Below are 143,484 nucleotides of genomic sequence, written 5' to 3'. Positions count from 1 at the left end.
GTCAGTAGTTGCATGAATAGACAGGATGTAACAAGAATGTACCGCAGTAAAATGCATTTGCAAAACAAGTGGAAATACATATGTATATACAGAGGTGCAAACATTAAGGTTTAAAGACAGGTTAAGTGACATATATGTAATATAAATTAAATAAATCAAAATCTGTGTAATACTTATGTTAATAAATGAGGCAATAAATATATAAATAAATGTAAATATAGGTATTTAAGGGAGTAAAAATAACAACACAGGAATTACTGTTAGTAAGGTTAGATGTTGATAATGCTTTGGTGTGCGAGTCTATGAGACACTCATGCCTCAGTCAGCTGTGAAATAAACGTGAAATTAAAATAACTTCCACTCAAATAAATAAAAAAAATTGTGGAATTAACAAGTAAAAGTCCCTGAAGTCAATAAAAGTAGCCTAGGCCTTAAAAAAAATGAAAATCTATTGATTAATTTATATTTTTAACAGTACTGACCTATTCATATATTTGTATTTATCTTACTGCCTCATTAAATATTTTTTTTTATTTATATCATGGGCATATTTATTTATTTTGATTACCTCTGTATATAATAATATATATACCGTGTGGTTTTTAACGGTGTTCGGCCTGTTGTTGTTTGCTCTTTCTTTGTGTTTAGCGTGCTCTCAGCATCATAGAAAATGAGAGCTCGCCCTTAGTGATTCCTCGAGATTTAAATAAAGATTGAATGAACATGTTAAATAACCCTGTAGGTTTCATAATCCTTAATCTACTCCATAATCTACTATTCACTGTGTTAAGTTCTTTTCGTTTTTCAAGCAAATCTGTTTGAAGTTACCTAACAGGATATGAATTAACATGTAGCTACGTTCATATTTTGTATGTCCTGTTTAAACCTCTTAAACCTTTTATTTACCCATTATGGGTCCCTATTGATCCTCTTATTTTTCCCGTACTGTGTGCATGGTGGTTGTATAAAGCATGAATTTACTGGGTGAAATGAAGCATGAAAGCACAAAAACCTTAAATAATAAAGCACTTAACTAGATATCAACAGCATACTGGTGCATACAGTATCAAAAAATTGCAGTGGGCCCAGGTGCATTCTCGCTTCAGTATTTCAGCCATCAAAGATAAAACACAGGGATTGCAACATAATTATCAAGTTTTTCTCTTTTTTTTTGTGACACACAGGATTTGTACCTCTTGAGGTCGCTGACTGAAACAATCTGAGAAGGATGTATCATTCTTTGGTTTAACTGTTCACAGATCTTGTTCATATGCAACTTTTGACAAAGGGTTGAGAGGCATTGCCTGGCTACAAAGGGTCACACATTTTCATTCCCAGCATGCTTTTATAGCTTGATGTAGTCATCTAAAAACACTGTTCATCATACAGGAAATAAGCAACATCCCTCTGCGTGCTAGAGAATGATCAAAATTTGCTGTCTTTCCTAGATATTGGCCATTTGGTCAAGATGGATGTGCCTATCATGGTTTTCAAGGGATGATAGCCCTCCTGGCATCCATGAGTTTCATGGCTGCCATCGCTTGGGACAGATATCATCAGTACTGCACCAGTGAGTACAACATATCACTAGTACTGCACCAGTAAGTACAACATATCAACAGTACTGCAGCAGCGTAATAAATATCTCTATTAGAGTAAACCCATCTCATTCACAGAATCACACAAAAAAGTGATAGATATTTAAGACTAAATTGAAGGTATCTGGAGACTAATATCAGATGTCTTGATACTATAATAATATATCATATGAGTACTTCAGCGTTTCATTGCATTTCTTTGAGGGTTTTTAGAAAGTACTGCATCAGAAGCAACCTGAATGATTTAGATTTGGTCAAACTTGCTTTTGTTTTTGCAACAGAAACTGCGGAAAAATTTCAACACGAGTCATTAGCTATATATAGCTACCAAATAATATGTCAAATGTCTACTCACATCCAAAGGACGCCTTGCGCATGTCTTAATCCTGCAGGACAGAAGCTCTTCTGGAGCACAACTCTGACGATGAGCGGCATCATCTGGATTCTTTCCATCTTCTGGGCTGCTGTTCCTCTCATGGGATGGGGCGTCTATGACTTTGAGCCAATGAGGACTTGCTGCACGCTGGACTACACCAGAGGGGACAGGTAGAGTTGTATAAGTATAGGAATGATACTGTAAACTGGAATGTTGGCATTTTCTGTTTTCATCTCTATCAGTTCATAAATATGTTTATTTATGTTTTTTTAACAGGGACTATGTGACCTTCATGCTGACTCTGGTGGTGCTCTACCTGATTTTCCCAGTTTTCATCATGGTTTCGTGTTACAACTCCATCCACAAGCACTTTAAGAAAATCCATCACCACAGGGTAAATGTGCTGCAATATTCTCAAAATCCCTTTTAAAGAAACACATTTCCTTTTGTTTTAATATTTGATCAGATTCGGCAGAGAAAATGCACATTTCTATGTAACCTGAACTCAACTGACTTGTTTTAGCAGCTCTTGTAGAACACAGTGTTCAGTGTGTTCGTGAAAAAAACATCCACCACCGCCTCTGAAGATCACTAATTAAAATCTCCCCTTATGAAAAAAAGTACATCTGAAATGCAAAGTTTTGAAAATGAAAAAAGTTACTTCTAGATGCAAAGTGAAATATTTCACGTGATTGTGATTTCACGTGATGCCTAATCTCCTGTTTCAGTAAAATGATGTGTGTATCTTAAATTAAAATATGGTAAATCAAAAGATGTTTTTAACTATAATGTGAAAGCAAAGCTTTCAATTAAAACATTTCACACGTGTAGTGACATATTTCACGTCATATTGAGATTTCACATATGAAGCCAAATGTCACATTTCTGTGAAGTGACAAATTCTAAAATTCTCATAAAATAAAATATTGTTTTTATACTTACATGTGAATGCAAACCTTATGGTGGCTCATGGTTCATTTCACATGTGAAGTGAAATACACATTGTTTTAATTTGACTGTTAATGAACGATTCATAAACTATTAACTAACATTTAACAAACTAATGTAATAAGTCACATCCTTTTTTGAATAAGGGTTATATCTCATTTACTTAATCTGTGTACAAACAGAAATAAACAACAAGTCATGGTATTTCTGAGAGGTGAGTGCTGGAACATTTCTTGCTAGCTTACAGTCTTAACATTGACTCTATGAGGCGGATAAATGCAGACTGCACAAACACTCCAGTGTAGCTTGTTGAGCTGAAAACTTATTTATATTTCTAGCTGAATATTGTAATATTTAACCACTGAAGCTGTTTTTGCACTCCATTGCATGTGTAATATCTGAAGTAACAAGATCAACTTTGTTTTCCAGTTTAACACCAGTGTGCCTTTGAGGGTAATGCTGATGTGCTGGGGCCCTTACGTCCTCATGTGTATCTACGCCTGCTTTGAGAACGTGAAGCTCGTATCTCCCAAGCTAAGAATGGTGAGCACTTTTAGTCAAACAGTTTGTGGAGAAATACAGTCTGAATGATGAAAAAGGAAGGATGTAAGTTTTATTGCTGGCTTGATTTAAAGAAGGCTTCTGGTTTATTTAATCTGGCCAAACTGTTGGCTTCTTTACAGCTGGTCTGATCATTTGACCATGTTTTTTGCTCTGTTGGTGCTTTGTTGTAGTAATGTCACCATGTTGCTTTATCTACAGTTACTTCTGACGTGTTCACGACGGCCACAACTGCAAAAATAAGACCCAAGTTGTAATAAAGTTAAACTGTCCTTTAAATCAAGAAGTTACATGATGAAAATCTTTGTTTATGCTTGCAGGTGCTTCCAGTTGTTGCAAAGACAAATCCTATCTTCAACGCTCTCCTCTACTCATTTGGAAATGAGTTCTATCGAGGCGGCGTGTGGCACTTCCTCACCGGACAGAAGATTGTTGATCCAGTTATTAAGAAATCAAAATAAAAGGAAACTCAAAACGCTCTTGCAAATGACAATAAATACAATGCCAGCAATAAAACTTACAAATACAATGATTTGTTTAAACATCTGTACAGTTAGAATATTTTCACAAGTGGACAGTAACTTGGGACAATCTACATTTGGAGCTTCATGTTGGATTTGTGTAAATCTACAAAACATGTGCTGCATGTAATTTATCCACTTTGAAATGACTGCATTTGTTCTACAGCAGTTTGTCTTTAACCTGCACTGCTTCTACATCCATGTTAGAAAACCTACAATAAACACATTGTGTTGCTGCTCTTCTAATGTATCTTTAAGCCTGAAAAACTGAGCTGCTGTGTACAGCAACGGAGCAAGACTTCGTAAACAATCAAGGTCAACCCAAACCCATTTGCGGTAGTTTTATCCACTATTTTTAGGCTGTTTTTAGATAATAAAATGCTTAAAAATATGTAAAAAAAAAAAAATTATACTTAAAACAAAATGTAGAGCCTAAATCCTATTTAGGATCTAATTCTTCTCCATCCTTATAATCCTAAAACCATAACATTACACAACAAACGTTGAGGATGATCCTTTTTCACTTGTGGCACGTAAAAGGGGGCAAAAACTGTATGATGGAGCTATTTCTAAGTTAAATAACATAGGTAGGGTTGGAATATGGCATAAACAGCATCACTAATCTTAACAACTTGCCCACACCCCCCTAAAAAGTTGGAGACTCAATCTACAATTAAATCCATCCCATAACAATCTGGGCTGTTTTAATTGCAAATGAAGGATCCCAAACAATGCAAAGTAAATGTGGTCTTCAATACTGCGCATTCAAGGCCAATAACATTTACTCAATTAGGTTTCTTTTGGTAATTTGCGTAGCAAAATAAACAACATGGGCATATAATAATATCTGAATGACACAAAGTTGAAGGTATTTTATTTTCCAAGAAGCCAACCCTCTGCTCCAGGAAAACACCTAAATTCTACAACTGACCAGCATCCAGAAAAGCCCTTTCATGACACGGCTGTCTGAAGCATTTACTAAGTGGATTAATCGGGTGTGCTTTTGTTAGCGAGACAGTTTGAGGTGATATAACTTCTATATATGGTAAGAAAGACATTCACTGTGTTAAGACTCTATTATGCAATTATACTACAGGAGACACCTAAGGGAAAGTGAACTTAAGCTCATTTAGAAGCAGATGATTTTTTAAATAAATTAACTGATAAATAAAGATGTAGATAGTGTGGTAGAGCTCATATTTTCTTGCCTTAGAGCTCCTTATATTAATTTATTGTCATTGAGATTCCCTTAATGGAATTTATGTAGCAGTTATTTACACTTCTTACATTGTGCTGATATGAGAAGTTATACAGTGAGACTGACTCTGAGCAATCTGAGGAACTCTATTTAAGGCAGCCACTTTAATAAAACCAGCCTTAAGATGTCTTTTGTTCTGCTGTTGCACCCATTGCCATGCATCACACGCATGCCATTCTGGCTTTTCTAAATATAAGCCACATTTACAGCAAGCGTCAGTGAGGAAACAGAGAAGAAACGATTACAGCACTGAGTTGCTAAATGCATGCACTCCAGAAATAAGCCACAGTGAGACATGTACTCTCTGTCACACTAACCTCAGATGGACTAACTTTCATGCCAGGCCGTCATCAGCAGGTGAAATCCTCTCAGTGTCAACTGCAGAGAGTAGGAGTCGGTCCTAATGAGCAACAGTCACGCAGGTTCATCCAAAGATAGTCCTCTTGACTCCCTAAATTAGAAAAATAACACATTTATTTCACACGTATTTGACTTTTAAATTACAGTGTTGTCACTATCTAATGAAGGCATTACTTTCATTTATCAGTGCATTAATCAGGAGATTACATGACAAGAAGGGAAAGCAGCTACATCTTCACAGAATACAATGTGTGGTATCTCTTTTTTGGAAATAACAAAGCTGGGACAGAAAATTAAAATCAAATCAGAGTCATTGTATATAGTCAGTGTGCTATTCCGTTCATTTAATTCAAAGCAACAGTCAAACTAAAAATGAAATCTGAGTGAGTTTTTATTAGTCATGTTAGCAGCATGGGTCTAGAGATTTCAGTCTGTCCACCACTTTGGTCACAAATGAAATATTTTGACAATTATATGGATTACCATAAAATCCTGTGCACAGACATTCGTGATCCCCAGGGGCCCAAGGCCCCCCAAATCACTACATCTGCCCCTGGTAATAATAATGAGAGCTCAGTGCCAGCGGCTGGATGAGACACGGAACGATGCATCCTGATGTTTCTAAATAATTCCATCCAAAGTCTGATTAAAGTTGAATCTAAAACAAAGTAGCCTGTAGAAGTCTAAAGGAGTCACTTTGCTCCGCTGAATATTTGGCTGTTTCAGACACTTTGGTGCTGTGAGGTGAAGCTCCGCTCTGATTGTGTGTCTCTTGCTACTGTTTGACCATCAGCTGTCTGATCCGCGATAACAAAACACTGCTCTGCTATCAAACACTTAGCTGTATTAGTCAAAGTCATTCACTGCATTACATGACTGTTCAACATCTTTGCTGTCACAATGTTTTGGCGTGAGATTTGCCTGGGCAGCATGACAGCGTGAGACTGACGGTGAGGGCGTGCGTCACACGCCAGGATCATGAGAGTTGGCAACTTTGTAAAGTCACAGTTACTAACTTTATGTAACCTCAGTTTTAGTTGACTCATATATAAACATATACATATCTTATGTACTCTAATGAAATATGGGAAGTGATGCAAGCCTTCCTGGCATCTGTGGTCCTTTTTAATGCAGCAATCATGATATGATATGATATGATATGATATGATATGATATGATATGATAGGCAATGCCCAGGTGACAGGGACTCTAGATGGCCAACTGACCTATGCTGTACATGAACCAGTTTCTATGGCAACATTTGCTTACATTGTCATTGCTGGTGTTGACTGGAATTTTGCTGTCGAGCTTTCTGAAAGCCGGCGGCTCTACTGCAGACGAAGGCTGCATATCTTTAAAATACTCTGCCGCGAGTCTCTTAATTTCTCAGGGTTCAAGCAGCACGGCAGACCAAAAGAAACTTCATTTCTGTTGCTTTGTCTTGCCCGCACTTTCTCTTCTCCACGCGTGCAATTCTTTCGGTTAGCTTAGCGTTAAGACGGCACCTGTCCAGGTGTTTCTTCAAGCTACCGGAGCTGCTCAATGTAGAAAGAGAGTTCCCTCGGTGTTGCACATAGATCGCATTTTACTATTACGCTCTTGTCCTTTTCTCTGACAAACTTATAATAATGACTGTCTGTCCATCTCGTAAATGTCTAATCGTCTCTGCAGCATGGATCTATTTCAATCTTGAAATTCCAACAACAGGAAACACTCTTACTCGAGGGATTGTTTCCAGTGCTGGAAAGTCTCGCGATCAGTGGCGTGTCCAGGCGTTTTTTTTACCAGGGTGGCCCAAGTGGGGCCCTGACAGGGGGGCATGAAGTGCGAGCGCTGCTGCCGGCACACACATCCACATAGCTTTCATTTGCCTTTTTTGTCCCCACTATCCATGCCATTAATTACTAACATTGTAGTGTTTTATATTCCTGTTTATAGTTTAGTTTAAAATATAAATAGACCTACCAATCACAACACAACAGAGTGACACCACACAAATTCAAACTAAAGCTTCCATACTTTCTGAAAGAAAGTGTTCTTCCAAAAGTTAATGATAGAAAGTTTAAAGTGCCAACAACATTCAAGTGCCAAAAAATAAAATAAAAAATCATCCAGTGAGAGTAAACTTTTTAATAGTTTTTTTGTTTGTACTATTAGTCGGGTTAGACGTTACTCTGCCATATTGCTGCCTCTCGGGTTTAAGACTGAATTTCACAGATAAATGGAAATTCAGTTGACTTGTCAACACTTCAAACTGATTGGGCAGAAAGCCAATAATAATGGGCCACTCCTTAGACATGCCCCCGCTCGCGATGTTGGTGAATTCTTAAAAAAAAAGAAGCCACTTAATTTTGGGTTAAAATGCGTTGTAACACGCGTAACTGTAACAGGTATAACATTACAGACATTTTATTAGTAATGCGTTATATTACTGTTACAGCAAACAATAATGCATTACTGTAACAGCGTTACTTTTGTAATGCGTTACTCCCAACACTGGACTCACTCACTCAGCAGCTGACTCAAGAGTGCTTTTATGCAGCCAACTCTTTAGTGTCCTCGCAGTAATACAACAAGCTCATTAGTAGGTATTAAATGTTGTTCATAATCATGTACTTCCTCACAAACTACTCATGGACCTTATCAGATCAGGGTTTGTCTCAAGAATGACTCCCACAGATTAGCATCAAATTCTTGGAAACAGTCGTCCCATTGACTGAGAGCTGATTACAAGACAAGTGTTTGTGGACTAGTGATCTCAGTGATCCTTCGTTCAGAGCTGTAGATAGAAGCATCAGTAATAGCAACAAGCTCACAGGAAGAAAGGAGAACGACTTGTCACAGACAGACACACGTAATCTCATTGAGCTTTCTTACAACACATTGTTCAAGTCACTAAATGTGACCACAAGCCTTTTCATTCACTGGAGTCAGGATTTAGAGCACCGTCTGCCCACAAGGTGAGGTGAAGGTGTTCCCGTGTGTGCTTCAATAGTCATGATAAGTGTGTTAAATTTAATGCTGGTCACAGACAGATGGTGTAAAAAAAAAAATAGAATGAAAACATCTGTCGTTAAAAAAAAAAACCTTGTGCAGCACAAACAGCAGCCCCACCACACGGGTGCACACGTGACATGTTCAGAGAGATTTGGTTAATCAGAGTCAGCTTTTGACCTTAAGAGCAACAGAAAAAAAAACAGGGATGTAGCCAGAAATTTTGAAATACTGAGGCCATGAGTTCCCCTGGTACAACTCCAAATAACTACAAATCTTTATTATCATCTCTATTAGTTTACATCAGTTATCTTAGTTCGTTACCTCTCTTTGTAACAAGGATATTATAGAAAACTAAAACTAAAAACTAAAAGTAGGTGTGAGTAAGTTAAATTAAATTTAAAAAAAACATTTAAAAAATAGAAATAAATGAAAACTAACTGAAACAATATTGGGAATCAACAAACTCACTAGAATAAAATAAAATTATACAGGAAATGTCTTCAGTTTCAGTCTTTGTTAATTTGGTTAAATTTGTCAACAAAACAAGCAAACAAGCATAAATAGACATCAGTACATCACGTCTATTGCCTCCCCAAAGTCCAGCATTTGTAGTGTAATACTTAATCTGAGCTTCATAAATCTCGCCCCTTTCAAATCACCCCAATATTTTTTTTAAACTAAAACAAATACTGAACCCAGTAAAAATGAAACTAAAACTCAACATTTTAAATAGTAACTGAAAAAAGTAAACCTATCTGAAAACAAACTGAAACTAAATGCAAAACAAAAGTACAAAACAAAATGAAAATAAAAAGTACTGAAAATGGCAAAACTATAATAATTCAGTTTTGTACCCCACTGATGTTACAGCACGTATCATCATATCCCATCATCATTTGAGCACAATTGTCAAACAGGGAAACAGAGGCGTTTGAAACTTTGGTCCAAGGTGGTCCAAACAGTGCCATCTGCAGGGGTTATACGGGCTTCAGTGCCTGAACACTGCCCACTAATGCACACACAAAAAATAAATACAGAAATTCTGACCATTTCACATTTATGAAAAGAAACTAATGAAATTTAGTTTTTTAAACTTTTAAACTATCTAATTCAATTGTCCAATCATTCAGCACATTCTGTATATTTTATCTCCTCTACATGATGGCCTTATAGATGTTTCCAGGCTTTCTGCACACTGGATTATACAGGGAGTGCAGAATTATTAGGCAAGTTGTATTTTTGAGGATTAATTTTATTATTGAACAACAACCATGTACTTAATGAACCCAAAAGACTCATTAATATCAAAGCTGAATATTTTTGGAAGTTGGAGTGGGGCTTTTTTAGTTTTAGCTATTTTAGGAGGATATCTGTGTGTGCAGGTGATTATTACTGTGCATAATTATTAGGCAACTTAACAAAAAACAAATATATACCCATTTCAATTATTTATTTTCACCAGGGAAACCAATATAACAGCTCAACATTCACAAATATACATTTCTGACATTCAAAAACAAATCNGTGGTCAAAATACTCATTTGCCTAATAATTCTGCACTCACTGTATTTATGGTGTTGAAACATTTAAATAATAATAATTCCAGAAAAATAAAAAAATCCTCAATTTAAAAGTTTTGCCTGAATATTTAAATTAAAGACATTAAAATGAGCCTTAAAAATCCAGCATGATTATTTTCTGTTTGACTGTTAGCCTATGAGCAGGGGGGTTGGTGCCAAAGTCCATATTGGTTTTTAAAGGTCTATGTCCCTCGTGTTGATAAATGTAATATATAAATTGCAGTGCAGCAATTATTGCTTTCTATGCCCTATCACTCCTTTTATTTCCCTCCACCATTTTCCATGGTTTTTTTTTGTCATTTTACACGTAGAGACAGTTTCACCTTCACAGAATATCATGAAGTCATACATGACTCTAAAGCTCAGACCATAATCGATCTACCAGTCACATTTTAATGACACTGAGGGCAATACAAGTTGACCTTTGACCTCTACCGCTGCAATAGAGTAAATTCCTGAATGTCTCTGCAAATGCCCTTATAGCTAACCTCACACTGATCTGAAGTGCAAATAGATCACTTCATCATAAAGACCACAAAGAGCTTTAAATATTTATATTACATAAATAACAACAATTGCACTATTTTTATCAAAATAAACTAAACTTTGTGCAGTTTGCTTTACACTGGATTCAGTTACACAAACTAACTAAAGAATGTAAATTCTTTATCAGGTTGTTGCAAATTCTGGGCGATATTATCGAGGACGTGACTTCCTTGAAGAGCCAGTTATGATTTAAATTCACAAAACAGTACAAAATAAATTAATGAGTTCTGTCAGTACAGTTTACATTACTCTTAGAGTTATAGATTATGCAGTAGGTGTACAAAATAAAATCTATTAACTGCAGCTGGATTAGATTTCTACACCAAATAAAAACGTAACTCTTCCACCAACTGATAATCTATTAAAGCGCTGCTGGGTTACAGTTTAGGAAATGAATAAATAAACAAAGCATAACAGACTTTCCTGAGTGAAAAGTGAAGGACAGATATCAATTGAGGAAAACACAGTTTTCATAAAGTCCCAGGTTAATTATTAACATTGTATTGGCCCAATAAGCACAGCAGTTAATGTTAAATAATCACTTAGGTTGGAGTTACTTAGAAAAAAAAAGCAAAGGTCAGAGTAAATCCTACATGAAACATTACACGTTACAGTCCACGGGTCAGATTAGATGACACAGTGGAAGGAGACATGTCACATGACAAAAACAAAGAGCTTACATAACACCGTCTCTGTCTGTTCATAGTGATTTCTCATAAACAAGCTGATGTTTTGATTTAACACGACAGCAAATTGTGTCAAAAAATGTAACACATCTCTTGTGGATTTTACTAGAAACAGCCTTAAAAGGATTGTTTTCCAGAAAATAATCTGGATTAGATAATATTTGCATCAAATGCCTTTATAGACAGCCTTTCTTCTTTTCTCATTTGTTAAAACTCTCTCATATCAAAGGTCATTTCGCGTCCATGTTTAAACCCATAGGACAAAGCTGACGCTCTGAACTCCTGCAGACGCTGCCAAGTCACCAGAATGAGTTAGAGATTATCCATGCAGTCACATTTCTGCACTGTCACCCGTATAAAATCTGTATATTTAAAAAATAAAAACATCTAGCGACTGCTGCTGAGCCAAGCCTCTTTCATTAGTGAAATTGGCAGTTACTTCCTGTGGTGTGTTAATCCAATGCATCAAATAATCCACTGAACACACTGGAAACACTCCTCAACTGTTTACGCAGATCAACATCCAATATGTTGTTTTATAACAGTAATCATCATGATTGTTGATATCAACAAATAAAAAGAAAATATGCTCTTACGGCCAAGGATGTAAGAAATACAATAGGTAGAAACAAATATATGGTCACAGCACTGGCACATAAAGAAGGAAAAAATGGCATGTTGAACATTATTTGATTATTATTGTATTATTACAGTAAAAAAAGGAAAAAAAGAATAAGAATTAGATCAACCTATAGGAACTATAGAGTAGTATTGATTAACAGTGTAGATTATACATTATATACAAGTATATATACAATTTGAGGAGCTCGACATACAGGTTAAAATTTCTTGTTTTCACGATTGCTGATGCAAACACACAATTTATAGCATTTTGTAGCATCGGAAACATATGTGATTTTACTTTAAAGCTTAAATTGGACCATTGAGGTTAATTTAGACCACTTGGTTGTTGTTTAGTGTTTGACTCTATTGTAACTTTAACTAGCTGACACCAACTGATGAAAAGAGGCTGACAGATCAGTTCATGCAAAAGTGACAGAGTGAGCTCAGAAGTCCGTGGAATTTAAACAAGAGCTTCAACTGGAGAAGTATCTGTTGTATGAAAAGTACAAAAGTACAGGCAGGCTATTTGTACTTTTAGGGTGAACAACATCAGAGTTCCTAAAGTCATTTGGAGATATAAAGAGCTGGATAGAAGTCAGAGGATCTGCAATCTTTGTAGCGACAATCATCTAGGAGATGAGTATCATATTTTGTTTGGATGTCAGAATGTAAACTTAATGAATTATACAGAAATGTATTTACAGGGGTATTATTCAAACTGCCAATCTATATTTAAGTTATATTTGTTATTACAGTCAGAGAAGCAAGGCCTTTATGAAGAATGTCCCTCCTTTGTTTAAGTATCATTTGTTGCAGTTTAGCAATGCCATGTGCCATCATTTTGTTAATATTTAATATTATGTATGTGCTTCATGTAAACATGGGTCTTGAGTCACGTAAAATAAGTAAAATTAAATGAGAAAGGAGGTTCCCTTTCTATGTTTTGAGGTTTGGCGTTTGCTTCTCTAGTTATACAGTTCATGTATTACACATTTGTTATTATTTGCAAGCCTTCGCCGCCCTCTACTGGCAGTTTATTAGTTCTAGTAAAGTAATAAAAAAGACAATAAATAAACAAGCCTTTTATAGTTTAAATTGATTCTGATTCTGATTCTGAAAAATGTGTTTTTTACACCATGAAAATGAAATTGGGATGTTATATAGTGAAACAAAATAATAATATATAAACATTACTCTTTACAGTTAACACTTGAAATGGTGAAGGTACACGCAAACGACAAGACATGACAAAATGTAAACTATACTTTGGGGTTTCATTTTCATTACACTTGCTTTTCTTTCTACAAAATGAACTACAACACTGACAATAAGGAAGATCTCAGGTGTAATCATGAGAATAAATATGAAACAAATTTAAATTGCTAAACTAAAAATAAATCAGGTTTGAGGTAACATCAAAAACCATAACACTTGTTTACTATATTTAGTCAATGCTGATCTATAAAGGAAACTATGGTGCATCTGTGGATGGACGGCAAAATACTATTTGGATAGTACACCAACAGATAGTTTATAGAGTATATTTGTCACATTTCAACAGCTGATTAGTTGAGATTTAAGAAAAAGTACAGAGTATATGTGGCAAATAACTACATATAAAATAATGCCCATGAACTTGAACTTTTTTACTCAATCTATGAAGCACAAGATGAGTTAAAAGCTAAAGTTCAAGTAGATTATGTATTTTTAGAAAATGAAGTAAATTGCCACATGTGCCATATACAGTAGATAATCTATTAAACATCTACAGAATACAGCAAAATAGTTGAATTACTGAATCTCAACTAATCAGCTCTTGAAATGTGTCAAATACTCTATAAACTCCAACCTGTAGGCTGACAATCCAAATTAAGTGTTACCACAAACTGAAACTATCAGAAAAGTAAACCATTACTAACTACTGACAGGACCAACATTAGCGGTTCTCACGACATAAATGACTCATTTTTAACATCGTGCACAGCGTCACTGAGAGGAGGTACGGGATGATTTTTATGGGTGTTCTTACGTACTTGCATATTTTTACCATAAGGTGTCGCAAGTGTTTCGTGTTAAATCTAACAGGGTCTCCACACCCCCCGGTCTGTTTGGCATGATTCCATCTCATCACAGAAGACCTGCATGCTATAGATTTTTCAATGTAATACACAAATGTATTGTTATAGTTATTGATATATATATTGTTATTGGCATGTTTTAGTTATTTCGCTACATTTAAACTCTTTTCTAAACTTTTTTTTCATTCATAAAATCAGCGAAAAACTGCCGTTCACGTGTACACTGACAGGAGCTGTCCACAACCTTGTGGTGCTGAAAGCTCATGCAGCAGCGGGTTTTTTTTGTGTGTGGCACACAACGTTTTTGGATATTCAAAACTTTAAAGAGCTAATTAAGTAAATTAACTTTAAATTAAGAAGCTATTTCACGAACTCACTGGAATATTTTTGTCACTAATAATTCCAAAAGCATCCATATTTAGACAGACGTGAGTTTATATTAGTTTATCTATTATTATTGTATTTAAATACATTTTAGGTTTTCATATAGACTATGCAGGTACTGTGGGTGTGCGCGCGCTTTGTATGTATATTGCATGTGTTTGTATCTTATTTTGAGATTAACATCGGATAGATTTTCTTTGGTAAATATGTATGATTGCAGAAATGACAACTGTGCGTGCGCGTATATGTCTCTGAATTCATATAGAAGATCTGAAGAATGGCACCAAAGTCACGAGTCACACTGCACATTAAGAATAAGAAAGCCTTTTTTTCAGGCTCTCGCATGAAGAGGGGTCGTGATGTGGTGCTCACTGGTTCTTATTGGTTGAAGTGATTGCTGCCATGGTGGGAAATTAACATAAAGGAGGCAAGTGTTGAAGGGATCCACTTGGGGGCAAGCTGGTGATGCGTCACAGCTCTTGGTAAAAAGAGGAGACAAAAAAGGGGACTAAAATAGCGCCCAACCTGCGGGTTAATGTGCACCAATGGCCACGAAGTCACTCGTGGTCTCAGAGCTGAGCGCAAAAGTGCCACAGGTGATAGGAGGTATGGACACGGAGATGAGAGAGTTCGAGCGTCTGAAGTGTTGCAAATAAGTAACCAAAAATTGCTCTAAACAAACTTTGCCATGTAAGAGTAGCGAGCCGAAACCTCTGCACGGTGCAGAAAATTCAACGATTTCAACACGTCACTTCTCGGGAGATCATGAAACAAGATCGGATGTGGCTGAGGCGAGGACACGTTGAGGAAGCTGAGGAAAGCCATCTTCACCGATGAGGCAGCCAAGTTCCTCTTCGCCTCTCCCTTTACGCACAGGCGAGGTGAGGACGGAGAGCATCACATCAATGTAGAGAAAACACCAACGAGTCATCCGAGGTGTTGAAAGATCGCCAGCAGACGGAGAGAAAAAGCACAACTACAATTTTTTGAATCGAAAATCTTTTTTTATAAGAGGAGCACATCATGGATGGAGAAGGAGGATCATCCGGGCTGGTCAAATCAGCCGCCGTCAAACTATCCGAGATGGGAGAAAGAACCAAGCAGTTTGGCACCGCGATGAGGGATCCTCACCAGCAAAGACGGATCATATTAGTGATTGTTTGCGTGGCTCTCCTGCTGGACAATATGCTCTACATGGTAATCGTGCCAATTATTCCAGACTATCTTGCTGAGTTGGAGAGTGAGCAGTCAGAGCACGTCCACGTAGTCATGCACCCCAACTCTTCAGCCAACAGCACAAGCCAAGACAAAAGCAACAAGGACAATTTAGATGTCCAGATAGGAGTACTTTTTGCATCCAAAGCCATTCTGCAGCTCTTAGTTAACCCGCTGTCAGGAACTTTCATAGACCGGGTTGGATACGACATTCCACTTTTAATCGGGCTGATTGTTATGTTCGTGTCCACATGCATATTTGCAATCGGGGAGAACTACGCGACGCTTTTCGTGGCCAGAAGTTTGCAGGGTCTCGGCTCTGCGTTCGCGGACACATCTGGAATCGCGATGATAGCCGACAAGTACACGGAGGAGGCGGAGAGGAGCACGGCGCTGGGCATCGCGCTGGCGTTCATCTCTTTCGGGAGCCTGGTGGCGCCTCCATTCGGGGGCATCCTGTACGAGTTTGCGGGCAAGAAAGTGCCCTTCATCGTGCTCGCGTGCATTTGCCTGGCGGACGGCTTTCTGCTTCTCACCGTGATCAAGCCGTTCTCCAACAGGACTAGAGAGAACATGCCGGTGGGCACCCCTATATACAGACTCATGATTGACCCGTACATAGCTGTGGTGGCCGGGGCGCTCACAGTGTGCAACATCCCCTTAGCCTTTCTGGAGCCCACCATAGCCAACTGGATGGAGACCACCATGCACTCCTCCCAGTGGGAGATGGGGCTCACTTGGCTCCCAGCTTTCTTCCCGCACGTCCTCGGCGTGTACATAACAGTCAAATTGGCAGCACAGCATCCAAATTTGCAGTGGTTCTACGGAGCTTTGGGTTTGGTTATCATAGGCGCGAGCTCATGCACACTCCCTGCTTGCAAAAGTTTTGGTCAGCTCATTGCGCCATTGTGCGGCATTTGTTTCGGCATCGCACTTGTAGACACTGCCCTGCTGCCCACACTTGCGTTTTTAGTCGACGTGCGTCATGTTTCAGTGTACGGGAGTGTTTACGCTATAGCAGATATTTCCTATTCTGTTGCATACGCTATGGGTCCTATAGTAGCCGGTCAAATAGTGCACAATCTCGGGTTTGTCCAACTTAATCTGGGCATGGGCCTCGTCAATGTGCTTTACGCACCAGCCCTGCTGCTGTTGCGCAACGTGTGCCAAATGAAACCGTCCTACTCAGAGAGAGATAACCTGTTAGAGGAGGCTCCGCAGGGGCTCTACGATACTATCAAGATGGAGGAAAGGAGAACTAAAAAGAAGGGCTACAGCTCGGCAGGCAATTGCTTGTCAGTAGATGAAAACGGGTTCGACCCATTCACAGCACAGCGGTCTTTGTCAGAAGAGTCGTCCGGTCCGGAGTACACTTAAAACGGCCACACTCTCACCGCACCCCGCGCAACATTCCCCCCTGAAGATTTGGAGATGAGGCAGGTTATAGTCAAGTTTATGTAATGTGCAATATAAACACCCAAATCACCAAAATCAACCCGCTTTCCAGAGTTTCTTGTTTCTTTCTTTTTTTGTGATTTCATTGTGTCGAAGAGTCTATGTGTTTGTCATGGACGTATAACTGGAGTTTTGTGAGAGATCTATCAGCTACTGTTGAATTTGTGTGTATCACTGAGTATTGTAAAAAGATATAAATAGATAAATGTGCAGTACAAGATTATATGGGACCAGCTATAAGCAGCACACCCCCCAGCCCCCTTACACAAAAAAACAGCCTATATTTTTAGTCTCGGAAGAAACTTTTTTTACTTGCACATCAGAAGGCCTGATTTTCAGTTCTTTGTTGTAAAAAGATAAACCGTGGATTTTTATTTTGTAACAAGTGGGCCTGTTTCTTATTTATTTTTATTTTCGTGGTTGGAATTAAATGTATCATAATACATGGATTTTGTACATATGTGGATATATGCACAATGTAAATTGTTAAAAACATACGTGGACCTCTACAAAGTGTGTGTGTTTGTGTGTGCGCGCGTGTGTATGAAACATTTTGTCAAGACGTAGCTAAAGAAGTCCTTCAGATGAACAGATATGTATTCATTTATCAATTGTCGTTTTAATAAATCTCTGTTTGGATCTGTGTGACGCTGGTGATTTCATTCTTATTTCAATCTTCAAACGGATGGAAACTAAAAATAAGACGTACTTCGTTAGAAAAAGCATAAATTTCAATGATACAAATGAAGTATCAAGAAGTATTAAAACAACATGGTTAAAAAAAATCTCATCAGATCACGGTTTTGTTATGTATGAACGTTGAGAAAAACCTCGCGATAAATGATAAGTAATGACTGGAAACTTTGATTTAGGCTTTTGATTTCCACAAGTTAAAACTCCAAAATCAAGCACAGAGGGAACGCACATAAGTCACAGTATGAAAAAAAACAATACAAAACAAAAAGAAAATACACTAAAATGAACTGATTTAATTGCGCACAAGTTGGGTTTTTTTTTTAAATGGGCTTAAACACAGATTTATTTCCAGCACAAGTGCATCCCGTATTGACTAATATCAGGCTGACAAACTGCGTGAAGCTAAAGACTTAAATCTGAGCCGTAAAAACATCGCAAGGTCTTCTCTGTCAACCCGCCTGACCATCACAAAACCTATGAATGACAAACGAAAAACTGCGTCCTTTTTTTCTTTATTAAATTTATTATCGGATGTGGGTAGGGTGGGGGTGAGCAAGCTGTCAGATAATATGTTCCGCGAATAGATTTCGATGGGAGGAGTTTCTTGCCTCAAGGGGGTAGGTGGACGCAAACACCTTCAGCATATTTTCCAAGGCGCGCTTTAATGTGGAGCCACAGCCGCATGGCGAGGCGAGGAGGGGACGGGGGACAAGTCCAGCGCCTGAGCGGAGCTTTTCCACTAATATGGGATTTCACAGCGTGAACGTGGGGGGCGATGTGAACTGGCACACACTTCTCTGACCTCTTGAGTGGCGCACCGAGCAGGTAAGGAAACTTTTCTCTTCTGTTAAATAATAAAAAACTTGTATGAGCGCCTTTTACGCACAGCGAAAAACTCATTTAATCTACTTTACAGTCCACGTTGTTGTCAGAAACAAAATTGCACACAAACTGCACCAGTTTAGGCGGGGTTTTTGAGGGACGAAACCAGTTCAGATAGGTTATTTCTCGTAACTGTTAGTAATTAAGACAGATCAAACCACACCTCAGAAATTATCTCTCCCTTCTCATCCTTACTTCCTTCCCTCCTTCTCTCTTCCCTCAACTTCAACAACTGACTGCATGTGAACAGCGCCAACTAGCTGTTTTTTAACCTGTACTTACACCATAATACAAACACATCCCACTTTCAAAACACACCCCACCTTCACTCTTACATCAGGCTGCAAAATTATGAAGGTCGGAAGCCTGCTGCTTCATTTTCAGACAGGCAGCACAGCGCAGCCCCATTGCTCAGCAGGCCCTAATTTTATTTACTTTGTCTGCTCTCTTTCTCAAATGTTTTAACATGCTTCGTGCGGCGAAGACTGACCTCAGATCGTCTCTAGAAGCTTTCCACATTATTTCCTCTTGACTGGACTGGAACGCAAATATGCCAATCTTGGAGAAAGAGACGGCCAGAGACCGAGACAGCCAAGTATGGGAACATTACAACGTGTTTTTGTTTTTATAAGCACTCGAAGTCACTTTTTGCCGTCCTTTAATGGTCAGCGCTGTCGCAGTCCGTGGTACTAAAGTTGGTCATATAATGGCGCTAAATTTCGGCACCACGGACAGCGGCAGCGTCACTTACGCTAACTGACCCACTAGGGGCGAAAATCAAAGCAGGCCTTATATTTCAGTGGTGCAAAACCTTATTTCATTGACATATTGCCTTCATATTTTTTTAATAATTTAATGTACATTGGATTGTGTTATAATAGTTTACATCCTGTTTACTGTTATTTGATTGGCTCTCAAATTGCTTTATGTTTGTTTTTCCTGAGTAACATTTTATATACAGTAACTGTGCAGACGTCTTAGGCCACCTTAAACTTTGCTATTTTAGCAAGGTTATAGTAGTCTATTTATGAAAATACAACCAAAACATACAGTAAATATGTACAGAGTATTAAAATGCAAATATTTCAGAATAAAACAACGGGCTTAAGTTGCAAGTATTTAGTGTTACCTCCCTTTCCATTTAGCTTGTCTTGAACTCTCTTGGGTCAGACAATGTAAGATTTACAATACTAATCTGTTGGTGTTTTCATGCCAGGTTGCATTCAATACATGACCAAAGCTCAATACAAGTCCATCTTTGTTCTGACGTTTTTTATTTTGAGATTGAGAAGAACAAATCTATGGTAGCTAGGTCTCCTGGACATTACTCTGTAAATGTCTTATTTTGTGTAGTCATTAAATGCACATTGAGCCAGCGGTGGATTATGTTATAATGGAGTTTGCTATATGTGTAGTAGGATTTGATTGACTCTGCTTTTGATTTTTGTTTGTTTTCCTGGGGTAACATTTTACATGACTAACTAGAAATTAAAAAAACAAAACAAAAAAAAAAACAACAAAAACAACAGAATCCTTACTTTCAGGGATCTACAGTTACAACTTATTTTGCAATTCCAATGCACCGGTCAACATTAATATTATTATTTCTACATTATGCAAATGATCAAACATCAGACAGAAAATATAATCAATTAGCATTTTCCATCATTATCAAAACGAGAGTCCCAGAAGGCCGTAGAATTTATTCTGGAATACGCCTCAAAGCATTTAAGATAAATTATTAACTCAGGTTCTAATAATAAAAGCATCAAGAAAAGATGTGAAGGAATTAGCCCTTAAACTAATGAACCCTCAGTGAATCAGTGGAAAACATAAAAAATGCTCAACAGCTGCTGTCCTTTCATTAACTGTTGAGTATTTATATAAATCTGTTGTTTTTGTGGCATCAGGTGTTGCCAAAGGTCCCTGTGCCGCCACTGAAACAAACCCTCGACACTTACTTGAAGTGTGTCCAACATCTGGTGATGGAGGAGCAGTTCAAGAAAACAAAGGCCATCGTGGAGAAGTTCGGGGCTCCTGGAGGCGTCGGGGAGGTTCTTCAGAAGAAGCTTTTAGAGAGGAGGGACAAGACCATCAACTGGGTAAACTCTCACATCTGTAAGATAAAAAAAAAAAACAATTATGCTCTGTGCCATAGGTGCATGAACTGGAAATAGAGAGAAAACTCAGTCATCCTCTTTCAATTAAGATTCATTTGTTGTTATTAGTCTTAATGAGTAGTTAAATGTGTTTCTCCTTTCTAGTTCATCAAATGTTTACTTGAAAAATCAATACAATCTCTCTAAAACCTTTCTCTAATGATTTTTCTTCAGTTTATACACTTTTGTATCACCCCTTATATTCCCTTTAAATCCAATTTATTGAATGTGATATTTACATTACAGTATAACAAGCATCCGATTTGATGTGTTTCTTTTACGAATCACATTTTTATTCAGTTGTAAGTAATAATGTTGACCTCAGATATTTTCTAAAAATAATAATTCACAGGAAAGGGGTTTCCCCTTGTGAATGCATGTAATTAATTTTCAAAATAAACTGTCAACATGAGAAAAAACTTGATTTTAAGTTTCAGCAACAAAAGCACCTGGTTAGGTTCAGAAAAAACATCACGGTTTAACTTAAAACAAAATGATCTATTAAGTATTGCAACGTCACATGACATGCGTGCATAGAGTGGGACACAAAGAGCTGGCTCCTTGGTGAAAGTCCAGAGTTTGTTTGACCCACTCTCCTCTGCCACCTGCCCAATGTAGACCGTCTCACTTTTTATATCATTGCAACTGCTCGGAGAGTGACAAAATGCAGATGCCCGATGCGTCCCGCTGCTAAAGGGTGCCTCTGTGCCTCAGTAACTGGCGCCGAGGGCCACAGACCAAGTGCCAGTTTTTGATGAGTTAGGAGCGAGACCAGTTGTCATAAAAGAATTGACCAAAGTAAAACACCTGGCCATGAAGATTTATTGGAGCCTTTGTTGCTTCAATCTCTCCACCAGCGCCCGGGTGATCTGTCAGCTCCACAACTCATCCAGCTCAGAGAAATCTGTCACACTCCCACTCCCACTCTCCTTTTCATCTGGCAGTGATACACTGTAATGGTTTTTTACTCCACTGCCCACAGCTTTCAACTCCAAAAGTAATAACTTGAGTACAAAACATTTTTCAAAAAGCAGCCCTGTGTTTTTATTTAGGTCTATGACTACTGGCTGGAAGACATGTACCTGAACAACAGGCTGGCCCTCCCAGTCAACTCCAGTCCTGTCATGGTGTTTCCTAAGCAGACGTTCAGAGATCAAAAAGATGCTCTCAGGTATGTGACAGACTTTTGGTTCTGGTGTAGTTAAACCTTTGAGTGTTTTAAGGGACAGTGTGCCCCCAAATCAAAAATACACGTGTTACCTTGCACCCGCAGTGCTGTTAACAAATTAGATTGTTTTATTTGCCAACTGTTGGAGATATTGGCTGCAGAGATGTCTGCATTCCCATGAACATAATGCAACTAGATTTCACTCAGCTTTTGGTACTCAAAGAAAGAAAAACATCTGAGAAACTCAACAGCAATGTCTCTTTCCAGGTATCATGACCTATGATTTTGGAGGGAACTGTCCCTTTTAACTTTGTCCACCCTTTTTTAATAGCTGTCATGCACCAGAGAATCTGTTGCAGCAGTAGTTTCTGCGGAAAACTACCGCTGCTAACTGTATAGGTCAATGAGAAGAGAACTTAAAAAGAAAATGACTCTAATTCATTTTAACACAATGTGAGAATATACAAGTAGTATGCATGTTTTTATGAAAAACATGAAAAAATAAATACATTTGATTTTGTGACAGCAACCAGTCAAACATAAGGCAATGATTATAACTTTCATTATCAGTTAATCACACAATATTTTCCTGATTAATAAATTTGTCACATAAAAACAAAACAGTAAATAGTAAAAAAAATTCTCACCAGTTTCCAGAAATCCAGGGTGATGTCTTCAAGTTGATATCTTTTGTCTGACCAGAAGTCCAAAACCAAAAGGTGTTGAGGTTATTTTCACCTAAAACGAGAAAATCTTCACAAATGAGCATGAGAGAGGAAGCATGAACTTTGCTGCATATTAATTTTCTGTCAATCAATTAATTTCTTCAGCTTTGTTAGAAACCCTCTTTCTTTAATATTGCTGTTAATCTGTAACTGTAATAAGATTAATGGGTATGGCAGATACTCTAGAAACTTTAATGTCATTTTGAGAAATATAAGAAATCTCAGACTTAAATAGAAGTACATAAATGCACCAACTTCCACCAAAAAATGCAACCACAATACTTCATAACATATTAACTCTCTAAATGCGAAAGATCGCATTGTTGGTTGCAAATTACTTTCGAGTATCTGAGGGTCAAAATCTAAAAAGAACTTGATGTAGTTTTGCTGTTGTGAAATGTGGAGCCCTGATACTTCAATTCATCAATAATTTTCTTTGCTTTTGGATACTTTGTTCACTGTGGGGGGAATGTGAGAAAAAAAAGGTTTCTTCCAAAAACTAATATGACAAAAGGTGACTAATTTATGTACAAATTGTCTTTTAGGAGGTGAAACACGCTTTCGAATCAGAACCACCACAATTTTCCAACCACACCACAATGCTGTCACGACCAAAACAAAGTGCCCACTATATCACTCAGTTCTGCAGCCACTGACAGGGTTTATGTTCCCCTCAGCAGGCACAAGCTCAGATTAAGATCTGAAATACAGACAATGGAGAAAATCACTGGCATCATCTCTTGGCCAAATCTCTGCGCATTATTAAATGAGCCGTGGTCGAGCAGACATTACACCAGTTCGCCCAGCCCTGTAACTCAACGTTAGCTTTTGTCAGCTCGTGCCGCACTAACTGAATGTTTCCAGAGCACCCTGAGCTGGTAATCTACTGACACAGACACTTATTAGATTGGGAGTGACAGGGCCAAGCTCTCCACAGAGACTGCTAGTCAGGCCTCGTTTAGGGCTGTGGTGCGCTGCGGCCGCCTCCTTTGTATTGATCTGGCTTTGAACGTAATAACACCAAGACAAACGACATACAACATAGGACCTGACAGGGCTCTGTGTTTTCCCTATTTGCCCACAGCGCCCACTCACACACACAGGCTCCCTCTCTCTCACACACACTCTCTCACACACACACACACACAGATAAACGCACACAGCTCACCCACTGTATCCTTGTAATTTACCATAATGTGATTGCTGTTGGTCCTCAGAGAGATGAGAGTACATCTAATTACAGTGGTGGAAGAAATATTCAGATCCTGTACTTAAAAAAAATACTAATACTACACTGTAAAAATACTCATTTACATGTAAAATTCCTGCGACTTAAGTAAAGGTAAGCAAGGATAATCAGGAAATGTACTTATAGTATACCAGTAAAAGTACCCAATTCAGAAAAATCTTTAAAAAAATAAAAATGCTGATCAAATAAACAAAAAATTCTTTAAAAGCCCCCAAATTCAATTAAAAAAAATCCAAAAAACTCAAAATCATTTTAAAAAAATTTAAATAAAAAAATAGAAAGACATAAAAGAAACAAAAAAATATTTATCGAAATAATGGGTTTTTAATGCTTTGTGAATCAACAGACTGATTAATCAGCTAACCATTGCTGCTGTACTTCTATAAACTTTTGGGTAATTTAATCAAAAACAAAAACTCATATTTTATAAACCTTCTTATGATTAAGAAAAAAATCTTATTTTGGAAAGTAACTAAAGCTTTCAGATAAATATAGTGAAGTAAAAAGTACATTTCCCTCTGAAATATAAGAGAGTGGATGCATGAAGTAGCGTGAAAAGAAAATATGTAAAGTACAAGTACTTCGAATTCATACTGGAGTACAGTACTAGTAGTGAGCAATCTGCCACTGGACAGTTCGCTGTGTGTTCAGGTTTTTTTTTTTTTAATCTTAAGATTTGCTGCTCGTCTCACCAGAGGAGTGCTGGACTATAAGGCTCTCATTGATGCGTAAGTTGAACTTGTAATGGATTACCTGTCACTCTGCTCTCTCAGCATCCACCTGCATGCCGTACACTTAATCTAAGTTACCTTGAAAACAGAATTAAGTGTGTAACAATAAGTGATAAAGTGAGAGTCTGGAGGTAATTCGATGTGTGTGATAATGTCTCTCAGGAGGGCCCTGCCAGTGGATTTTGCTCGGGGGCAGTTAGCTGGGACCCCTCTGTGCATGGAGCAACACTACCGCCTCTTCAACTCCTACCGCTACCCGGGGCTAAAGACAGACACGCTGAAGGTCCAGATGAATGCAGCCTCCTCAGCGCCGGAGCACATCATCGTGGCGTGCAAGAACCAGGTCAGCATGTGGGCCCCTGAGGAGACTTTTCACACTCCATCACACTTCTAATCACAGACAGTGTCCTGTTCATGTGAGAGAAAATATAAATCAGTGTAAGAATATTTTAACACTATGTTTATCAACAGATGCTGAAAGGTGAGAGTGGTCAGGACGTAATATCGGAGTCTTTTTTAAATGAATGCCTTTTTTTTAACCACCAGATATGTGATGGATTCATCTCTGCATGCAGCAATACTGGCCTCTAGTGCAGATAAAGCACTCCTTCAGCAGATTTCAAAGTAAAGGACCACTCTGCCTCCAGCTGAAAAACCCCAAATCCTCCGCACTGTTGAAACATATTGGTCCTAAATAAAAGGCTTTTTTTTTTTCAAATAAGGCAAAGCAGGCAAGCATTCACCTACACTCACATACATTTTAGCATTTTTGGTGGTTCTCAACTGATATTAATTAAAAACTGAAGTTTTTACGACAGGTTTTTAGAGGTGGTCAAATTGCGTTTTGTGTGAGACTGACTAAACAGCCCATATCCACAATGCATGACAGCTGGTTTGTGCAATTTCCCCAAGTCATCTTTAAATCCTGATTGGTGATTCTCTATAGATAATCCCATTAATGCATAGAGTGCTCATCAGCAATGTCTGCAGGTCTTAGGTCCAAGACTACAATTTTGATTACATCAAGCTCACAGATTGTGCTTTTAAATTAGCATGAAAAAAGACACAATAGGAGATCTCACCTGGAAATGGTTCTGGAAACTATCAATCTATGGCACATAAGAGACTGTCCCTATGGTGATACAAGCCGCTAATTCAATTACCTATGATTGTATCTGCCAGAGTTTTCTAGAGATGCTTGCTTAACTGACTGCAGTGAAGCAGCCATATTTTATAGCAATTTTCGGTCCTTACTACAACTACGAATGATCTTTTTATTTCAGCTGTTCAAATTCTGTATCACCTTTACAGTAGGCTCAGATAAAAGGATTATATAAGCAGGCAAAGACACATCTGAACGCAGGTATTTAAGATGCATCAGGCGATGCAGCACATCGTGGAATAGTTAAGAAACACATGATTTCTGTACAGGGTTCCCACACATTGCCATGGACAAAATTGCAAAACTTTTTCATGACTTTTTAAAAGAAATAAACCATTGAAAGCTGTTTTTTTTAAAAACAAAACGAAAAATCCCTACAATTTCTTTTAAGTTTTCTATAAAAGTTACCAACAAAAAGAAGAAAGAAGAGATAAAAATTCCATAATTTCTTTTTTTAAAATGCCTTCGAAACATGTGGGCATGTTTTCTTTAAAGATCAGCCTTAAAATAAATCCAAAATACAGTCAATTTAAGTTGTATGCCCCTCCCTGGAGCCGAAAGTTCTTAAAAAAGTATTGCACATGCCTAGTGGGCAGAAGGGAGAGACTAGTCAGCTACAGAAAATAAATTCACCATTATGTTACACTGATGTAATCTACTTTACCACACACAACACATTTCCACGATTTTTCCAAAAATTTCAATGATTTTTGCTAGTTCCATGAGTTTTCCAGGCCTGGAAAATGTGATTGTGAAATACCATGACTTTTGGTTTTCCATGACCATAGGAACCCTGTCTGTAATCTATTTTTCTCACTAGTTTTTCGTGTTGGATGTAGTCGCAAACAGCAAGCAGCTCAACGAGACGGAGATCTTTTCACAACTGGAGAAAATCATGAAAATGGCACAAAATGCAGAAGAGAGACTTCCTCCTTTCGGTATCCTGACATCAGATGGAAGAACAGAATGGGCACAAGCCAGAGAGGCACTAAAAAAAGGTCTCAGCTGCAAATGTTTCTCTAATTTCTATTAGAAGTTTTAAACGAAACAATTCAGACTAATAAACCAAGATCATCTCTGTTCCTCCTCCATCCAGATCAAACCAACAGGGACTCTCTGGCTCTGATCGAGAGCTGTGTGTGTGTGGTGTGTCTGGATGAGCCCAGTGGCCTCGAGCCCAGAGACACCAACAGGGCCCTGATGATGCTGCACGGTGGCGGTCATGAGAAGAACGGGGCAAACCGCTGGTATGACAAGTCGATGCAGGTACGTCCACAACACTTCAGCCCTCCATGAGAGTAGAGTTCGGGCTGTTTGCTAATCCACTTCCTCTCAGTTCGTTGTAGGAATGGACGGGACATGCGGAGTTGTGTGCGAGCATTCGCCATTTGAGGGAATAGTTATGGTGCAGTGCTCCGAATACTTGATGAAATACATGTGAGTCAGCCCATCGCAGCAACATACAACCAAACACTGAACAGCGTTGTCCGAATGAATGCTGAATGCTGTCCGAATGAATCATGTTGAATTGAACAGTGGAGGAGACGTAAGTGTTGTTCTTGTCCCAAACAGAACAGGGAGTCCTTCCAAAATGGCGAGGGCGTCCAGCATCAGAGAGCTCCCCCCTCCACGAAGGCTGCTCTGGAAATGTAACCCACACATCCAGGGACTCTTAGCAGCCTCTGGAGACAGACTCCAGAGGCAAGACCAACACAAACAAATCAACACGTCACCATAGCTACTTATTATTCTTTCAGTAGACGTCATGTCTTCTGTGCTCTCTCCTTCAGGCTGGTGAATAATCTCGACATGGATGTTTTCAAGTTCAACGCTTATGGGAAAGAATTCATCAAAAAGCAGAAGATGAGTCCTGATGCGTTCATACAAGTTGCCTTGCAGCTTGCATTTTACAAGTAAAGTATAGTCAAGACCTCTATCTTTAAATTATACTAAAGAACTTTTAGCCAAATGAAGGGATCGTTTGTATTTTTTTGAAGCGGGGTTGTATGAGGTACCAACACGCTCTTATCCCAAGTCGTCACATATTGCTGCTTTGCAGTGTAATTTGACGTCTACATATTATGATTTAGGTAACCCTCCGTGTCAGGTCAACATGTTCCCAGATGCCACCACCATGATGTCAACAAAAGCACACGGCGGGATGAGGCAGCACACGATTATGGTTAGGCAACAACAACACATGGCAACCAACGCCAGGACATTAACAAACACACATCCTGGCACAGACGGTTAGGATTAGGAGAAGGAGGCACATAGTAGGGTGTAGAAAAAAAGACATGACGTTCAGACGTGTTCCCCCCAAGGCACACTTGTGCTCCTTATAATGCGTCATTACGTGCAGCATTTCAACTTGATGCCGTTCTGCCGTGTTTCATGCATGTTGCATGCAACATGCTCTGTCTGAACAGCATATAATAACACCACAATGGCGGGCGCAAAGGGTGGCTTTTGGTGTTGTGCTCTTATGCCAAAAGCATTGTCAAAGCTGCAATATTTTGCGAGTTCGGAGTGAGTACAAGCTGGAGGTACTTTTCCATCGTCAGAGTATAACATAAATTGGAGAAGCAGGCAAGAGTACGGCCACAGATGCTCAGTAAAGCTCTGCCATGGATGGGAGCAGCAATAAAACATATTTATGCCACCTACAAAAATCTTTAACAGATTATGCATTCACTATATTGAGAGTGTTTTCATCACTTTACCCTACCACCGACAGCCCTTTTAATGTGTTTAGCTCCCCATACATTAGTTGTTTTTTTCAATAAAGTCTGGTTTTTAAGGGTGTGGTATAACAGGCTTCAGTTCCCCTTCTGAAATCACTATAAGAATATTCTAAACATAGTGTACACTTAAACTGATATTGATATTTTTATGTGGTTTAACTACTTTTGCTGCTGACCCCATAGCTTCTGTGGTGCTTCTTCCTGCTTCTCCAAACTGACATCTACTGTAGGTAATACACAGATTTTGGATAAGTACCTCATATAACTCCAGTTCGACAGATCCAAGGTATCTCTGTAATATGCCCTTTCAAATATGCTTACATTGCCGTGGTTGGGTTTCATCTTATTCTCAGATGCAGCAAAAGGCTTGTGTCCACTTATGAGAGCGCGTCCATTCGGCGTTTCCAAGAAGGTCGGGTTGATAACATTCGCTCTGCCACCTCTGAGGCCCTGGCCTTTGTGATGTCCATGACAGATGAGAGAGCCACTTTCACCGTGAGTCATTTTTCTCACTTTGACCCAAATTACTGAGTAACTCCCACATTACTGTTCATCACAGCTGCTTAAATGAAACAGGTGCGATCAGCCACCTCGGCACGCCAAACCAGTGTCCCCATCGAAACAGATGATCTCCCTGCGGACTCAATGGGTCTATGAAAGATAAATGTACTGGCTGCACTGCTCTCTTTGTGTACAATGTGAAAAATGCCCGTTTTTTCTTTATCTCTAAATCATTTTTCTCTTCTCTAACAGGATTCAGAAAAACTTAGACGCCTGAGGGAGGCAATTAATGCCCAGACAAATTATACAATTGCAGTAAGTATTTTAAAGCAGTTTTTGAACAATATATTAAAATGACAGCTTTTCAATGTGCAAACTAAACATTTTCATCTTAAAATATATTTTGATTATCAAACATTCACTCCCCGGAGACTTAAAGGAATAGTTGGACAATTTGGGAAATGCACTTACTTGCTTTTTTGCAGATTAAACAGAAAAAGATTTGATTTCATTAGTGAGCGCAACAGATGCTGCTAGCCTTATTTTTGAACCTGTGGACACAGCCAGGCTACCAACATGGTTGATGAGTCTTGTAAACAAATACCTGCCTTTGTCGCTATAACATGGCTGAAAATGTACCAAACTCTAGTTAAAACATACCTGCTTTTGTTGGTGTCAAACAGTGATCTGCTGCTGTCTGCTGCTTGTCAGCCGTTTCATCCCAGTGTCACACCATCCATCATCCCCGCCTCCTCCTGATGACAAACACAGCACATAGACGTGTCACTTTAAAAATCCTGATATAATATGTAAGAAACAAACAAATTTAACATATCCTTGGTTTGCAGAAATGTACAATGCCAGGATATTACTCTGGAGACTGGGCTGTTTCCAAATTGTTGTACAAATTTTGTCCTAATTGAAAAAAACTTAAGGACTAATAAAAAAAAAAATATTTTCCAGGCTATTACAGGAATGGCAATAGACAATCACCTCCTCGGGCTCCTGAGGATCTCAAAGGAGCTCAACATGGAGAAGCCAGACATCTTCTGTGATGAGACGTATTTGGCCAGTAGCCAGTTCATCCTTTCAACTAGTCAGGTAAAGTATGACTCAAGTCTATTTTAACAAATAACATTTCCCCAATTGAAATGATCACTTTTCGACAAAGACAGAGAATGCAGATGAAAGACTGTTAAGGAAATGCTGGTGTGATGATGTTTTGCTGCTGTGAATAAATGAATCCTGATTTGTGGGCAGAAGTACACTGACAAGAAAACACCTGTTACTGCAACAGACAAATAAATTGTGATATATCAGTATATCGGATACTGGCAAAAAAAATTTTTTGCCAATATTTTTTAAAAAAAGTCCAATATCATGTATACTTCAATTCCAACTCAGTAAATTTGTGTTTTGGGAAGTTGGGAACAAAATAATCTGTCACATTGGGCTCTGAGAGCTTGTGATGACCATCTTTTAATCTATTTTCTGGCAGTTTCTTCACTAAATTATTAATCCAAAAAGAATCAGGAGATTAAGTAATATAAAAAATCTCAAATACTAGAAAGATTGTTCTCTTGGCAAGCTAAACTGGTCTAATGCATACTGTGTCCTCTTGTACCCAGGTCCCTACCACCATAGAAATGTTCTGCTGCTACGGCCCCGTGGTGCCCAACGGTTACGGCGCCTGTTACAATCCGCAGTCAGATCACATCCTCTTCTGTGTGTCTAGTTTCTGGGAGAACACAGAGACAAGCTCGGCCGTTTTTGTCAAAGCCCTGAACGAGGGCCTGCTGGAAATCAGGGATCTGTGCAATAAAAGCAGCGCCGCGGCTTCCAAACTGGCTGGTAGCAGCCAGGGAGCCGGCCAGGCTCATAAATCAGGGAAGTAAGCCATACTGAGAGAGCACGCCCACTCAGGCCGCTCGACTCAGCACTCTTAGACTTCAGCTTTAGACTCAGTAGTCTAGATGCCTTTGTGTGTCTTTGTCGTCTGTGCAATAGTGTTCCTTTAACAACTAAATGCAAAGCCTTAAAGTTCATATATACAGTAGTATGTAAATATTATGAAATGAAAACTGGAAAGGTTTTTTTTTTTTGGATGTGTGTAGACATCGTATTGATTTCTGGGTCCAAAACTGACCCCGTTTGACTCAGCAGACTGAAATTAACTGGTCTGCTGCCTTTAGGAAACTGAAGCCATGTCCACTCGGTAGTACTGATGAGAGGGGAGACTCCTCTATCAGAGCGAATCGACTGAGTGATCCCAACGTATATCTTACACAGTAGAAATGTAATATATATGAAAGAATTCTGTAAAAAAAACAATATTTAAGTGGCTTATAACAATCATGACATCCTGTAATGTGATCCTGTTCGTTGTGTGTGCGGTTAAACTGAAATTTAACTGGATCAGTTAAATTATATATTAGAGTTGGGTTGATTTTGCCAGTGTACCAGCTTAAACTGGTTTGATGTTACGCCACCCAGCTGAACTGGCATATGTCATTATGACACGTTCTGGCAAATTCAAAAGTATCCAACAACAGCAACCTGTGCCGATGGTGTGACAGCGCTAAATCACACTAGTATTACACCAGTAATAAGCAATATAAGAACATGATCAACTGGGTGACAAAATGAGACATAGCAGAGTTTGTCTGTCAAGAACTAAAGGTGTGCCAATATGTCCTGATACTAGAGTTATAAAACAATATCATTACAATTTTAAACAATTTCCGATATGTAATAGCAAATATTGCAATACATAGCAATTTATTACCTTTTTTTCAGCTGCAAATTATCTCCTCAAAGAAACTTTGTCAATATTTGGTTTATCATTCTGTTCATCTCTCCTTTTTCAGCAGCAGCAAAATTTTATCTTTTAGACTAAAAAGCAATTGAATTATGTTAGGAAAAGTTAAATCTGTATTTACAATATTGACAATGTATTGGCTCCGATACAATATTGTCATGCAAAGTATTGAAATATTGTTACCCACACACCCACCCTTCTAACTGGCCGCCTGCAACACACCACTGCTGTTTTGAGCTGGACAGCCTGTTTCTATTTTCCTGTTGCTCACTTTGAAAGGATCGGCTGAAATCGGTTGAAATTAGGAATTATCTGTACAATACCTCTTAATTTTACTCCAAAAAAATAAATAAGGTGACAGATGGCTAATGGGAGGTCGCCAGGGAGCTGAAAGTTTTTGTTAAATGATTATTGCTAATAACCTACTCTCAGTTGACTGTCTTGTTTGTCATTTCCAGTATCACAATATAAAACATGTGTTTTTGTTTAAAGAGTACAAACAAAGGAAAATAGCAAGTATTCACCCATCTTTTAAGTCGTTCTGTCTGAAGTCTGATCTTGAGTGCACAGCTGATGTGCTTTGCTTATATGACAACCAAAGCGCATATTTAATGGGCAGAAAGTTCCAGTATAACCTCATGCAACATGATAGTCTAACACTCATTTGCCGTCCGGACATGGTGTTATTATGTTCCACTCAGGAGCAGTGGCTGAGTCACCTAATGGTAAAATGTAGTACACTGGTCCGGTTCTTAATATCAAACCGGTTTGAAAATCTTTACAGCAACCCAACTCTGTTATTTGCTATACTGAATCCATTTTCAAGTACTGAAGTTATGTGTATGTGTATGTTTTCTTATCCTGTTGACACCATTAGGTTGCCAAAGAGGCTGTGTATATGTGAAATATGTGTGATGAAGCACTTTAAGATATTTATTTAAAGATATGAAAGAATAACTAAACATAGAAGACATATTCTGAATAATGTGTGCAGAGGGAAAACATGTGGTTTCAGTGGCACATTTAAAGTCGTCGTTGTACTGTACGTGTTCCATATTATAGCAATACTTAATGGATTGTAATGAATAGTGCTACTTTATCGGTAAAATACAGTCCAGTGGTGATGGAGGCAAACCACTGTGTTCATGTGTATATAAGTGCTTTCTAGAGGTAGAACGAGGGATGTATTGTTATACTGTAGTGCAATAACACAATAGCAAATGCAGTGAGGGTTTATGTGCAATTAACCAAGTTAACTCATTAGATGCATGGACTTTATATAATGTTAAATTATAGATGGTTGCTATTTTTGATAAAGAAACATTGTGTATGCTGTTTAGGTCAAAACATCCAACGTGATCTCCACCCTATTTGTCGTGTTTTGCCACTTGGGCTGAAGCCCTGGTGTTACTAAAATGGGGGGCAGCCTTTTGCATTGTATCTTAATACAAACAAAGTTGGTGTCAGTTTGGGCAAAAAAAAAACAACATTATGGTCAAATAAAAAAAGGAGAATTGTGTCTGTCGATGTATAATTACCCAGATTTTAGTGGCACCAACACAGCATTAAGAAGAGGTTGGTCGTTTATGGTAAGGAAGGAAAGGTGACAACGTGTCGCTACCTGTATCTGTATCTGATGTAAGAACTCATTTTAATTTGGATTTTCATTACAGTCTTAATTTTAAGTCTCAATCATTAGTTGTTGATTTATTCTGTCCCTGCTGCTTATTTCTATTCTATTTTATAATTTTATAATTGTTGTCATTCTTATTCCATAGACTTTTAACTATCTTTTTTGTTGGCCTGCTTTGTTTTTTAACATTTTCTCATGTTGCTGTAATTCTCCAAGGGTGGATTTTCATGCTCTTTAAACTACGCCCTTTGGTCTGAGAGTGTAATAAGGACGCAGATGGGTTTATACTGGAGTTGGTGGATACCCAGTATGTCTCACATAGATGCAAAAAACTGCCCCCCACTGTCACACTGTCCAAGCGGCATATTTTGACGCCTTGGGACTGACATCAGGCTGTTTCCTGTGACTTGGATTGGTGTAGTGTGTTTCAATCTGTGGTGGTTCATGTTACAGTAAATCGAATCTTTAGCAGTAAAACGTGAGGATATTTGTTGTCCTGTTGACACTTGTTTGTTGTTTATCAACCAATCATCAGCTAAAGTGAATGTGAACCATGGTAGATTATTCAAAGTCAAGAATATGATCAAGAAAAGACGTGTTGCATGTTTAATCTTACATACTAATTGTATTTTTATATGTTCAGGTGAAAAGCTCATATAATGATATATTTGAACAGTGGTAAAGGGTACACATAAGTAACAAAAATGCCTTAAAATAAAGTGATGCAACCTGTTTTCCTGACAGATGTAATATTCTATAAATGTTTGATGTTTTAACTCTGATGTTAATTTGATCTGTTTCCACTAATCTGAGTGATACATGTAAAAGAATGTAATATTTGACATGTGTTATTTAGTGGGGTTTTCTCTTTGTCTCATTCATGTAAGTAATAATCCCTGTGAGTAAATCTGGCTGTTGTATTTATTATAACATGACATAGTATTAATGTGGCCCTGATCAATCATCCGTGATGACATTTTTGTGGATGGTAATTAATGTGCGCCATTAACAGGGACAATACAGTGTTTTAAGTCATTCAGTATTCAATGAATGTTCAGTGAAAATCTATGTTTATCGTTGTGAAAAAGAGAACAAAAGGCATATTTATTTTTTTAGGCTATAACAATATTTTGTTGTTGGACAACATTACCAGTTTAAGATGTTATAAAACTGTCAATTCCAGAAATAAAATGAACTTCAAACTACTTAATAATGTTTGTGTTTACTCTTAAAATTCAAGACCTTTCTCCCTGATTTTCTCAATACATTTTTCCCAAAGTGGTTTAGTGGAACAGTGTGATATAATGCCCACTGATAATAGAGGCAGTAAAAAAAATTAATGTTGTCTTGTTGTTCGGGTGTTACAGTATTTATAGTAATTACGCATATATTCAGTATTGCCACAATCATTACAATCACTCTTACATGTTGCTATGCTCTAAATTAGAGCAGATGCTAACTTTTCTTAAAGTCTACTTCATTTTCTCACTGTTTCAGTGTGCCTGCAGTATAAACTCTACACTTGATCAGAATTACAGGGTTCTTACACTTCTTCCGAAGTCCAATTCAAGCCCTTTTCCAGTATTTTCAGGGTGCAATTCCAAGTTTTCCCAGCACCCTAAACAGAAATCACATATGAATATACAAACAGGTTGTCTACAGATATTAGACACTAAATTTAATGCTTCTGAAGACCACAAATAATGCTTACTTTTTAAAAAAAATATATAAATCTTTTTCTTATTCAAGCATTGCAGAGAAGTATCAAGGTTAGTAACATATGTATACGTGGTCCTGTGCAGAGGTAGGTTTTATAAACGTATCTGATAATTAGAGTGAGTTAGTTTAATCTACATTTTGCCATCAGGAAGGGTGCAAGTATGCATTAAAGTAAAAAGACAGTTTTAGTTTTAACTTCACTTATTTTGACAAAAAAAAATCACAAGATGTATAAATAAAAAGAGATAAAGATGTTTGATGCAATTAAGACCTCACAAATTCAAATTAAAGACTATTTAACCATTTGTGAATCACACTGTGATACTTTTCGCGGATTACAACATCTCTGATGCAGTTCATACAGTCAGTGGCCACTTTGTTAGGTAAACATGGAGAATCTACCACAATTCAACATATTCTATTTCTTTAAATAAAAGGCAAAATATTTAGCGAGATAGATTATTAATTTTATATTTTTTAATAATTTCAAGAAGTTTCAAACCTTTTATGAAATAATCAAAGAACTTTTCAAACCTTGACAAGACCAAAATAAAATTCAAGTGTTTTCAAGGATTTCCAGCACCAATACACAATTACTATTTCATATGGAATTGCAATTCAGCTTACTACTTCAAACTGCTAGTACTATATAATAAGTTATACGCAGTAGAAAGATTGTACTTTGAGTCTAAAAGTCAAATAATTATTTCATAAAGCCATAGTTTTCCATATTTGGTCTACAAAGCTACAACATTGACTTTTGCAGTAACATCCACATGTTGAGGAGCAACTGAATTACAGACATTGCTCACTTGAGGAAATGATACACACAAAATTAAATTCACTCACTTTACTTTCTGGTCTAAACTAACATGGCTGTGAAGTAAACTCTTAATGATGATCAGGCTAAAGCACAATACTGTAACTGTATAAAACAACTGGGACCATTTGCATAGGGTTGTCTGTTTGCAGCATTGCCACTTAACTAACTCACTCCCAACAGATGGCCTCGTTTTCATTGGCATCTGATAAGGTCTTTTGGGAGAGACCTAAATTTAATTCTCCATTGGTTAAACCACTGAACCAGGTCGATTAAGTGCCCAAAAAACATTAAACATTTAGTCAAGCTTCCATGAACTGGTCCAATAAAATTTTGGAATACAAACTGAGATGAAAATAAATCATGCAGACTCACATTAAACAAACAGTTCAGTGTGTTAGTGGTAACAAACACAAAACTGTACGGTTCCATTACTGCTCATCATTGTCTCTGAACTGAGAGGTATGGTTGACTACATTTGTAGAAACTTGATTTGCAGTAAAAAACACAATAAGACAATACACTGCAAAACTTGAGAAAATTAATTTGCAAGCAAATAGGAAAAAAATGCATGCATAATGATTACTGAACAGGCCAAATGGGCACAGGCCCAGGGGCCCAGAGTGCCAATTGCCCCCTAACTCTCAACTGCAAAATGTCACTCAAATTAACACGAACCGACCATTAAGAGACTCAAAATGACCACAAAAAGATGCAAAGCAAAACAACCAAAATGTCACAAAAAATGTCCATCAAAGACACAAAATCACCTTGATGAGACACAAAGATGCATAACTACTACAAACAGATGCAAGACCACACAAAAAGAAGCTAAACCACCACAAAGTCTATGTGTCCTGCTCCTTTGTAGCTGGTGGGGACTTTTGCATATCTGTGTCTTAGGGCTCATTGTGTGATAATATGCCAAAAAATGTCGCCATGAAGCATGCAAAAGACTTCCTTTGGGGGTTTTGAGGCCTTCTCAGACCACCTGTGACATGTTATCGATTCTGTGTGTCCTGCATCTATCCCAGGGATCTCTTCCCACTTGAACATGCACCAAAAACCTAAACAGGAAAGAACCTAAGGTAACCTCAACTGGCTTTTGCTTTAGGCCAAAGAAAGCTGCACTGGTTGGGGCATGATGTTTAAGTTGGAGTTCATTCATGTCCAGTCTTTTCAGATGCTAAAACACTGCACAGTTGTTTATAATACTCCCGGCCAGCATTTTACAGCTCTGGAAAGTTTTCAAGGCAGCAACTATTTTATCTTTCATCATAGCAATCACAAAAGAATTTGCGATTTCATTTTCACACTGGTGCATATTGTTAAACTTTGCAAACTATGTGTCATCTCCTGTTTTGTCACACACTGTTGAGCCAGGTTGTGACACCATGCAAACATACCTGTTTTTGGAGGGTTTTAAGAGTAGAGCTGAATGAAGGAAAACAAACTACGATTATAGGCAATATTGAGAAAAGATAGAGGACTTAGTCTGAAAGATAGAATTTGGTTTGGTTTATTTTTGGTTTATTTCGGATATCTTGGATCCAGCACCCACTACAGGATCTGCTTGTCCTATTTTTGAATCTCTTTGCAGGCAATATTGAAAGGACATGTCCATTTAGAACAGCCAAATATTTATCTAGTATTATCTCTTGTCCAGCATCTAGTTTTTGTCATCTGGATGTGTGTGTTTTTGTGAACTTTTTTTTTTGTTAATTTAAACCAAGAAATCATTGCTTTATATTGTTATGCCAGATGAATCAGTCAACTCAGTGAAGTGGGCGGATTCCAAGATCTGGACCAAGCTGACACTCCTATTGTGCCGACCTACTGTCAAATGAATTAGACAGACAACAGTGCTTTCTACACGGCTACTCTCTGTCTTAACACAGTCGGACAGATTTATCCCAAATCACTGAATACCAAGAGTCTATGTTAACTAACTGAAAGAAAATATAGATGTAAATTCTCCAACTGAGTGATGTCATTCAAATATAACCACAATTATAGGGTAATAATTACTGAATTTTCGCAAACCTCTGTGCCTCATTTTGTTTGTCTAGGCTGAATTTCCTTATTGAAAAGACCCCTGTGAGGAAAACATGTCACACTGCTGTGTGAGTCACCTCACAGCTTTAACACCAGCCGTCCAGCATCGAATCTATTGACAGAACATTAAGCTGGGTCATCTACAGCCAGTGCTGGAGGCGACCAGCGCTTTCACCGCGCAAGGAGCAGCCAGTGACAAGCCTTGGCGTCGGGATCAATGGCGGAAGCCCACCTGGAGATGGATGATGGGAGTACATTACCACTAATAAGTGTCTGCCACGCTGCAGACGGAGACAGAGCCTCACCTGCTGGCTGCTATCGACTGGAGAGCGGAGCAGAAGGGAGCAGAGCTGTCCATCCAGATTCCCTCCTCCCTGCTTAGAGGCCTGCCAAGAGAGTCCAGGAGAAATGAGAGGCCACTGAGGCTGGGTTTCTACCATACTGAGAGCAAGATAAAGCAAAGCAGACGCAGTACGGGCTACGTGAAGACACTCATACATGGAAACCATCTCCAAAATTGTTAAAAAATCTGAGTAGGGTGAGTTATAAAGACATTCACTGCTGTGCAGTTAGACAGTGGAGATAATCTCAGCAGGAGTAGGTAGGAAATTAAGTAATCAACCCTTCGAAACCTGAGCAAACTGGCATGATTTCTTTCAAAAACAAGGGAAGAGGGAAATAAGCAACTTAACAAGAAATAGCACAAAAATTAGGAAGAAAGTAAAATGTTACAATAAACCTACTTTTTCTATGTAATTACAACAATTATAAATACAGCTTTCAGAACATTTTATCTAGTTTTTTAGTACTACACAATTATCTAACTCTAACACTTCCCCCTACATAAATATACAATCTTTTTTAAAGTAAATTTTTGGGTCATTTATTGCCATCTTTTTTAAAATTTCTTATATTTAAATATTTAAAATTATGTCACAGAAAAACAGGAAAAAATATACATATCTAATTTATTTTTAATTATTTTCAATATCTAATTATTTGTATTTTATCTAAAATTTATTTTTAGAGCTATTTTCATGTCATTTTCTTGTTTGTTTTTTTTCTTCTTTTCTGGTAATTTCTTCTACCTTTTTACTTGTTTCTGCTCATTTTGGGGCCATTTCTTGTCAAATTGTTCATACCTTTCATCCCAAGTTTTCAAAGAAATCATGCTAAGATTCAAAAGTTCAATAATTGTGAAAGGCATCTGAATGAAGCACAAAAAAACTACTGTCTATCCAGGTTTCAAAGGGTCAAATACAAAAACAACAAATATCCATTACTACTGTAAATATCAGTGAAAATACTTCTTAAAAAGAGTGCAAAGGCATCAGTTAGTAAGAATGAAGCTTCCTGTCCTTATATCTGACCAGTGGACATGCTCAACAACCCATGAGCACATCAGCTCTCACAAATCATGTCTTGTGCTGTAATCACTAATCACCATGTCGTCCTAATGAGCCTCCGTAATTGAACATGAATGAAAAACAACAGCTACAAGATCACAATCTGACTCCTTTGAACAGCCAATTAGTTACACTGATCCTGTCATCCAATACTGTTAATATATTAGGCAATTCAGGAGCCATGAGCAATGATGCAGCCATCTTTAAAAAATGAAACCGAGCTTGACATTTTGTCTCCAAAAAGGAAGAGGGGGGAAAATAGTCTTGTGCTTCAGATATTGACATTTAAGGAGGAAATTCAAAGATGGTGCCGCTGCCATTCTTACAATCTTTCAATTAAGGCTGAGTCTATATTATAGCTGTCTGTTTTCACTCACAAAGAGATTCTGATAATGGCCATTCTGGCATTTATGAGGAAACTGCTCCCAGGGCAGAAGCTACATTTACACACCATCTTGGAGCCTAATTGGGCAAGAAGTGAAGCCCCATTAAATAAAACGCCACAATCTAGTATATGCCAAGAGCTGAAGTGAAGTACTTCCGTGGAACCTGTCCCATTTAAGTAAGATGTAGATAAAAGTATTGATACTGCTATGACAGGATACTGTATTTCAGCACCATAAAGTGAGTGACTGGCTCTTATTATGGCAGTCAGAATTAAGAGGTGTCTGAACTATTTGTTTCCATCACATAAAAAATGCCAAAATACAGCATTAACTGTTTTCGAAGAGCTGCAGTATAATAATATCATAAGCACTGCAATTATTCTAAAATGAAAACATTAAAATGACTGCAAATTGTTGCATATCACCACAGCAGAGTGGCCAACTTCAAGCGTTTCACTTGAGCGACTGTCAAGAGTTTCTTCAGCTGTTTTGATATGTTATAATGAGGTTCTGCTGGATGACAACATGACACCTATTCATCTCAAGGTAGACTGCTTCTAATTTCTTTTCCTATATACTCCCTGCTCAGCGTAGGTACTTGTTTTCTCATGGCTTCTGAGCAATAATCCATCCCCAGGCTGCATAACAGCCATAACACAAGATACGCTACTGTAAACGCAGTACCTAAACAGTGCTGGCAACGTATGATTCATTTTGTGATTGGAAGATCAATAACCAATTTGAAGATGACCTGGTGGAGGGGATCCAGATTGCGAGGGCCGTGCTTCAATGTGCAGCGTAAATCTCGGGTGGTGGATGTGCGTCTCGGCCTGCCACTGCTCCTGCTCCAGGGGATGATTTATGCCTCGGTCTTGCGACGTGTCCTGAAGCGGTCGGGTTCTCACCGAGCAGCCGGAGCTAATTTGAGTGAATAGTGGAGATGGTAAGTGAAAGGGTCAGGGTGTTACAGGTAGAGAAAGTGCAGAAAGTCATGATTGGTGTGGAGGGCAACAATCTTAACAGTCATTATAAGGATACTTTGCCAATTTTCAAACAGCCTTGTGTCATAAAAATGTGGGCAGTATGTGCAAATGAACTGTGGTTAACTCTAGAGCAGTGGTTCCCAACTGGTCCAGCCATGGGGTCCAGGTTTCTTCTTCTTGCGGGCTTTTAACACAGTGAAATAAAGCATATTGCAAAAACAAAGTGCAATTACTTTGAAGAGGCACTGGGTCCAGATTTGTTTTTACTCATTAGTTCAAGGTCTGTACATAAGAGAAATTACCACATATTCAATTTTATTTGACCAAATGTAAATAACAGATGAGCTTAAAACACAATGAAATAAAACATATTGGAAGAATAAAGTGCAATTAGTTAAAACCAGGGTGGGTTTTAGGATTTGAGGAAATTAACCTGGACATTTGTAGGAAAAAAAAGAAAACTTGCCTTCCAGTTGTTTTTCTTTTGAATGTTTGGTGTTTTGTTTTCTTCAAAAACTTATTAGCATTGATTTTTAAAGTTTTTTGTAATTATTGGACATCATAATTTATGTTGCCACAGACCTTATTTTCTACAATAATCCAAAATCGAATGGAAAAATCCCACAGGCTTTTCGACAAGGCAAACAGGACGACACAAACTTCTATGTCAGCCTTAAAAAGAACAGCCCGTTCTCATTCCAAACTCATAAAATAGCACCAACTTGTCTGTGCTTTTGCCGTAAGTGTGCAACGCCAAAAGGCACATTTCACGTGCACATGACACCGTGGATGGTATCAGATGAGAATGTGGTCAGACAGAACCAGTCGTGGTGTTATTATATGCTGGAGGATGGCTGGACAGCAGATGCCGCTGTCCAGCACGGACACGACCACACACGGGGCGTCACTTGAAATGTGGCAGTATAGCTTCAGGTTGAAACACTGCAGGTAACAATGTAATATAAGGAGCACGAGGGCGCCTATAGCGCGTGTTGAAAAGTACATCATCCCTGCAGCTTTTGACACTGGTTGTTACCAGCCTGCTGCCAAATTGTGTCCTGTAAAAAAATAGCCAAGCTCATATTATGTCACCTACCAAAAAACAAATAAATAAGAAGTCACAGTCCTTTTTCTCTGTTTTCTCCAGTCACGTAGCACCAAAAAATATCTTCATCTTTCTACTCCTTAGACGGACTGGTTTTATGAAAAGACCATGTTTCCAGTAATGAAATATTGTAGTGATATACTATCATTAGCTTTATTAAATAATTATTACCATATCATGCTGTTCAGCTCACAGACTTCTCACAAGCACACACGTGCACTTATCTGAGCAAAGATAAACAAAGAGAAAAAGAGGGAGAAAGTGAGAGTTCATGACTGTATGTGAGCTGAGAAGGTAAATGGTTGTGCCAGGCCATCATCTTAAGACCCGAGTCAATCATCCACAAAAGCATTGCGAGGAGACAATCGCTTAAACGCTCTCCTCACATCGGAGTAACAACCATTCGTCCGCCTGCATGGCCTCCCAGTTCAGCAGCTCTGAGAGCCACTTGCATAAGTGCCAAATGTGAATAGATCCGAGGCGACAGGAGGGATAAAAGTTAGATGGAAGGAACTCATTAAGAGCGCTACACTCTCCTCACAAACCCCATCTCTGTAAAGCAGAGAAATTTGTGAACTGGCCATGAGTTCTGAAGGATATCTCATAAACGCTTGACAAGTGAAAACCGCCACCAGGCAGCTAATAGCTATACTGTCATGAGGGGCAAATAAAAAGGCATGAGTTTGCATGCATGTAGGCTCCGTGACTCCGGTCATGTGGGACACACACTTTGCAAAAGGCAATTCCCTCACTCCCTACGTTCCCCAACAGATCTGTTCTGCTGCCACGCCAGATGTGAGATGGGGGGATTGTTGGCGTTAGGAAAAGGGGTTGATTGAGGAGAAGAGGAGTGAAAAAAAGAGGTGTGCTTCATTAAGTGCTCAGCTCCCAGGTGGCCATTTGTCCCAGTAGCGTTGTCCCTGTGGAGCAGAGCTGTGTGGGGTAGAGCGGAGATGAGCAGAGGCCTGCAGTGAGCAGCAGCATCCTCGAGCCCACAGCTGCCAACGGCTCCATCGCTCTCAGGACTCCAGTAACTAAACCGCACGCCACGGAGCAGCGCCCGCTTCCTGACTCTGCCAATTACAGTGACCCATTAAGAGGAACGAACGCAGCTCCAACAGATGGGAGAGCAGAGGTGTGTTCATTCACTTGTTTGGGGGAAATACCGACAAAGATTATTCTTCATGCTGAAGAGGTTTTCTGCCTCTGATCTAAAGGGACAAAGGAGACTTTTTTAAAAACTTCCCATAATGATAATTCTTACTTTTAATTGACATTTATATGCTTATTTTGCCAGTATGGTTTAAAGTCCTGGTGAAATGGATGTTAGAGCATATGAACTTCTGTGCTGTGACAGAGGGAAACAAATTATTCAACCAATGGACAGTTGCAAGAGGGATTTAAATCATAACACTCTGATTTGAGTGAACCACTAAAAAGTGGGCAGGCTTAGAGTTTGGCTCCACATGAAGTGGACTGTTGGCTCCACATACAGCTCACTTGTTAATCAGGAGGAGGATAAAAGATAGATGAATGAATTAGAGGTCAGCCACATATTTTTCTGCCACTGATCCCGAAGAGGGGCCAAGCCATTGTTTTGCAAGTCACAAGTAAGTCTCAAGTCTTTGCATTCAAGTCCTAAATCAAATCCCATGTCAAGACTGACAAGTCCTAAAATTTGAGTTTTGAGTTCTTAAAAAGCAATAATGCACTTTTCACCAAATGTAATGTTTAATTGATAATATAATAAACTTACAGAAATCATCAATGCCTTTTAAAGCTTGCTTTTCTTTGTTTAAAAAAAAAGTTTGATAAAAAGTTATTAAACTGATAAGCTAATGTAAGCTAATCATTAGCTCGCTTAATATGTAAATATTAGCCTCATTTCACCGTTCTTTGTCCACCTTCAAAGGAGAGAAAATTTGGAAGTGCATATCCCATTTATAATGTTTGACTCATGTTTTGCATACTGCAATTTGTTTTTTTGTTGGCCGCTACATAGTTTTTGTATGCAAACAAGATTTTGTTGGTATAATTTTCCCCAATGGGCACTTATTGACGTAACATTAGTGCTTCACTGTTTTCTCCTGTGACGTGACCAAATACTGTTGAAATTTCATCTCACAGGGAGTGAATAATGTTTATGTTAGTTAATGAAGGGGAAGAAATTGATTTGTGGCACACTTTTCATATGACATACTAGTATTTTCAAGTCAAAGGGCTCAAGTCTAAGTGAAGGAGTCGACTCTAAAGTCATCAAAGTTGCCACACAAATCATAAAATTATCTCAAAGAACCACAAACCACAAGCCCGAAGATTCATAACAACAACAAAGAGACTACTAATAAAAACTAGCTCCCCAGCTAGTAAATTACAAATTACAAATCAGACAAATGAAGGAGCTCTGTGTGTTTCCTTACCCTACTGGTGAAGCAAACAGCATGGGAAACACACACTCTATGATCAACAAACACATTACGCTGCATAGTTCACAGGGGAGTTTCTTCAGAAGTAAACTTAATCCAACCACTAAGAGATGTGATGAGAAATACTCTAAGAGGCATTAGGAACTTAATGGGCCACACAGCTGGTACGTAATAACTGTATGGCCACCTTTCACAGGTTTGGCTCATGTGCTTTCTTGAGCTCATTTGTGTCTATTTACTTCCAGGGGGGCTGTGAAGGCAGATGAAGGAGGAGCAGCGAGAAGCGAGCCGGAGCTGCAAAGTAATGGTTCCATCTTTAATGAGCGGCTGGGGACCGCAATATCTGGTGACAGAGAGGACCCCTTTGCTGAGTCTCTGTCACAGCGGAAAGGCTCATCCTAAATCTCGCTCTTACTGCTACGAGCAGTGCGACAATATCTCACTCTGGAGACAGAACTTCAGGTTTTTATGGGTGCTTGGGTAATTGAACAGCAGGAGGGGGAAAAAAAAGGCCTAATCCACTTATCTGTAAAGGAGGTATATCCAAACTAAATGACTGGTGAACTGATATTGGTATTCTCTCTTTAACCCCTCTCTGTTGAAGCTCATTTGTAGTAGTTTGTCAATGATTTGTTTTTGAACCACCGATGTTTGGCATCAGAGCAATGGCATCATCTAAGCTACATGTGTCCTGGTGCAAATAAGCCTGTCAGTTTAGCCACTCGTTCATATGTAATAGAGGACAGGACTGAGGGATGGTGGCAGTGCCGCTTTATGGCCCCTCAAACCACACTTGTCAGGGTAACTGGCCCTCGAGACAGCTCCGATCCGCAAGACAAATAGGCTTTGTCTCTGTGGTTTACAATTACCCAACAAAGAGACAGCCTATACCGCATTTTCAGTCTCCAAACTAAGTCTAAGAAAAATCAACTGACAGACGTGTTTTTTTTCCAGTGCGAATGAAAACATTACAGCATAAAATAAAACTAGATATACTGCAACGCAGTTGTATGTCTGTGAAAACATGGACGCTTCACACACATCTTCCGTGTCAGCACAGAGGATCTAGACAATCAGCACAGTTTCAAGGTGAGCACCCAAGGTTCTTGAGTTGTGGCCAAAAACATGTTTTAAGAGGTCACCGTGACATTGACCTTTGACCACCAGATTGTAATCTGTTCATTTGTGTCAAATTTGAGGACACTCTCTCCAGGCCTTCTTCAGATATTATGTTCACAAAATGAGACAGATACAAGGTCATCGTGACCTTGATCTTTGAATACCAAATTCTAATCAGCTCAAGTCCAAGTAATTTTTTGTGTCAAATTTGAAGAAATTCCCTAAATGTGTTTTTGAGACATCACTTTCACAAAAATGACATGAATGCAAGGTCACCGTGACCTTTGACCACCAAAATCTAATCAGTCGGTGTTTGAGTCCACTCAAGAACTGAAGCGTTCCCTTGAGATATCCCATTCACAAGAATGTGCTGAATAGACAACCTGAAAACTAAATAATAAAACCTAAAATATATGATCTGCAGAAATGTAAAATGACAATATTTTTTCCGCCGACTGCGTTTAACATACCGCTACCGCATAACATTATTGAATATATATCTGAATAAAGTAAAAATTGCTATCCCATGAAGGTCAAAAATCAGTAGCAGCTGTCATTTTCACACAAGCCATGACACCAAAAAACTTTTTTTTTTACTTGCTGCGCTTTAATATATCCTCTTAATCACGAATTAAGTACTTGATCATGAATAAGATGTTAAACAGAGTGCAAAGTTAAAAGAATGATCTCAATTACAAGTCATAAATACCCAAGAGTCAAGATACTCGCAATGATTTTAGCATGTCTCATTTATGTTTTGATTAAAAAGGATGTCTCTGTAAAGACTGGAGGGCTTTCACAGATGAAATCCAATTAACATTCAGTAAAAAGGCCCAGCAGGGATTCACTTTCTAACCAGGAAATCCTCAGCCCCCTGTGTGGCCTTGCTGGAGAATCAACTGTGCTTTCATAACACTGTAATTACATCACAAGAAAACAGACAAATAGTAACAGTTTGGCTCCTTCTTTCCATGAATAAGAGTCGAGGAAGTACAAACTGAGGTCTTAACACAGCTCATTTTCACACTCCACATCCAGTCAAACTTCCAGGAAAGAGGACGTTGCATTTTGAGTTGCCACCCTAACAGTGACAGCTCCATAACAAGCCCAGTGTATGGTGGAGCCTCGAGGTCCACTCTGCCAGAGCTACTCTGAGGAGCGCTAAAGGCACACACAGACAGCTCCCTCCTCTCTATGGACAGACGCACACAGAGTCAACCTGCGAAATGCGACAGGCCCTCGCCTCAGGTCGCTCTGTTCTGCTTTCCTCAACAGTCATCAAGTCCTCTCACACATGCAGCAAACATATCAAGCACTTTGAGATGTCAGAAAAAGTTCTGTTTGAGGTTCCCATTTACCAGTTAAGTATAGCTAAAGAGTATTTACACCATAGATCAATCCCTTTTTAAAAGGTATACTGTGCAGAATTTTCCCAATAAACAACATATGGGCTCTTAAAAAAGTAATCCCTCGCAACCATTACTCGTGAATCACGAGAAGTGCGTGCCAGTGTATTTATCTGCAGAGACTCTGCACTCTGACTGTAATTTTTTTATTTTCCTGCCATATCATTTATGGGCATGTAGCCCCAAGCCAATAACAGCGTGCAGGTGAGATCAGGACACAATCAAAAGTTAGCAAACAGGTAGTAGCATGTTGCATCCAAGAGAGAGCTACAAAAATCACAAACACAGCACCAAAATAGATAAATAAAACAAATACAGCAATGCAAAACGCCAGGCAGAAAAAGCTTTAAATCTGGGGTTGGCTTTCACGTGAAGAAGTATGAGAAGTATCATTTTGGATATCTTAAGTTAAGTGGTGTTCCCATGAAAGATGAATCAGTCAGCTATGTGGCAAGTTAATGCATAATGAAATCAAAGCTGAGGTGATGTCTTTAAAATCTATGTTTGTTCATTCAACAGTTAAAAACTCAAAAGATAATACATTTTGATCAAACAGAGGAAGGCACTAAATCTTTCATTTTGAGAAGTTAGAACCAGACTCTCTTCAGCATTGCTACTTGTCAAATCACTAAAGCGATTAGTCCATCATCACAATAGTTGCTTATTCATTTTTTGAGCATTGGCTAATCAATTAATGACCAATCGTTTCAGCGCTACATCTAAGATGAAATAAAACACACTCAAACTTATTGGCTTTACTTTGTTTTTCTCCAATTTAATGACTTTTGCCATGTGTTGGGATCTAATCATATCCTGGAAATGATCAAGGCCAAAAGCCAGTAAAATGTCTCCTTTGAAATGTGCGGGAAACATCTGTTTCTGGCACCTCTGAATACCAAAAAGAGACATCTGTCTGATGTAGCATACCCAAGATACCCTCAGATCAACATATATACATACATGTATTCTAACATATGGCCCTCTGTGAATAACGGTGTATTATAAAATAAATTTAACACAAAAATAAAATGTTTCATACTCCCTAATATGCTTCCTGTAGCAGTAAGTCATGCCAAGGATCAGAATATATTTTTCTCTTTTAGAAATTATAATTGGTCTTGTGTGGACACGGAGCAGATGGTGTTATGTACCTCGTGGGTGGAAGGAGCAACAAGTGTGCAATTAAAGGCCTGAGGAGATGCCTTCAGTTCAAAACAGATAAACTCGGGAAAGTAAACTAATTCAGCCGTATAACGAAAAATTATTAGATCATACCAGGTGCATTTAAGAATTTAAATTTGACGTCTATATCAGCTAATATATGGTAAAAAGAAACCAGGATGCATACATGAAAGCTAATTAACAGTCCATGCAATTTTAAGCAGTCAGCAAAATATGGACTGTCCGTAAATTAACTGTTTTTGCATACATAGTTGGAGTAATCATCCTTTCGCAATTGCCTATCCAGCTTTTTTTCCACTAAACATGCTGAGTTTGTAAGTTTCATGAGGAAATGTAGTCTGTAAGAACAAAGGGAAATGAGTTTAAATGAGAAATGACGCAGCACAAGTAGTTAGCGAGTTAATTTTATACCCGTCAAATGCTTCTTCTACAAGAGTTGCTGTGGCGATCAGGCTACTCTTGTGTGGGAGCAACAATGGCCTTGCTCCATCTTTCATTCAAGCCGAGTCAGTATCAATCAAACAACACCCCAATGATAGATAGGCAATCTAATAACACTAGGAGCAAAAAATAACTTCACTCACTCAATCCTTGACCTTACGGAGCGAGCAGTCAGTTTGGTTAAAAGCCACAGCTATCACATAAAAATGGATTTTTCTTTTGGATCAATTGCAGTGGAAACATTTGAACTAAAATGGCCATAGAAAGCTGTCACTAATAAATAATTGCTGTTGTTATGGATTTATATGCTGCCTCCGCCTCCTCGAGAGCGGCCCATATTTAAGAGTGCTTTTGACTGCAAGCTATTTAGACCGAATAAAAAGACAATGCAAGCAGGTTTTCGAGGCAGTTAAGGAACTGCCGTTGGATGAGGAACTATCTCAGCATGTGTGGAGCCGGAGGAGAGACACGATTACCATCAAACGATAGCGGCTGTGACACTGCTGAGGCACCACACAGGACACAGAGGAAGCGGTGAAACATTTGGGTCACACTGAGTTCAAACATGCTAACAGCTACAGCAGCGAGAGCTGAGGACAGATGATGCACAATTTGTTAATTGTAATGGCACAAAACTGATTCATAAAAAAGAGCATGAGCAAGAAAAGGCAAAGGAACATTATGGTTTACTGACTGTTTACTAAACCTGCTGAAAGAAAATACTGATAAGGCGGAAAATGGCTGTGCTTGCAATTTCTGTTTTTGTTTTAATGCTGTTATCTTGAGATCACAAGTTGTTTTGATTTGATTTCACTTTGTTTTCAGTAAAAAATGCACACTTTAAATGCACACAAATATAAAAAAAAAACACGTAAGTACAAAACAACATTAACCAAACAGCAAAACCACATTACAAATGCTGCAAGTCATACCAGAAACTACAAAAAGTGTATGCTGTGCAAAACATTACTCGCTATATTAACATTTTGTGATATTGAGATAATAACAAGAAAAAGGTTGTTTCCTCAAATTACATTGAGTACCTGTAATACCCCTTTTCCACCAAAATTAGTGTGTGTGTTATTTTTTTTTTTAAACAAGACAACCTGCTAAAAATAGGTGTAATGCTGCCTTCCCATTGCCAGTAGATCAGAGCTGTGTACACGGCTCTGCAGCAGATGGGTACGCCTCTGTGTGTGTGGTTGTGTTTTTTTCTGGTGTGTCACGTTAAACATCATCGACATTCGACAGCCCAAAATTAACCCGTTCTCGTGAGAAAACAAGCTGAGTTTTCTCGAAATAACTAATCTGCTAACTTGAAAATGGTGTTAAAGAAACAAGTGCAACTACTGTCATTTTTGGCTTTCATACCCATCAGTATTTTCCTCCCAGCAAGTTTAGTGAACAGTCAGTGAACCAGTTTGTCTCATCATACTCATGTTCTCCTTTTAAATCAATTTTGTGCCTTAATGATTTACAAATCATGCATCAAGTGCTCTCATCTCTCACTGTTGAAGCTGTTAGCACGGCTGTTGAGTGTGTAACAGTCTTTTATCTCAGTGGCTGTAATCTGTTCCAGTAACGATGTTCAGTGTTCGTCAGTTTGGACTCTGGAACTGTTCCTCTTAACCACAGCTTAACAATTTTGCTTTAATGTGTCTTGCTGAAGTGTTTAACTGTAAATAAGAGCTTCAGATTCACTGTTAAACTACCAATTGTGTCACACACCAGCAAAATAGCTACTTTAACAAGATGCACATGTGCTGAGAGTCTTGCCAAATAAAAGACACTTCTTTATAAATCCCTTGGAAAACTGCAATGCACAAATTAATGAGAATAGGCAGGAAATGTAACCACCCTAGAGTGAGCTCTTTGATGTCTTAAATTTAATTTTTAATTTCGAACAGGTGACTTGTGGTCATACTGCATACTGGTTTAAACGTGAGTTTGAGGAAAATACATGTACTCCAGTGTCTGAGTGTGTACCCTGTGTACCGCATCCACATTTTTTTCATAAGATTTTTGTCACAGAAAAGACAAAGTATGAATAATTACCAAAAGGCGGCTCATGACCACAAATCCTATTTTCGTCTTACGCGTCAAGTCCAAACAAATGTAAGCCACAGCTCCCAGGGTTCCATCAAACACATCAATATTCAGCTGATAATGCCTTTAATCTGCAGCCAAGAGAATCTCGCAAAGCTCCTCCAAACACTACAGGGAGTTTCCACTAATGATCAAAAACGATAAGGAAGTATCAAGTAAATAGCTTATAATGAATTTAAATAGGCCTCCGCATTTATAATACAGCACCCTACATTATCCGAGCTGACCTTCTTGGATAGAAACAAAGCAAAAAGTGGAAAGATTATATGGCAATGTCGTTCCAGCTTCAAAAAGAATCTAATTATGAACTGTTTTGTTCTCTGGAGTCCATTGATAATTTATAAAATAGATTAAAGAAAACTTGGCAATACTGTAGTGCTGTATGTGTATGAGAAATTTATTCAAATGTATAGGCGTACTGCACCTGTGAAAAATTGCTTAACCTCCTAATTCTCCACATCAGACCTCAACTCAAACACAAATTTGCCACTTCAGAAGTTATATGCTCAGCTTTCTTATTCAAGCTTCAACACAATGATCTGAAAGTCTTCCGGGATGTTACAAACGCATTTTAAAAAACAAACTAGATTTCTCTTTGCTACTCTTGAGTTGTATCATTTGCCATTCATGTAAAAGTTATGCAAACTTCAACTCTGACATGAGTTTCTGTACCAAACAAGTGATTCTGTAAAAAGTGACGTGTCAGTCCCTTCAGGATTGGGCAGCCTTTTTGGGATGATTGTTGTGACCTGAAGTGCCTGATTTCTCTCAGAAGTAGTGACAAACAGAATAAAGAGATACTTGCTGCTTGTACTTCTTGCAGCAGCATTGAAGTAGTTCATAAAAAAAAAGTAGTTACATAAAAATTAACATTCATGCCAAGACTGCAAAATGAGTGACCTCCTGTTCACCAACATGCTGTCAGAGCAAATTCCCACTGAGTGGGACAATAACATCTTGGGCAGGCTGTTCCTCCCAATCATGCCCCTCCAGGTTATTCTCATCTTGGGCACCTCCAGAGAAGGTTTGAGTCCAGCCCCTCTTCAGGGATCTGGTTCCAGAGCCACAGCTGTGCGTGGAGACGAGCCCAACTATATTTAGCTGGCAACGCTTCACCTTCCACACCAGCTCCAACTCCTTCCCCGCCAGAGAGGTGGCATTTCACGTCCCCAGAGCTAGTCTACGCGGCCAGGGGTCAGCACGCCCGGGGCCCCACCCCTGCCTGCTGTCTGGTCCTGATTTTCAACCTTGTGGTTGGTGGGCCCACAGGATGGTGGCAGCATGTTACTTATTCGAACTGAGCCTGACTAGGCCGTATGGCCAAAGAGCCGCCCAACAGAAGCTCACCTACGAGCTCTATCCCCCACAGTCTGGCTCCGAGGGGACATGGGGGGGCAGTGTCCCCCCGTACCAGAGGAGTTACTCTCAACACTAATACACTAAATGAGTGATCGGGGTCTTTGTGACTTAAACCTGATGGGTTGATACGGTTCCAACTACAAACTGAAACTAGAATGCCTCTGATTCCAAAATGTAGTCCCATTGTCTTCATTTGCAAAATTTATTTTGAAATGCAAACTGATGTTTCCAGACTTGATAACTGAGAGATGATTCCATCTGAGGGCTGTTGTGTTTCTGCTCACATATAAAACTTATTGTTGCAATTGTTGGTTTTTAAAATAAATAATAACTTTTCCTTCTCTATATTTTGTTATATCATCAAAGAGTTTGTTATTGCAAAACTGCCTCAAATTTCATGACAGCGATTTCAGGGCCATATTGGGCACCTTATTTTGGATGTCTCAGTATGTTTACTGCATCACAGTAGAGTTAAATCCACTCTGATTCACTGATGCTTCATACTGTAACACAGATGTAAGGGCAGCATGTTGCAGCACGTGTGATTGAAATGATTTCAGCTCCATACAGGCCTGGTTATGATGGAGGATAAAAGCTTTTAAGACGATGATATGGAGGCCGTTTTATGAGCCATTTTTGTTTTTTTTATGATTAGCTGGCTACTTTGGTGGATTTCGATCGTTTTCCATGGGAAGCTGCTTGTCTCGATGAGTCACCCGTGGATCTCGTTTGTTGACGCGCACATTACAGACAGTTAAGGAGGACTTCATGTCCTTGTGGGAGTAGAGAAGTGTCCGTCCACTTACCGTTGAAGCTGACGCTGCAAATGTACTTGAGCAGTTTCTTCCCTCCTGCCAAGTCCATCTCGGGGAAGATGCTGGAGTTTTTGGGACACAAGTCCCTCTGCATGTTTTGGAGGGCGAGGGCCATGGCGAACACCACGTCGATCACAAACTGGCCCTTCCCCTCCTGCTCCTACTTGGAATCGATGCTGACACTCCTGACCTGAAAGACACACACAGAGGGCAGCCAGAGGTATTATTTACTGGGGAAAATTCACATTACAGTCACATTTCTTTCTTTCAAACACATTTCAAAACATTTTTTCCTCATTCCTGGTGCTAGAACAGTGACAGCAAGTTTTAACATTGAAAACAAATAACCCCCAACCCCCAACGCCCATGACAAAATGGTGACAAGAAGTTGAAACTGAATAAAGAGTGAAAATAAGTAGTCATAAAATAAATAAATAAATACTACACTAATACAAGATTATCATTGACTTCTTGAAAACCTGCCACTCAGCCTCCCCAGCACTTGTTGCGTACGTTCGGTGCTACAACGACTCGAGAACAGCGACCGACACCCTGAACTACGACCTCCACACATCTGTGACCTGCAGAGGCTGCAGAGAGCCGCTGTGATTAGACAACATCGCAAAGTCATACAGAATTCACAGGCATTTGCATTAACTGTTGTGATCACAGAACACTGGAGGGAGTGATAATATATACTGAATATATAATTAATCATCAGGGGTTATTTAAAGCAGAAACAGACAACTTTGTAACTGGATTACTTTTCATTTTCCTTAGAGCCAGCAACTACCAAGAATGCAAGATACTATACATGTTGTTTTTCAGTTACTTTGGTTTTCCACTGTCTGCTATTTCTGCTACTGGGTAGTGACTGCAGAGCTTACAGTGATACTCTTTGCTAATTAGGGAAAGCCACTAATTGTAAACAAAAAAAGTGTTATCCTTCTCATTTTAGTTTATGTGCAGCAAATCGAGCCTTAATTTTCCCATGTAAATTGTATAGTGCAATTGAGGCGTATAGGGAACCAATCTAAATGCAGATGGTGTCATTACTCTATAAACATTAATCTGTGCAATCAACATTTACAAGACAATTATAAGTAAAAGTAAAAATACTGTTCTAAGGAGAAAAAGAATACTTACAGTAGATCCTCTGAACTTGAAAGTGGATTGATTATGAAACAAAACAATAGAAAATAACTATAATTTTTGTGTTTTTTTTAACTACCCCTCTGTGCTGAGCTTAAAAAGTCTCATATGCTAACTGCATCATTTATCAAACTGTTGCACCTCAACTGCAGTACAGTCGTGTTAAAGTCAATCACATTTCAAAGATGAAACACAGTTCAGGTTTGTGACTTTTATTACAGATGGCAGCCAAAAGGTCAAAGACACACATGGGGCTCACTGCAGAGGGATCAATCCAGTGAGATACCCGTGTGTGTGATGGATCCCCTCAGGAGAGACGCCACCAAAGGCTTTTTTTGAACTCTGCAAGCTACAAAGAGAGACCCCCCAACTTCAAGTCCTGATTCCATGAAGGCAGACAGCACCAAGCTTAGAGACACCGACACCTCATTCATTCACTTACAGGCTCCCAGGAGTCCATTGAGTACCGTACACGCCAGGGACAAAAATAATTTAACATTCAACTAAATATATTTAGTCAATAAACCGCTGACTGGATAATCTGTAGATGGACAGATGACAGCTTATTAGGCATGTAAATAGATAATCATATGATGACGAAAACTCACAACATGCATTTGTAAAATATTGAGAAGTCGTGTCTATGATCAAGAGGCTAAAAACATTAAATCAGCATCAAACAAGGTGTTAACCTGAGCAAACCGGCTTATTTCATTCAGATATGTGAAGAAGGCAATGGGTAACTTCACAAGAAATCATCCCAAAAAAGTTACAAGAAAAGAAAAACAAAGAAAAGAAAATTGGTTTGAAAAAAAGAAAGAAAAGAGGAAATTAGTTGGAAAACATGTTAAAAAAGCAAAGATAATTAACATTAGATGTATAATTATGATTAGTTGTTTCTTGGACATTTACCCCCTTTCTTTAATTTTTTAAAAATCCTTTTCTCTCTCTCTCTCTCTCTTTTTATTTTATTTTAGGATCTTACTCCCCAGGGATCATTCATCAGTAACTTGGCAGATGGCATGAATTTGTTTCTTTTTCTTCTGATTGATTCTTGGTTTTGGAGTTTCACCTTCTACAGTCATCGCTCTCTTCTTTGTTCGGCCATAGAAACCATTTACTCTCAACGCTAGCAGAGACCCCAAAAGATTATGACTTTTTTATACACACATATCAATCAATCATTTTTTTGTCACAGTCAGTAAAGTATAAATCCAGTAATATGCAGCTCCATCAGCACTTTCAACTGCTCATTGTGATTTTTTTGCATCTTCTTACACTGTTGACTGCTTCTTGAAAATTTTTCAATGTCTCAGGATGGTTTTTTCTCATCCGTGGTTTCGGGTTGTGTAGGACTGTAGTTTTCTGTAAGTTGCTTCTGTTGTTTTACAAATTAAATCCAAGACAGACTCAGTCACTGGTGACGTCGATGGTTGTGTTCTGGAATGTGCTTCGGACTTTGACTGACTGATTATGAAGCTTCATCTCTCATGACACTGGGGGGTGTATCGTAGTTTGTTTACGTATCTCAACCGTAACAAGATGGCCACATGGTTGTTCCTCTGGAACACAAGCAAAACCGCATGGTCGCGTCGCCTGAACACGAGCAGCGGTGCCATAAAGCCACGTGATCTTTCCTCCTGAACTCTGGAAATGGTGCTCTAAAGCAACTTGATGTCTCCTCCTGAACATGGGCAGTGCTGCTCTAAAGCTTCATGGACGCTCCTCCTGACCTCTGGAAACGACGCTCTAGAGTTGTATTGTCGCACAGGCAGCTCCATGGTCGCTCCTCTGAAACGCTGCTCTAAAGCCACATGACACCGTCAACCAAGTTTCGATTGAACCATGTACATTACAGTTCCTTACATCCTGTTGGCAACTGATGCAGCACGGAGGTCGTCCCGTTTGTTATCCTACACCTGTAAGAAGGTTAGCAGGACACTGAGTCCCCATTTTTTCCTTGATATCTATATTAGAAAACCTTGGCTGGTTGGCTAGCTAGAAGGAATCAGCAGGAGAGGAGAGTTTACAGACTAGTGAGTTGATTTCTACATCCCAATGAATAACTCGTAGCTACACGCCACCATCGTCCAACACCAACCACAAAAAGCAAAATCAGTACTTGCTAAATAGAAATAAGAGCAGAAATTTAGTGGAATTGACAGAAAGGCTACTGAAAACATCCTCACCCACATAAAAAAAAATAAGTACATTTTAGATATGACCCCTGATTTATAATATTATTATTAATATTCTCATAAAATTGTGTGCTAAGAATATTTACATGTTGACAAATGCAACAAAATCAAACCCGAACACAAAATGCTGATGGTCTAACCTCTGAAACTTACGTCAAGCAGCTTCTTCTTGTTGCAAATGAAGCAAATGTTTCACTCAGACAGAGAAATCACCCAGGAGCCCCACTGCTCGACTCTCGCCTCCGACTGGATGCTCTATGATCTACTTTTTACTTAATGAGGTGTCATGTACAGTTTATATAAAAGGTATGACCTTATTAAACTGTGAGTGAAAGGGTGAAGCGATAGCTGGGGAAAGATAAATGGCAGAGTTATACGGAAACTCATTTTGACTGTAACATCGACGGGACAAGAGGCCCTCGTTCTCTTTGTTCATCGCTGACATTTGTGGCTCTATTTAAATAGTGCTTCAGAATAAAACATGGGCATATTAAAAATTTGAATATCACATTTAAACTGATTTTATTTAGGCTGTTTGAAAATCAAAATCTGTCAGATAAACATCTCGCTTTTCAGTCAAGTGCAGAAATTACTAAGAAGGCCTACAAAAAAAAAGATTAACACTGAAATCAGTTTCAAAAAAATCCAATCAAACTAATATTTAAGTACATCAGGGTTTTTGGAGTATGTCACATACAGCAAAGAACCAAAAAAATGTATTCATGGACCAATGATTGTAACTAGAATTCTGCTGTGAATGCAGAAGAGATTATTCCCTAAAGAGGCCGACTGCTCTTTAAATCAAACCGTTTCCTGAGACCACTCCAAGCTTTCCAAACCCCACTCTTGTTATTCTTTTCCTTTAACTTGATTTCTGACAGCCAATTCAATTAGGCGGGATATGTGTGGGTGTAAAAAATGAAAACATGACAAACTCAGAAGATGGATGGCAACCTTTGCTTCACCATTAAAAGCACAATTGCATTGTATTGAAGCTCAATACATCGGCGCATTACTAGCAGCAGCAAAATGAACACAGTGCCAGACAGGGTCATAACTAATCACCCTCTGCAGTCCAGTTGTTTTTGAAAGGGATCTGCATGCTGGTTGTCATTTTCGGCAGCCAGTGGTAGAGTCCACATTTGGGTAATCCACCACTGTTAATCATGTTTGTCTTCTGAGAAAAAATTAAACTAAAAAATTCATCTAAAGGCAGACGGAGAATGTTTTAATTCAGTTTTGTGTCGTTTTCCCGAGCATAAGGCACGGTGACTCATCAGCCACCTGACCTTAACGGCAGTCTGCGGGGACGTGATGTCTGGCCGAGCCCCTGTCGGAGTCATCTGGCGCCAGGGTGGAGCTGACCTGTTGGTAGATGAAGGAGTAGAGGCTGACGTCAGGGCGCCGTCCAAGGCAGCTCCTGCACACTGTGCTGTAATACTGTCCCAAGAGATCATACACCTCCCCTGTGATGGAGACAAGAAGACTGTGTGTTATCTAGTCTCTGTAGCGGACTCATATCACAGCAAACAAAATGTCTAGTTTGGAAATATTCCAAAACCATAAATAACCATGTTTTTATTTCATTATTATCACATCCTTGGCAGCGAAACCTGAAAGAGTAAAGGCATAAAAGAAAGGCATAAACACAGCGGCATATAAGCAGGAAGCAGACAAGCTGTTTGTTTTCCTTACCGACACTGATCTTCCTCTGAGTTAGGAACGAGTGCATCTTGTGGACATCTGTCATGAGCTGGCTGTCACCAAAGGTGAAATAGGCCACATCTCGACCCGCCTCAGCAGCTGCCAGCATCTGGAGCAGAGCTGGAGGAAAAGAAGCCTTTACAGTGAGAGTGGCACAAAAATCTGTTTCATTACAGTAAAAGCGTTGTCCTTTTAAAGGGACAGTTCACCCCAAAAATCAAAAATATATATTTTTCCTCTTACCTGTAGTTCGATGTCTCCATCTAGAATATTTTGGCGTGAGTTGCTGAGCGTTATCAGCTGTAAAGATATCTGCCTTCTCTTGAATATAATAGAACTAGATGGCACTCAGCTTGTGGAGCATAAAGCACCAAAAAAATACATTTGAAAAACTCAACAGCAATGTTTCTTTACAGAATTCATGACCCAGTTACTCAAGATAATCCACAGACCTTGTTGTGAGCAGTTTCATGTAGGAACTATTTTCTTTCCACTACGGCTGCTCGATTATGGAAAAACTACTGATAACTATTGTTTTGACTGACATTAAAATCATTGACTTTAAGAACAACAGGCATTTACTGAACATAAAATCTGGCGTTTCTATTTAAAAACAAAAATACAATGAATACAATAAAACTTTTTTAAAAAATCAAACAATAATAAAATTGAAAAAATATCAAATATTGGACATCAGCAGCAAACTAACAGCAGGAAAATGTGTTTTAGTCATATAAAAACATCAACACCAGTTTAAGTATACAATATATTTAGAATATTTTCACCCCTTTACCCTGCTGCCAAACAGACCTTTACAACAGGAAACTACACCGTTACGTAATGCTCTCCTTAAAACCATCAGAATCAATTGACAGACAAAAAACACTTTTACACCACAGAACACCATGAGTTTTAGCAATAATCATTTTATATCTATTATCTTGTTTTGAGAATCAAGGGAAACCAAAATCATAATTGAAAATAAAATCTGATCAATCGGCCAGCCCTACTTTCAACTGATTTTCTTTTTTTTAAATTTTTTTTTAATAAACAGAGGTCTAAAGAGCAATCCAGTTGCTGTTTTACCATTTAAGGTGTGCTGCAGCACCTGCCTCTGTTACGTGTGCAGTAAAAAAGCAGGTAATCGGGGGAATAGGTCTCACCCCCACTGAGAACGCTCTGAGTTGCAAAGAGAGGCCAGGTCTGGTCCTGGAGAGCTGTGAATATTTTAAGAGACTGGAAATATATCTGCCGATTAATGAAGGTTGGGACAGAGGCGAGTTAACGAGCACAACTGAATCAACATTTTCAGAGGCTGAATATGTCTACACCTCAGCAGTTTCTCTCCCATGCTCCGTTTCAACTGCTTTTCCCAAGAATTATCTTCCAATTTCGTTTTTTAAAGCGTCTATCCGGGGCCACAGAAGGTAAAGCCAGGAAGAAAACAGCATCTGAATTACAAAGCTCTTCCCGAGAGGCTTGTCATTAAGCAGACAGTATGTGATTGCGCCTATGGAGGGTTTTACCTTGCTGTAGCTAATTAACAAATAAGTATGTATGGGATGCAAATACCGTGGCTCTCAGATAGAAAGTAAGAAGCAGAGCAGCGACTGAAAAGGGTTAGCATGAACTCTCTGAAGCTCCCTCCTCAGTGACATTGATACAAGGCTGAGACAGAAAGCTGTAACGGATTGATGGACTCGAGCAGGCGATCAATTTCACTATTAATGAAACATATTAACTTTGTCATTTGATCAATAGAAGGAAGGCGACGAATAGGCCTTAACTAAATGAACGCATTCCCGGAAGACAAATGGATGCCCACGCTGATCTGCTGGAGCCTTTCAAGCTGATATTTATTCCGTTATATCCGGGAAAAGAGGCCGCTTAGACTGCCAAGTGCACCAAGATGACCCGAGCACATTTCTTCACAGGATCTGCTAATGGGAGCGTTACGTCAGAGCTTACCTTTCAGACGTGTGTCACCTCCAAAAACCCCGCAGCCCCAGTTCCCAGTAGCCACTGCTGCAAGGTTTTGGCTTTGTTCTTCAGGGCGAGCAAAGCCGCAGTAAGCCTAAATAAAGGCAGAGAAAAAGTAAGATAACTGATTACATATAAGGAAAGGAAATGTTAACAAAAAGCAAAACAATTCCATATGATCGGACAAGCGTTCTGTCGCTGAGACAAAGAGATAACTACATTGTAAAAAATTTGCTGTCTAAAATCATTCACAATTTTCAAATTTGAATCTAAGCCATGAGCTCCAGCAGCGACCGTCGCTGATTGGACCCCTTTTATTTAGCAGACCATGTGACCATGCAGTCCTTTGTCTTACAAAGGACCCTTAAAAAAGGTATTTTTAAGGGTTCTTTAGAGACCACGTTTATTATTATCATTATTATTATATTTGTTTAGTTGTGGTAATTTCTGAGGGCTTACATCTTAGAACTTGGACATTAAGAAGGCAAACATTCCCAGCCAAATTCTTGTCAACTTTTGCAGGGAAGCTTTCCTGACAGGAAATGTAACAAACTGGCACGGGATGTGCATGGGCCAGACAGGGGGGCTTTAGAGCGGGTGATTAAAACCGCCCAGAGCATCATTGGCACCCATTTACCAAGCATCAGTGAAATTGGTGGGAAGAGGTGCCTGCAAAGAGCCTAAAGGGAAAAAAATACCCACCTCAGCAACAGCCTGTTCACCCTGCTGCTGTCTGGCAAGAGATACAGAAGTATCCGCTGCCATAACACCAGACTAGAGAGCAGCTTCTTTCTTTAGCTGTGAGACTCCTCAACTTCACATCATCATCCACACTCCACCATACAAAATAGTTTGTTTTCTGAGTAGCATGAAGTCACTACAACTTAATTTCACTGTGCAACCCTGTGCTGGACAATGCCAATAAATAAACCATGAAACTTTAAAAGTAAGTTGCGGCAAATAAATATAATGAACAAGATGGCAAATAGGAAGTGATTTCAGATACTACCATTTCCCTTCCGTCATCAAAATTGTGAATGAACCAGGTTTTCTTGAGATGACGTTACAGCAAGTCGTTAGCCACATGCAGCTGGACCCTTGGATGTCTACTGATGTTATGGTTCGCACTTCAGGTCAAGGAAAGCCTGTTTTATTGGGCCATATGAATATCCCTACGGTAAGTTTTTAACAGCTTTTTTTTTTTTTTACATCTAACTTGGTGAATTTAGGATTTATTTCGACTTACCCGGAGCTGGTGATTGTTAGAACAGTGGACTTAATAACTAGATTACAAGCAAGAGTAACCAAGATGGTTTAGGTGAGTTTTATTTTGTTTGCTGAGTTTGAATAAAGTTTGTTTTATGATGAGTTAAGGAAGTAATTCAGTCTTGTCAGTCATCCGTGACAGAGAAAAAGTTGACTTCAAAAGATGTACAGTTGTATTTCTGTGTTTGTGACTTTCTATTGTGTGTTTATTAGTGCATAAAAGACTAAGTAAGTAGCACACTAGCCATCGTGGGATGGTTGGCAGTTGGGGAGGGGGGTAGTCGTTGTGCAACCCTGTGCTGGACAGTGACAATAAATTAACCATGGACCTCTCAAATAAAGTGTCACAGAATAGATATAATGCACTAGGTAACAAACAGCAAGTGATTTCAGATACCGCCATTGCCCTTCCATCATCAGAACTGTGAATGAACTAGGTTTGCTTGGGATGACATTACATTAAGTTGTCAGCAACATGAGGCCAGGCCATTCAAGTAAGTGGCGAATGATAAGTCATTTGGTACATAAAGGCGGAATCAGCTCTGAGAAGCCTCCGGTCTTGGGATGACCTTATTGTTCCAGATCATTGGTATGTTTTATACGAACCGGGCCTACAGAGCGTCTCCATGTTATCAAACATAAATGGAAAGCAGCGAAGTAATTCCATTTGCCTGCAGGCCTGTGCGTGACACATCGTTCAAAGTATGAACATATAAAGGTTGGTTGGCCTGGCTGAACCTACATTTTTAACATAGTGTCATTTGTCAGAATTGTGTCATTTCACACCTATTCCCTTAATTCAACCAACATTGATGTGAAAATTGGACATGGGTTTGGACATTAATAATTGTACATTATGGACTAAACCCATATGTATGAACAACAGCATTTGACATGTCAGGTGGGATGTTATATGAAAGATCAGAGGGGGCTGAGGACATTAATTTTCACATTTGAAATGAAGTGAATAGTGAAAATTAATAGTGAGCGCCCAGCCTCCCCCTGACCAGTAATAATTCTTGCTGTGAAAGGGCAGATGTGACAGTTAGCTGAACAATATTCGAAACAGGATTGATCTATATGTTGGTGCATTCTTCACAGCCTTGTCAGAGCCGTCAAACTCCTCCATGCTTTCTGACTTGACAACATCAATGTCTTGATTTTTTATTACAAATGGACAACTCTGACTGGGGAGATTGCACACATGAAAGGATTCCTATTTTTTAAAAAAATCTGTGATGTTAACGTAGTAATTGAGATTTATCGCCCTGGGGTCAATTGTGTTCATTAAAATTCATTCTGAGCCTAATGGACAGTGAAATGAATAAGATTAAGCTTGTTCTTGACAAATCTAACAATCCATCAGTCTGTATTACACCCATAAGGCACTTATCTAAAATTCAAATATTTACCTAGAGAAGTAAACATAAGTCAATGTCAAATCAGCTGACATTTTTTATGAGACTGTTTCCCAATTAACAAGCAAATGGATTGACAGTAAAGTCATTAAATCTGTGAAAACCAAATATGAAGTGAAAGATTACTGCAGCCGTACATTGTTAAAAAGACATGACAATGGAAGATCAAAGTGTAACATCAAAGAGCAGCGGTAGATTGCCCCTACACTTCCACTGCCATAAATTATACAAACTCTGTCTATAAAACAAAAAAAGCACTTACAGCAGCACTCATCATACAGTTACTAATACTCATTTTCAGTGAGCTGACATAATTTGTTTTTGTTCTGAAGTGGGTTTTTTTCCAAAGGCACAACCCAGTTTTCATGTTTTATGACAAGCAGAGCAAAGATACTTAACAAAAAGATGAGATAAAGAAACAAACAAAGCAAGCAGGATATGCAAATTAAAGAAAAATTAAAGATAACCTTGTTAAGCTCCCGGTTGAGTCTCATTGGGTGAAACTGCTCAAGAAAGTTCTTGAACTGCAGCGCATCGATGGCCACAATCTCTGTGCATCTTCTCTGCCAGCCATCCCTGAAACAAATCAGAGACTTGGTTTTTGCACCATCTCATGCACAAAAAACAGCTGGGATTTAGTCAAATTAGGGAAATTATTTGTCGTAGCTACATCCACGATAGAAAGGTCAGGGGATGACCACATTTATTGCGATTCTTTCTGAGGGAACCATGAATCTCTGTACCATATTGTAGGTGGCACTACAGGATCCAAAACTCAGTAAGATCAATCTTCTGGGGCCAATGATTGTCACCACAAAATTTGATGGCAGTCCGTCCAGCGGTTGGACCAGCTGAAATTGACCATACACCACTTAGCACCGCTACAAATGATTGTAAAGAAGGGGTTAAACCATAGACTGTTTAAAAAGCTATAGACATAGCCAATGTGATGTCACCAATTGGTTTGCGGAGTCCTGTTTTGAAGCCTCAAGACAGTGGCCATTCAAGGAACTGCAGTTTTTGGCATTTCATTTTTAAGCCCCAGAGGGTGCCCCTTGTGGTACACACATCATTTCATTACTATTTAAGCATTTTAAGCTGTTTAAAGCAGGTAGGTACAAATAAATACCTTGGAGTTGTGTCCTGGAGGCTGCCATCCCACTGGTAGGTCTGCGAATAGCCTGTGTATTTACTATACTGCTGCGTACCTGGAGATAACACAAAAAAAACATTCCTCACAAACTGCAAATTATTAACACGTTGATTTTGATTTTTAAACATGGCCAGAGTGAAAGAAAGAAAGAAAGAAAGAGCCATTTATACACTACAAATGGTGGATAAAATATGCCAAAAAGAACGTGTGACAGCTATCATACCGTTAAGCCAACAGCATCTTAACTAAGGATCTAAATATATTTAAATACCCATATGAATAATAAAATAACAAACAGCACAGAGAAAAGGAATTATCTGCAACTGGTTACTCTTTCGAATGTTTGCATAGACATTCGACAAAACAAACTGCTATAAAGATTAATCGTAATAGCAAATGGTTTTCAGGGTGTGTGTCTGCGATTCTGCCTGACATGATCGGATGAAACAGGAGCAGCTGTCTCCTGACAAAAAGAAGGTCAAGTTATTACCCCCCTTGAAACAACGTGAGAAGCAACAACTGACCGTCAGCCCACAGGGGAGCACTCAACACCAGTAAAAAGGGGGAGTGGCGGGTGGGGAGGCAACAGCACAGTCAAACAAATGAGGCTATAAATTAACTTCCCATTCATTAGCGCTCATTAGTACCTGGCTGTCGAGAGCACTCGCTGAGATGCTTCATGCTGCAAAGTGAATAAACCAAGTGATTAGTAATGGGGCCTTGGTCAGCAGGTAATGGGAGGTGCAGAGGGGGGGAGGGAATCTCTAGAGCGCACTCCGCTTGACAGACATTTCACTAATAATCAGCCTGCCTCCCTCTTTTTTTTAAAGTAATAAGTGCAATTACTGTGTGAATAAGACACTGAAGCATCTTATCTAGTTCACCAGTATGCCATTAAAACACAAATTAGAAAAAAAAAAGCAGGAAGGGCAATACACTACCTACGTTTATATTTACTTTATGGTAGGCAAATTCATAAAAACACCAGAAACTGCTTTTTACAATCCAGCTAGTGTAAACAAAAAGACATTAGGGCTAAATAATCAAAACTTTATCAGAATACCCAGTATGGCCTACTGCAGTTTTTGTTGATCCCAGGAGTTGCAATTGTTTTTTAAATTAAAAATAATTCAAAACACCATTTTAAACAATATTTTGTCATGCTGCAGGTGTCCTGTCGTACACATCATATTCAACAGACTTAGGAAACCATTTATACTAGGTACAGATCACTGCATAAAATCACACCATCATTGTTTTATTTTGATTTTCAATGAAAATGAAAATAATGATTATTATTCTCTCTGATATCGCAAATCATATCACAATAACAATAAAAATATATGTCAAAATAGCTGCGATTGGATATTTTATCAGAAATAGCACAAATAGATGATAACTGATTGTGCTGTTCACTTCAAAATACTATACTCATAGATTAACTTGTGCTACCTTTTTCAATTGGTCGCAGGAGCACATGATTTGGTGGCACCTTTTTTTTCATTTCTATTTTTATTCAATTTCCTTTTTTAAAAAAATTCTCATAGCTGAAAAAATAAATTAGTTGAAAAATGCACTACTTAAGCTCTGATGCTGCCACATCTCTCTGTAGCCTTGCTCAATGTCCCGCCCAGAGCACTATCTGATTGGTTGAAGACAAAATGAAGGCGCTCTGGTGAGGTTGCAGTGCTTTGTGTAGAATAAGGTGGTAGATATTACTGACGTTTTAAGAAACATCACAATCCTCTACAGTGAAATATTACAATTAAAATTTAAAAAGTTTTAAGGAGTCATTTTGACAATATTTGTTAAAAATCATTAAGCATGTTAAGTTTCCTATGAGACACCACCAGCAGACGTTTGCATGTTAACTATGCATACACCTGACCTTTACTGGTCCTCCAAAAATATCAGCCTCTATGATAAACCATATTTGCGTTTGAATGGAACAACCTTCAGGCACAATATGAATTGTGATTTAGATTTTCTATGTGGCCCATTTCTCATTTAAAAACCATTTGTTTGGCCACAGAAAGATGTGTTTGGTTATTAGAGGTGATTTGTAAATAAATAATAGGTTGCGTAAAACTCAGCAGGTATGATTCTGATTGTTCCTTTCATGTGTAAATACATCAAAACAAAATGTCTCATATTTTTGGTGGACCAGAGACTGTAAAAGGTCAGAGGCGCATCTCATTGCCACTAAGGAAGTTTTACTGTGAAGGTCTGCATGTGAACAAACTAGAAAAACTCCGGTTTTCTGTAAAAAATGTGTACATTCTCGTCCAGAGACAAGAAAAATGTCTTTATATCTGCTACTTGTGTCAAGCTTGCACCACATTTTTTGGTCAGTGCTGCCATCGATGAATCATGTGACTTCTCCTTGATACTGTTTATACTTCTGACCGCCCCGATGGCAGCCACATATCTAGCAATCAAGGAAAATCCAATTAGGCCTGGGCACTTCTGCAAATTTCAGTGCAGAGCTAAGACCCATTAGCTTCCCTACTGTATGCCAAAACGTATCACGGGGGGATATGATTTACCACATGGCCACAATGCAGCTAAGGCTTGGTCTTGGCTTTTACAACGGGGGACAAGAGATACGGGCAGGGTTTAATAAAGATGATGGAATGGAAGAGTCCATTAGCAGAGCAGGTCTTGGGCAGGTCTTCCAGCTATAATTAATTCTGGGCCCCACTAATAAAGTTAAGTGGCGTAAGTGGAGGCGAGGGAGAGATGGCCTGCAGGAAGTCTGAAGGTGACTCTGCCAAAGCGAGAAGACCTGATGCAGCGGTATGATTGCTGATCAGAAGGGCGGAGGCTCTGCTGCCTCACTTCCTGTTCTGATCCAACCCATTTGTTAATGCAATGTTGAGGCAGTTAAATCCATTTATTGGTGGTGGGTATTTGTGATGTAACAGTAGTTCACGTCATGAACCTGCATTTATTACAATGTGCCATTTTAGAGCTGGGATCGGCAGTGTCAATGGGAAAAAATTCCATAATGCATTTCAAGCATATTGTAATTTAAGTGGTCTAAGAGAAAATTAGGCATCTGCACCTCTCTTGGCTCCTTCAGGCCGTAGAAAATCTAGGCTATGACAAGATGCTTCAGCCAATTTACAGGTCATTTTAGAGAAAGGGCGTTCCTAAAGGCTGTTTTACAATTGCAGATACACATGCACGTCCCATCAGTGAAAGCCGGATTCAGTGGCAGAGAATCCTGCAGAGAAAGTTGTTATTCCAGCATTAGCAACAACTGCCTACACAGCAAAGCAACGCAAAAATGGAAGATGGACCTCTTTAAAAGAGAGCCTAAAAGAAAGTCTGACAATAAACAAAATAAAACGTGTCAATATCAGTAAAGATGGACAGAAAATGTTGAAAACAAAGGCTCACTGCTGCGGCTGAAAATTCATATTTGTGTAGTTAACATTAACTAGAGCCTCAAATCACAGCATGTCCTCTGAATCATTCCCCGCTGCTACAGACAACCTCCCATGAAGGAGAACAGGCAGCAGCTCCAGAAAGAGACCCTCAGTCACCTGCTGCAGCAAAGCCCAGCTCCAGGGGACCACCCAGCCAACTCAACAAACTTTCTGTTGCTGCCTTTACACAGGTTAGACCTGACGCTGCTGCTGCTGCTGCTGCTGCTGCTGCTCGCCGCCAGCTCGCTGTAACACCCTGTGCTAGGGAGTTTGCACTGGCCGGATCTGAGCCACCTCTGCTGCCAGCTGAATGTAAGGTCCACTCCCAAGCTGTTGTCTGCTCTCCTCCCAGCAAAGTGGAGGGACAGTGGGGTGGTTAGCTAGTGTGGGGCACAAAGAGGCTGAGGGAATGTTCTGTATGCAACTCTACAATGAAATCAGATTAAATAAATCAATGTAGGGGAAACACTGGGTCACTTTATGAAGTGCCTGCATATGACCATGGTCAACTGGTGGGAGAGGCTAATGCATAAGAGGAGAGAGCTGCAGGATGAAGGGGTATTTTCAAATTCTGCTCTTTTGCCCAGATTTGTGTCTACCCCAGCTCTAATAAAAGATGTTCTCTAATAGAATGATAAAAACTGAAAACTGCATGTTGTATAATATTAATACACTATTTCACTATGTTGAAGCTGTTTTTACTTTAGCTTCAAGAGCTGTGGTTTGTTTTTACACATCTGCACAGCACTCTTTTCACACTTGTTTTAGGGATGTTTTGGTCTCCATATTTTGCTGGGGAGTGAGTACTCTTGTATTTCATGATTCTCTTTGATACAGAGCTGCGGACATGCTGGCAGTGAGTGACACGGAGGACATATTTGGCACAGAGGGAGAGAGAGGCTGCTCTTCTGCTTAGAAGTGGTGAGATTACAGCTCACAGCAAATTAATTCACTTTTGTTTGATATCTAGTGTCAGCAAAAAATGTTGTGCATTTGCGATCTGTCATTAGCGCCGTTCGCTTGTTTACTATATTAAGTGAATGCAGCTGTCACACTGAACGTCCCATTAAGCCCCATTCAAATTTGAATATTTGCATTAAAACAGCCAAATCAACTGGCATAATTCTGACTCGGGTACAGCCCTAGATGTCCGACAACATGTATACAAACATGACATACTTACATAGGGCTCACTGGGTCTATTTAAATATAAGTGGTCATGACTTTTAATAAACCAGGTTTAAATGACTTTTATTGTTGCAGAATGGCATCTGGATTGCGTAAGCATCTGTCATTATTGATAAGCTATTACTACATTAGGTAACATTGGTTTTCTAACCTCTTCATCAAATGCAATCAAGCAGCTACAAGAGTCTAGACAAGCGGCTTTAGACAGATAAAAGAAGAAGCAAAAACAGACAGTAGCCATCAGCCTCCTGCTGGGACTCCTGCAGTCTCGCTCTTGTTACTGGGGCTACTGGCCTGTCCTAACCTTGTTTGTTGCAACCACTCAAATGCAGTCTCTGGGAATTACTCAACAGAAAGACACCAGCAGAGCAATCAGGACAGCCCAATCTACAACTCCCGACTGATGCGACCAATAAAAAGCAAACATGTGACAAAGACAGATACAGAAAACAGGGCAATTGCTACAGACATCCTTGGGCCTCTTGCTGAGCCAGAATGTGGTAAATTGAATGCGTGTACTTCAAGCTGTGTGTGACTAGAAACGTCTACTATGTTTCTTCTGTCAAATTATAGGTCAAGCATAAGACAAGTGAACCCGCAGGCATTATTGATCTGATCTGGATCAACAGACTAAATCATGAATAATTAAATAATAAGATTTGTTAAGTGAAAATAATGTTATTGCACGAGGTATGGGAGAGTTTTTGATTACAGACCTGTGATAATCAGACATTCATTATCATCCAGGGCTTCAGTGAAGAGGCGAGAAACGATGAGCTCGGGGTTGATCAGAAAACGGATTTCCTCTTGGACGAGACCGGAGCTGGTGACTCCTCCTCCCACAAACTGATTGGCAAAATCCACCTGCAAATCAAGACAGATGAGTGATGATGAAAACACTGTAGCCTCATTCTCACTGCTAAAAAAAAACATGCTAACATGTACAATCAGCATTCACTCGCAAGTCAAATGACTCTGCAGACACAGGTATTTATTGCCTCTGGCTCTGGTCGGCATCGATGGGAACACAAAAGCCCAAGTGAACATGCCAATTTTGGCTCCTCAACCAGCAAGATGCAACAATGTGCCACCACTAATTGGCATCTGTCTCCTCCTAAGCAGCACTAAAATACAGATCCAAATTAGTCTGCACCAAGTTTGTAAGAGAGGCTGAATAAGTAAGAGATATACATGAGAAGTTAGGTTTTCACAGACCACCATCCATCCTGATGTCTTCAGCCTGTCTGTGACATCAAGTAGAAACGCCATATTTTTAGTGGATTTAGTCGTGTTTAAAAAATCCACATGCATGCCCTAATTTTTGGTGGGAAAGGGGTATGTTGAGCATAAATGCCCTTACAGCAATGACTGGATTTTGCACATATTCTTGCACTGTGAAAAGTATAGTTTCTCAAACTTGAACGGGTGGAAAACACCTTATGAAAGGGTCTCAGTCCTTTTTCTTTTATTTGTGACAGAATCCCTGACAAGCTGATTGGGAAGGTGGCCCGAGGTACTCACATTACTCAGACATATGTCCCCCCATGGTGAAATGAGCTCTCCCCAGGAGCAGCACTTATGTGTGCTGCTGCCAGTAGCAAATATCAAAACAAGAGAGCAGCCCTACAGTCCAGAGTAAACATCTCCCCCCAGTCACAACATACTGCTAAACTGACTGCTGACTGATGCCTTGCTGCTTGTGTTCTTTTGGATTTGTCTGCAGATCTACGGGGGATTCTGATTTACTTGTTGTTGTTATTTTTGCTCTGCTTATGATTCAAAAGAAAATTTCATTGTTTCAGCTCAAAAACAGACATGACAACTCATTGTTTCAGTCAGAGAGCAGCCATGCGGAACATATCGTCCAATTTCTGGACTGACAGTTGTTGCTCATTGGCCTATAGACAGCGCAGACCAACCCCGTAACAACCCCAGGAAGAAGTTGCAAAAGGGTGAGCAGCAGCCTGAGAGCAGATCTCCCCAAACTGGTCACTCAACTCTGGGACAGCAAGCCAAGCCTCCAAAGTCGGCTTTGACAGGCTGTCAGCACCCTCCTACCCCCCAACACACACCCCAGCAGAGCATCCATCAATCGGGGCCGCGGCGTGCCCCAAAGCTGGTCATGTGTGCACATCAACTGTCAGCTTGTGGCAACTGGAGGCAAACAAAAGGTGAAAGGCAGAGCGGGCCGTCCTGACAGTGTAAAGGAAGCGCGGTCGACACAGAGAGCATCGGAGGCTCAGAGGCCTCGACCCCAGTCCCAGCACACACTTCCTCCGACGTGTCATGGGCTCCCTCAAAGGCCTTTTCAGCAGTAGTAAGCAATCTGGGTGAAAGACTCCACAATGTGGTGGCTCAGTGACTGACTACAACAGAGGGAGAAGAGGATGGAGAGCTGAGAACCAGGTGGTGTATCTCCCAAACTAAGAGCTCCTTCAAACAAAAGAACAGTAGTCCCTCGAAATCATGTCCACAAGTAAACACTATCGCTGTACTTCTCCTTTGTGCAGGCCATTTGGGTGCCGTAAGCATAATTGCTTTGTTGTGAGCCCTGTTCCCCCTACCCCTGACTATTTTGTCTAATGGTGCCTACTGTAGTTGTGCTTCATTATAAAGGAGCAGTGTGTAAGATTTAGGGAGATTTAGAGACACCTCGCTGTGGGGGTTGCAGATTGCAACCAGCTGAAACATCTCACTGTTAAAACTCCTTCGAGGTTCATTTTTCAGGAGGTTTTTAACAAGAGCTGAATAATCCACAGAGGTCTCTTCCTCTCCAAAATAAACAGACCAGGTGATTACAGCTGGTAAAAACACAGAATCAAGCTATTTCACGTAACAATTCTGTGTTTCTCTGACGTTGTTCAGCTCATCCAAGCCCAACACCGGCTAATGTGTGCTCACCTACTCTCTGATCCAGACATTTAAGGAGGTTATCCGCAGAGGACTCATCCACTCAAAAAAAAAAACAGCAGAGATTTAAAACGGTAACAATGATTAAAGCACTTTTCGAATTACAAATCAGTCCTTCTCAGACACTGTTCGGCATGTCTGAGATGGGCCACTGGCCCAGCAACTTTAAATGATGCCATCTTTTTTCTCTGATTATTTCTAATCCAGACATTCAAGAGGATTTTACAGAGAGCTGAACTATCAGCAGAGGTCTCTTCCTCTCCAAAAACATGGATCCAATGATTTAAACCATTAAAAACACCAAATAAAGCAGTTTAACGTTACACATCAGTGAATTTCTGACATCTCTACCTCTGCATCTTACCTGAAGCATTCCATAGCCATCATCTTCAATGGTCCCTTCACAAGTAATGTGGAGCTTTGTGAGCTGAGTCTGTGAGCTGCAATACAAAGAATAAATCGTTTTCCAGTTATCAACTGCAGTTAAGAATATAGATTGTTGCTTACTTCCAAACAGTCTGGATGTAGCAGACTGTAGGGATTATGATCAGACACAATTGACACACTACTATTACTACAATTTATCTTTGATTACGGTGTCAATATACGACACCTTTTCCAATTCAGAGGTTCATCCAAGCTTTTCCGTATGAATGTTACAAGTCCAGTGGGCTCTGAAAAGTACAAAAAAAGGGAAAATAGGAAATATTCAATATTGTATCTTACTTTAAATCAATATTGGCGTATTGTGGCAAAATTTGAAAATGAAATCTGAACACCTACTTTGCTCAGTGACACTTTTGAAATAGCACATCAGGGTTTTCAGCTTCTCAATCTTCCTTGAAGAGCTCCCCTCAAACAGCCTAAAGGAAAGAGATTATGAACTGAATTCAGTTCTTGATATTAGATTACATATTTTGTTCTTATAAAAATAAAGCTCTTGTTTAAAACATGAAAGTATAACAGAATTAAGGACCTTTTGAATAGTGAATGCACATTTCGTGATTTTGAACACTGCTATCTGGCTTTTTATTTTAAGTTTGTTGCTTGTATGTAAATTTTAATGCTGTTTGTTTTGACTTTAATGTTGTGTTCTGTTTGTTCTTTTTTTATTCTTCATGCTGCTGTCTTGGGACTTCTTCTAAATGTTAAATAAAAACCAAAATAAATAAAAAAATAAATAAGAAAGCAGGTTTTATGGCACAACAGCCAACCACCAAGTCTTTTACAACTGTTTTTTTTAACCTTAACCAAGAAATCCCATTTTGGTAAAAATCCCTCAAGGAAAACTTCTCCCAACAGCCAGCCCAGACGAGGAAAAAAATGACTCTCCAGTGCTGTCGAGACACAAGACCTCCACTTTAGCCATGTGAGTTCAGTCATGCTTTAACTTTTGATATGAATTAGTTCATCTCTCACTCAGTTTCCCTTTCAGTCACTCGCCGATTATGTAGGAGTTCCTTCGCTGTTACGACAATGGAGTCGCCCCAGGCTTGCCATCACAGAGTCACACTCATGTGCCACTTCACAGCACTCACACAAAAAAGGAACAGGGAGGGAAACAGGGCCCCCTCCTTGGGGGTACATTAAGAAGCCCTGTGTCCCTTTTAAGCAACAGAGTCCTCAGGAGGCAAAAAGGTCAATCTCCCTGAAAAATGACACACAAACGCGCACACACACAGCTGCTGGTAGCAAGGTGCAGTGGGTGCGTTTGAATGCACTTTGAGCATTAAGCCCACCATCTCGAACATAGCCCACCTAACATGCCATAACAAACAGAGAGAAATTTCATGTGAGCAAATGAAATACTGACAAAAGCTTGATGCACTGAGAGCCCTTCAGGGGCTGAGAAACTCATTTATGCAAGTCCTGCATTCTTTCTTTTTTTTTTTGTCAGTGTGGCCCCTAGAAACAATCGTGCGTCTTGTAGTCCTCAGGGCAAATGTCTTTGACATAAGCTAGCCACTAGTGAGAGCAGGCTTTTAGTAACACTGTATTGAGGTCTTTGAGGAATGGATGACTAATACACAATTATATAACATCAATAGACCCCTCACTGATGTGAAAAAGCTATGATGTAACTCAAGAAAAGGATATAAGTGACTACAGTATGAATAACAACTGGGTTTCTGCAACATCAACACAAGAGAGAATCTCTTGCAAAAATACTGAGCTAAACGCACTTAATGGTAAAGTAATAAAGCTTGCTTTTGCAGAATAAATTGAATGACAGATCCAACATTCAATAAGCAAAAACACAAACAGTCTTAATAGTCAGCTTTATCGCAATGCAAATAAGAAGTCTACATTTAGATGAAAGAACATCTGAAGATAGACAGCTTTGATTAGATTTCCTCTACCTATTCCTATGACACAAAAATGCACAAAAAAAGAGTTTGGAACTGACAGATCTTTATCAAGTCATAAAATCAAAACACTTTTTTTATTAAACACGCAATTTTCAAACCTGGCTTGCACCAAATTGGTAATTCAGGACCATTTACTGAAGCAGGCTAAAAGGACAACACCAACTTTCCTTTCAAATCACAGCAGAAACCTTTCTGTGAATGAAATACTGATGCAATTGAACTCTGTTGCAGCCTTCTGCAAAACAGCCAATGGCCTTCTCCATTGTCAAAAGCAGCCATCTGAGTCAATGTTAATCTAATTCCCTCCTCCATTTAGGTAATTACACTGTGATGCCAGCAGAGATGGGGGACATGACTGAGCAGTGATCTGCAGACTGGCTTTTGCATTACAGCACCCAGATGATCTCCACAGTGAAAGCTTGCAGGGATTTAAAAAAAAAAAAAAAAAAAAAAAAGTCCTGTCGTCACCTTTGTCATATTTCAGGCTTTTAAAGGGAAATGTTTGGCTCTGAACTACCCATAAAGAAGAGTATTTATTATCCCTTGTAAAAGTAAGTGCCAAAGAAAGTTAGAATAGTTCTGGTAAGTACTGCAGGTTAAAGGAGACGTCTTTTCCGTGGTTTAAAATGTGATTCCATGTTTTAAAAAGATAAAATCTTTAAGATTAGGGTGTAAATATGTCTGATCAATATACTCATTGTATAAGACAGTGTCATGTGTAATTACATCTACGTGCAATGTAAATGTGCTTTGACACCCATCCACAGCATAAAATGATTAATGAGGAAAACGTATACAGTAGTGCCCCCTCATGGATACCAAACTAGATGTCCCAGCAGCATCACATTACCTGAAGAAGTTGATGTCTGGGTAGTTGTAGTACTCTGTCTTCCTGGAGTTGCGTCTGGGGAAGGTACAGAAGAAGGCGTTGGCGAGTAGACATGCCACCTGCTCCTGAGACATGGTGATGGAGTGGTTCATGCCTTCCTTGAGGAGGGGGATCGGCTGGAAGAGGAAGAGACATACAACCGAGGAAGGGCAAAATAATTTGTTTTGTCAATTTGCCAAACAAGACATTGAAGTATGCTGCCTAAATGCACTCATTGGGCACCACTCTGTGCTTCTTGAATCAGCCATCACAATCACAGTCAATGTCCATCTTTGCTCACAAGAGGTCCAGACTCCTAATAAAGGCTGTGGGTTTATAAATAAACAGCACATCTGTGTCAGTAACAGTAATGACAATGGAGAGAGCTTTTTTTTTTTTTTATTACAAACAAACAAGAAAAATGACTGTTGGGCTACAAGTTACATTGCCAAAATGTTTGAAGGTGACCAATTTAAAAATAACAGCAATAATGCAGGATATTATGAACTGAGTTCAATTTGCATAATGTTTGACAGGTTTTCACATTATAGTAGGTCAGCAATGTTAAAGCACGTTTATTATATGTTCATAAGCTCTAATTTAATTGTTTGTGATTATCATTCCTCCAAATTAATCACATTTTTGAGGGGCTTAAAAAAAACCTGAAACCGCACATGCATTAGCACTTAAATTTGTGATATTTGGGTCTTCTGCTCAGCTGTGACAAAATGGCTCAATAGCGCACCCTACTCATTTTTTAAACACAATAGGTCCCACAGTACATTTCACCTAAATTTGGAGGCATGTAACATCCCAAGAAATACAAAAAAATTTATTGGATTCATATTCTAACCCCAAAAGAAAATCAGCCGTTTCAAATTTATTTTTCTTTTTTTTTTTAGTTTCCAGACATTGCACTTTAGGGAACTACTCAGAGATTTCACCAGGCCGACTTTAAATACGGGGGGTTCAATCAATAGATCTTGTCGATGCTAAACTAGAAAGCTTTTGAGTTTTCGTTGAACATCAAGGCCATAGCGAGGCACTGAATTTTTACGTATTTTTTACTGTATATGGTCAAATAGGCCCCTAATATTTTCAATAGGAATCCTTCCTAACCTGGTACAAAAATGAATATACATAATTTCCAGCAGCTGTACAGCTCACAGGACAAATGTCTAAATCAGGCACATAGTTGCCAGTGGTCACTAAAATCCATGGCCATGTTGACCAGTCACTGAAACAGACCACAGTTTTTTAACAGGATCATTAGAATCTTGTTTTTTTTTTTTTTTGGCCAAGCTTCTCAGTTTTTATTAGAAAAGAACTAATTACAAAAATTATCATAGGTAACAGTAATTAACTATTACCCTGCATCACACAACACAACTTTCTGGGCAACATGTGCAGAGTAATGTTCATTTTGACGGCCCACAACAGCGAGTCTGTTTCACTCATCACGACATGCTATTTTAGTACAAACCTGTTTGCTTGCGTTAATGTTTTTACTTTAGTGTTAAATGGTTTCTTCGCCAAATGAATACACAAAAAAACCCTTTGTGGTTGCAAACACAAATTGCTCTTCATCATCCACACACCAAAGAACAAGAAGACTGAGAGGACTATAAAAGACAGGTCAAACGACCGTCAATAGCTTCGTGCCTTGACCTCACCATTTTTACTACCTTCTCACAAGATTATTTGTCATGTCGTGACCTTTAGGATCAAACTGCTGCAGTGATCTACCATGTCGCAGACCAGTGAGTCGGTGTCTGTTGGTTAGTAATGGTTGTTACCTTGGTACAGAGCTCAGATGCTCTCAGGGCTAATTGCACCATGTCTGGCAGTAGGGAGTCAAACAGATGTTCGGCAGCATCAGGCTCCAGGACCTTGGAGAGAGCGAGAGAGAGATCTGTTTATGTTTGTTGTTTTGCCACAAAACTCAGCTGCCACATTATTAGCTGTTTGGGTTGATTAGGGCAGATAGAGGACATACCAAATTACCAGCTTTTAATACCAAAATGTTGAGGGTTATTGTACAATTTCATGGGAAAACAAACATAAAGTGTACAATGTGACTTACAAGGATATACTGGCAGAAATGGAATATAATAACTGTGTTTTCTTTAGTGTACAATCACCTGAAAATAAGAATGGTCACATTTTCGTTACATTGGAATGTGTGTGCACTACCATGTTCCTACAGTAGCCCAAAATGCACAAAGCAAACACAGGCTCTGGATGGGGCTATTTGTGTTTTTGCACCCATCACCACACTGATTTGCAAAATGAAACAGCTTTATTGAGGTTTTATTTTACAAGTTTAAAAAACTGGGTGAACTTTGTGAATGTCTGGATCTGAAGTTATCAGAGAGATAAAGTGGAGCAGACATAAGCAGGTACTGGTCAAGCTCTGATGAGGAGAACTGCATCTGATAACTAAAAATGTGTAACCTGAGACAGCTTTATTCAGGTATGTTATACCCGTATAAGAAGCTTGGTCTGTTTGTTTTGGAGAGGAAGAAACCCCTGCGGATAATTCTGCTGTCAGTAAAAACCTCCTGAACAATGAACACTGAAGTAATAACCAGAACCGAAATAAGTTAAATGCCACTAAAAGCTCCTAAATCTTACACACTGCTCCTTTAATGAATTGTAAGCAACACCGATTAACAAATTGCAATTCCCTCTTTGTAAAAAATAGTAAAATTTCACTAACTGACCTACAACACTGTGTTTGCAGATGTTAAACTGCTAGAGGGAAATGAAAACTTGAATAATTGACTATTAGCTCATATTGGACATTTAAAATGGCTTCATATCATTGAAATAAATCTAAGTTTAGCTGGACAGTTCGTCTTCAATAATATAGACAGAAACAAATATTAAAGTAACAATACTGCTTAAATGCACTAATGTATCTTGGACAATATTTACTGCCCGTATTTACACAGATATTGGCTACAAAATGTCAGAATGATCAATCACAAAGCAATTTCATCAAGGTTGCATCGGCCATGCCAGCTGATTAAACAGTCTTCCTGGAAGAGATGCAAATGACCAGACGTTTGAAATAGAAAGGACAGTGTGTTCCAGGACAAGGAGCCTTGACTGGTGATTTAGCAAAGGACATTTATATTATGGCAAAGGAAGCCTGACTAAACACTGTCATAAGTAATGACCTGGTTGACATCATAAACTGCTCCTATGGGCGTAATAAATGAAGCCAGCTGACAGGGCGAGACGGTGGATATAGCTGAGGTAGTATAAGCCAAGCTCTTTAAATCAGCACAAGACAGTGCATCAAATCAAGTGAACTAACACTGTGTATGACTTGATACAGGTCTGTACATCACGCCAAACTGACAAAGTAATCAAGCAAGATGTGGGGGTGTGGGCAGCAACAGACCAGAGCTCCCATACAGATTTAACACAACTCACTGACGCTCTTGTTCCTATTCCCAACAGGTCTGAGCTATAAAGCAATCTGCTTGACTGCGTCTGTGGACGTGTGACCGTGTAAAAATAAAAGACTTGTGTGCTCATAACCGTAAATACAACACTGGTTGGGCTGAAGAGAGAGAAATTGACCAAACCAATGCTGTCCGTCAACAGCTTTTCAGTTATTCATAAGATGTGCGTGCCGAGATGAATATTCAATGAGGGGTGCCTGGCCCGTCACTCTATGCCATTCATGTCTACGTTCCTCTGACACTCAAAATAAGTCTGCCCCACTGTCTCCACTCTGGCATCTCCAGAGAAAAAGTAACAAAGTGAAAACATCACATTGCATTGTCATTCCCCATTTTGCCCTTTGTATTGCACTAGAAATAATATATGAGATCCTCTCTGATTGTTTTTTTTTTAAATCAAACATATTCAACACCAACACTGTAATTTCTGGAGCATATGAACTGCTTTAAATCAGTTTTTTATACAGATACTGTACATGAAGCCTCATATCCTCCACCCCTTCCGCATATTCGACTATTAAAACAGATGTATTGCTCAGTCGAGCTGTGAATAAATTTGTGAGTTAGAGAAGTATAAACAGTCTTTGTTAAGAGTAATTGAGCGTATCAACTTTTTGCAATAATATAAAGCATAAATAAAACAAAAGTATTAAATGTGAGCTACAATGACAGTATGTGAAATACTATAGTTTGCAATGTGTGTAATATTTATTCATTGTGCAAAATAAGAAAAAAGCATGCTGGCCATTTCCGATAGTACATTTTGAAACTGATCTCAGCCAATACCAGTGACGTGCCCATATAATCTTGAATTCCTAAAAATGTCAGTCAGAGAATTGAATAAGCAAAGACAGTAAGTGTGTGTGCGGGTCTTCAGTGTGGCCCAGGACACATTAGTGTCCACACCGCTGAAAGAATGTGGTAATTTCCAGCTCAGTCCACTTCTTAATGTGGTGTAAGCGATAAAATCTCACAAACATTTGAGAACTAATTTGGAACATTCACAGCTGCACTTAGAGCTGTCCACTAATGATCCAATCACCCAGGACATCAGGCCTTAATATCAGGTGTAAACAGGACCTCACATGAAACACTACAGTGACTTTTAACATTTTGATAATTTTACAGTCAAACATGTAAGTTTTCCAGTATTCACTCAGCAGTGATTTTGACATACTATCAAATGGTTTAATGTGATCAGCTACAATTTATGTGGCATCTGACTTTAAATCCACGTCTATTTTAATATACATACTCGTTTTGGACAGTGCACTCTGACAAAATCAAGTGTTGCCATCCCAGTAGACTTAGCACATTTCAAATCCAACCACAACAACACAACTGGGCCGATGGCTAAAGCCTCTCAACATGCTCAGAAGTCCCCATTCGGACATGATTTATGACATACATACAGCACACAATTGATTCAACAGTATGTGGCTGGAGCAACGCACTCTCTGCAATGTAATGTCAGCCATTTTCATTTTTGACAAGGTACTAAACATGACCTTTTGGCAAAAGATTAAATTGTTTCTCAAGAGTCCCACTTTGCCTCCGAAGGGCTGCAACATTCTCCTGTGGGAAATCCATTACAGTTCTAGTACAAGATGACAGAAACACATTTGACACACTGGCATTCATGAAAACATGTTACATGTACTTCTTCCCTCAAAACATGTAGCTGTTGTATCCTGTGATACCATGCAGCAGAGTGGATGACTGCTCCCTTACTGCAAGGACGACAAAGCCTATTATTCGCCTTGTCCTAGAGGCTCAGGATTTTTTTAATATCAAATTCTCATGTCACAACACAGCCCATCTCTCCAAATGGACGATTCCCATCCCCTTCATGAGCCAGACAGTAGTACAGCCCTCCCTGATTTTCTATGACGCAGAGCGCATCAAAAGACAAAAGATGATGGATGGCCTCCAAACAAGGCTGGAGAAGATGCTGACAACTCTGAGCAACAACCAATAAACTAACTGTGATCTGGCCATCACGATGCAAGTCAGGCCTATTTCATCCTTGGCCTGTGAAGAAAATGAGTTAGCTGGGACCATAAAAAATAAAATAAAGATCACATAAACACCTTTAAAATAAGGCCTTATAATCTCAGCCTCAGAAATCAAACAATCAGATGTCCAGACAGCACAAAAGGATAAACTATGTACTAATCAATAGCATTCTATTGACTGTAAGCAACTTTTGTGACTTACTTTATGTAATGTTGCAAAACCATAAAGTGTGCATACACACACAAATACACAATGCTTGAGAAAGCCTTAGAACATACACCTTTTGACAAAACCTACAAAATTTTATTCCCGCGCTTTTGACTATAGAAGTATTTTTTTTTAATCTAAATCACTCTATACGGCTTGTTATACTGTATGTACTGTATGCATCCATGAATGGGTTTTCAAGTAGTAGAAAAACAAACACAAGAAATAGGTCTGCATAGTAAGTCTGTCGATTCATATTGATTCACAATGCCACTTAAATACTGTTTATACCAAGCTAAATCTAATCTTGTGTCAAATGAGACATCCGTATCGCTGCGTCTTCCACAAACTGACGATATTATCCTCACTAACTGATGTGACATCTGCACTTTCTTTGACCCTGAGCTCTGTGAGAGGGACTAATTCTGGTTTACGATACCTTCTGTTGGGCAATTAGTAATCATTATTGGACAGTTGGTGTTTCATTAATCAAAAGTTTTAACATCTTCAACATGTGTGTCCAGCTGTGTTAGAGGTCGACCAATATTGTTTTTTCAGGGCCGATGCCAATTATTAATAGTTAATAAGACCTATAACCGATATTTGGCACCAATATGCATTTACAATAAAGATGAAAATCTCTCTGACAATATATAAAATTTGGAATAAGACTAACCCCAACACAAAACTGTTTAAATGTCTTAAGCAAATGTTTAATCAAAACTGAAACTTTCAACATCAAATACAGACAGTACCCTTTTTTTATAAAGTCCAATGGAAATTTAAATTAAAAAATGAATATATGACAATAGCTCCCTGATGTTTGACAAAGGGAAAGTTCCTCCCATGCTGACACTTTCTTGGCACTTTTTAATTAATTAATTTTATCACTGCTCATCAAAATAAAATGCCAATACAGATGATCTGGAAAATGCAGCCAAAAAATTGGTCAGGCCGATAATCTGACGACCCCTAATCTGTGTCTACATGTCTGTATGTATTAACTCATCACTCTTCCATAAAATAAATTGTGAGAACAAAGAAACTTCCTTCACTTCGTCCTCTGGGTTCAGGGATATTTATAAACACTTAAGTAATCATAACAGATATTTATATCATTTACCTTAGTGCAGTACAAACATAGTGCAGTGAAGTCCCATTTCTTGGCCTGGGAGGAATTGTACTTCAATATTGCATTCTGTAACAAAAAATAAATTAATATTTAAAATCAAGAAACAGAATTAATCTGAAATTTTTATTTTAAGTCAGAATTACTTTATAGGTATTAAAGCAACAAACAAAATGTCCAAAGATCTAAATTCTGAGATGGGCGCCTCTCAGTTTCTGGTCTTATGGCACCATCTTATGGCAAAGTCTGGTAACAACAACTACAGTACACTGACAGTGGCCCTCGTTCTATAAAGTTAAATACATTAGATTTACATATAAAATACAGAGATGTGAAACTTGCCTTCAACTCAAATGGACTTGTAAATTCCTTGTTTAAAGCTTCCTTGATCAGCTCCCACCGACTTCTATTCTGCAGTTCTAGTGTTTCCTGTGGAAGCACACATTTTGTTACATTTTTGCAGAGTAAATTCAGTTCGGCTTTTAACATAACTATATTAACATAATAATTGTTAACATATTAACAAATAATAACAATGCTGTGTTATTGTGCCTGATTCTTGCAGGGTTTAATGCAGTGATTTTTTTTGTTGTTTTTTTGATAGGGAAAGGGAAAAGCAAGAGAGAGAGAGGGAATGACATGTAGCAAAGGACCTGGGCCAGACTCGAACCTGGGCCGCTACAGTGAGGACTTGATGTTTCCTGTTCTACCCAGTGAAATACCAGGGTGCTACTACATAAATTTATATGATAAATATCAAGTATTGTGCCTCAACTTTTCCGTACAGTAATTAGCAACTTATTCTGTTTCATTCATGCACAGGCAGATTTCAAACATGAAAAGGGAACGTGAACAGCTGCTCTGAAAAACTATGGCTCCAGCCTGTATGAATAGGAATCACAACTTGAGGGAACTCTTGACAGTCTTACCTAAAATGATATTTCAATAAACAAGTTTAATTACGTAATCCTCATTGGTAGCAATAAGATTGAATATGCCTTCTTCAGTCCGGCATATAACGTGATAGCACTGTTTAGATGATCCATATTAAACCTGTGGTGTAAAATCTGCACAATTAAACGCAGTCTTGTGCATATTTTAAAGTGCCATTTATGTCATTTTAACATGTCCATTACTACAATTGTTTTTTTGACTGTTTATTGACAGGCCTATAAACGCTTGGACCATTACCTCATCCTGTACAGGAAACAGGTTACTATTGGAACAGGGCATCTTGACATGGACATCATCCCAGGTGTCCTTAAACTTAGTAGGATATGGAACAGGAACTTTACCACTCTGAAGAAGGTCTGTCTGTCAGTGGGAGTGAATGAAAACAAATGTTTTTTTATTTTTTTTAAAGCAGAAATATCCCCCCTTTACCACCACCTCAACCCCACAGTACCCCCCCTACTTATAAAGGCAAATAAATAAAATGATAAAATAGCACACATAACTATCAAGTAGAATAAGACTTAAGAGGTAATTAGATTAAAAATAAACAACAAGTAAACAAAGAAAATAATAATTTGAAGAAGAAAAAAAAAGGAAAGAAAGAGGAATCAGCTGGCAATACACAAGATCAACCATGTCAACCTGCCCCCTGAGATAGTAGAATTTCTCATTTGAGCCAAGGACAGAGAATTTAATCGTTTCCAATTTCAAAAATGACTTTAAATCGTGCAGCCAGGACATGTTTGAAGAGGGTGGCGTTCTTACAATTTAGTCACAAAACCCTCATAAACAATATGTTCTTATTCTACAAACTATTGCTGTTATAGGCTGACTCAAAACCCCGCAAAAACACTGGAATGACCAATCAAAACAGCTTTTTCTATGATATAACCACCTGACGGTCTGTAAATAGTTAAAACAAAAAGAAAAGAAAAGACAGAATCTCACTAACCCTTATCATCACAGTGTGCTGTCCAGGAATATCCTTCAGCGGAGGAAGCGGTGCGCCACATTCAGGCATTCTCTTCAGCTCACCAATTGGCGTCCCCAGCCATTTGACATCAGGCTTGACAGCAGCAGAGGTATTTCCCTTGTCTCCATCCTGTTTGTCTGGAGACTTATCTGACTTGCCCCGTCTCACAGGTAAATCTGGTGATGAGATCCCTGAAAAGAAGTCTGTTATTTTGGCATTTTGTTTGACAGAACCCTTTGCTGAGCATGTCTCCATTTCCTCTTTCTCTAATCCATCATAATTTTGGGCAGGTGCCTGTCTTAGCTCACTCCTTGCAGGATCCTTGGAGGCTGGTGACACAGGAGTGTCCTCATCGAGGTTTGGTGGTGTCAAAGGTTGCGTTTCTTCATCTGAGTCAGATACAGTATGCTTTTCAGCTTTTTGGCAGTCTAGAACCTGAGCTGAAGTGCTTTGAAAGCTACCATCATCCGCGATCTCTACATCCTCTTGGGTTTGGCACACTTCAGCTGTACTTTTTTGGGGCTTAACCAACCATCGTCCAAGAGTATTTCTGATCTTCTGTTGCGATCTGGGGCCGATTCTTTGATGGAAACGTTTTGTCTTAACACCTCGCAAATGATCTGCTCCAGTCTTTGGCTGCATATCCATCTTCGTGTCGGTGTTGTTTTTGCCTCCTTTTGTGATCTACTGTTGCATTATCTCTGCTCTGAATACATAAAGATGAGACTGAAGAATAGAAAAAAAAATTAAAAGAGGGAAATACAAATAAATACTAAATATTAGTTAAGCAAACTACCTTGGGGAGAAGATGAAGGGGCACTGATTTCAATCCTGAGTCTCTTTGCTACAGATTCAAAGTCTGTCAGCGCAGTCATCCTAAACAAGTAGCAACACATTAGACATGTCAACATATTTTGAGACAGGTGCGTCTTTGGCGGCTAAATAAAGATGAAAAAACACTGGATGTACACTCACAATACAACTTGAGCTGATACCAGGATTGAAGTGTTATTTGGTTTCGTCCAAACTTGTTTCTTGGGCAGTCCTTTTTTCAGTAGGTGAGCAAATCTTAAAATATGGTATGCAGCCATACATGACGCTATCAAACTTTTTCAAGCAAGTACATGTCGGTGCATTTACGTTATTGTTTCAGTCAGTGGTTAGGAACATAACGTTTACTTACTTCTCCGTGTTGCCGACTAACTAATGAGCGTTAGCGAAGCACCGATAGTGAAAGAAGACGTTGTTTCGTAAGTTAATATATTTCAGACTTTTGCCGTCGGTCTTTATAAGTTTCTGTACAACAAAAAGGTGACAGACAATCCAAAAAACACTGTGGACAAACCATTAGCTAGCTTACATGCTAACTAGCTTTGGACTTCAACGGCTTGTTCAAATAACCGAAAAACAATTTAGAAAAGCGTCAGGCACTAGAGCACGTATAGCATAAACTCCAAGCTTTCGGTTAAAATTAGTTGAAGCGTACGCCACAGGAACATTTGTCGGTTTTAGTAAATCTCAAAATGCACAATGGTACTTAAAAGTGTCCCTGAACCCTGCAATAACAGTGCAGCTGTTCAACGCTAGAAGACTTCCGCGCGCCAGTTACGTAGCATCTGCTGAAATATCGCGAGATTTTCACAAGCAACCTCTCGATGGTTTATAATGGCAAAGCCTATTAAAATACTGTATATTGATGTATTAATACCAACAATTTCCCCCCAAATATGAACAATAAATGCACTTTTTTTAATTGTGAAGGAGAAACTATTGAGCATGTTTTTGTAGACTGTTTTTATGTCACCTCTTTTTGGTTTGATTTTCAAATGGTACTTTTAAAAAAAAAAAAAAAAAAAAAAAAGTCACAGTAACAAAATAAGACACATTACTCTTTTTTTAAAATCCCAGCTTTTCAGCTGATGAAAATTGTGTAATTAATCTGATTATTATTTAAGCAAAAACTATATACATAACATATTTTGGCTAAAAAAAATGTTTTTAAAAATCGTCGAAATTGTCAAAAACCATTAGATAGTTTAGACATTTCGATTTAAGTCCATCTCTACAGCAGACCATGGAGGTTTATATTTTTTTTTTCAATTATCATGTATAGTATATTTATATTATTATATTATTTATTTATCCTTTTATTTATAATGCAATTGATTTCATATATATTATGGTTTATATTTCATAAAATAATACATATTATATTTTATAATATTATTATTTAGATGTTGTTATTATTATTATTATTATTATATTTTATTATTATTATTATTATTTATTATTATTATTATTGAAAGTTTGAGGAACAAAAAGACTTGCTGTTTTGCTATAGAAAGTTAGTGAACTTTTATTTTGGAAATATCAAATGTATACGTGTTGAAAGTTTGAGGAACAAAAAGACTTGCTGTTTTGCTATAGAAAGTTAGTTATTTTTGAAACTCTAATTCAGGCACCATCAAAACAAAGTACGATTTTGTAGATTAACAGTGTCTTCTTTTTATAACAACGCAGGTGAACGGTGGAATTTCAGGGGTAAAAAAACCCTAAAAACTCACCCACCTGAGACAGTTGACTATAAAGCAGGTATGGTGTAACCGTCAGTTAACTGAGAAACCCTGTCACAAATATTTAAAGCCATGTAACTCCTCCTTTGTTTATTTTCTCAAGCCGTGGCACCTGTCGTTAGCCACACCCACCAAGACCCACCTGACCAGCAGAAGGAAGCAAAGGAACAAGCCTTGTATTCATTAATAGCCGGGCTTAATATTACCGTGACTCTAATGTGGAAATAATCTTTAAAAAAGGATCATGGTTTGGAAATACATCTTATTCGCCGTTTTATTCGCGTGTTACGTTTGTGGGATTGACAACAAAGGTGAGGCACAGCTGACACGTTGTGGATTATTTAAATGGAGCAGATGAGAAGCCTGTTTTTGGTCTTTTGTGCACCCAGGTAACGATGGTTGGACGTTTTGGAGAGTTTTTTTTTCCCATCCAGCCTGCTTGTGGTTATAAAAGTTGAATTGTGTTTAACTGTGTATGCTCCATAGTGTTTTAGTTTTAAAGGCACACAAGGGATTTTAGAGAACAGTAACTCCTAAAAAAGAGGCGTCAATATGTCAAAATTAATTTGTATTTTTGATGTGGTTAATCGGTTGAGAGTGCGCCGTGGCCTTACAGTGATCTATGTGTGATTAAAGTGGGTTTTACAGTGTCATAGGCCTACTGCAATAATCTGTGGTTTTACAATAGAGGGAATCAAAAAATATATATTTTCTAATGTTGTATTCTTGTAGTTTGAAGTTATGTAGATGAAATCAGATACTAAAGTTTCACTTGATTTAAATTTATTTTTAATTGTTTTTTTGGGTTTTTTTTGTTTGTTTTTTGTTTTTGTTTTTTTTTTTGCTGTGTCATACACTAATCTTCTACAAGTGTATCTACAGTGTATGGAAGCAAAAAGTGTCTTAAGTCTTGTGGTCAGTGTCTGTAAAGATAAACATGCATTAGATACTGAAGTGTTACATAATTTAATTCATTTTCATAGATTTTTTGCTGTTTCATACACTGCATTTGATTGGTCAGAGGGTGACAGGTGGATGGGCACCAGGGTCTAAATAAAAATATTTGCCTCAGGACCGTCTAACATTTATGAGTGCTTTGTATCCTGGGAGAAAATAATATTTGTTAACCACAGAATACCTTCTTAATATTTACACTTTCTCTGTGTATTCACATTTCTTTCAGACATTTCCAATGGACATACATTTAAACTCTCCAAGTACTCCATTGTAAATCCTCAGCGGATTCACAGATGGACACGGAGCATCAACAGTCCACCAAAAGAGGTAACTAACGACCCTGATCAAACCTTTTTAATGATATTTTAAAATGACAACCAGGGATGTCTCGATCAGGTTTTGGTTTTTTTTGCCTCAGATCCAAGTCATTTTCTATTGAGTACCTGCCAAAAGTAATTAAAATCAATCCAGCATAAAGGCTTGTCAGTTTAATAGGTCTGCAATGCAATAAAAGAAAAAAATATCTACATCCAAACAGTTCCTAGGTTTTTTTTTATTTTTGTTACAAAATAACAAGGTAAACAAGCTAAAATGTCTTAGGAAATAGGTCTCAATTCCACTCTTTTTTAACAAAATAATAAAGTAAACCAACTAAAATGTGTCTTTAAAAATAGTAAATAATTGTAAAAAAAAAGTACAGACCACTATGATTTAGTAATATAATCATAATTCCACTTATAGCTTAACTTAAACATTCCCAATCACAACAAATAAAATTTGGTCACAATTCAGCCTATTTGGGCAGTATAGTAAAACTAGTTAACTAAAAATGAACAACAAAAAATTCAATTCTATTTAAAGCGGTGTAGCAGCTTAAGTTGAACATTAAAAAAACTAGAATAAAAAAACACCTGAATATCTACTACTGCTCTCCGTTTACAACACTTGTGTGAAAGCAGACGTGAACACAGGATCGGGCATGACGTGAGCTTAAAACAGCATTTCCCGATCAATTAATAAATATATTGATTGGGCCGATACTCATCCTACCTATTGGGACATCCCTAATGACGACATTATGAATTCTTTCTTGTGTTTGCCCATTTCAGAAAGATGGAGATGAGACGATATCATATGCACTTTACATAAACAACAGAACGCACATCCTTCATCTAAGAAAGAACAGGTATGCACTGAGTTAGGATGTAATTAAGTGTTACTTAAGTAACTGTAAATTCGTCTTAATGCTTCAGATTAAACGTCTTATGAATTTTCTCTCTTCTTATCAGAGAATTTTTACACCCAAACTTTGTTCAGTATTCATATGGCGCCAACGGTAACCACGTGACGTCATATCCAAAACTGCACGTAAGTCGACACTTGCTCATCTTTGGTTTATTAGCCTTGTTTGAACTTCAACCCTTGAACCTGTTCTCACTCTTTTCGCCTCCAGGTGCACTGCTATTACCACGGAGAGGTGGAGGGATATGAGGATTCACTAGTCGCTCTCAGCACATGCTCCGGCCTCAGGTCTGGATCTCTTGCTCTCTTTTTTTTTTTTTTTCTACTTCCTTATTTGAGGGCTTTATGGAGCTGGAGCTGGGCTCTGATTCAACGTTGACATTCTTTCAGTGGGAACGTTAATGATCATGTGATCGGATTACGTTAGAACTTGATCCACAGCAAAAGAGGCCCTTTTTAAACGTTTTGAACATCAAAAAGTTGAACCATATCCCACTTATTATGAGGAAATACATTTGGTTTATGGATTCAAATGGTCTTATCTGCCGAACTTAATCTAATAAATATTTGTTCTTTAGTAATTCGTCGACTATTAAATTAATTATCAATTAATCAGTTTGAGTTTTTTGTTTTTGTTTTATAACATGGCAATAAATGTGCAGATTTACGTTTCATACAAAGAAAAGAGGAATGTTGAGAGAAACATTTGAGTTGTACACATGACGGAGATTTGAGAAAACAAAAAAAGAGGAAAATTAAATGAAAACAAAGACCAGAAAGAAAACAAAAATAATTAACTAAAGAATCCACACACAAAAGAATCCAAGCACAACAACATCCACACGCCCCACTCTGACACATTCACAGTCAAAAGTACACATACACTTATAAACTTTAACAAGACCAGCCTTTCAGGGTCTGTAAATCCATAAAATATGACAGAAAAGGTTGCCATTTGTGGACTTGGGTATTTCTTTGAGAATAAAAGTCAAAACCCACATATTACAGCTAATAAAATGCAAATATTCTGTGATTTCTCTACTCCTCTATGTCAGTGAACTGTTTGTTTTTGGTTGGCTGGCTTTGGGAAACACTGACTGACATTTTTCACTTTTTTTTCTGACATTTTATAGACCAAACAACTAATTGTTTAATCAACAATATGATCGTCAGATTAATGGATTATTAAAGTAATAACTTGCAGCCTTATGTGAGAGTTTGCAGTTCCAAACCCAGGCTTTAGCACACACTTAAAGCATTTATCTAATGGCTTTGAACTACTTTTCTGTAGGGGTGTGATCTTTTTTGGAAATGAGACGTTTGGGCTTGAGCCTGTGCCACAGTCTTCCACCAACGAGCACCTTCTGTACCTCCTGAAGGACACTCAGTCGGAGCCCGTCACGTGTGGGGTCGTCAATGAGGCTTCGTCAACGCAAAGCCACGAACCCTTTGAGCCTGGCAAATCGCTGACGTCACTGCTGCGGGTGAGGATGTGTTCACTGAAACTCATATTTGTGGTGTGAACAGGTTTTGGCACTGAAAGTGGCTGAGGGAGTAAATGGCTGCTTGTCCTTCTCTTATTGTTTGTTGTTTAAACAGAGAAAGCGCAATTTACCTCAAACCAGTTATGTGGAGCTGGCACTTGTGGTGGATCATCTCAGGGTGAGTGTGCATGTCTGGCTATGAATTCAGTGGTTTGTGAGAATGAACCTGCTGCAACAGGATGGCTTTTTATAGACTAAATTAGGACTTGGTGATTTAGAGAAAATCAAATATCACAAGACTTTTGACCAAATATCTCCATACTTATTTATAATATTGTAGGGATGACTATTGGTGCCTTCACAAAATAATTACACAGTGAGATTCTTGATATATAATCCTCAGTAATGTAGACAATGATTGAGGGGTAAAGCCTAATAATAGAACAGCTTGAACAGTCTGGTAAGTTTAGAAAATTACTGCACTTTACTATAACGCGGCCATTAAAACCAGGAAAAAACAGACTTTAAGTGTTTCCCACAGAATTAAGAGCACATAACCGCTTTTACACTGTCTATTCAAGGCAGTAATATCACACTGTTTTACACTGTCAAATGGTAAGCCAGCAGGACGTGGCCATGTGTGGCGAGGTGTTATGTTTTGATTACGTATTATGTTGGCGACCACACTGCAGGAGATTTTAAAAGCAGCTGTTAGCAATTAGCAGCTAATTCACAGAGGAAGAACAGCGGCCGTAAATGTTTGCAAATTGGGAAAAACAGTGAGATCCAAGACGAGATCAGCTGCCGGATAACAGGGATCGTAAATGACTGTGATTGACTTGTTATGCCTTTGATATTGTTTAAAAAGCGCTGCCGATGCAAATGTGTCACACTAGCAGCCGGCGCTGCTGTGTTACATGTCACACCCGTCACAGATCTGTTGAGCGCAGAATACTGGGATGCAGTGTATGATCACACACTGTGTATTATCACACACTGTGTATCATCACACACTGTGTATCATCACACAATGAAGCCATATGATGCAGCTGAAGGCATAAAGAAAGGACTCCAAATGTTGCAATATGCTGTGTATGTTTCCAAAATTAACCAATCTATCATAACTGTTAGGAAATCATCTTTAATAATAAATTTGTATCCACAGTTTAATCATAACAAACAAAATGAGACTGCGGTACGAGAGGAAATGGTGGACCTGGCAAATCTACTGGATGGGGTGAGATTTTCACGTTAGTGTAAAAGAAATATGCTCAAGTCTCATTAATTCAAACACTGCTTTTGTTTTAGTGCTTTTAATCTTCTGCTTTTGTTTTCTGTTGCATTCTAGTATTACAAGCAGCTGAATATCCGTGTGGTGCTGGTGGGCCTGATTGTTTTTAAGGATGAGAATCCCTTCAGCGTGGAGGGCGGTGCAGGAGAGGTGCTGGGAAGGTTTGTCAAGTGGAGGAAGAATACTCTGATTCCAAAGTTAAGGAATGACCTGGCTCAACTCATTGTGTAAGAGACAATCTTTGTCTATTTTTTCCTTTTACTGATACGATATTTGATTACACTGATGGCCACATAGTCTGAATCATTCTGATTGTAGACTCAAGTTTGTGATTCATCTCTGGGTCCACTTGTTTCTCAGTGGCCGTTCCAAGCCATATGATGGAGGTGTACTGGGAATGGCCTTCGTGGGCACGGTCTGCTCCCAAGCGACCGCAGGAGGAATCAATGTGGTTAGTTTCACTCGCTTTTAACTTCTAACACCAGCTGACACCTCTGTGCTTTGGCAGCATGAGCTTTTGTTCAGAAACTGATACTGTCTGCATTATTCATGGCAGGTGCTATATTTGCAGCTCATTCTCGTAAGCTCCAAGTAGCCCAGGAGTCAAACCGACTCAACTTGAACACTGTCTTACGCAGCACCATGACAAGGCAACATGGTTTGGGTTATTGAATTCCTTAGATTCTTTTGCGTTTTGATGCCTTAAGGTGTTTTAATTCCCTTTAAAGTCACACTGGAAGGAATAATGACAGGGTTCCCGCAATCATTGAAAACGTGGAAAAGACGTGGAATTACACGATCTTGTTTTCCAGAAAAGGAATGGAATGGAATTAGTAAAAACCTTTAAGGAAAAGTCACTGAGTAATGTTGTGTATAAGTAAATTACTTATTACAGTAGTCGTCAACGGATAACATTCAGCGCAACAGAGTGCCCCAGGGATGATGTTTTTCTGAAGGCCAACCCCGAGCTAACGTCTCCCTGGTTACCTCGTCAGAAAGCCTATGGGATTTTTTCATTAGATTTTCAAATTATTGCAGAAAATAAGCTTTGTGGTGGTAATAAAACGTTTATAATACTTACACAATTTGTTCAGCAAGATCATCTTAAAAATGAACACTTTCAGGCCTAATTGCAAACACCGGAAGTAAAAAGCTATTGTTAGGCTAAAACAAACTACACAACGGTCACATTGCCACTACTGTGGGGCTGTAAGGTGCAGTGTTCGGCATGGTTCGGCATGATGACGTTCTGCAGTCTCATTTAGCCACTTGTTAGGAACTATCTTTTTTAAGACACATAAAAAAGCTTCAAAATTTGAGTGTTTACAGATGTATTATTTGTGTCCATCCATATTTGCTAGCTGTACTTGTGATATGTTTGAATAATGGTGGGCAAGGGGGGCAAGAAAAATAATAGGAGCTCTACTGCTCTGTTTCTGTCAACAAAGATACTTATAACAGAAGATACCTCATTACAAGCTGCGCCAATGATACCAAAGTGTATTCACTCCTGGTGTAGATGAACACACCACATACACACATATATATATATATATATATATATATACATAAAAATTACCCATAGACAATGTTAGCACTGAGTGTAATGGGTTTGTTTTCACAGTACAGCGACGACAACCTGCGTGCTCTCTCCTCTGTGGTGGCCCATGAGATGGGCCACAATCTGGGCATGAATCACGACGATACCCGCTGCACCTGCGATGGAAAAAGTTGCATCATGGCAGCCTCTGCGGGGTAACACATTTTTTTCCACAAAATACTTATCCCATCGATGTCAAATCAATAAAGCAGTAGTTAAAATCCTATGGTACATAGATACAGTATATAATATTTTAAGTGTCTTTTACAACAGCCATACACAGACTTACACAGGCTTTGTTTCTTGTCTGAAATAAAACATTTTCTTCGTTATGTGAAACTAGCAGACAGCAGGGTTTTTTTTAAAGTTTTCAATTAAGTTGGTTCATGTACTTATTGTAATCACCCTTGGATTTGACAGGATTTAACTTGTCATGCACAATATGCTTCTGAATAACACAGCCATAATGTATTGAAAACTACAATGCATATGCACACAGTCCATTTGTCAAAGAATTATAAGAATCAAAATTTGATCTAAATGTTTGCTTTTTTCTTTGAGGTGTTAACAATGTAGCTTCATGTAATTTATGCACACTTTGTGCTGATATTGCTACAAAGCTTTTGATGTTCATGAAAGATTATTTTTTACCATCTTTTGTGACTTTGGTGGCTCCCTACTTAATATAATTCTATATTTGTTTGTTTTTTTTATTGGCTCCCAAAATACTGAGTTACATACAAAAAAATGCAAAAAAAATGCAAAAAATACATGTCCTCTGCTCTACTGTCAGAAAATTTTTAGTAGAGTGTGGCCTGCCCATAGAGATGTTTCCATTAATGGTTTATCCTGCCACCCTGTAGTGGTTCTACCACTTTTAGCCGCTGCAGTGGACAAGACTTTGAGACGATGGTCATTCGCGGGGGAGGCATGTGTCTGAAAAACCAGCCGTCCCCGTCAGATGTGGTTGGAATCGCTGAATGTGGCAATGGCCGGCTGGACAAAGGAGAGCAGTGTGACTGTGGCAAACCAGAGGTAGAGCACTGCCAGCCAGATAAAATCACATGCATACAGGACATTATAGCTTATTGTATTTGAAGTATTTTTTGGATACATGATTTTACTGTAATGTTACTTATTTTAATGTTCACAGTTATTTGATGTTTTGTGTGCATTTTTGTTGGAATTTTTAGATCTGACAACCAATAAACACAAACATATACCAGACACCTACACAGACAGAAAATGATACAGGCATTGAGTAATAGAGACTATGTTTGCAATTTACTTTCAGTGTGGAAATGTGCAGTCCATGAAGCTGAAAAATCTGTGATACAATGCAAAGCAGTATTATGAATGCAAAAATAGATGTAAAAATGAATGATGTGTTATGTTAGAGGAGTGAGGTGTTATGTTTTGTAAATCAAGATAATCTTTTTGGTGTGACAGAAATGTATTTTGCTATCAGCCTTACAGGCCAGAGTGCACACGTCATGTTACAGTACTTTTTCTGTCTTTTTAACATAGTTTTAAGCATCGTTTTTCTCTGTTTCTGTTTCATACAGGAATGTGACAATAACTGCTGTGATGCTGCCACCTGCAGATTTACACGTGGGGCTGCCTGTGCTCAGGGGGACTGCTGCGAAAACTGTCAGGTCAGCATTATTTCTGAACATATAAGGACATATAAGGAGTTATGTTGCTTATGACTGCACTGAATAGAGTTAGGGTTGTACCCAATTCACAATTATCAGTTGAATCAGATTTGGCAGCTTAATACGAATACTTGACGATTCGTTTTGTTTTTCTATATGAAGTTTTACAGTTTGAACGGAGCTAGTGAACAAACTAACGGCACCAGCAACAGATCACATGTGCAACAACATTTTTTTGCCAACACTAGGTATAAAACAAAGGCCAGAGACTGTGTCTCATTAAGTGCAGTGAGCTGTAAATTCACTCTATCAAAACAGAAGAGAGAAGATAATGTTATCTCAGAGCCTTACAGTGCAGAGTCTGTCTTCTTCTGTGCCGCTGCATCACATCCGCTGCAGCCTCTATCAAGAGCGCTCACTCAGCAGCAAAGTCTGGGAACCAAAACGTCCCAAGAAGCACACTGACTAGCAAAAACCCCCAACTGCTCAACTTGAAGCAATATCAGTCAATGGAGGAGTCTATGGAACGGGGAATCTCTAAATAGAACCAAGAAATTGTATTTAGGAAAATAATATTTGCACCTGTAAAAACGGTCTTCTTCACTGTTGTATGTGATGTGTTTGTGTTATAGCTCAAAGTTTCTGGAGCACCGTGCAGAAAGTCTGTCAACACCTGTGATCTTTCTGAATACTGTGATGGAAAGAATGCTTTCTGCCCAGAGGACTTCTACGTCATGGACGGCCTGCCCTGTAAAGACAGACAAGTTTCTGCGTACTGTTATGAAGGCCGATGCCAGACATATGATTACCAGTGCAGACATCTGTTTGCACCAGGTACATTCAGTAATGCTCGATACAAAGACTTGCAGCCAAATCTGTGTTAAAAGCTAACTGGAGGAAGTTGTTACCTTGCAAGATATTATGTAATTCACTTTTACTTGTCATTAATATTTTGGATATTATGTCTCTCATGGGCAGATCCAGCAAGAAAGGCAGCGGATATTTGTTTTGAGAATGCAAATACAAGGGGAAACGAATTTGGAAACTGTGGAGCACAGGGCAAAGGCTATATCAAATGCACTGTAGCGTAAGTAGTCTGTTTTTTAATTGCTGAATGATGATATAATGTTTGTAAGTCTTGGAACAATGAAGAAAAGATCACAACAGCACTCCAAGTGGAATTTTTAATTTTGCCACACGGACCTTTCGGTGGTAAAATTAAACACTCAAATGGAGTGCTTTCCTGATATTCTCTTAATTGAAAATAAATTGAAGACATACTAGATTTAGATAAGGTACAGCTATTCCTATGATCATCTGGCCAGAAATCATAACATTCTTCCTCTTAGGAGAATTGGGCTTGGCAAGTCCATATAATATATCTTAATATCCAAGATCCTCTGATTAGTTGAGGTGATAAGTTTTGGTTTTATCACAGTTGTAGAAAGCTTTCCAATTGAATATACATGGTCATGATGTGACTTTATTTTGTCAGTTAAAGGATAGATTAGCATTTTAACATTTAACTCAGCTGTGGGAACTGATTACGCTCTCTTGAACTTGCACTGCAGAAATTCCATGTGTGGAAAGTTGCAGTGTGTTGACGTTGACCTCAACAACCCCCCTACTGGTGCCCAAGTCAGTGTTGAAGAAGTTCAAGGGTCAAAGTGTATCAATGCACATTTCAACCTTGGTTCAGATGTACAGGATCCCGGCTACGTGAATGCGGGCAGCCCTTGTGAGAAAGGAAAGGTAAGCAGCCAAACTATCTTTAGAAGTGTACATGCCAAAGGGAAGGAATGTAACCTACTAATCTGATTGTACTTGTTATAGAACAGAAACGTTATTGTGAAAGTGGAAATAATGATGCCCAGTTATTCATTTTTATTACATTAGTAAGTTGTACATCTTCTCTCTCAGGTCTGCTTGGACTTTCAGTGTGTGAACGCCTCTTTTCTGCTGCCCAACTTGGACTGTGATGCACAGAACACCTGCAGCAACCGAGGGGTGAGTCAGCATTTTCTTTACTCTTTCAACTTCATTACCAGCAAATAACGACAAGTCTGACTTTGCTGTTGTTTTCTTCAGGTATGTAATGACCAAGGGCATTGCCACTGTAAAGACGGCTGGGCACCACCCAGATGTGACAAGGCAGGGCGAGGTGGCAGCATAGACAGCGGTCCTGCTCAGATAGGTGGGTTTAAATCGATTTTATCAAAATACTTTTCAAGATAAAGTGCACAAAAAGTCAAAGGCGCTCTACCAGAGTTTCCTACACATTTTGCAACAATATCAGCACGTGCTGCCCCATTGAGATTCTTTTGGAGCTGTGTTTCTCTCCCTCTCTCTTTCTTTTGGGGCTGAACGCACTCTGGGCACAGATGGAGCAACAGAGCGTTGAGCACAGTAAAAGAGAAACTTAACCATTAATTCAGATATAGTGTTGCAGGGTTTCCCACACATTCATCTGTTTTTAGCAGGCCGCCATGATCAAAGCATCTGCCGCCACAAATAGATTCTTGTTTTGGTGCTAGTACATTTATTAGGCACACTACTGGAATATATATCCTGTTCGGTTATGAATTGCATCACACTCTTGGAGCACAGAGTGTAGTCTGGGCACAGACCAAGCAGTAGAACATCAGGCACAGTGAAAAGGAAACTTGACTGTTCGTGGAGCTACATGTAAAAGTAATTCACTTTCACTTGCATTCACTTGATCTGATCTAGAAACCAGAATCAATGTGTTCATTAACTTTTATCGCCTTCTCAGGTTGTGATGCCTTTCATGGTGAAGTAGAACCACATATATTTTAGCTGCTATACCACTTTACATATGATAAATAAAAGTTTTCTTTTCTGCACCTTGTCTCCACTAATTATGTGATTACATATGTGATGTTTGTCATGATGTCTTGTGTTTACAAAAAAGGAAAAATGACTACAAAAACAGCAGATCACTGATGTTTTGTAATGATGTAGGTAATTTTCTGGGAATACATGTTGACTTTTTAGTGCAACTAACAATTAAATGTTCTGAAGTATTTCTCAATCACATATGTCCTTTTCTACCTCAGATTACTCCCTAAGGAACGGCCTGTTGATCTTCTTCCTGTTGGTGGTTCCAGTTCTGGTCCTTCTCATTCTGGTACTGCTCTTTGTCTTCAGGAGAGACTCACTGGACCCGTGCCTGAAAGGAGCCAGCCGCCTCAAGTAAACATTACCTCACATCAGTAATATACTGATAGACATTTTAAAGGCTGTAGTTGCAATGTTTGATGAAAAGATGGTGATGAAAATGTGATTCTCACAAGTTTTCTGCTTTCGCAGGCCACGTAATGCTCGAAATGGAAATACAAATGGACAGCCGAGCAGCAATGTTCAGACAAGTGCCGCAACCCAGCCTCCAGCACAGCCTCCCTCACATGGGGTAAATATTTGTTGTTTTTCTAAATGATTCATCGCTGCAGGTGATGTAGTGTGATGTTGATTTTGCAGTAAGAAAACAGCAGCGTTTTTTTCAATCAGTAGATTTTTTTTTCTCTGCATGACAGATTTTAAGTTGTTTTTTCCTTTAATTACAGTCTGGATATCCACCAGCAACCTCAGTTCCAGTTGCCGGGTAGGAACCTTTTTTTTGTCTTAATCTCATTCGGTCATTATGTCCTCACAGTCATTCATTTTCAAAGCATATGCTAACCTGTAAAACCAGTTTAACCAAATGTGCACTCCACCTGTCAGTTTCAGGTATGGAGAACTGGATTATTGGAATTCAGAGGAAAAAGCTGCTCCAGCACAACCAGCAGCTCCTCAGCAGGGCCCTGGAGTCCCCAAACCAATCCCACCTAAGCAGCTACCCAGCTGATTCTCTTTTTATACAAAGTGTTTTCATTTGTATCGTGAATGAATGGAGATTACTACAGCTCAATACAGTATAAAGGGACAATTCTAAAACACTGTGATAACAATAGAGTCATTGAACTTGTTGCCAGCACCTTTTTTGAGGTGGACTGTAGTAACCTGGTGGTGGTGGATGAGGCTGGTGTAAATATTGGAATATGTGTGTTTTATTAGATTCCTGTCATACTCATTGTACATTCATGCACATATGATTTTTTAAAAATATATGGATTTTTTTGTATTTTCTGTCACTATGTATAAAATAATTTTTAAGTTTTTGATTTCATGAATGTTGATTGAAATAAAGACATGAATCAAGCAATGGGTTTCAAGCTTTTTTTTTAATTGTAAGAATGTGGAAGCATGAAAATGTTTCTTTGCCAGTGAGTTGATCAAAATGTTAGGGAAATAGCCCTGGAGTGAAATTCACTCTCCATGCTGCTCCCTCATCTACATGTATTGACAGATAAGACACTCCTAGCTGTGTCACTGTTCTCCCCGAATAGAAAAGGAATGACTTAAACCACCATTTATACTCTTCCCATGTAAAGGTCATCTGTAGCCTGCAGGGCAGGGATGTTCAACTCGCCTTGCACAGGGGCCACTTTTGCAACATGACAACAAACCAGGGGCCAGTTGATAAAAAATAATAATTATCAGTATGTATAAAAATGAATTGCCTAATTACCTGTTTTCAAGTTTTTTGCATTTGGTTCTCATATTTGCTGAAAAAAAAAACTAGATCTGATAGTCCTTAAATCAGTTGTTCTAAACCCCTTTGACCTGTGACCCCTAAAATTAACCAATGTCTAACTATGACCCCTCAATACAGTTTTAGTTTGGAGTGAATTGTGAGCAATTTATAGTGATTTTTCCTCTGAGAGTGAAAATATGCTGTGACAGTGCACATTTTTTATGTAAAAGATATATCTACTGACTCCTGCAGTTTTCTTTGGAATATCTGAGGGGTTCCTATACCCAGGCTGGGAACCACAGCCTTCCCCCTTTTGTTACATGTTCCACAATTTAGGGGGGAAAAGAAACATGTTTGATTGTCTGAGGACTGCCACTTTCATATAACCCAGGTTATATGAAAGTGGTAGACCTTGTCCGTTGGTCTGCAAACATTTATTTAGTTCACAGGGCCTTAGCTGCAGTCTAGTACATAATTATTTATTTATTTACTTACTTGCCAATTATTCATTTTATTTATTTACACAGTTTGAAGCTGCAGGGACAATGCACATAAACAGAATTGTTTGTAAGTGTGCCAGTTTAGCTCTCTTGACAGAATTAAACATGCAGTCCCTGGGCATGTGTGATGACATCAACAAAAGTCACATGAGATACATTTAAACAGAAACAGCAGAACATATAACTGAAAACATTTCTTAAAAACACAAAATACAACACAGGACAATAACACGGTTCACTTGTGTGCTTTTATTTTGAAAGGACCATAACCGGAAGTCTCGTGGTTCCCATTTGTTTTGATCGGCTTGTTGCGGAAGTCCGCCGTCAGATTGAACCACTCATGGCTGCAACAATATCATGTAAAAAGCTGGGTTTTGCAGCGGCTCTGTGGTAGCACATGGCAGCAGAAGAGGCCGGAGTTGTGTGCCGGGCAGCGGCCTGTCTGTGTGTCCTCTGCGGGCTTCCTGCTGCCGGGAAGTCCACGCTGGCCCGAAACATCCTCAGCAGCGCTGCACAGCACGGATGGCGAGCCTGTGTGGTGCCGTATGACGACCTGATCCCCGTGCATGCTTTTCAGACCAAAGGGGTGGTGGGTGGTGTCAAACTACAAGAAACGGTAAGATAATTCAGCTAATTTGTCCCCTTCTTAAAGCAACCCCAAACAGTGTAATCTGATGACACTGTATTCAAAACTACCAGAATTGCACAACGGAAATTATATTAATTAGACCTCAGTTTCTTCATTTGGGTGTCATTTTAGGTTTCTTTTGTTACATAACAATGTAAATTCAGTTTCATATTTCCAGCATGCATTTAAACATTTTGATATAATTTTCACTCTTTCTAGCACACTGAATGGAAGTTACACAGACAAGCACTTTTGAGGTGCATGGAGCAGTTCTTGGAGAAACCTCAAGTTTTGGCCGAGCTGCCGAGCAATTGTCAGATCAACAGAGCTGCTTGGGAAAAGTGCATTCAAGCTCTACTGCAGCCTGAAGCTGTGGACTGCTCACAGGCTGACCAGGCACCACTCCTCTTTCTGCTGGATGACAACTTCTACTATCCGAGCATGAGATATGAAGTGTACCAACTGGCAAGAAAGTGTAAGCACTCTGTTTTCTGTTTACATATAGACCACTAACTTGATGATAAGAAATCTGTGCAAAAACAGTGGGAGAAAATATACAAAACCACTCGTAACAATGCCTCTTTGGTTGAAATAATTTATGTGTTGGCTTGTCAGATTCGCTGGGTTTCTGTCAGATGTATTTGCAATGTGATTTGGAGTCGTGCATCAGCAGAAACCAGAGCAGGTCTGCACCCATTCCCACTGAGGTGATACTGGACATGGTGACGCGTTTGGAGCCTCCAAATCCACAAAAGAACTCATGGGAGGCAAACAGCATTTCTCTCAATACCACAGACGATTTATCCAAATGTGACATGTAAGAGCAGAATAAGCAGTTCTTGACACTTATTGCTAAAGTTCACAAGCATAATATTCATGTGTTGCCTCTGTCTTTTTCTCTTCCTATCTGGCTTGTTCTCAGCCAGAGGGTGATGGAGTTGATCTCCTCTGCACTAAACAACCCGCTGAGTCCAGCTGAGGACAACACGGAGCAAAAGGTGTGTAGCTCCTATCAAATCTGTGAATAGTGGACTTTAAATATGCAGCTGCAGAATTTAAGTGTTATGGTCTGGGCAGGAGGCGGACCGCCTGAGATGTGCCACCAGTGTCGTTCACCAGACTGACCAGGCCTGTAGACGCCACATATCTGAAGCCATGAAGACTGCCAGAGGTCAGTTGTTATTTTCATTAAAGGGATATTTCAGATTTTTTTAAATGGGGTTGTATGGAGTACTTATTCATAGTCAGTATGTTTCCCACAGTAGATGACGGTCAGCATGCTCCCATTTTAGAGAAGCAGGCAGGAGAACCACCACAGAAGCTAAGCAATGTACTACATTTTTTAGCCACCTAAAAAAAAATCAAGTACACTTTATGTCGAATATTTTCCTTGCCATTGGACAAAGCTGCTCTATTCAGCTATACTCCTCGAAGCAACCACACTCTGTTGACAAAAACAGTAATTTTACCTCACAAATCACTGGAGTTGCTAGTCTACTGGTTAGTTTTTTGCGAAATTAACCCAAACTAACCCTTTAAAATACCAAAGTTACATAATAACACTAACTAACAAATTGGGGCAGTGGTAGATAAGCAACTCCTGTGTTCTGTAACGTAAAATTACTGTTTTTGTCAATGGAGTCGGGTGGTTTTGAAAAGAACATAGATGGAAATAACTGCTTCAGTTTCCCTTCGCTAAGGGCTGTCCAACAGCAGGGTAAATGGTACTCTAAATATAGCAAACATTTAAAGTAATTAGTTTGAATGACGTGGTATGCGAGTCAGAAAACCAAGATGTTGTTAGTAATACCAGGTTTAGCCAGGTTAGCCATTGTTAGCAATACCGGTTGATAACAACACTATATGCCGTATTTTGTGCTTTCAAACAACATAGCAGCATGTCCACAGATAGCACCTGAACAACGCTCCACATATGAAGATATTTAAATGAGACACAAATAAGAAAGAAGTACAAATAAACAGTATATTACTAAAGCTTTTACTACTGTTGATGCAGGGAGCAGCCAGAAGTCGGGGTTGCAAAGTCAACCCAGCCTCGGTGGGTGTTCCAGTTGATATCTCTGATTGGGAACTTCGAAATTCCAACTTTCCAGGGTAATTTGAACACGTCATACAATACTCTTTGCTGCTGTCCACGTCCACATCAGTACATGGCACCGTTTCTACGGTGCGCCGATCGCCATCTACTGACTATAGATAAGTCCCTCATACAACCCCACTTCAAAATATACAAATTATCCGTTTAATACTACAAAGCTGACATTCTACTCATTTGACATCTGACGCCCAGCAAACTGATTATTTTGTCCCCTTAACTTCAGAGAATCAGTTAACCCCTGAGCTCATGAGGACTTTGGCTGCTCAGCTGAACGAATCCAAAGCAACATTTCTTCAAAACCTGCGGAAACAGTTGCTCCAGGAAGCATCTTTAACCCAAGAAGAGGACATTGACGTAGAACGTTTGGTGAAAAGAGCAGCGGATGTTTTCGATCGTGAGAAAAAGGAAATCCTGTTGAGAATCAAAAATGACAATAGGTGAATTTAATATTATTTTCTTGAATTTTCACAGAGGCAAATTTAATCGCATCAAAAGTCATACGAGAATGCGTGACTCAGATTTGATTAAATGTAAATATAATGTACTTCTGCTGGAAATATGTATGTAGCCTTTTATTTGATCTTGTAATGAATGTAATCAAATAGACAAACTCTCGTGGTCATCTACACAGTCTCTGAAAATATGGTGTCAGTGTACAAATGGTATGTTTAAGAGAAGAGTCCAGTGATCTCACATGTTCACTTTCTCTGCATGATTAAATAATTACATGTGAGCAAGTAAGTCTTTACTTTAGACCAAAATTTACAAAAGTTATTAATGAAAATAAAAATGATCACTACGTCACATTACATCTTAGAGATCTTTAAAGTGTCCCAACATCTGCTACTGTACACATAAAAAGTGACTACTGTAAAATTTGATTTTGTACAAAAAGAAACTACTCATGACATCTTAAAAAATATAAAATTGTTTCATGGGTATAAATAAGTAAGAAAAAAGGAGAAAAAAACAACATTGAAATCTTATCTGTAATATTAAAGGTTGATTTGACTGACAACTTCTGCAGTCTACAGCGTGAGGTATAAAAAAATGTCACAACATCAATCAGTATTATAATGAGTTTGTTTGGGCACAAACTTAGGATTTCAACAGAAAATAATCCAATTATTGAGTCAGTCTCTGAAGTCTACTTCAATTTCTCACAGCAAAATGTGTCCACTTATTGTACTGTAGATGGAAGCTTTGGTGTATAATTAGACAAACAGACATTACACAGTACAGATGGTGGACAAAATTACAGTGTAACAGCCAGGATGCTACGATGCTTTGATCGTTGCCACGGTAACCAATATCCAAGCAGTATTCCAATGCTCCATTTTTCTATTCCATTACTCCAAAAATCCAAAATAGCTAAGTTAAGTTAAGAAACAGTGATCCAACACAAGTCATTATGCATCAACATTAATTATTTTTAGGATATTTAAACTAATCGGGCTCACAGATGTTCACAAGATTACAAAAAGTCAACCTTGTGGTAAAGTTGCAAAATTTACAAAGCTGACCCCCAAAAAGTCGAGTGCTAGATATGCCAAAGGGAACCGGCATATCACGAATCTACAACAAGCTCAGGAAATCACCTAAAACTCATCATTTTTCTAGCTATTATGGCTAATGTTGCTTCACATGCAATATATGAGCATCTGTCACATTATTTTAGGAGCAATGACTGAAACCTGAAGTTTCGAGAAATGTCCTCGTCTCTCACTCCCCCCTTCCGATAATGGCAAATAATTCTCAGAGATACCTCGCTGCTGAGGCTCAGGTTTGGTGTAAATACTGTTGGTACTTTATTATAAATATTTCACATTGTCATTGCTGTGTGTCCATCGACTTTAGGCTCCAAACGTGGGTGTTTTGTAGAGACCCGTCGGCGAGGATGGCACAAAAAGCTTTTTTTTTTTATAGATATTGCTGCATTTCTTACCAAGATTGTGCCACCAAAAGAGGGTATTTTACTCTAAAACATGATCTTTTCCCAACCATAACCAGGTGTTTTTGTCTCTAAACCTAACCACACATTAACCAAAGCCTTGTTGAAACATGAAGTTTCAATGTGTCCCCCTCATAATGACATGCAACTGTAACGTGGTTTGCAAAAAAGTACAACGCTAACATTTTTTCTGACAGCTAACTTGTGTAGGCTGTTTCTGTTTTGCCCACCCTTTGTATGTATCGATCCAAAACAAATACGAAAAGCTCAAAACCACGTCGATCTGCAGTGAGGCAACAATATATTGAGTATGAAATGAAAAGGGAATAGTAAAATGTACATAACAAAAAAAAAAAGTAAATCAGTGCCACCATGTTTAGATGCTGTACAAGCAATACACTAAAAACACAATATGCACCAATGTTGCCAGGAATCACTTTTTGTGTTGTCCTCGGGCAAAATGGCACGCAAAGTCGTATTTGTCTGCGCACATGTGACCACAGATGTTGCACTGAAATGGATGTTCGAAGCCATGGCAGCCCATGTGAATGGTGTAGAGGATATTGTCCACAAAGTGAATATCGCAGTGCTGGCATCTGTGTAAGAGCTGCTGGTCCGGTGTGGTGAGGGCGGGGGCGGGTGTGCTCGGCTGGCTGTTGCTAACGCTCACAGTCAGAGTGTTCGCGCTGTTGTCAAAGCCGAGGCTGGGGACGGGACTGCAGCTCTCATGGCCGGAGGTGGGAGAGTCATTTTTATCTGTCTGCACTCCATTTGAGCACATGGTGACGTGTTCACTGGAGACCTGCTGTATGACGATGGGCTTTTCGTCTTTTAAGGACTCCCTGTCAGGGGACGCCGGAGTCTGAGACTCAGGATGGAGGTCGGCTAACTGGCCCGCAAGTGTGGACAGCTGGTCCAATGGGTTATTAAAAGTCAAACCATTTGCACCTCTGTTTCGACTGTCACTCTCATCCACTCTGGGATTGCTCTTATACTCGCTGCTGCTCAGATGATGGTGGATCTTGTGAGAGAAGTCATTCAGATAATCCGATTTCGGGATCACCATGGAGGGAGGGCTGAAGTTGATGAGGAGCCGCCTGCTGAAGCCCAGAGAGCCAGTCCTCTTCTGCAGGGAGCTCAACATCCTCTTGTTGGCGAAAGGAGAGCGGACAACCCTCGTGGGCAGGAGCTTGTGGCGGCGGCGACGGTGGTGCGACAGGTTGCTGCGGTCGCTGCAGCGGAAGGCGCAGAGGTCGCACTTGTACGGCTTCTCTCCTGTGTGCGAGCGCATGTGAGCTTCCAGGTGGCGTTCATATGCCGAAGCAAACGGGCAGAGCTGGCAGCGGTGAGGCTTTTCTCCTAGGTGAGAATCAGTCAGTCAGATCAGTCATCCATATTTTAATGATATAGAGTTGGAAATGATCTTTTTTTGTCCACCTGCCACTGAGGCTGGTGGATCTAAGATCTACCTACCGATTTTTATTTTATTTTATTTTTTTTTGGCAGGCGAGTAAAGCAAATCTAGCCACCTCTCGCATATTTTACCAGAATTTACCTGGTGGTCAGTGCCAGTGGTACAAGAAGTATTCAGATCCTTTGCTTAAGTAAAAGTACCAATACCACACTGTGAAAATACTGCATGGAAAATGGTATTTAAGTAAAAGTAAGTATGTATAATCAGGAAAATGTCATTAGAGTATTAAAAGTAAAAGTACCCAATGCAGAAATATCTTAAAACACACACACATACATCCAAAACTTGAAATTATTAGGTAAAAATACCCTGAAAAATCTAAATTATATATAAATGAGAAAAAAAAATTCAAAAAAGTCAAACTTACAAAAAATACCCCCCAAAAATCATTAACCTTCAAATTAATAAAATAAATAGAAAAAAACACCCCAAAATTCAGATTTATTTAAAAAAAAAAAAACACTCAAAAACTCAAGATTATTAAAAAAACATTTAAAAAATCTCAAAACTGTAAAACAAAAATTGGAAATAACTAAATAATATATATATATATATATATATATATATATATATATATATATATATATGTAAATTTGTTTTTCAAAATAGTTGGCCATAAATTTTCTGTGAATTGACTGATTGATCAATTAATAGCTGCAGCAGTAATTATATAAAATTTTTGGTAATTTAATTTATAACAAAACATCATATTTTATACACTCTTGTGTTTTTTATGCAAAAATCATAATTTGTAAAGTAACTAAAGCTGTCAGGTAAATGTCATGAGATAAAAAGTACAATATTCCCTCTGAAATGTGGTGGAGTAAAAGTATGAAGTGGGATGAAGGGAAAAGTCTCAAGTTAAGGACAAGTACCTCAAATTTGTACTTTAGTACATCACTTGAGTATAAGTACTTAGTTACATTCTACACTGGCCGGTGCTAATTTCCAGTACTTGATCTGCAACAGTGTTCGGGTGGTTGTGCTTGTCAAGTGTCCACCTGAATGCCAGGACCCAAAGTTTCCCAGCAGAACATTGAAACACAGTATGATTAATGTTGTTTACTTAACCTGTTAGTGGCTTTATTATTGTGGCTGATTGTCTAATATCAGGTTGTGAGCTGTGTGTTTGGATTACCTGCAGTGTTTCAGGTAGATGTTTAGGGATGGTGTTGCCTTAAAGAATGAATGACAGCAGTGTAACCACTGACCTGTGTGGATGCGGATGTGCTCTATTAAACGAGCCATGCCCTTGTTGGCATAGCTGCAGTAGCTGCACTTGTACTTTCCATCGCAGGTCCTCTCCAGACCGTCCATCTGTACATCTGGCCCGTCCTCCACGGGCAGGCTCACCTCCACAGACGGAGGGTCGAGACCATTCTGCTCACTCCTGGGGGCAACTGAAACCAAACAGACAACGCCTTTAAGATTTGAATTTTTATTTATCAAAGAAAATTGCTTTACATATATGATTTGCTTTATATTCCCACAGGCCTGAAACTTTTTTTATAAACAGTGCATTCAGTGGTGAATACACAAATTTACAAATGAAGGTAATGAGGCAAGTAGGTACAAACCAGACAGACAAAATTAAATAAAATAAAACAGTCTGAACACACATGGGGATTTACCTTATTATTTATATAATAAACCTGTAAGATTTAATAAATTAGTAGTTTTGGTTAGTTTTTTTTATTACATATTTTTAAGTCTGAAAGTGTTTTAAGATATGTATCTAAATCTGATTTTTTTTTTTTATTTATATATGAGGACAATCTTCTTTTAAATTGTATTTTATGACTTAAATACTTATCTAAAAATAATGAGCAAATAATTTATTATTATTCATTTTCAAAATTTTAGATTTTTTAATATTAGAAGCAAATAGGGCTCTTTTAATAAAATGTTCTTGACAAAATGTCTTTGGAGACACAACTGAAAATCAGTCCAGAAGACAGTCACATGTACAAATGGAAAAAATAAGTGTTCTCATGTTTTTACCATATTATAACAGAAGGTGCATTTGTCATTAATATCAGGAATGTATAAAATTACAAAAAATTCTGGATAGTATCTGTGTGTAATATAAAATGCAGCTCTTTGATTTTGTTGGGAAGCACATATTTTGAAAGACAAAAAAAAAAACAAATAAATTATTCCATGTCTCACGATAAAGAGTCAGGTCTGTCCATTTATATTTGGCAGGTGCTACTGTTCTCGGAATAAATAAACAAAAATTTAATTAAAGAAAATTTTAATATTTTTTTTGTTTTTGTCAAAATGGAGCTTCCATACACAGTGATGTTGTGACTGGCTACCCACCGGCTTCAAACTGCTCTCCTGACTCCTTCTCTCCGCAAACAGAGCCTGAGATCATGTTGACATGCTGGGTTTGTTGTGTCAGGTACTCCTGAAATTCCTTCACAAAATCCACAGGCTCTGTTTTTATCTCTTCCATTCTCCTTTTTCTGTATTGAACCTGAAAAGAGATGATAGTCACGCACTGCTTTCACTCGTAACTATTACTGACGGTAACAGCAGCTAACGCAGCTGCGGACTGTAAAATGACAGTTAGCTCATAGCTACAACAACAATGCTAACGCTGCCTAGCTAGCTGAACCGTCCATGTACAGCATTTTTATTAATACCGACTATCTAACACCACCCTCAGTTCATATCTTATCTTTTGTCGTTTGAGTTACATTATCGTTAAGCAGAGATAAGAGTGAAATTGGGCCCTGGGGATAAATTAACCGGCTTAAATTGTTACCGAGTGGACGCTTCCGTTCGCTAATACGTCTGTGCTCCGCGTCCACCCATACGCAACTGTTGCCTTCAGGGACGTTGGGAAAAATATTGCAATCAAAGAGGTAAAGGTATATAATACAAATACGCTTAATAGTCGGGAAAAATCATTTGGGATTTTTTATTACGGGAAATAGCCTATTACAAAAAAACTCAAAATTAATCCAAAGTACATTATTCAAAATAGAAAAAGAGCATTCACCCAAACATTACATGGACCGAACAAAAGCAAAACTGAGAAAATACTGGACATTTGTAATTTTTCTTTGATACTTTTACCACTATGTATGTATGTAAATGGCTGTATGTAGTTTGTCCTGCATGTTTTTTGTCTTTTATTTGTCTTTTTTGTTTTTCTTCTGTGTTGTTTGCAGTGTCCTATTTCATGTTGTTAATAATAATAATAATAATAATAACAAAGTGCTAGCTTTCTCTACGTTTTCCAAGAATCCCAAGTTTATCTTATTAATATAACAACCACATGACACTGACTATAATGAAGTATAAAAAGTTGCACATTCAAATTAAATGTGCCTTTCTTCCAAAAACTGCAAAGCTCTTTCAGGCTTTCTATTGTGTAAATCTGTTCAGTCAGCAACTTGATATGAAATGTTCCCCAATTACAAAAAAAAAATAATTAATTAAAAATTAAGAAAAATTAAAAGGTGACAATAAATAAATGAAAAAAAGACACAGAGATAGAGAGAGGAAAAATAATTACAAAATGTTCAAATAACTAAGGAAACATATTTTTAAAAACATGATTTAATGTAATACGGGTTACAGAAAATATACATAGCAATAATTATCATTTATTTATTTACATTTTTTTTACCACCTTTTTAGGTTATTTCCTGTTTTTTTTTTTTTTTTTAGTTTTCTTTCATTCTCTTTTTTAATTTAAGGTATTTTTTGTGTTACTTTTCTCGTTGAGTTGCTCATTCCCCTCGCTCCATGCTGATGAAAGAAACGCCAATGTGCTCAGGTTTCAAATAGTTAATGCTAACACACTGACATAAAATGTTGAGTGTCTGACTCGCACAAGGGGCACCTGAACGCAGCATCATTCCTCTGACGCACACATGCGCGCATGTAAACATTTTATAACATACCATGGCTGCACCGTTGTTCAGGATCTTGTCGAAGGTGAGACTTAATAATATTGTCATAGTTATTAACATTTACCTGGTTTCAGCACTGATTTTGATATATTTCGCATTGTGTCGAGCCTTTATCCTTGAATTACATAACGTAACCCTAGCCGAGTGTTGTTGGCGTTATCAGCTAACAAATCGCTAATGCTAGCATGAAAGCACAAACGAACCACACAAAATCTGCAGTAAAAAGGCCAAAAAAATACATTTCAACATTTTACAGGGAATACACCTTACAAATGCCTTTCGCTAAGTTCACAGACATTGATACTTTTTGTACCTTTGCAAACGCAACTTTGCAAACGCAACAGTATGTGAAATATCCTAAAAGATTTTTGACACCTCTGGATTCTCACTTCTTTGAAACCTCGAAATCAGTTTACTCTGTTATTATAATAAAGTAGAGATAGTACTGTTGAATATCGAATGAATTATCTCATGCTGAACGCCATTTTTTCATTTACAAACATACATTTTCCAAGTCACCTCCTAAGTGTGTGTCTTCCCTCCTGGGACTAAAAGCTCTCCTTAAATCACTCAGTTTAAATCATCCAAAAAAACAAGTGTCAGACTTTTGGAAGATTCTGCCACTTTCTTCCCAGAATCCTCTAATTGAATGTACTTTTATATTTGTGTCCCTGTTAATCTTTCTTTGTATATGTTCTGGTTTTTTTTTTGTTTGTTTGAGTTCTTTTTTAATTAAATTACATATTTATTTTCTCATCTGCTATTTGTCTATCACATTTTCACCATTTTTATTCTGCACATATACTTGCATCTTTCAGAGATATTGCTATTTTTACCCGTGCTGTTCCTTTTTTCTGATGTTTTGTATATGTTATTATTAATTTTAGAAATAATAATAATAATAACAACAATAATATTAAGAAGGAGAACCATATAGAAAAGGGGGAAAAAACTCTGAAGCAGGAGCTGTTCACTGAAAGAAATGATTAACTTAACATTAGTCAGAATTGTTCTGACTAATGTTCTCACTGACATTTTTGTCAAAATTGAGTTATTCATATATTCTTATACTTTGACAACCTATTGACATTGTGTAGAGTGGTTTTTTTTAAGTTATATCCATTTTGGACTCTTTATTTAGAAAGAAAATATGTTTATATAATTTATGCCATTTGAAATAAAAAACCTTGAAGCTTAATATCTAAAAACTGCTCAGAAAGCAGATAGAACCTTATAATTTTAAGGTGGCGAATTGTGAATTTCATGCAATTTGCATATAGATACTAACACTGTTGTCTGCTGTTTTCAGTCGTGCAGACAGCTCTCTCGACCATGGGGTGCATGCCAGGTTGGATGGAGGAGCAGGTCCACCCATCCCTCCCCAAATATGGCCTCAGAGCAGGCAGCAGGGGGGGTCTCCTTTCCTCCCCTGCAAACATATTCAGAGGAGGAGAGCATGATGAGGGAAGCAGGTGAGCTGGACATCATGCAGCACATATCCTACTACTGCTGACAGCAGATGACAGTAATTCCTAAAACATTAAACGCATGTTTTGTTCTTTGACAGTTCAAAAATATGCACAAGAGCGCATCGCTCCGTTTGTGTCGAAGATGGATGAAAATTCAGTCATGGATGAAGAAGTGATCAAATCTCTCTTCGAACAGGGTGTATGTAATCCATTGAATTGTGATGTTTTATTTCACCTAAGTCTGTTTTATTTTCTATACAGTGATTATGATATTTATTTACTTTGTGCAGCTCATGGGCATTGAGATTGACCCAGAGTACAACGGCACCGGCTCCTCGTTCTTCTCCTCCATTCTGGTCATTGAGGAGCTGGCAAAGGTGGACCCCTCTGTCGCTGTGCTCTGTGACATCCAAAACACACTCATCAACACACTGGTTTCCAACCTGGGTACGGCAGCTCAGAAAGAGCAGTACCTCACCCGGCTGTCCACTGACATGGTGAGCAGTTTACTGAAAGCTGAAGATATAAAACAGGATGGTGTTTAATGATCAACCTGTGCCTTTTCTGTATACACTGTAATGTTTTTCCTCACTTCCTCACGTAACTGTGTCACAGATCGGAAGCTTCTGCCTCTCAGAAGCTGAGTCGGGGAGTGATGCCTTTGCTCTGAAGACGCGTGCTGAAAAACACAAAGACTATTACGTCATCAACGGATCCAAAATGTGGATCAGCAATGCAGAGCAAGCAGGTGTTTTCCTGGTGATGGCCAATGTAGATCCCTCTGCTGTGAGTAACAGCTGATCTTTCTGTTCTTTTTGTCTCAAATTAGCTAAAAAAATTCTCCACAACTCCTCTAGGAAGATCTTAAAGGAATGCTTCATCCCGAAATCAAATATAAATATTTTTTCTCTTACCTGTGGTGATATTTATTAAAAACATTTGGTGTGAGTTGCCAAATGCTTTCTCTTCAGTATAATAGTACTAGATAGCACTTGGCTTGTGGTGCTCAAAGCATCAAAAACATACATTTGAAAAACTCAGCAGCAATGTGTCTTTCTAGAAATCATGACCTGGTTACTCAAGATAATCCACTGGGTGGGTGCAGTTTCGAAGAAATGAAAATGTTCCTGAAACAGCTCTAAACAAGGTCAGGGATTATCTTGAGTAACCAGGTCATGATTTCTGGAAAGACACATTGCTGTTGAGTGTTTTGAAGTGTTTCTTTTTTTCCATAGTTCTCTGAGCATCACAAGCCGAGTGCCATATGTTTCCATTTTAACAGAGAGAAGGCAGACATCTCTAAGGCAAATATCGCCAACTCTTTGCACACCAAAAACACCAAAACAGTCTAGATTACTAACAGCACTACAAGTAAGAGGAAAACAAAATGTATTTTTGATTTTGGGGTGAACTGTCCCTTTAATGTTAAAATGCCTAATCTCATGTCACATCACGATGATACCTGCTTTTTACGGTAATTTCAGATTATATTTGCCTGTTAAATACCATAATGCAAAAAAAGCAACATCACAAATTGTAAACCCAAACTTTGTCATAGAGATAAATGACGACCTCTCCAGCTCAGTCTCAACAAAAATGTACATCTGCTTATGTCTAAAGACAAACTCACTTCCATTTGACAGGGTTACAGAGGCATCACCTGCTTCATCGTGGACCGGGACACGCAGGGTCTTGAGATTTGCAAGAAGGAGAACAAGCTCGGCCTGCGCGCGTCCTCCACCTGCCCGCTCAACTTTGACAATGTCAAGGTACCACTGAACACCTTGTACTGCACTGGAACATTGTGAAACAATATTGTGACTTTAATAGCTTTTTACTTTTCCTTGTAGGTGCCAGAGAAAAACATTTTGGGACAGGTCGGTCATGGGTACAAGTACGCCATAGGAATGTTGAATGAGGGCAGGATTGGAATCGCTGCTCAGGTAAACATTTTTTTTGAATGATATATTTAAAGGTTAACTTTGGTATTTTTCAACCTGGACCATATTTTCCTATGTTTTTCTGTCTAAATGACAAATTGTAACAGTGTTGAGTGAGAGCGCTGCAGCCTTCAGCAGCAAAACAGGCTGCAGTTGAACTACTCAGGGCATGTTTGCATCCTTAATTTCTATCCACATCATGCTTTTTTTGCTGCTGACAGGTATTTTAAGTGTCTGACGACATTATGAAAAGGTCCCTGCTGAGATAGGTATTTTTGTTGAAAGAGTGGCACCATTCGTCCAACCAGAACCAGCCCCTATATCCACCAGACTCCATTTTAATAATCAGTCATTTTATTGTAAAACACTACATTCAAAGTCGACAGAAACAGAACAATATAACATACTTGGTTTGTCTTTCCACATTTCCAACAATCACTAACTCTGAGTTGGTTTAAATTAACCCTTCATTTACCCAATGAGAAGTAAAAATGTTGGGAAAGGAGGGACAGACAAATGCTTGACATCAGGAAAGCAGCAGGGGAAAACGTGTGCGGCCAGCATATTTTCACCTCTAACTGTGAAATTAATGGTTTATTTCAAACAAACCAGAGCTGCTGATTGTTGTTACAGTGGAAGAAAAAGAACCAAGTTGGCTTTTGTGAATTCAATTATGTTTTTGTCAAAGTGTGTTTTACACGGATAAACTTGCCGTTTATTTAAATGGAGTCTGGTCTGTTCGGTGACGGCAGTTTCGGGGCTGTTTCTGGTGAACCAAAAAGGATATTACTCTTTAACAAAAAGGGTGATCTATGCAGGGATTCTTTCTATAATGTTGTCATAACCTTACAATAGCAACTTGAGCCTGTCAGTGGCAAAACAAACAACTTTAGCGGACACAGTTGACAGTGCAAACTTGCCCAGAGTAGTTACATCGCAGCCTGTTTTGCTGCTGCCAGCTGCAGGACTCTCGCTCAATACTGGAACGGTTTCACAGGCTGTTGTCTCCATTAGTCACTTAGACATTTAAAAAAAAACATGAGGAAAAATGCCTAAGTTGGGCTTGAAAACAAGCTAAATGTGCTTTATTCAAGATTGCACTGTGTAGAATCCACATATCACGTGTGCTAACTTTGTGTGTTGCAGATGCTCGGGCTGGCACAGGGCTGCTTTGACCAAACGATTCCTTACACCAGACAGAGAGTGCAGTTTGGAAAACGCATCTTTGACTTCCAGGTTAAGATCCACAACAGACACTTTCACATCTTTGTGATTTTTCACATTATTCTGGTGGCCAGTATTTTGTTTAGCGTGTCCTCATGGTCCTTATGGTACTCTTCGTAATCCAGGGCATGCAGCATCAAATAGCCCACGTAGCAACACAGATCGAAGCAGCTCGGCTGCTGACGTACAACGCTGCTCGTCTGAAGGAAGCAGGCAGACCTTTCATTAAGGAGGCCTGTATGGCTAAATACTTCAGTGCAGAGGTGAGCTGACTGCACTTTTTTACATAGATACTGTCCCTCGGGAGGTGGGAATTGTTCACGTGTATTTTTATCAGAGATGTTCTGATACCATTTTTTCCTTAAATTACTGATTCTGATATCGAACTTGGAACTGTTGTGTGATTTCATGTGATTCTTGTGTGTGAATGTGTGTTTTTTTTACATTGTTTGCGCCTCTGACTGAAGGCAATTTTCTGTCACTATTTGATAGACAATTTAGTTTTTTGAATCTTGAATCTTAAATAATTAATTAAGTGAATTAATTGTTATTTATTCTTGGCCAGAAAACTTGTGTTAAAAAAAAGATAATGTCAGTCTTAATGAAACATCTTCCTGGTTAAAGTCATTCTAATATATTTGTTATGTTTTATCTTCCTCAGGTTGCAACACTGACCACATCTAAATGCATCGAATGGATGGGAGGGGTCGGCTTCACCAAAGACTACCCCGTAGAGAAATACTACAGAGACTGTAAAATTGGTGAGTGTGACTTACAGAAAAATGTTGACTTGTTTGCACTGTTTGTTAGATTGCTGCTGGCATTCGAGCTGCTTTAAGTAACTGTGACTAAAGCTACAGTGTAGAAAAGGACACATGAGGGCTGTGGGAAGGTCAGGTGTAGCAGTTTGTGATTGGACCAGAGAGGGGCGGAGAGCGGGGCTGATAGCAGCAGCGGTAATCAGACTCTGCAGGAATTCCCCCGTCTGACCCCTCAGAGTGCCATTATACCAACACACAGCCAGGGAAGTTGCCAGGGCAAAATGTCACTTTTCCTGTCAACACCGGCATTTTGGCTCCCCGGCACACTGAGCTGCATAATAAACCCTCTTTGTCTCCTGATAGCGAAAGCTGCAGGTTCATGTGCCGCGGAGGGGAATTTGACAAAATCGACCTTGTTTTGTTCAGCAGGAATTCACAATAATACTTTGTTTTGTCTCCGTGTGCAGGCACCATTTATGAAGGTACGACAAATGTGCAGCTATCCACCATGGCCAAGTTTATTGATAAGGAGTATGATCACTGAAACCATCTGACTGACATCTGGTGGATCGCACTCTGCTGTGTTACACTCCATTTACTTCTCCCCAAATGACTTTGTGGGGTGCGTTACTGTAGTTTGCTGTTTTTTTGTTTGTTTTTAGATGTTTGTTCACAGCATCACCCATTTTTTTACCCCAGTCCACCCTGAAATCTATACTTTTCCTCTTACCTGTAGTCACATTTGTTCGGTGTGAGTTGCTGACTGTTGGAGATATCAGCCGTAGAGATGTCTGCCTTCTCTCAAATAATAATAGAACGAGATGGCGCTCTTCTTGTGATGTTAGAAGCGCCAAAAAATACATTTGAAAAACTAAATAGCAACATCTCTTTACAGAAATCATGACCCGGTAACTCAAAATAAACCACAGACCTTATTGTGAGCAGTTTTCACTTTCTACTGAATTACACCTGCAAACAGTATCACCGTGCTGGTCTACCATCTACCCCACTGAAGGACCTAAAGCTTAAGGTTACATTACAGTTATATTTAAGACTTTTATAATGCCAATTTAAATTAAAATTACGACCTTTTTTGCACTAAACATTATAATTATTATTAAGAATAAAACATTAACCAACAAATGTGTGGGGACAGGGACAACTTTCAATATCAATAACCCTAACCCTAACCTTACCCAGCCAAATATTCATCATAACTAAAAAATATGACTCTTTTTAGTGCTGTTAACACAAGAGGCATCCGGTAAATGAACCTAAAAAGATCATGTAACCAGTTATTTTGAGGTTTTTCAATGCAACGTCAAAACAAAACAATTCATAAAATCCTACTTGTAGCATTTTTAAGACTTTAAGACCTTTTAATACAAATTAAGGCCTTTTTTATTTATTTATGAATAAAACAACTTTATGTGTTTCAAAAATGCATTTTTTGATGCTTTGAGCACCATGGGTAAAGTGCCATCTAGCTCCATTATGTTGCAGAGAAGGCAAATCTTTACAGAAGATATTTTCAACACTCAGTAACTCACACCAAAACAATCAAGACTGATAACCAGCTCTACAGGTAAGAGGAAAAATATGTAGTCGCAAATTTTGGGGTGAACTTTACCCTTAAGGACTTCCCACTACTAATGTTACTGATGTTTCCCCAGCTTTAGGGTTAACGTTGATCTGGTGCAATCATTTTTTCCTCCGTTTTCTATCAGACCTTTTCAAAAATCTGGAAATAAGACGGTTTGCAGAGCTGTATCACTTGCCACTTGCCATATCCTCTGTTTATTTAGATATGATCAATCACATCAAAATAACACAACTGATCCATATGTTTCGATATGATAGTTTTGAAATATACTGAATGGGATTTCTTTGAAATTTTCAGTGCCTTCAGAGGGTCGGCTAAGACTGAGCTCAATCACTAGAAATAGGTCTGTTGTAACATTTCACACTTAAATCCTCCATAAATTTTGTACAGTTCCTTGATGGTGAAAATAAGGAAGTAATTATGCATCATATAGAGAAACTCTCTGTACAGGGGGATTACTTTGGTGATATCAATAAATGTGAAGTATGCTGTAGTGCAATTGACTGTCTTTCCTTGGTGGAACTGAGGCAGATTAATACTAAACTCTGTCACTAGATGGCAGCATCCTCCAGAGTGACAACAGCAGCTTCTCACTGCAGTCAATTACCGCGTTATTTAACAGCCTGTCACCTCTAATGATATTTTATGTCAATTTAATTATGCCGGCGCTTCAGATGAAAAGAGCCTGCCTTGCATAATTGACTCACCGATCATTTTTCAGGTGAGATTGATTACATTTCCATGACCTACATGTGCTGTGGAGAATATGTTTATTGTTTTACACAACACAGACAAGCTATGTCCAAGTACACCGACTTCTAAAAGCTGTAACTGTGATGACCTTTTGTAAAAATGAAGCTTGCAAGGTATCTGTTTAACAGAAAGTCATTAATCACTGACAGTACTGAACAATATTTGTTAACAGGGATGCAAACGGTCAGACTGATGCCCACTGCAATGGCAGAAACTGACATTATTGACTAGCGTTATACATAGAGGTAATAGTAGGGAGATAGCAGTCAGGTCAACTTTATTTATAAAGCCCATTATCACAAATCAAAATTTGCCTCAGAAGGCTTTATAACATATCACACCCCTGTGTCCTTGAACCCTTACAGCAACTACGGAAGAAAAAAAACAAAAAAAAGGGTAATTCCCTCGGCCTAACATTCAGCGTATCAACAAGACTGTATTTATTTGCCTTTGTTGGGGACAGAACAGAGATTATTGACAATAAATAGATAGACAATAAAGACATATTCTATTCTATTCTATGTTCTATTTTGGCATGGGTTTAATGTAGTTGATTTGTCAGGTAAACAGCTAAACCTTCAATCTTTGAAGTCTATTCCAGCATAGTACTACACAGCGCTGACCTACAGGTGAGCTTGCCTCCACTTAATAAGACATGGCTTCCCCTGAAAATATGATTTGTGAAATTTGGGGGTCTCTAAAATATTGACACTATGCTATTTTTGCCATGCATTTCATTTTGTCCCCCGTATCTTCATTATCACGGATCATGCTTAAAATTTGCCTATTATGTGTGTGTGATTCATGCATGAGTGTGATGATTCATCTCTCAAGGACTTCAGTAAAGATAACAGCATGTATGCCATCCTTGCCATCACCATGGAAGCATGGCTGCACAATATCATAAACTTAACTCATTTTAACTCAAAGATCAGGAAAAAAAAAATCAAATGTGCAGACATATAGCAACCTGCTTGCAGCTATGAGAGTTTCAATAAAAGTCACCCACCACCCCCGATAACTCATGCTGTTTACGTCAAATTCTGACCTTACCTATGTTATATAAGTTAAAAATCACAACATCAGACAAGTTTTTTGCCTTTTTTAGGTAGCAGGAGTGAAAATTAGTCATCCTCAACATTTGCTGTGTTATGGTTTCAGAATGATGAAGACAGTTGGAGAACAATTAGATAAAAAATAGGTTGTAGGCTGTACGGGATCATATTTTTCCTCGGCAACTGTCATGTTTTTCGCAAATGATTTTAAGGATTCTATTATCTCAAATAAAGAGGGGGTCATTTCCTCGGACCCCCCTTGCTTTGAGCAGAGCCCCTGAATGTTTACAACATGTAGCTCCGCTCCTGTTATAGAATAGAGTAGAGTCTGCCTGTTAATGTGTGATTAATCAGATATGAACACAACAGTTTTAAATTAAAGACAAACTGAGAACAAAATGTTAAGATCAGCTCCATGTTAACCCAGACATTTCCAAAATCACTGAAACCAAAAATTGAAACCGAGTCCTGCCGTTTGCATCACTGATTGAGTGTACTTTGTTTCCCCCTCTGATCCACTCTGACTTGTTCCGTCTATTGTGCAAGCCCCCGTTTAATGAACATAATCTGATGAAAAGACAGCTATCTGCTTTTCACTTTGCATCGGCAAACGCAGCTCAACTGGCCTCTTTCTCCGCCCCCATCTTTAACACAGCTATGAGACCTCTAATTATGCAGGGATTCAAGTAGCTTTTCACAAAACACAGTGCTGTCCTCTAGAGCTGGAGAGCGCTCAGTGGGCTAAAAGGACAGGCTGCATGTTTGTAGGTTGAGCAAATTCAATTGATTTGATTAGGTCTCTACATCTGCTTCAAGCTTTGTTTAAATTTTGAGTCTTAAATGCATCCCGTGGTGTGCTTTCTGTACTGATTTTTCTTTATTTTCAGGTATATAAATTAATAATGCTCAGATAAAGAGTGGCAGACATACATTTTTGTGTTTGCTTTAGGATCTTCTATGCAAGGTTCTATATGAAAAGCAAATTTCAAAGACCAGTTGTTTGATTAAAAATAAAATATACACAGTTCCCTCAGTTTCAGGGGTGTAGCACTAAATTCTGGGCCCTGGGCACAAGCAGTCTCTGTGGGCACCTCACCCTTTCTCTCTTGATCCTCATCTCTCTCACACACCTTTTGATTATTTTTTTTATCAGTTTGCTTTCTTTCCCTTTCCTTTCTTTCTTTTCTTTTTAGGAACCCTGATTTTCTTTTTTTTTTTTCGTTTTGAAAAAGGCGTGACCATGAACGTTGGTTTTCCAGCAGCATAAGAAGTCACTAACTTGGCTCTGGCTTTTGACAAATCCTACTGCTGTGGTGGACTAAACCATTTCACGCTTTTAAGGAGTGAGAGGAACCACAAAGACCTTCCACTTTATTAAAACATACAAAGTTCAGTCTTTTAATATGATTAATTCTGACAAATTTAATTTATTTAGGGTACTGCTGACCTTTGTTTCCTAAATATTTTCTTAAACTTAATAAAGATAGTGTCTGGGCTGCCATAATCTTTTTAGGCTGACTGAATTTGAAAAGATAAGTTGAATAATTACAAAATTACCTCAACTTGTCTTCTCATATTCAGTTACCTTTAAACTGTAAGGCAACTCGGACACTGACTTTTTTACATTAAAACAAATAGTTTCTTTTTACAGTGTAAGAGAAAAGCAGTTTGACATTTTACGAATATAAACGTCATCTCTTTTCTGTTCATTAGTGTCATAATCGACTGCATAATTTGATCCCACTTGATCACAATAATGTCTCATCGAACATACAAATATAATTTGCTACCTCCAAGCACAAGCATTGTTATAATATGTGACCGAAACGAGATTTGTTGTGTCATCCTCATGCATTACATCACCTGCTGCCCCTGTGGCTTTGCAGGCTTTTGTACAAAGCTGATTTGAAAAGCCTTTATCACAGCAGTGAGCATTCAATTTGATGTCTGCCTGTAGCACTTCCTGACTAATAAAATTACACTGAAGTCAGTGAGCTCTGGTTACAGGAGAAATGCAGGTACATGTTGCTTTCCTGTTGCACACAGGTGGAACTGGTATTTGAAAAACGAATGATTGAGGATGCAGCAGGTCACAGAGTTCAACATCAGCTTCAACCAATGGTGTTGTTAGGCCTGGACATCAGAGGCTTCAGCCTTAAGTGTTTTATAAATAGTTCTGGATCTAAATATATAGGCTATAGATATTTTTCAAAAATAATAGGCCAAGATAACCCCAGACGTAATAATCTGTCACTTGTTTCACTTGTACTTGAATAGATAATTACATTCCTCTAAATGCTAAAATTTTCAAATGTAAAAAAAAATAGACTACATACATTTAACTATTTTTTACAGTAAATATTTTTTAAATCATAGAAATATTTTTTAATTTCTAAATATAGAAATTATAGCATTATGCACTTAATACCAATTACTGAGAACTACTAATATTTTTCTGATTATAATTCAAAACTAATAGGGAAAAAAAAGTTTTCATGGATGCCAGAGCACATAAAAGAATAAAAATAGAGCTTGTTCATTTAAATAAAATAAAACAAAATTTAAACAAATCCTGCAAATGGATCCCCATGGACCCCCCTTCTGGGCTGAGCCCCTAATGTTCTCAAATTCTAGAAACACCCCTGGCTTCAATAGTCAAAAAACAGAGCCAATCTATAATAATCTATCTTTATTGTAAACTGAAGTCTCCTATTTAGTTTGTCGTTTTGGTGGCTCAAATTTGTGCGTAAAATATGCGTAATTTGGGTAATATTTGTGACAAAGCCAGGCTGTTTGAGGTGTGATAATCCCCTGACCGTTTATTCAATTTACTGACAGGTGATTGCGGCTCGTGCACGCCCCCCAAAACCCCGAGACATTCTCCTCTTTAATCTAATTGGATGGTAAGTGGGTGCGTACTGTTGAGCCCGGAGCCAAAACGCTTGCGCGCGGCCTTTCTCTTTAGAGTCTATTCTCGTCACAGCCCCTCGCGGTTTCATCTCAAATCCCATTTGCTATTGTACCTGCCCAATAGCAGACACCGAGCGCGTTTTAACTCGGATGGCATTTTTTATTCCATCAGTACACAGTCTGATCAGTATCCGGCTCAAGTTTGACGCAGTGAGGTCTCAGTCTGATCCGGAGCTTCTGGTGACTTTTCTTCTTCTCTCTTTCTCTCGCGTAGTTTTATCAGACAATTTAAAAAATAATCTTTTCTTAAAGGTGTTTTCCCTCTTTTGGTAAGTTTTGATGGTGATTCACATCGGACAGTGAACGGTGATGGCAGACTCTGATGCGCAAGAGACTCGCCAACCCGCAAAAGACTCGCCTTTCTCCATCAAGAACCTGCTGAACATCGAAGACAAACCCACGAAGCCGAAAAGCTTCATCGGCTCGTCCAAAGGAGTGTTTGAAGGCAGCTTCTTCTCTCGGCTCGGTGACTTGTCTTTCCCTCGGTTTGAGCTGCCCGCACAGAGAATTGGACTATCGGCGCAGTATTTGGAGAGAGCGTCTACATGGTGGTACCCATACACGCTCGGGACTCATCTGAGGACTGGAGGTAAATATTATCATTAATTTTGGGTCTGGGGAAGAAAAAGTAATCATAAATTAGATGGGGTTTTTTTTTTTTACAGGAAAAGGCTACAATTATGTCATGTCATGTAAATATGTTATATAGGCCTAATTGATATGGGATTCAAAATAAAGCTTATATATGTATTATAGAAATTATGTCTCTTAACTCTCTATTCACCTTTAGACACCTGAGCAAATTGGCTTGATCTCTTTCAAAAACATGGGGGGAGGGAAATGAGCAGATTAAAAAGTAATGACCAGAAAATTAGCAACAAATAAAAGAAGGTTACAAAAAAATGTAAAATTAGGGGGGAAATTGACTGTAAATAATTAAAAAAAACCCAGGGAAATTGCCTAAAAGAAGTGCCAAAAATGTAAAATATATAGGCTATGTTCTGTAACATTTTGAATATATAATTCTAAAAATCCTAAATATAGTTTCGGCCCCCCTCCTTTATGATTTTTTTCCCCTCTCTCTCATTTTTTTGTCAATTTTCACCACTGTTTTTCAATTACCTCATTGCCTTTTCCCATGTTTTTGAAGAGAATGAAACGTTTTTGCTCCGGTTTCAAATGTTTAAATACGTGTGAAAGCAGCACAATAAAAACTAATGTCCATCCATGTTTCAAAGGGTTAAATATCAATAATTTAACTGAGGGAAAAATCAATAATGTCCAAAATAAACTGAAATATAAGACTATGCCGTTGCAAATCATGCAGTTACTGGCTTATAGAATTCAACTGAAATATATTTCCCCCCTGCAGGATCTGAGAAGGCCAACCTGAGAGAAGCATCCCCGACACCAGACAGGCGCTCCCCAGACCTCCAAAGAAGTGACCAAGATGCCAAAGAGGAAAGCGCCGACGACGATATCGCGCTGGATGAAAGTGACTCTGAAGAGCCAAAGAAAGAATTAGACCAGGAGGACGACTGGAGGCGGAAAACAGACGAGCTGGACTCCGAGAGGAAGCCCTGTCGGAAGAAGAAGACGCGCACGGTGTTTTCCCGGAGCCAGGTCTTCCAGCTGGAGTCCACCTTCGACATAAAGCGCTACCTGAGCAGCTCGGAGCGGGCGGGCCTGGCCGCGTCCCTGCACCTGACCGAGACGCAGGTGAAAATCTGGTTTCAGAACCGGAGGAATAAGTGGAAAAGGCAGCTGGCTGCGGAGCTGGAGGCGGCCAACCTGAGCCACGCGGCGGCGCAGAGGATTGTGCGCGTTCCGATACTTTACCACGAAAATGGGGCCCCAGAAACGACCGGGGGCCCCGCTGCAAACTCACCGGGCAGCCAGTCCCTCCTGGCTTTTCCCCATCACATGTACTATTCCCACCCGGCACTGCTGAGGCCTGTTTAACACTGACTGTGTCATAATACGCTGTACATATGTTTTTAAATGAGAGTGACCTTCATTGGAAAAAAATAAAATTTTGTATATTTTGTAGATTCACAATGTTAGGTCATATTATTATTATTATTATTATTATTATTATTATTATTATAATTATTATTATTATATGTCATTCTTTATTCTTTATCCTGCTGAAGTCCCTATTACGGCTCCAAAAGGGACAATCAAAAATTATTATTTTAATTATTAGTGAAATTGTTACATCAAAAGTGGGTGAAGATATTTAAACGTATTCAGTTTGAAAAAAAAGAGCTGGTTTTGAACGACTGTCCATATGTATTTTACAGAGATCTGTGTCGGTGTTTGTAGCAAATAATGTGGAATTTAATATTTTGATATTTTCCAATATTGTGCAATACTGTGGCTTTACATTAGCCTTTGTCCCATTTAGTTGACTTTTACAGAAAAAAATAATAGCCCGTTTCTCTTTGTAATAGTGAGGACAATCATGTGATCCTTTAAAAAAAATCCCCGAATTCTGCAGGTGATAGGCAATTGTTTTAAGACGCAATGTTTTGCCAGTCATTTAAAAGCCATGCAAGAGCCAAAAATAGCCTCTGTTTTGTGTATGTTTTTTTTTCTCTGATATTGTTATTGAAATTCTGTATATTATATGGTCTTACTCACTCAGTAAAGCTTTGGTTCCAAAAAGAAATGTATCTATCCTTTATATATTTGTGATGTTTGACAAAAACTAATCATATATTTAAGTCGTGTCCTAAAGATCTTGGTTTTGTTTTTTAAACATTTGCGAGGATGTCATTTTTTCTTGTTTTTTTTTCGTTCCTCGATTTTTTTTTTCAAAAGAGACATTAAGGCACATTGAGGGTCTGCTGAGATTATCGTGCTCTCCAAAATAACATACTACAATTGGACCATTTTAACAGTTAATTAGCCTAACTATGGCTAATCTAGTGATTTGAAAAATGTTGAGCTATTGAAGCCGAATTTTAAAGATCTTCTGAGGATCCATTTGGCTATTCTCTGTGATCTCCTGTTAGGGCTTTTGTTTTTGCTGCATAGTTTTCTTAGAAACCCAATAATTGTGCTGATAACAATAGCTTTTCACGTAAATGCAGATGAAAGTGGTTACAATTATAAGGCAAAATCAACGAATTAAATAGGAGGATCTATGGAAGGGTCTTTCTTTTTTTAGGGGGGGGTGGTTGGGGGGGGGGGGGGGGGGGGGGTCAATCCACCTCTTACAAAAACATGAAAGAGGCAAAGGAGTTTTATTTTGACAAAATCAAAGACAGTAACAGCATAAATTAATGCAGAAAATGTACAAATTGGGGCATAAAAATTTGCAATTAGTACAGGACATTAGGCGATGATGCAAAAGACAGAGAACACCCCTCCAATCTCATAGGCTATGAGGCCCCCACAACACGCCCTTGAATTTCTACCAAACGGTATTGATGTTGAGTTAGGCTATTTTTCTTTTTTCAGTCTGAGAAGAGGTCTGAAATAGCCTATGCTTTCCCATAAGAGACTGTGATTAGACTTGATGTATTTGGGCAAAGTTCTCTTCAAACCACAAAAATAAAACAATAAAACAATAAAACAATAGAATAGAAGGCTAAAGATATGCCACAGACACAGATCATATCATAAAACAGTGTGGATAACCATATAAATGAGAGCTAACTCAGCCAGTCAACCTGATGAAAATGTTTTAAACAGTCCTATTGCTTTTTTCAGGTTTTCCTATTATGCAGAAGGCTGCAAGAATCCGAATAAGCTAAGTAATTATTTTCCAACTATGGTGCTATTGGTGATATTTGTATTGTATTTATTTTAAACTGAGAGTCACATAAGGCTACTCATATACAAAAAATAGGAAAAATACATTTAATTTTACTGTATTTGCCAGAGAGAAAAAGAAAGAAAGAGAAAACAGTCACGTGTCACGTGATCTGTGCTGAGACAACGGAAACATCCATTGTGGTTGAATCAACCAATCAGATCGCAGGCGGGAACTTGAACCAACCAATCAGCGTCTACCGGAGGATCCGCGGCTGCTTGTACAGGAGTTAGCTTCACGCAGTCACATTGCGCTTTAGCATTTCCACGTTAAATATTTTATTGTAAATCAAGAAATAATTACTGGTCTCTATATAGAAAAGAACAAGTCGCGTCTGAACGACACCAAACTGAGGCGGTAAGTAAAGTCAACCGCATAACAGGGTTTATAGCCCACCATATCCTAAAGCTAACGTTAGCCTTAGCACATACCGGTAGCAGTAACATTGAATGGGCTCAGTGTAATTCCTGGATGTAACGGAACAATTCGTGTTGTCAAAGTGAACAAAAACGAACAAATAACGTATTATTCAACGAACTGTTTGTACAGAAAATCATGTTATTCAGCATGTATGCTAGTTAGCACGTTAAGTACTCGGTGAGGCTAGTTGGCTAAATCCACAACCGTAGTCACAGAGCTAGGCTAGGCTAATAACAAGCTGGAAAGTCATTGATCCAATCGTATGTCAGTAGTTTACTCTCCGGATAATGTAAATTAATTATTCCAACATGTTCAGGCAGACAAAACGGTATAGCACGCATGATGTTCTGCTTCGTGAGTTTGGAAAATATATTTTTCGTTATAGAAATACGAAGGGAGCCATCTAACGTTACGTTACTATCAATCAATCATCTGCTTTGCTTTAGCTCAAAGCAAACCTTGTATAGTTGCAAATCCGTATGGTATGGGTTTATCGAACATTATTCAGATCAACAACTGAATGTTCACTTACATTTAGCAGTCAAGAATCCGGATCTTTATAGCCACTTATTTGTTTAGTCGGTGGCAACAGTAGTTTGATTTTTCATGATCTTTTTTGGATTCAGTTAGTATAACATTTCGGGTAAAAAACACAATAACTCTGTTTCGAGGAATTCAGTGTAATGTATCTGCAAGAAAGCTCTGTTTTCCCGACGCATATAATGTAAATAGCTTTGTGTATCAGCCATGTCAGAGGTGTTGATTAACCTCTTTGGTCATATTTGAAGTTGTACCCCTTGGTACTTTTGATCTAGAGTGCACGGTAACGTAATAACAGCCCACAAACATAATAAATCACAGATGTAATACGGATCTGCAGCTTTTTATGTAATAGTCAAACAAATGTAATACATTTACCACAAAGGTAATAGCACTTGCCAACTATCAACCTAATATATAATTTCCACTTTTGTGTATTACTTTGTACTGAACTATTGTTTTAGCCAAATGAGTCACTTGTGCATCAAACAGGTCTCAGTAAAGTCCCCATAAAGTGTTACAGACTTTACAATATGTTTCCTCTTTGCAGATGACAGGCTCAAACGAGTACAAGCTAAACCAGGGACCGGAGGACAGCATCTCTGCTGTTAAGTTCAGCCCCAGCACAGCTCAGTTTCTGCTGGTTTCCTCCTGGGACTGCACTGTCCGTCTCTATGATGTCGGAGGGAACACCATGCGGATGAAGTACCAGCACACAGCTCCAGTTCTTGACTGTGCTTTTTATGTAGGTGACAAAATTTTTCAATCTGTTAAAGCTCCTTGTTGCTGTGTCAAAAGCTAGAAGTCTGGTGCACACAGATAACCTTCCTCTTTTGCTTGCAGGACCCAACACATTCTTGGAGTGGAGGTTTAGATGCACAGTTAAAAACTCACGATTTGAACACAGACCAAGGTATGTCACAAACCTGTGCAGTACTGATACATTTCATTTTCAGTGTCACCTAAACCTGTCGCAGATCTTCAACTATGCAATAATTTGCTTGATGTACTTATGTGTGCTGCTCTTTAATATTATTCTGAAACAGATACAATAGTTGGAACACATGATGCCCCCATTCGCTGCGTTGAATACTGCCCAGAGGTCAATGTTATGGTGACGGGGAGCTGGGACAGATCGGTTCGGCTGTGGGACCCAAGGACGCCCTGCAATGCTGGCACCTTTACTCAGCCTGAAAAGGTAGAGCAAAAGCACACTGTACTATAATAATGCATTCAATTTGTGCAAGATTATCTGAGTTACTTTTTTCAGGGGTACCTAAACTACCTTCACATTTCTCTGCATGTTTTTTTAAAATTCAGATGAGATGGTGTTAAGGTCAAAATGACATGGCATTTTTAAAGCTTCCTGCCTTGTCAATTTGATGCATTTTTCCAAAGAATTTGGGTTTGTGGGAAGAACATAACATGTAGAACTATAATTCGAAAGAATAATCTAGAAGAAAAATACTTTTTTCTGGATCACCTACCATTAGAACACAAAGATGTAGCCATTAAAGCTGCATTGTCTTCAATAATCTTTTATGTGGATGTTAAGTAAGACTTTTGACATTGCTATTTCTGTCTCTCTCGTCTCATCTTGTCTCTCTTGCCTCTCTTGCCACTGTAAAAAGGTGTACACCCTCTCTGTGGCTGGAGATAGGCTGATCGTCGGCACAGCTGGAAGACGAGTCCTGGTGTGGGATCTGAGGAACATGGGCTACGTTCAGCAAAGAAGAGAGTCCAGTCTCAAGTATCAGACTCGCTGCATCAGAGCCTTCCCCAACAAACAGGTACACTTTGAATTAGAATTGACTTTTTTATCAATTAAAATGTGCACAGCTCTACTGAAAGATACAGACAACAGTCAAAGGTTAGGTTTGGTATTTTTGAACCTGGACAGACCCTGTTTTCCCATGTTTTTGTGTCCAAGTGACTAAGGTAACAATGATTATTGAAACTGGTCCAATGCAGCTGCAAAACACGCTGCAATATAATAATTTGGTGCATGTGTGCACCTCAATTAATAATTCAATTAATAATTAGACACTAATAGGCCGTGTCTTTGCTAACTGACAGATTCAGATTATTATTATAAGTGTCTGACAATGTATGGAAAGCATTCATGCAGAGCTAGACTTTTTTCTTCAAGAGTAAGATTTGTCTTTTTTGTTTAACCAGACACAACCCTGAAGTTATTTTGTAATCCTAAAACACAGCTCATTCTAGGTCAACAGAAACCAAATGCAACTCACAAAAGCCATCCTGGTTTGTCTGTCTGCTGTTCCAACAATCACCAACTATGGTTTGGTGGAAATAAAACTTTAATATCACCCAGTTAGATGTAAAAATATACTGTTTTTATACATATTATATATATTTATACATTATACACAAATTAAAGTTTATTTAAATGGAGTCTGGTAGATATAACAATGGTTATTTTGGGGTGTTTTTTTGTTAAACCAAAAAGAATCTTGCACTTCAAAAAGTTCTATCTCTGTAGGGATCCTTTCCATAAGTTGTCAGACACTTTGAGTAACAATCTGAGCGTGTCAATGGCAAAAACAAACACTTATAGTAGATGTAAATTGTCAATGTGAATTGCTCCAGTTGTTTACATTGCTGCCTGTTAAATAGAATTTTGTCTCCATTAGTCACTTAGACACAAAACATGATGAAGAAAATGGGTCCAGGTTGAAAAATATTTAACTTACCCCTAAGGAAAAAAATGTACTCCTAAGACAACATCATTTTACAGATAGACCTGTGTTAATCAAAAGAAGGAGGATGGTAACTTCATATTTTCCGTCTTGGCTCCAGGGCTACGTCTTGAGTTCAATTGAGGGACGTGTAGCTGTGGAGTACCTGGACCCAAGCCAGGAGGTGCAGAAGAAGAAGTATGCCTTTAAATGCCACAGGCTGAAGGAGGAGGGAATCGAGCATGTTTACCCCGTCAATGCCATCTCATTTCACAGTATTCATAACACCTTCGCCACAGGTACGACCGGCTAGTTGGTACTTGATAAAAGACAGTTTCTTTCTTTCTATATTTAGTTTGCCTCTGAAATGGGGCAACTTGTTTTTATAAAGCTCGTAGATTTTCCTGTGACCTTTAGCACTGAGTTGCCAAGGTTACACGAGTAACACACAGTTATTATAGATCCATATCTCAACAGTAACAAGGCCTAAATCTTTTGAGGTTGACCTTGAGCCTCTCCTTCTTCCAGGTGGCTCAGACGGCTTCGTGAACATCTGGGACCCTTTCAACAAGAAGCGCCTGTGTCAGTTCCACAGGTACCCGACCAGCATCGCCTCGCTGGCCTTCAACAACGACGGCACCATGCTCGCAATCGCCTCCTCCTACATGCACGAGAAGGGCGACATCAGCCACCCAGAGGACGCCATCTTCATCCGCCAAGTCACAGATGCCGAGACAAAACCCAAGTGAGTCTCCCTCACCTCTTGTGGCCTCACTCAGTGTGACGGTTTGCTACTCGCTGAATCTCTGAGCAGCTGCATTTACAAGGAGCACGTCCAGCTGCAGCATAATGCTGATCCGTATCTCCGTCCATCCACTTTTCAATATCCGACAGTTGAAAGATAGACAGATGAGAATTTTAAAATCCTCCCAGCAGTTTGTGTCCATGCTGTCGTAAACATACACTCAGTGAGCAGACAGATAGAAACCTGCTGTACAGCGTAATGAAATCCACTACAAAAGTCCAGTAATAGATGCCACATTTGTGAAACAAAATCAGTGTTTGACCAGAAACTCTAATAATACCTTTAAAAATATCTGAACGTTTGAGTGTAGTATATGGTAAGAAATGCCACTCAAATGCTAACACATTGTTGGTTTAGTTTAGTATAAACACACATTTCATATGTGTCCCTGTCTGGAGGAGGTTTGTCTGATTGGATCATAATGCGTCCTCACTGTGTTTTGGATGCATCTACACCTGTACTGTCATGTGATCAAGCTCTATACGATTGTAGTACGATTACCCAAAACCTATTTCAATGCAAGGTGTAAAGGGGGTCTGTGCTAAGCTTCAGACTGAAATAATAAAAGGAAACAGTATTTAATGTTGGAATATCTCTTGTCTCCATGTATTGGTTTCAGTGATTGCTCCTGAGTTGACTGAATCTTTTCTCTTTTTTTGGTTTACAGGTCAACCTAAGTCTGACTTGGAATGGTTCCCTCTGAAACCTTTATCACATTTGGGTTATCTGCTGGCATCCAGTGTACCATTACCATTTTGTCTGCTGTCGTTTTTTTAAATTTCAAAAACAGTTTTTCTTTGTTGTCTGTAATGTTTGTTAAAATGTTCCCTCTCTTCTGTGGCTCTTGTTAAATATGTCTTTGTTTCATGTATGTTCTGACAACAAAAATGCTACTTTTCTTGACTAAAACTAATTTTATATAACTCTTTGGCATATTTTGTGTGTCCACTTTGGAGTCATCAAGCATGAGCTGATTTTATGGTCATTTTTGTTGACTCTAATGTTCATACTGAAGCTGTCCTTGGATCAGTCTTTTAGCACTGAAATGAGTTTGACACAGGATAATAAAACATTTTTATCTCAAATTCTGATCATCTTCGTAAAGTTTTTGTCACATGTATTACCTGAGAAAGAGAACCTGAGAAATTTAAGGAATGTGAGGCTGTTCGCTTGATGATGTGTTGAGGGAAAGTGATGATCCAACTTATCTTGCCGAGGGCTCCACTTGCCCCCAGACAGTGACCTGTGCTGATAGACATCAGAGGTCTGCGGCCTAAACCAGATCCTGCTTTATTATTGGGGGAAACTGGGAGAAAACCACTAAACTGGATGACCCGGCTGCATCTGAGGGGGAAAAAAAAGAGTCAACTCTAAAACGAAATAATCATGGTGCTCATTTTTCAGATTTCTCTTATTTTTAATGGTGCATTATCAGTTGAGTACCCTGGGTGGTAAATTTAGATTTATCAAGCTGGAAGCACTCCGCTGATATGAGTGCTATTCATGATTATGGCTTCACTGCAGCAGTGGTATTGTTTTGTAACTCATCTATTGAGATATGAGAAAACAGTGATAGAGGGTTTGATAATTTAGTGTGTAGGATTTAGTGGGGTATATGCAGAAATTGTTATGCTTACTATTATAAAGGGTTCCCACGGTCATGAAAACCTGAAAAAGTCACATTTTCCAGACTTTTAATGTGGAACTAGTAAAAAATCACTGAAAGTTTTGTGTAATAGATTAAAGTTACATTAATGTAACATTACAGTGAGTTTATTTTTTGTAGCTGGTGATGTAGCTTTAAGATGTATTGTGGTTATGTTTTTATTTTTTCATCACATAGGTTTCTACATTTTCTCCCAGCATTCCATCTCTCCCTTCATGTATGCCCATTAGACATGTCAAATAATTTTTAGGCACTTTTGGCTTGGGGGAGGGGCATGCAACTTTAAATGGATATATATTGAATTGATTTTATTGCAGATTTTAAAAGACAGCATTCCTTGGAAGGTATTTAAAAAAAAAAAAAAAGAAACGCTATTTTTTTCCCTCTTTTAATTTTTTTTTTACTTTTCTTTTTAAAAGTGTACATATATATATAAAAACACACACACATATGTATACACGTGTGTGCGTGTATATATATACGGACACACACATATATATATACACACAAGTGTGTGTGCGTGTACAGCTATAATTTTTAAGAAAACAGGTTTGGAAGGCATGTTTTCTTAATATTTCTTTTAAATAAAAAGGCTTTTTTTTTTTTAAATCGCCAAATTGACATTTTCTAAACCACAAACTAAAAATCGATATTTAGGATTTCCGACAGTCCTTGAACATGTCAGGTGAGATGCTGAAATTATGTTTGAATAGAGATTGACTCTTTAGCGCCCTCATAGGTAACAGCCCGTAGCCATCAGCTGCCTCGTGCAAAAACAGATTTTGCGTAATAGCTTTAGTCATTGAGCTTTACCGGTATAAATCACTGTGTCCATTTCTATCGGAGAGCAAGAAAGCTCTGGGATTAATTCATCTCCTGTTTAAAACCTCCTGAACATGTAAGTCTTGATTTATCAGAGACAAACGGTTAGCACACATTAGCAGGTGCTTGCTAACGGCCGTTCTGCAACATGTCAAACAGCGTCGGAAAAACACCTATTTGTAACACGAAACTGCTTTGTACAGTGTTTACTGGTTTATATCGCCTGGTCCGTTTGTTTTAGAGAAGAGGAGACCTCTGTGGATTATTCGGCTCTGGTTTAAAGCGTCCTGTACGTCTGGTTCAGAAAAAGGTGAGCACACATAAGTCAACGGAGGAAAAAGGTGACACAAATTAGCAGGTGCTAGGCTAGCAGCCTCTCTGCCACATACCAAACAACACTGTTTTGTAGCTTGAAAATGCTTTATGTAGTGTTTTTACTGGTTAAAATCCACAGGTCCATTTGTGTTAGAGAACAGGAATCCTCTGCAGATGATTCAACTTCTGGTAAAATCCTCCTGAACACCTGGACAAAAAATGAGGTGAGTACACATTGGCAGGTGCTAGGCTAACGGCTCCTCTTGCTATGAGCCAGCATCACATGAACAGCATCAGAAACACACTGATTTCTGATGTGGAACTGCTTTATTCACTGTTTCTACTGGTTTCATCACCTGGGCCTTTGAATTTGGATAAATCAGCTCAGATAAGGAAATCTAACCTGGAGAACTTTAAGCTGGTTGAAATCTGCAATCTTCCCTGCTAAAAGTCAATAAATACGCCTACTCCTAAATTGACATACTGCTCCTTCAACATGAACATTATAGTTTATTATTATAGAAGATAAAGGGCGATAGCAGAGGTGTTTCAGTGCTATGTCTAATACTTATTTCATCATTATTTCTGAATTTATCCTCTGCAGTTTTGCAAGTTGTTACACTGGTGACAGAGTAGGATGCGACGCAGACCTTTTTTAATGTTATATTCAGCATTATATGAAAAGGAAGAGTGAACACTGAGCAATGCCCTGAAAAAGTCTAAGTGGTGTCTTTTTTTTCTCTCAGTTCAGATTTTCAATCGCAACTAATGCAATTTCTGTAGCCCTTCAGCCAAAGCAGCAGAGAAGATATAGATGTCAATTATTCTATTTAAGAGCTCCAATTTTTTCTAATGGCTCTATCTGCTTCTGCGGTATCCTGGAAATGATTAGTTCGGATTGGTTAAATGATGTAACTAATTCCCATGATTGCCAATAATGAGTCCATCTTTGACGTTGGATTATGACTGCAGCTTAATATGAAATGGCATTCATTTTGGGACGTAATTACTGCCTACGAAGCAGGCGGAGAATGGCCAGGGGGTTGTTGTTGAGCTACAGTGAATTACCGTGTTTCCTGTCATCTTTGGCTTCCGCTAAATTGGAAAATTGAGTTCTTTGAGTGTGCAACTGTTAAGGTTTTCTCATCTGCATTTAGCTGAAAAAAAGTAATTTAGCAGCCATTTTGTCAGGTATCTTGAAGCAATTTGTATGTTTTTGCATCAACACCCAGTTTGCCAACAATTACAAGCGAAGTACCTTTTTATTCAGTACCTTAAAATTGCAGTAGATAAATCTGCATTATCTATCAGCATCTTCCACCAAGCCTGTCTCCACAGATCCCTTTTTTTCTGTTCCTTCAGCAAGGGCCCAGTTAACCGCATCTGTGGTTGTGTGGCCGAGCTCTGGTTACCAACTGCTGAAGTGTTGCAGACAGTTTGGCTCTACATGAAACCGTTACATGACAATTAAAATGGGTGATTGTGCTCCAACAGCCTGTCATGTGCATTTAACCCAACCACAAAAGGCTCTTATGTTCACTCAAGAGGGCACAGATGACCTTCAACCAGACACCTTATCTCTCAGGACCGGCTTCTAATATTATATCACGCTAATGATACCATCCTTCATGAGCTGTGGAGAAGTGGGGAAATCACATGATGCATCAGGAAAATGTTGACAGCATTCTGTGTTATGGTTCGTCTTCTGTTTCAAGGCATGTTGGCACCACGCTATAATGCAGTTTCTTCATCCTTTGTTACAACTGTTCAGTAAGTTTTTAAAAAGCATACTGCAGCATTATTTCATTTTCTAACAACCATATTTACACACCAAAAATAAGTCTTTCTATTGCGTTTTTCCAACTATGTTGAGCCATGCTTACATGAAGATGGTATTAAAGAACTGATTTCCATTGATGGCCACTTTTTTGTAAGGCTGTGTTGTGTAGAACCTGACCGATACTGGATTTTTGGGGCTTATACCGATATTGATATACAGGCTAGTATTTACACACATGTATGCTATTTTGCAATGCAGTTATTCCTCGGATATGGTTATCAAATACTTGTGACCAAGATATGTTATGGAGGCAGGATATTTTTAACTTTTATAGTCAAAAATGACATCAGTGCACTGAAACAGTAAACATCATTGGGAATTGGCTCAATCTAAATTAATCTAAGCATTTTTTTCTGTATTATGTTCTTTTTAAAACAAAGTTTTCATATTGTGCATATCAGACAACACACAAACCAGTGCCAGTATATCTGTTATGGACCAATGTCAGCCGATGAATTCAGCTGAATTATATATTGGCCCTTTTCTGATAAAAACCTGACTTTTTATGTTGTTTGAATTGAATAACACATGATTATAAATTCTTAATAAATGTTATGTAGGTCAGTATAAGCCATCGATCATGACGTATTTTGGGTTGCCAGGTTGCAGTTTATAGCGGTGAACGCCCTCCTCCAGTTGTTGCTGTATTTGATGGGAGGCAGTAACTTGGATACTTCTCTTAATTGTTGTTTTGACACTTCCGTTAAATAAAAATGAGACATTAAAATGTATGATTTATTAGAAAGTGGTCTGAACCACCTACAGTCTGTTCAGGTATCAGATTGGGCCAAAACGAAGATCCTGGTGTTGGTTTGGCGTCCTGTTTCCAGTAGCTACATCCCAGCTGGGGAATGAAACCCGAGCTTTTCACTTGGACGTGGCGGTGGCCTGCAACAGCACCTCACTCAGAGCTGCCCCTGCCCTGAGGAGGCTTTTAAAGAGCTTTTGGTGGGCAAGACAACATCTCCTCCAGAGCATTGTAGTTACATTAGAGCCTAATTAGGCGGTAAAGCTCAAGGCCATGTAACCAACTGCTGGGTTTCACACTCGCAGCCATCCATCTCTTCACAGGCCGGGCAGGCAGGCAGCGTGGGGCTGACCGGTGAAGGCGTCGCTCACCTGGGAGCTTGGCTATAGTAAATCAAACATCTCTGGGTGTGACAGGAGGGCCACAGATTTTAGGTTTGAGGTTCCATTTTGGCTCTGAGGCTTTGCGCTGCAGATTAATCATTTGGTAAAGAAATGGAAATATGTGGCGTTGGTGTTTTAGAATCAGCCCTACCAAAATACTAATCCAGATTTAATTTACAACTCTTTGAGAATGTGAACAAAAGTATAGTATAGTAGTATAGTAATATACTGAATTTAGGTGACAGGTTTGGACCAAAAAGAACCAGAAATTATTTCAGGAGATACTTTGTTTTTTATCTAGGGATCTAGGAATTTTTGTCGAGGGAACCAGGGTGATACTAACTTCCATGTTGGCCTGCAGATAAATGCCATCCTTGCAGCACTGTACTGTCTGAATGCGTTTAACTTTGATGCACTCTTAGACCTTTTAAGTAGCCAAATTACCCGTACTTTGCCTGAAAGCTAGGCAAAAACCTAACCCAGTAAACATTGTGAAAATTGATGCTTTAGTGAAAAAACGTGCAGCCACCTGACAAACTGATGAATGTGTGTATAAAGACGGAGGGGGCAGTCAGTGCATCGGGGTCATGTTTGAAAATGTATTGCCAGGGGCACCAGAGCTGCAGAGACTAAAGGTGAAAATACTCAGAAAAGTGAACTCTTGTTTAGGACTTTTGCTCGGCCAAAAAAGGAAACAGCTCCGTCCCAAAAAAGTAAAATATTTGAGCTATCCTGACTGATTTATTCAGGTTTTAAAGTGTTACCTAAAAAACAGTGATAACGCTTGATGGTTCCTACAACACCTTTTCTCATGTATAGGGTGTCATATTGTACCACCACTGGTGTGTTAATGTCCTCCAGGGGTGAAACCACAAGTACTTTAAATTGAACTGATCCACATCCTATTGAGAGCCACCTGTCATGGTCTGTGACAGCTGATGGCGACTCCTGCGGATAACATATTCCACTTGAAAACATAATACCTGTTGCATTGTATGGATGATTTGCGGTCAGCTTTGGAGTGACAGTTCTCTTTACGCTGTCAAAAAAACCAAAAAAGAAAAAAACGTTTGGGGCAGATCCCAGGGGGGACATTGTAAAACTTGTTATCCCCATTTAAACTGAAATCAGATTGCAGGGCTTTTCAGGCCAGCCTCTTTGTACGCTCTCCATGTCTATGAGACCCTCTGTGCTGTTTAATGGGTTCATGGCCACAGGGCAAGGGTTACAGTTTGTCCTTCCTGCAATTAGCATTCACGGTTAGCTTAGCAGAACTAATGCACCACATCTTTGAGGCTCAGGTTCCCTGTGTGCCTCTGAGTGACTGCGGGCGAGATTTAACTGACTCCTTGTATCCATTTCAGCCTGCTTTATTAGATGTTATTGGCAAAATCCCCTGAAGAATACCACTTCAAGCCAACTATTAACAGCCAATTAAGTGTCTGTGATGGATAAACTTGTGCATACTGTGTCCTGATATATGCTGCTCCGTTATATATAGGTTATATAATAGGAAGAATATTAGCACAAGGGTCTGAACTACTGTCGATCTATGTCTTTTTTGTATTTTTCCTACATCTCTCCGTCGTTACGCAAAAAGCAGTCTCTGTTATGTCATTATTTATTTCTATACTGGTTTACTCTGTGACATTTAGGTCAAGACACTGTGATCTCAGGGCAGTTTTCAGTACGCAGGAACATGTACACCAGCTCTATTGTGGCAGCAGTTGTGGGCCGTGGGGATCTCATGGGTCTTAAGTGACACTGCTGTTAAACTGAAGCAGCTCGGAGCTGTTTTCTGCTATTCGCTTTCTCTGTTGTTGTGTAATATTACATAGTTTATGTGTGAACCTATGAATGTTTATGTAGGTTGACTGCAGTATTGTCTGAGAACTATAGCAAATATGGAGGCAGTAATGCATCTTTTAAATGATGGGAGTAAAATAACAACGGACATAAAAGTACAAACAAACCAGGGCCATCATAACCTATATAACATTGTGTGGGCCACAATGTACACTTTCTGTGACCCAGTCCTCCAGCAGGGTCTGGGGGTGGGGATTCCCCCCAGAAAAAATGTTTTTAAAAGCTAACCGTTAAACCAGTAAAGCTAAAAATCAAACTTAAAACTTAAACTATCAAATCATTTTGAAACAAAAGTTCTAGATCCAATCGAGTCTTGCTCTTAACATTTCAGATACTCACACTTGGACAGTGACCCTCTTCATCAAATACCAACGCACTGAGGCACCCTTCAGCAGCGATATAAGATGCTCCGGGCGACTGCATTTTGATCCGTTTTTTTTTTCTAAACCCTGCCACATACTTTTGCTGCCTAAACTTAACAAAGTAATAAAGTGTTGAGTTTTTTTTACCTATGCTGTAAGATTTAAACAGAGACTATATGCATTTAATGAGCAGAAACTGTACTGTACTTTATTTTGGAAATACACAATGCATGTAACAAGCAAGGATTGACACGTCATCATTGAACGTCCTAAACTGCCGCAGGAGGGTACCCAGGGCGTTATATTTTGACATATAGGGCCGCTGACCAAGTGTGGGTTTTTAACAAGTTAGGAGTGAGAATGTGTTGTCGACCCTAAATCAGGGACTGTCAAAGTTTTAATAACTGAGCGCCATTTTAGAGAGCCAGTAATGAATGAGGGATTTACAGGAAAAAGCATGACCCGTAATTGCTTTTTTTAAACACTATGACTTTTTTTATGACATGGTATACTATGACTTTATTTTTTGGCATACTATGTTGTATGTTTAGGGGAGCGCTGGAAAGACTGGAAGAGCTCGATGTAGACCCTGTTCACACTAGCATTACTTTTATTTTAAGCCTCTGCGTCAGGTCCAGCCGAAACCGGAACAAGCCGTGATTTTCTTTCTTTTGAACCCAGATTGGAATTTGGAAACATCAGTCAAGCTCATTTAATGCCTTTGAGTTTTAGTGCCGGAAATTATTGTCAATTGATGCCTCATTTTATGCACATCATAAGAATGTAAAAATAGTTGGAATCAATATATTTGAGGGGAGGGGCATGACAATTTGATATTTTCTGAATATTTGATAGTGATGCAAAAGTGTATTGTTATTATGCCCCATAAACAAACTCTCTGCTACATGACTAAAGGTGAATTAAAACGGTAATGTCCAACAGTGAAGCCTTTCACACATTAAAGTACAGTGCCAAATGCTGGTTCAGCTAATAGTTTTAGTTATAAAACATTTCTCAAATACAAGTTATTAATTGCTTCCCAAAACTACATACAAATGCACAGATATGAGCAAAAATATAAATAATTAAAGAAGATATTTATTAAATTAGAATGTGAATGCAATAAAATGACATTTAATTTAGACATAGAGTGAACATCAGGCTGAAATGACACAGGTGATATATGCCCCTTCCCAGAATTAGAGTTCGATGAAAACGCTGAAAGGGAATGTGCAATGTCAGTATTAGTTAATGGCTATCCTTACTATGGGTGTGGAAAAGTGTGTTTAAACTCCAACCTGTGGTTAAGCAGGGACAAATCTATGTTATTGAATATAAAATACATTCGTTATTTCCTAAGTGCATTCTGTCTGAGTGATCAGTGCATTACAGGGTCAAATCAATGACACAAAAAAAGAAATGCTCTCATAAACAGCTTTTGATTATTGGACATTATTAACTTTTCAGAATCCAGTGAAGTGAAACTGTGCGTTGTCCCATCGACTCAAATGCAGATTAAGCAAACTAATGTGAATGCAGAGATCAATGCATTCATCCAGTGACGTTTCCGTGCGTAGAACGGCAGCGCGCTGAGAAGTCTGGCTCTAATTCATCATCGTCCACACATTATATTATTATTGATGACTCTTGCCTTGGGCTAGTCCATTTGTTTTTCAGATTTGTGACAGGCGGCAGAATGCTGGATGGAGGTTTATTCTGCAGCCACGCCAACAGCGTCGCGCACAGCTCGCTCTTATTTATCTATTGATCATCATACCTCCCAATAATCTGGCGCCTGACACATTTGACAACATTATGTGGAGGAGGTCAGAGGACAGCGCTAATGAAACTGAATGATGGATGTGGTTATCCGCAGCATTAACCTTGCTGATAGTTGTCACAGGCAGCACATTTACGCATACATAGCTGTGACCCTGCAGAGCATGATGGGATTGCCATAAAAATAAAGAGTCGAGCATTCTTTGGGGTGGTCCAGAGGCATGTAGGAGGAAAAAACCCATACAATTAAGCATAACATCAGCATTGCATCCAGCATTTGCATGCCAAAAGATGTCTAAAACAAGGCCTTTAAATGATAATATTTCTGCATGAAGAACGTCAAGAAAAAAAAGTTCAAGATAATATATGGTCTCTGAAAATGTTCACTTTTCATTAAAGTTTCAGCAGGTTTTAAACTAGATTTCCACCTACAAATTGAAAATATACTTACTGGGAAAAAGGCTTCTGGAGAAATATTAAGTTTAAAAATTGGTCTGTAAAAACGGGTAAAACAGCCCAGTCACCAGAAGAAAATGTTAAAGTGAACTAACATATAAGCTGCCTTTGCCATCAGGAGATGGAGGAGAAGGTGGATGGCGTGTCAACTCCGCAAAATGCCTGCCGAGCTGCAGATCACTGTTTGAAATCAACAAACAGGAAAACCAGTTGTGTTTTAGAGAGTCATTGTCGTCAGTCACTGTTTTCCAGCGGCTTTTTAGGCTTCAAATGTGGATGTTTTGTAGCGACCTGTCGGCAGGGATTTTTCGACAAAAAGCGGTTGTTTTTTATGGCGATTTGCTACATTTCATGTTGGGATAGTTGCATGAAAAGCGGTTATTTTTACTGAGACTTTACTCCCATTTCTGCTGGGGTTATGCCCCCAAAACTGAATATTTTTAGCCAAAGCATGGTGTGTTTGATCAAAGCAAGCAATTTCCCATCAACCTTTTTTATAAAGTCAAGTGAAAATTAAAATAAAAATGAATAAGTAAAATTAGCTTTTACAATTCCTTTCATGCCAACACTTTCTTTGCACTTTTTAATTCATTCATTTTATCAGCAATCATTAAATTAAGATGCCAATACAGATATACGACAAAAGGCCAAATATTAGCTCCAGTAATCAGCTAGGCTGATAATCTGTTTTATACTGAGACATCGCTGCTTTTCTTGTTGGGATTGTGCCCCCCAAACTGGGTTATTTTAAGACAAAATTTCCTAATCATAACCAAGTGGTTTTTGTGTTTAAACCTACAACACGTTTTCAGTGTATCAGCCACATAACAGCTTGTAAATGTAAAATATCTGTTGTTAGCAGAAATGGTTGTGATGAAATGTGAGAAAATAGACATATCCGGTTTGTTTAATAGCTCTAGTAAATAGTGGGAAAAAAAGGAGATTTCATGTAAGCACAAGCGAAATTAAACCATTCACAAATGTCATCACAGCAATTTATCCAAACACGATGAAAGTGAGCAGATGCTTGGTACGTGCAGATTTTTGGCAAAATCTTAGAAAGCAGGTAGAAAATGACATTTTATAAAAAAAAAAAAAAAAAAAAATCACATTCTGTGTGAGCACTATGAGTGAAGTCATAAGAGAGGTCTGTAACACCAGGCGTGAAGTGAGCTGTGTGACTGCGCTGTGCTCCTCTCCACTCCATCCATCCATCCCCGCCTGGCTAATGTATCCCTCTCAATAGCCGGGGACAAGGGGAGAAAAGACTGCTTGTGTGAAGCACAAAAAGCCCCACCACGGCCACGTTCGCCACAGTAATTGGCAAGGAAGCTTCATTTCATTCACTCCTGTATGTCTTTTGTTGTCCCGTAGGCTTTTACAAGTGTGGAGCTTTTGAGGGTTGTTTAAAGACTGGCTAATTTCTGCAGCCCCCTGCCTGTTGCTACCCATGTGCCCATTTATTTATCCTTTTGTGAATACACAATTGAAAGATTCTTTCTTTTCTTTTTTGTCGGACACTGAAGTGTATTAATAACTAAACATTTAATAGAGTCTTGATGATACTTTTGAGTACCCTACTTAATTTTGAACATCTGCAAGAGGTGGAAAAACATTTAATCTCCTATGAATCCCGCTGCTTTCACACTCTGAAAGCTTTGTTGCTGTTCAGTAAAGTAGCGGTCACAGAATGGAGGTTGGTGGGCATTAGAGGGACAGCCTGCCTCCTTTCATCATCACATTGTAGTAGTTGTATAAAAGCCTGCAAAATCTAGCTTGTAGTTATGTTTTCACCACAATTACACTTTATGCTTTCATAAAATGCATTAAAAGAGTTTTCACTATGTTACACCCGTGTATTTTTTTTCTCATAAGCACTCTTAACCTTCTGATACAGCAGCTTTATCTGAATACTGGAGCTTAAAAAGGTCTTGCAATTTTCTGGTTTAATTCAGCAACAGTACTTTTTAAAATTGGATTCTGTATTTGTACAAGTATTTACATATTCACAGCAGTTTTCTACAGCCGTAACAATGTGTTATGTCACTGTTTTACTTGTTTAAAATACAGCTACTGCCTACTTGTGAATGGAAAAAGTCAGAAAAATAAGTATAATATTGAGAAGCAGGGTCCTGACCTCTGGGTTGGGGAGCGTTGGTGATTGGTCCCAAAGTTAAGTAGATTGTCAACAGTTGTTATTGTGAATATTTCTTTGGTATAAAGTAGTGTGAGTGAAAACTGTTGACAGCAGGGCACATGGATTATCCAGAGTAACCTGTGACAATGTTTCTGGAGAGATCGTAGGCCTCGCTGTTGAGTTTCAGCCAAACCAGCGGCATGGCTGTATGAATGACGATGCCAGTCTGTTGACCACTTTGATTCAGGCTGAAATATCTCTAACTATTGGATAGATTGAAATTTGATAGAGAAATGCATAATGCGCAGATGATTTGTCAGCATGACAAAATACTTTTTTTCTTCAGTTAGATGTCTTGACAACTATTGGATGGATTGCCACGTTACATTCATGGGGACATTCATGTCTCACTCAGAAATCAGGGTGAATAGTAAAATTTTAATTTGTCCGCCTGGTTTATATGAAAGCCCATTTCCGCCTGTGTGTTGAGGGAAAAAAAAAGATCCTGTAAGCCGAGAGACATTCTCAAAATAATGACTTTGTATCACAAAATGATGACTTAGTATCTTCAATATAATGAAAAACTCTCAAAATAATACTTTGTATTCCAAAAGTCTTGTTTACATGTACTGTATTTTATCAAAGTTGTGATCAGAATGAAAAAGGCTGTCTGCATATACCAGGGTCCAGTGAGAATTTTTTAATTTAAGAGAAATACTGTCTTGAAACAGAGATTTGAAGCTGAGATATCTGCCGTCTTTACAGGTAGAGAAGAGATGCAAAGTGTTAGCTGCTGAATACTGATGCACCGACAGTTCCCGTGCATTTTGGCGTGCACATTGTGTTTATGTAAGGGCACAATCAGAGCCAAGAGTCATTCCTAACTGTTTCCCCACTTACAGTAAACACAGCTTTTCCCGTAGGGTTACACTCTCACTACAACACCATCTTATCTCTAGAGCCCTTTACAGATGAAACAGGCCTGCATCTCAGAAAAATATTACAGTTAAAAGGAGCGTATTGACCTCCGCGTGATCAGAACCTTTGAGCTAGTCGAGCTGAAGCAGCAAAATCGCACAAGATGGGAGTTCACATAAAATGGTCAAATTGTTTGTTGAATTTGCTCAGTGCTGGAATTTGCATGTTGAAGCAGGTGGAAAGACGTGTGTTGAACATTTTGGAGAGAAAAAACAGTTACGTCCTCAAGTGCTGACCTGTATGAATACAGCACTGCGGTAGAGAATTTCCAACTGAACGGCTGTAGCTTGTTCCTTTGCATTTGTCATTTGAGAGGGATTTGTCCTTTATGTCTTGGCTCCTCTACAGTCCCATGTCCTGGACAAAGAAAAGGTCAAACCAGCTACCTGACCTGATAACCTTGGAGACTGTGCTGAACAGCCAGAGGTCAAAGTTGGACACCTGGGGCCAGGTGCATAAACAATGTGTACGCACAACAACCATGCGTACGCCTTTATAAAGGAAGAATATGCGGTGAGAATGTGTGCACTTCGTGCATTTTTTGGAGCAGGCATAAACACAGTTTTAGCTGATATACTGTAGCTGTGGGTGAGATGATAAGAAGATTTACAATAATTTTTTCAATGTCGCATTTTGTAAGTTAATTTTCATGAGAGCTTTCAATGAGCCACTGATATCCGTCATACATGGACACATGAGTCTTGCCT

The 143,484-nt window shown here is 38.8% G+C and overlaps 10 protein-coding genes and 1 long non-coding RNA gene across 13 annotated transcripts in view; 8 read left to right on the top strand and 3 right to left on the bottom strand.

The window, feature by feature from the left end:
• The window catches only part of rgrb (retinal G protein coupled receptor b), a 5,440-nt gene extending 1,204 nt beyond the window's left edge, over positions 1-4,236 (top strand). The window contains exons 3-7 of the mRNA XM_042508396.1: positions 1,449-1,570; positions 1,991-2,144; positions 2,251-2,368; positions 3,352-3,465; positions 3,804-4,236. Coding sequence (XP_042364330.1) covers positions 1,449-1,570; positions 1,991-2,144; positions 2,251-2,368; positions 3,352-3,465; positions 3,804-3,944 — 649 coding nt within the window. The 3' untranslated portion in view covers positions 3,945-4,236. The remainder of the gene's footprint in view (positions 1-1,448; positions 1,571-1,990; positions 2,145-2,250; positions 2,369-3,351; positions 3,466-3,803) is intronic.
• An 11,117-nt stretch (positions 4,237-15,353) lies between these two features.
• On the top strand, positions 15,354-17,737 carry slc18a3b (solute carrier family 18 member 3b). The gene has a single exon (XM_042508395.1). It carries the CDS (start codon positions 15,541-15,543, stop codon positions 17,107-17,109), a length of 1,569 nt encoding a protein of 522 aa, XP_042364329.1. The 5' UTR covers positions 15,354-15,540; the 3' UTR covers positions 17,110-17,737.
• An 895-nt stretch (positions 17,738-18,632) lies between these two features.
• On the top strand, positions 18,633-31,099 carry LOC121959181 (choline O-acetyltransferase-like). Its single transcript, XM_042508392.1, has 15 exons — positions 18,633-18,708; positions 19,250-19,360; positions 20,676-20,867; positions 21,977-22,095; positions 24,741-24,794; positions 24,960-25,140; positions 26,780-26,957; positions 27,056-27,225; positions 27,296-27,396; positions 27,532-27,660; positions 27,750-27,872; positions 29,057-29,198; positions 29,457-29,519; positions 30,168-30,305; positions 30,833-31,099. The coding sequence occupies exons 2-15, from the start codon at positions 19,316-19,318 to the stop codon at positions 31,097-31,099; spliced, it is 1,902 nt and encodes a 633-aa protein (XP_042364326.1). The 5' UTR covers positions 18,633-18,708; positions 19,250-19,315.
• Positions 20,791-22,814, bottom strand: LOC121959185. The gene is made up of 3 exons (XR_006106881.1): positions 22,740-22,814; positions 22,007-22,058; positions 20,791-20,881 (listed from the first exon to the last, which is right to left on the bottom strand). It is a non-coding gene; the product is annotated as an uncharacterized LOC121959185 (long non-coding RNA).
• Positions 31,100-56,838: 25,739 nt separating the features above from the next.
• On the bottom strand, positions 56,839-84,933 carry LOC121958834 (poly(ADP-ribose) glycohydrolase-like). The gene is given in 18 exon segments (XM_042507973.1): positions 56,839-57,799; positions 58,029-58,157; positions 60,006-60,111; positions 63,169-63,277; positions 63,831-63,909; positions 69,190-69,337; positions 71,748-71,823; positions 71,997-72,057; positions 72,167-72,246; positions 74,603-74,757; positions 76,417-76,509; positions 81,440-81,514; positions 81,788-81,874; positions 82,637-82,759; positions 83,352-84,038; positions 84,040-84,098; positions 84,169-84,248; positions 84,348-84,933. Coding segments are annotated over 18 exon segments (2,439 nt in total). The 5' UTR covers positions 84,464-84,933; the 3' UTR covers positions 56,839-57,623.
• A 1,167-nt stretch (positions 84,934-86,100) lies between these two features.
• Positions 86,101-98,317, top strand: zgc:174164 (uncharacterized protein LOC570656 homolog). Its single transcript, XM_042507975.1, has 22 exons — positions 86,101-86,256; positions 87,129-87,229; positions 88,012-88,088; positions 88,192-88,270; positions 88,356-88,432; positions 89,436-89,628; positions 89,744-89,806; positions 90,794-90,865; positions 90,977-91,146; positions 91,280-91,370; positions 92,544-92,674; positions 93,383-93,554; positions 94,085-94,174; positions 94,807-95,008; positions 95,153-95,261; positions 95,746-95,926; positions 96,095-96,181; positions 96,263-96,368; positions 97,252-97,387; positions 97,505-97,604; positions 97,759-97,796; positions 97,916-98,317. The coding sequence occupies exons 1-22, from the start codon at positions 86,190-86,192 to the stop codon at positions 98,037-98,039; spliced, it is 2,466 nt and encodes an 821-aa protein (XP_042363909.1). The 5' UTR covers positions 86,101-86,189; the 3' UTR covers positions 98,040-98,317.
• Positions 98,318-99,561: 1,244 nt separating this feature from the next.
• LOC121959129 (L-seryl-tRNA(Sec) kinase) lies at positions 99,562-103,837 on the top strand. Of its 2 annotated transcripts, none has more exons than XM_042508316.1 (6): positions 99,562-99,884; positions 100,116-100,371; positions 100,512-100,713; positions 100,819-100,894; positions 100,977-101,067; positions 102,239-103,837. In XM_042508316.1, the coding sequence occupies exons 1-6, from the start codon at positions 99,666-99,668 to the stop codon at positions 102,454-102,456; spliced, it is 1,062 nt and encodes a 353-aa protein (XP_042364250.1). In that variant the 5' UTR covers positions 99,562-99,665; the 3' UTR covers positions 102,457-103,837. The 2 variants fall into 2 exon arrangements, with proteins under 2 accessions (XP_042364250.1, XP_042364249.1); XM_042508315.1 differs by having other exon boundaries at positions 99,564-99,884; positions 100,974-101,067.
• Positions 103,838-103,989: 152 nt separating this feature from the next.
• LOC121959128 (zinc finger protein Pegasus-like) lies at positions 103,990-108,270 on the bottom strand. The gene is made up of 4 exons (XM_042508314.1): positions 108,211-108,270; positions 107,763-107,919; positions 106,652-106,840; positions 103,990-105,325 (listed from the first exon to the last, which is right to left on the bottom strand). The coding sequence occupies exons 2-4, from the start codon at positions 107,896-107,898 to the stop codon at positions 104,400-104,402; spliced, it is 1,251 nt and encodes a 416-aa protein (XP_042364248.1). The 5' UTR covers positions 107,899-107,919; positions 108,211-108,270; the 3' UTR covers positions 103,990-104,399.
• Positions 108,271-109,301: 1,031 nt separating this feature from the next.
• acadsb (acyl-CoA dehydrogenase short/branched chain) lies at positions 109,302-115,440 on the top strand. Its single transcript, XM_042508384.1, has 11 exons — positions 109,302-109,391; positions 110,676-110,838; positions 110,934-111,034; positions 111,126-111,332; positions 111,451-111,621; positions 112,479-112,604; positions 112,686-112,778; positions 113,922-114,011; positions 114,125-114,262; positions 114,661-114,760; positions 115,228-115,440. Exons 1-11 carry the CDS (start codon positions 109,359-109,361, stop codon positions 115,302-115,304), a joined length of 1,299 nt encoding a protein of 432 aa, XP_042364318.1. The 5' UTR covers positions 109,302-109,358; the 3' UTR covers positions 115,305-115,440.
• A 5,791-nt stretch (positions 115,441-121,231) lies between these two features.
• Positions 121,232-123,112, top strand: LOC121959278 (homeobox protein HMX3-B). Its single transcript, XM_042508521.1, has 2 exons — positions 121,232-121,730; positions 122,514-123,112. Exons 1-2 carry the CDS (start codon positions 121,451-121,453, stop codon positions 123,101-123,103), a joined length of 870 nt encoding a protein of 289 aa, XP_042364455.1. The 5' UTR covers positions 121,232-121,450; the 3' UTR covers positions 123,104-123,112.
• A 2,034-nt stretch (positions 123,113-125,146) lies between these two features.
• On the top strand, positions 125,147-130,510 carry bub3 (BUB3 mitotic checkpoint protein). Of its 2 annotated transcripts, XM_042508019.1 has the most exons (8): positions 125,147-125,318; positions 126,472-126,666; positions 126,765-126,834; positions 126,968-127,119; positions 127,553-127,711; positions 128,742-128,919; positions 129,149-129,365; positions 130,093-130,510. In XM_042508019.1, exons 2-8 carry the CDS (start codon positions 126,472-126,474, stop codon positions 130,100-130,102), a joined length of 981 nt encoding a protein of 326 aa, XP_042363953.1. In that variant the 5' UTR covers positions 125,147-125,318; the 3' UTR covers positions 130,103-130,510. The 2 variants fall into 2 exon arrangements, with proteins under 2 accessions (XP_042363953.1, XP_042363954.1); XM_042508020.1 differs by lacking the exon at positions 130,093-130,510 and having other exon boundaries at positions 129,149-129,369.
• Positions 130,511-143,484: the final 12,974 nt, after the last annotated feature.

This window comes from Plectropomus leopardus, chromosome 19 (assembly GCF_008729295.1).
Source record: "Plectropomus leopardus isolate mb chromosome 19, YSFRI_Pleo_2.0, whole genome shotgun sequence".
Classification (NCBI taxonomy): Eukaryota; Metazoa; Chordata; class Actinopteri; order Perciformes; family Serranidae; genus Plectropomus; species Plectropomus leopardus.
Note: the sequence above shows the minus strand (reverse complement) of the source record. Positions and strands in the feature narration are given on the sequence as shown.

What these genes read in the sequence shown, in the direction of transcription:
- slc18a3b (XM_042508395.1), top strand. Translation starts at nt 15,541, where the DNA reads ATGGATGGAGAAGGAGGATCATCCGGGCTGGTCAAATCAGCCGCCGTC.
- LOC121959181 (XM_042508392.1), top strand. Translation starts at nt 19,316, where the DNA reads ATGCCAATCTTGGAGAAAGAGACGGCCAGAGACCGAGACAGCCAA. An exon ending in TCGTGGCGTGCAAGAACCAG is followed by an intron (nt 25,141 to 26,779) that starts GTCAGCATGTGG and finishes TTTTCTCACTAG; the next exon opens with TTTTTCGTGTTGGATGTAGT. An exon ending in GGTATGACAAGTCGATGCAG is followed by an intron (nt 27,226 to 27,295) that starts GTACGTCCACAA and finishes ACTTCCTCTCAG; the next exon opens with TTCGTTGTAGGAATGGACGG.
- zgc:174164 (XM_042507975.1), top strand. Translation starts at nt 86,190, where the DNA reads ATGGTTTGGAAATACATCTTATTCGCCGTTTTATTCGCGTGTTACGTT. An exon ending in AGCACATGCTCCGGCCTCAG is followed by an intron (nt 88,433 to 89,435) that starts GTCTGGATCTCT and finishes ACTTTTCTGTAG; the next exon opens with GGGTGTGATCTTTTTTGGAA. An exon ending in GTGACTGTGGCAAACCAGAG is followed by an intron (nt 93,555 to 94,084) that starts GTAGAGCACTGC and finishes TGTTTCATACAG; the next exon opens with GAATGTGACAATAACTGCTG.
- LOC121959129 (XM_042508315.1), top strand. Translation starts at nt 99,666, where the DNA reads ATGGCAGCAGAAGAGGCCGGAGTTGTGTGCCGGGCAGCGGCCTGTCTG. An exon ending in GTGTCAAACTACAAGAAACG is followed by an intron (nt 99,885 to 100,115) that starts GTAAGATAATTC and finishes CACTCTTTCTAG; the next exon opens with CACACTGAATGGAAGTTACA. An exon ending in GATTTATCCAAATGTGACAT is followed by an intron (nt 100,714 to 100,818) that starts GTAAGAGCAGAA and finishes GCTTGTTCTCAG; the next exon opens with CCAGAGGGTGATGGAGTTGA.
- LOC121959128 (XM_042508314.1), bottom strand. Translation starts at nt 107,898, where the DNA reads ATGGAAGAGATAAAAACAGAGCCTGTGGATTTTGTGAAGGAATTTCAG. An exon ending in AGGAGAGCAGTTTGAAGCCG is followed by an intron (nt 106,841 to 107,762) that starts GTGGGTAGCCAG and finishes GTTTGGTTTCAG; the next exon opens with TTGCCCCCAGGAGTGAGCAG. An exon ending in GCACATCCGCATCCACACAG is followed by an intron (nt 105,326 to 106,651) that starts GTCAGTGGTTAC and finishes ATTCTCACCTAG; the next exon opens with GAGAAAAGCCTCACCGCTGC.
- acadsb (XM_042508384.1), top strand. Translation starts at nt 109,359, where the DNA reads ATGGCTGCACCGTTGTTCAGGATCTTGTCGAAG. An exon ending in GGATTGGAATCGCTGCTCAG is followed by an intron (nt 112,779 to 113,921) that starts GTAAACATTTTT and finishes TGTGTGTTGCAG; the next exon opens with ATGCTCGGGCTGGCACAGGG. An exon ending in CTAAATACTTCAGTGCAGAG is followed by an intron (nt 114,263 to 114,660) that starts GTGAGCTGACTG and finishes TATCTTCCTCAG; the next exon opens with GTTGCAACACTGACCACATC.
- LOC121959278 (XM_042508521.1), top strand. Translation starts at nt 121,451, where the DNA reads ATGGCAGACTCTGATGCGCAAGAGACTCGCCAACCCGCAAAAGACTCG. An exon ending in GACTCATCTGAGGACTGGAG is followed by an intron (nt 121,731 to 122,513) that starts GTAAATATTATC and finishes TCCCCCCTGCAG; the next exon opens with GATCTGAGAAGGCCAACCTG.
- bub3 (XM_042508019.1), top strand. Translation starts at nt 126,472, where the DNA reads ATGACAGGCTCAAACGAGTACAAGCTAAACCAGGGACCGGAGGACAGC. An exon ending in TTCTTGACTGTGCTTTTTAT is followed by an intron (nt 126,667 to 126,764) that starts GTAGGTGACAAA and finishes TTTTGCTTGCAG; the next exon opens with GACCCAACACATTCTTGGAG. An exon ending in GAGCCTTCCCCAACAAACAG is followed by an intron (nt 127,712 to 128,741) that starts GTACACTTTGAA and finishes TCTTGGCTCCAG; the next exon opens with GGCTACGTCTTGAGTTCAAT.